The following is a 103,347-nucleotide window of genomic DNA, read 5'->3' as shown; positions in this document are numbered from 1 at the left end:
TTAGATAAAGTTTCAAGTTTTAAGATAAAAAATAATAATAATAAGGGGGTCTATGAGATCCAAATTTGGTGTCGTGTGACATTATTTTTTTAAGGGAGGGGTGAAAAAAGAATTTTCGCTTCAAAATCATGAAAAATTATTTTTCTGCTTTTTCATATTTGTTTTGCACTCAAATGCCATTAAATTTACATTTTCCACCTTGAGGGTATGTTTGATTGCACATGGAAAATAGGGTGGAAAATCAATTTCCATGGAAAATGATATTTTTCATGTGTTTGATTGCATTTTTTCATTGAAATTGATTTTCCACCCCAATTAAAATGTCCACCAAAACATGGATTTCACTTTCCCACCCATATAGGTGGGAAAGCGAAATCAACCCATATTTTTCATCCCCAAAATATCATATTCTTCTTCCCCACTCATATCTTTTTCTTCCCTACCACCATCACACTAACCTCACCGTCGCCATCAGCACCATCTCTGGCCACCTTCTCTCTCTCTCTCTCTCTCTCTCTCTCTCTCTCTCTCTCTCTCTCTCTCTTTGTCTTCTTCTTTTTCTCCTTCTCCTTTCCTCACCTCCGCCGCCACTACCACCACCACGTCCTCCCCTCCTCCTTCTCTGTCCCAAGCCTCTCCTTTTCTTCTCATCTTCTTTCTCCTCCTCTTCTTCTTCTTCTTCATCTTCCTCGGATATTTTTCCCATGATTTTATCCAAATAAAATCAAACAATGGAATTTCATTTTCCAACCCTACCTATTTTTCATCATTATTTTTCTATGAATTTAAAATTCTAAGTATAATCACTTTCCATGCAATCAAACATACCCCTAAAGGTTTTTAAGAACGACTATTGGCATCCCAACTTCTTATTATTATTTATTACTCTTTACCGATGTAATATAAACATTACAAGACATTATAATATTGTGAAATTACATTTTTTATTTATTTATTTATTTTATTTTTTTATTTTTTATTTTTTTTATTTTTTAATGTATGACTAATATATGTTGAGTTTGTAAGTCAGATTTTATCTAATACCATTCATCATTTAAATGTGGACTAGGAACGAAGCAAGGTTTTGGGATCTGTAAGATTTCATATCAAATCTGAACTTGACCAAACTATTATTATACGATATTAATCTAATGTTTCGATTAAAACTCGACAAGTTTTCACCTAGTCCAAACTGATCATGGTTACACAGAAACCCATGTGATCAGTTGAGAAATTTGTGCTTTATCTTCTACAAATTTGGATTAGGATACATCTTCTTTTCCTCGGGCATGTATCTACAATGGGTTAAGTTGATTTCAATTACTAAGTTTCTTCAACTCTTATTTGACTATTTGATAAGGTCCCAATAATTCAATTTTGGGACCGTAAATTTACGAAGATTATCAACGTTTAAATGTTAGTTCATATAAATAATAGCAAATTATATTAATTTTCCAAATTAATTAAGCTAATGGGAATTCTTACTAATTGCAGGTGAACAAGGCACATTTGGAAGCCAACAAATCATGTAACAAGCTTCATTACAATGTGCAATGGTTGTAAAGGTTGAATTGAACTCTCTAAGCCCCTTTTCTTATATCTTCAATCTCTATTTCATGTTTTGAATTCATTTGCAAAGTAAGTTCCATCTCTATTATGCTACAGACCTGTTTTGTTTTTAATCAATATATTTTTAAACTATGTTTGTTTTCAATTCGAAGTTTAAGTGAATCCCGACTGTCCCTGTGGAACGAATTTGACTTACCCAAGTTCATATTTTAATATCTCTGCAATTTACACATCAAGTTGCAACGATCACTATTCTTCTTCTTTATAAATAACTTCTAGAAGAAGAATAATAATCAAATAAGAGTTGAAGAAATATATATACATATATATAATCCGAGGACCTAAAGAGAGCCAAATATTGTACCAAACATGTTTCAAAATAAGGATTATAAATTTCGAATGGGCTGGTTTTTTATAAGGATGGTCTCTATGATGAAGAGATCATCCTCAACAAAAATCAGCTCATTCCAAAACTTTTAACTCTAGTTTACAAGTTAAAGAATCGTGGACCGTCCATTTTTCGTAAACCATGTTGATGGGGTTAGAAGTTTCGGAATGGGCTGATTTTTTATGAGGACAATCTTCTCGTCATAGAGATCATAAGCATCATATTTTTCATTCAGATTATTGTTGGTTCCGATTCTAAAATAAGTGAAATTGAAATCAAAACCCACCAAGAAATACGAGTATGCGTTGGTTCCGGATCTCAAGAATCGAATGAACAACAAATTTCAAATCATGATAATACTTTTTTTTCCTTATATATATTATCAACTTAATTATTATTTGTTTCACTAAAAATATGACTTTAAAATTCATCTAAATAATATAATATAATATGGAAAGGGAGATTGGGTTTGCTCCCAAGTCCATGCAAAAAAAAAAAAAAGATGTGGACCTGTATTGAGAAAAACTCGAAGAAATAAGGACTCCACTCCTCTATGCGGTTTCCTTAGTTAAATAAATAATTAAATTTCAAATAGTTTTAACTCGACATTAGAGCTGAACGAGAATAGGTAAGAGAGTTGGGAAGAGGAATTTGTTGAAGTTCATAAAAGAAAATATATATCATCTTCACCATTCAAATTTCACCCTAAAACATCATTTGTATATTTTGAACTTGCTTGCTATTGGGCATGTCATCATAAGGGGTATCTCAAATATTCATCAAAACGTGGACAGGTACATTGATTGCCCAAATAAGTATGGAAACGCTATTTAAAGCATGGTTTTAAAACTCGTCCAAGATCAAGACATAATACCCAATTTAACTCGGTATCTAAGCTGAACGAGACTAACTTGCAAGTCACTTTTTTTACTGAGATTTAATACCCCATGTTCAATTTTTTGATTTTTTGAACGAAACATCTCATACGTATCGGAAAACTCGTCCGAGATGACTCAGTATTGGACCTAGACAAGACAAGACACAAAACCGAGTTTTAAAATCATGATTTAAAGTACCCTGATGGAGGGATTTCTTTTTAAATAGTCCCTAAGTTATTTTTTAGTTCTCCTCTCCGTGTGTCTATTTGATGTGGTTAGAAAAGTCCGATATTGTTAAAGCATACAATGGGTCTGAATTTGACTAAAAATCAGTCATCCGAATATTGAATTTAGTGGCATTAAATCCTTGGAGTATATATATATTCAGCACCAAACGCCAACATTTTAGCCAACCATTTTTGTCTTACATGGGTTTGAGGTTTTGGAATGGGCTGATTTTTGGGGAGGATGATCTCTATGGTGAGGAGATCATCATCACCAAAAATCAGCCCATTCCAAAACTTCTAAACCCGTCAAAAATGGTTTACAAAAAATGGACGGTCCACGATTTTTCAACTTGTAAACATGGGGCTAGAAGTTTTGGAATAGGCTGATTTTTGGTGAGGATGATCTCCTCACCGTAGAGATCATCATCACCAAAAATCAGCCCATTCCAAAACCTCTAACCCATGTTTTGAAAAATGTTTTGCCAAAATGTTTGTTGCTGAACGGGACCCTATATATATATATTGGATTGTATATAGTTTAATGTCCATTGCCCAACTGATTCGAATCTAGGGATGTCGTTAATGTGAAATGAAATTCAATCCGATCCAACACAACGACTCGATGGATTTGGATATATTGTCTTAGTATGATCCGAGTTGGATCAAGATTCAATTGTTATTTGGATCTACATATGGACATGGGTGCTCAATTGGTAACTCGGACAGGACCGAAACTAGTTTAATACTAGTTAACTTTCAATTTTCAATTTCTTGCAATTCCTCATTAAAATGAAAATTACTGTATTGGTAATGTGCGATGCTTCAGAGATTTTTAGCATTTTTTTTTTCCATAGTTTTCAATAATATGCGATAGAAGGCAACACAACCAACTCCCTCAATCAAACAATGATTTTTCGATTTAGACAAAAAATAATAGTAGTAAAATTGGATAAAATATTAAAAATTGAAAATCTGAGGAGAATTATTATTCGAATATATATATATATATATATATATATATTTTATAAGAATGGAAGGTCTTAAAAGTAATTCATAAAACACTAATGATTTTCGGACTCAAAAATTTTCACTCGGTTTAACTTGGCTGACGTGGCAAGGGCACATAACCATTGATCATTTCCTTGTGTATCCCGAAGAAAAAGATCTATGGTTGTGTGCCCTTTCTCTGTCAACTGAGTAAAGACCGAGTGAAAATTTTCAAGTTAGAAAATCACGACTCTTCGTAAAATTGTTAATGATTTTTGTTTGAATGATTGGTTATTAAACAATTCTTGCAAGTAGGCTCACACCTCGGCAATGTGATTATTATAATCCTTATTCTAATTTTACTTGCTAGACTTTTCTCTACTTGATCAATATTATATATTTAGGAACAATCAAGGAAGAAATACAATATTATTTCAAGTGATCACTTTGGAGTTCAGTTTTTTTTTTAATAATCAGAAGTGATTTATTGATCAACCAAAGACATGAATACCATATACTCACTTGATAGTAGGGTTGACAATGGATCAATTCGGTATTGGATCAGTACCACTTCAATATCGATCCGAAATTTTTTAAACATGTACCTGATTTGATCCAATCGGATTAATGAATATGCGAACAGAATCCAATCTGTTTCATTTCATTCTTAATCTGAACTGATTTGATCTGATCTAGACACATGCCTTATTTTCAAATTATCAATGTTCACAAAAATTAAAAAAAAAATCCACTTTTCAACTACAAAAGATTAAAATGTGTTATCTATATGTATTTATATAAAATTAAGAATAAAAAAATATTAAAATATATTTGGATCGGATTTTTTTTAGAACAAATTTAGGATGTATCCAAATCTGATCCGAAATTGTATACGATCTAAGATTTCAATCCGAATCCGATCTGAAAAATCTAATTTTTCATATTTTTTTAATTGAATCAATTTGGACCGATTCAGACTTCGGGTATATTTTAGATCATTGCCAGCCCTATGTGAGACCTTGAGTTGGCACTAGTGAGACCTGTAATAGCCCACTAAAAAGTAGATCCTATCAAACCCCACTTATCACAGAAATCTAATAATTGATTACTGGAAAATTAATACAAAAAAATACCATAATACTACCACGCTTAAGCCAATAAAACACTAAATTTACATTATTATCTAGCCACTTTTTCAAATGCCAATATTTTATTTTCACACATTTCTCCTATCTTTTCTTTTTTTCTTAAATAGTAATTTGTTTTTTATTAGAATTTTTCAAATATACTTTAATTTCTAATTGAAATCTACTTGGTAATTTCTAATTTTATTTAAATTTAAATTTAAATTATAAAAATATCTATTATCCTTGGATGGATAAGGTTTTTGCCTAATCATTTACATGTTCAATATTTCCATGCCCCACCAAAATTGACCTACATGGTCATTTAGTTCTATGATGCCACACAAATTAAGGGTCATGTCAACCATTGAAAGTTTGGGTGTTGTTGAGCAAAAAATCGAAAAAAGGACAAATTAAGGGTCATGTCAACCATCGAAAGTTTGGGTGTTGTTGAGTGAGAAGTCGAAGAAAGGACGAATCTCCTAATCCAAATAGAGGGTTAGTGTCTTGTCCTCCTCGGGTTACAAGGGACCTCAGGAGGATTAGCCGTCCTATACCTCGCCCTTTTCCTTTGTTGGACTTCATAGGTCACGTGGTGACCACCCTTGGGTAGGTGAGACACGTTAACACCTCCTTTGATAGGTCTAACGATGACGCATGTAGTCTTTGAATCATTAAGTCATTTGACCGATTCAGTCCTTTTTACAATGTCATCTATTCATGGTAGGTTAACTTAAATGTTGCCTTTGCATAACCAATCTATCGTAAGTATTTTCTTCCTTCCTTCGATCATCCTTATCAAGCGCCTCCTTTGTAAATCGAAGGAGTTCTCTAAATATCGAAGAGGAAAAGATGTTCGATCATCAAACCTTTAGTATAAATTATCAGGAAAATGACTGTGAAGGACTCTGTATTGAGAATATGTACCGAATAGTCCACTAACAAAGAATATGGACCATTTAAATCTCACTTAACTAAATATTAATCTTTTGAAGATTTTTTTTAAGAAAATACATTAATTACCCTTTTAACAACTTTACAAAGTGGTTTGATCTAAAAATATATCGAATCAAATAAAAAATGGGATCAATTTATTTTAGTTTCCCCATGAGATAGCTCCATGCCTAAGCATGCAAATATAACCTAAAGTAAACTTCAAACTATTACGACATCCAGTATGATCTATATCAGAATAACCAACAACTCGAAACTCACTCGATCTTCTATATACTAACATAAAATATTTTATTCTTTGCAAATACCGAAGTACTTTCTTTACTACTCTCCAATGAGCAATATCGGGGTTCTACTGATATCTCTCAAGCATACCAACGATGTAACTAATATCAAGTCGGATGCAAATCATTGCATACATAAGACTACCGACTGCTGAGACATATCCTGATGCATTGACCTCCATCTTTTCAAACTTGTTCTTGGGACACTGATATTGGCTAAATACATCTCCTTTTACCACAAGAGCCTCACTAGGGGCACATTTATCCATATCAAATCTTTTGAGCACCTTTGCAATGTATGTTCTTTATGACAAACCCAAAAATCCAGCTGATCTATCTTTGTGAATTTTAATCCCTAAAACATATTGAATATCTCCCATATCTTTCATATCAAAATTTTTTTACAAAAAGAACTTTGTATCACACAAGAGATGAACATCATTGCTTGCCAGTAATATATCATCAACATAAAGTACAAGAATGATGAATTGGCTCCCACTTATCTTGAGACAAATGCACTTGTCTACGACATTTTCTTTAAATCCATATCCGATTACCACTTGATCAAATTTTAAGTACCACTGTCTTGATACTTATTTCAACCCATAGATTGATCTTTTCAACTTGCAAACAAGATGTTCTCTTTTATCAACTTTAAAACCATCAGGTTGTCCCATGTAAATCTCCTTCTTCAATTCACCATTTAGAAAAATAGTTTACATTTATCTAATGTAAATCTAAATCATAATGCACCACTATGGCCAAGATAATCCTTAATGAATATTTAGAAAAAACTAGAGAATTAGTTTCACTAAAGTCAATACCTGGCTTTTGCCTGAAACCTTTCGCCACAAGTCTTGCTTTATACCTCTTGACCTTACCTTCTGAATCTCTTTTAGTTTTGAAAACTCATTTGCATTATATTATCTTATGACATTTTGGAAGCGTCGTTATTCCCATACTTCATTATTTTCCATAGATCTTAATTCTTCTTTCATTACTTCTTGCTAGAATTGAGATTTATTTAAGTCCATTGCTTCTTTAAATGTAAAAGGATCATCTACATCGACTTTAATAGTATTTCTTTCCTGAAAGTACACCTCATAATCATTTGTAATAGTTGATTTGCATTCTCAGGTAGATCTCCTAATAGGAATGATAGGTTGTGAAACTGGGACTACCACCGCTTGAGGATTGAGTTCTGATTAGATTGTTGTATCTTCTTCTGCAACGACTGTACGGACAGGTGAAACCACCAAATGAGGTAAAAGTTGCGGAATAAAACATATTGGTGCATCACTATATTTCTCTTCAAATGTAATTTTCCTTCGCTTTTCACTCCCACTATTTTGACCATATTCGAGAAACTTAGCATTATTGATTTCAACTATCTCCATATGTCTTGACGGATAGAAAAACTTATAACCCTTCGACCTCTCGGGATAACCAAGGAAATAACAAGTCGTCGTTCGAGGATCAAGCTTTTTCTAATTTGGATTGTACAGCTTTGTTTCGGCAAGACACCCCCAAACATGAAGATGGTCGAGCCTTGATTTCTTGTTAGTCCATAACTTGAAAGGAGTTTCTAGAGCTACTTTGTAGGGAACTCTATTGAGAATGTAAACTACTATTTTCAAGGCTTCATCCCAAAAGTTTTCAAATAGGTCTGAGTGACTCATCATACTATGAACAGCTTCTTGATAAGTCCGATATCTTCTTTCAACAACCCCATTTTGCTCAAGTGTTTCAGGTGTAGTATATTGAGGAACTATGCCTTGCTCCCTTAAATATTCGACAAATTTCCCATGATTAATACCATCATTATCCATCCTTCCATAATACTCTCCATCTCTATCAGATGTGACAGCTTTGCTTTTCTTATCTAACTGGTTCTCAACTTCTTCTTGATAAGTTTTTGAAAACTTCTAATGCCTCATCATTATGGTGTATCTGATATAGATGGGCAAATCTAAAATAATCATCAATGAAAGTAATGAAATAACGTTGACCACCTCGAGAAAGAATCGAAAAATGACCACAAATATCTGTATGAACTAATCCCAACAAATCAATAGCTCTAGTAGCTTCAAGCTTCCGTTGCTTAGTAATCTTTCCCTTAATGCAATCCATACATACATCAAAATCTAAAAAATCTAGAGGACCTATAATTCCTTCCTTAACTAAGAATTCTAGTCTTCTCTTGGAAATATGACATAATCTCAAATGCCATAACATAGAAGAGTTTTCTAATGAACTTAAACGCTTGGACCCCAGAACATACGAATCAACAGATAAGCATAACAGAGAATAAGCAAACGCACTATCCAAAGATAACTGATAAAGGCTATCTAATAAAAAATCATATCCAACAATGTCATCATGATAAATAATGTGCATCTTAAAAGTAAAAGCATAACCAGCAATATCCAATTTAAGAATAGAAATAATGTCCCGTCTAAAAGATGAGATGTAAAAAGTGTCCTCTAAAATCAAAGAATGTCCTGTATCGAGAATGAAACGATAAGCTCCAACAATTTCAACCTGCAATACTTCTGCATTCTCAAGAAAAAATCTATCATCTGGTATGGGATTTTTCTTACTGATGAACCTCTGTAGAGAATGAGAAATATGCATAGATGCACCTGAATCAATCCACCATGAGTTTGAAAAAACATAAACTAAATTAGACTCATGGCAAACTAGAACTGAATTGCAACCAGTTCTTATAAGTAAAGCAATCCCTTTTCATGTGTCTATTTTTCTTGTAAAACGAACAATCTTCATTATCTATTTTCTCAGCCTCTGTCTTTTCCTTGATTGTTTTCTTATTCTTGAAACCCTTGAATCATTTTCCTTACTTGAAATTCTTGTTACCACTTTTCTTGAAGTCCTTATTCTTGAATTTTTTTTTATAGTATTTGCATGAATTGTCAAGTGAGCTGACTCAACCTTTGATCCTCCCAATCTTGCTTCTTCAGTAACATAAAAAAGAAATCGACTGATCCAAATCCCATTTTGTTTCTTGTGTATTGTAATTGACTTTAAAAGTATTAAAAGACTTAAGCAGAGATAAAACTGCAATGTGAACCAGAAGGTCATCTTAAAAGATAATCCCCAGCTCTCGGAGACTAATGACAAGTTTGGACATCTTAAGTATGTGTTCCCGCACATTTCTGTTACCATCATACTTCAGATTCATCAACTGACCCAAATACTCATATTGAACAGATCTTTTTCTTCCCACAAACTATTTCTTGATAATCCACAACAGTTCCTTACTTGTATCTTTGGTCTAAATACCACCTCGAAGAGTCTCACTAATAGATGCCCGAATGATCATCTTAGATAATCCATTCGCTTTTTCCCATTTAACAAAATGAGTCTTTACCAACTTCGTAGAATCTGAAAGTGGAGCTAGTGGCATGTCTTCAAAGAGAACAAAATCAAAATCCATGCATCCCAACAAAATATCAATATTCATCCTTCAAGATGAGAAATTAGAGCCATTAAAAGACTTAATCCCTGCTAGACTCTTTTGAATCAATGACCTATCCATATATATATATGACCATATCTTATGGGATTCAATATATATATATATATATATTGTGGGATTCAATTCTTTCAATTTGTATTGGTTTTGGTCAAATTGTTTCAGAATGTTTTATTTAGGGTAAAACTTTCAACTTTATAGGTACAAATAAGTCGCATCATCAAGACTCACCTTTGGACTGAGATCTTAATATGTTGTATGTTCTTTAAAATTGCGTTGAAGTATGCACATAGACCTAGCCACTCATGTTCCAGTTCAATACAGACACTATCCACACCTTTAAGCAAGAGGGTCATCCTTCTCTTTCCTTCACACTGGTGACTATTATATTCACTCGATTTACACAAACATCCATAAATCACCTTTAGGCAGAAATTAGTGATTTTATGCAAAAGAGTCCCACAAAGTGATCTTAGTGAGATATTAAGTCTCAGAATTCAAGAACCCGTAACTTCTATAAAACGATCACCTTTAGGCAGACTATTATTCTATTTTCATCACGTTCCTTGAACGATCACTCAAAATATCTTCATAAACCCTTATAGGTAAGACATATCCTAATATAACGAAATTTGCTTTCTAATTATTTTTTATTTGAATGTGGGCACAATAAAAATAACAACTAAATTTTTAACATGAAAAAAAACAATTATAGATATGTTCTCTAAAATGGTACAATTTAATTTGAACTTTACTGTTATATGTTATTATCAGCAAATTATTTTTAATAATTTTATTAAATAAATCTCGAAAAAATATTCAAAATGGACTCTTGTTTTGTCCAAATCGAAGTTAAAACGAATTAGTTATGATTTTTTAAAGTTTTAAAGTAGAAAAAAAATTGGTTTTTCAATGATCTAGTTCACGTTTGAACCAACTGAATCAGTTTGGCTGAACCGAGTTGACTCGATCCGGGTATGAGGTAGATCCAAATGGGTCGGGTAAACATGTCGGTTCGAGTTTGAAACAGGTTTAACCCAACAGACCTTTAAAACGTTAGTTTAATATGAATCGGGCTTCACCCTATCATTACAGCCAAACGGGCTTGGTCCAAATGTAGTTTAAAAAATAGCTTGGCCCAACAGAATATAAAACGGGCTTGGCCCAATAGCATATAAAACAAGCTTAGCCCAAACAGTAAACTGAATCGGGTTGGCCCAAAACAAAACCCAATCGATCGGCTTCTTCATCACGAAGACAGACCTCTGTAAAACCTAGCCGTCGCCATCCAACTACAGCCACCCAATCACCGACCGATAAAGCTGATCGTCGACTTCGAACGACTAATACAATCACCGGAAATCATCCAATTAAAATCCCATGCCACTGTTTTGAGAATCGAAGAGTTTCTAATTTTTTTTTTATTCAGTTTACCAGATCTGAAAACTTTTCGATTTCAATCTCATAAGTTGTTAAAATAGGACAGACACAAATTCGGATCACGTCTTCGATTTCAGTTTGTAATGGCTTTCGATTTCTAATGATTACCAACGTTATGAGAAAACGATTTCGATTCAAGTTTTGGATTCGAGAAGATAAGTTCTAAATTTGTCTGTCTCTGTTTTTAATGGATTTACAGAAGTCGATTGTGCTCTTGATTTGGAAAAAACGCAGATTTTATTTTCGAATAAATCAACTTTAAATTAAAAATATATATTTATTCCAAAATAAATCTAGATTCATATCAGATTTAATCAAGATAAATCTAGTTTAACTCAGATTTAATAAGGGTTTTGCACAAGAACAAATCCAGCATAGCTCTGATACTAATTGTTAGGAAAAATACTATCAACAATATTCATGGATCTAGGATTTGATCTTGAACAAAATAAAATAATTGAATCGAAAAGCAATAAATATTAAAATACTTGGATTCACTTTTTCGATAATCCGCGAAGAATAGGCGTGCTACACTAATTCTGCCTACACCTTTGGTGATAGGAACCTTTATCTCAATAATAGAATAATCTACGTGTGTAGAGAGGGAGGACGGGAGAGGGGGAAGGGACGACGACCTATTTATGAAAGAGGATTCTAGATTTTCTACCCATTGTAGAATTCTAGTAATACCACTTAGACTTTGATAGGATGTTCACTAACCCATCATATTTGATGTTGGTAACCAATGCCAGAGCATAAACATGATTTTCAATTTTACCCTTAATGTTTTAAACCAATTATAATCCAGTATTTATATAAAATTTGTATATGTGAAAGGGACACAAAATGATTTTAATAATGAAAATAATAATAATAATAATAATAATAATAATAATTTCAACAATAAAAACCACCAAATTTTGGTTTTAAAAAAGTTTTACTTTTGTTGAATTTAGCTAAAATTTCCGCCAAAAATAACATAACCACTTCTAAAATTAGCTAAATCAACCATTTTGGCAATGTTCTTATATGAGTTTATAGAACATTTTAATTCCGAAAATGAAAACTAAATTACCAACTCGGGCTCAATGTACCAATTGAGTAATTTTTTAATTTTCAGCACATGTTTTGGTAAATCGCCCACAAAATTAAGGACAATGACGATAAGGATTCGTGTTTTTGAAAATATGTACCAAAAAGTTCTCTCATAAAGAATATGGACCATCTAGGACTCGCTTTATAAAAATTTAGTCTAAGAGCTTTCGAAGTAATTTTTTAAAAATATCAAAATTACCCTTTCAATTGCTTATTTAAATATTTAAAACTATTTTTACTTTCTTTATATTATGAAATTAAAAACTTACATTAATTGACTTATACACGAAAAGTCAATTAATGATGATCATGATCATCGTCAATCATCCCCAACATAAAATTAATATTATTTTATTTATTTTAAAATATTCACAAATATTTTTATTTAAAAAAAATATTAGAAAACTATTTTTAATTATTCCTAAAATTAGTATATTTTTATTTGTGGGTTGACTTGTGAGTTTTCTTGTTGAAGTCAACTCCTGAACCTGAAGTCAAAAAAATTATGTTTTCTGGTACATTTCTCATATGGTCTCCATCATTGATTGAGATCTTAGGTGTGACCGTCATCTTCGATAGCTGTAATTGCACCACAAATCAAATTAAACAAGAAGAAAAGTGTTTGTTAAATTTATTAGAAAAGAAAGACAACAGATTACACTACTAATAGGCCATGAAACCTGAATAACACATGTATTTACTGCGATTCTCACAATTCTGACATGGACATGCATACATAACCGTAGATGATTTTTACTCGTATCACGAGGAAACATGTCTATGGTTATTGGCACATCACACGTCAGACTTGTGAGAATCGCAAGTTGGGCCCACTGAGGCAAGAACTAACCTTGGATGAAATTCTATCTTGTTTAAAAATATTAATTTTCCTCTCTTACACTTGGGGATGTCAATGAGTGCCCATTTACAAGTATGAAATTGAAAATCTCGACTCTAGTCCCCTTTTTATTGGAACTGATTAGAACTGGATCTAATATGGAACGAGCTTGAACCATTAGGTTCTATCCGATGGGTACCCCGTGGAGGGTATCCGAAACTAATTTTTTTTTTTGTGATGATTAATGGTTTTCCTATATTTTAAGATTAACTTATATATAATCTTCAATTTTTCATATAAACTAAATATTGGTGCTTAAAATGGGCCATCTCTTCATAGAGTTTATTACCGGTAAATCAAATGAATTTTAATTTTTGAAAAAATGTTTTTAATGGAATAAATTATAATTAAGTTGATATTTTATAGATAATATTTATTTTTAGGAAAAAAAATTTATAATGATTTTGAAATATTTTTTTTCATTCTCAATGATTATTTTGCTATCAGAACCAAGAACTAGAACTGAAAAAACGAAATATGATTCTAATTCCCAGAAACTGAAATGGAAACGACCCCTTCAAAAAATAAAAATAAATAAATAAATAAATTGGGCCTTTAATTCAGGAAGGAGTCGGGTGTGTTAGTTAGACCCCACCCCACGACGCTTTCAAAGTTGGAATCCAAAGAAGTGGTGGTGAATGGAGCCAAACTCCCATTAAACCGTTAGAATCTGGATCCGGGTCAGGGGAATGGGAAGGGCCATATTCCAAATTTAACCCAGATGAATTTAAAGGGTTAAATGGTCCAAGTGCCCAGACTGATTCGCTTTTGAAAAGTGACTCAGCCTAATAGTGTGAAATAGCTATGTCGAAAATAATACCCATTTTTTATAGATTCTTTTCCCACTTCAACTCGGGTTAATTTACTGGATCGGATCAAGGTTTTAGGACCAGTAAGGATCCAATTCAATTAAATAGAGATGCGGGTGCGTTACCTTTTTTGAGATTTAAAAGATTCCCCGTGCCCTACCAACCCGACAAAAGGATTGAAAAAACAGGAGAGTCAAGAAAAAGCAGTTTTCAAGTCTATTTCAAGTCAATTAACACATTAAACGCGCTCACAAGTAGTTTCTTTTTGACCCCGGATTCTGTACTCCAAGGTGTTAAACTAGTTATTCAACTCCACTCCTCTTTCCATCTTGGTAACTTTCTCTCAGATTCTTGCTCCATAACCTATAATCTCTTTCTCCAACTCTGTTCCAACCAATGCAATAAAAATGAACTATATTAGTGATTTGTGGCCATCATTTTCCTTTATGGACTTTATAGATAAAATTACAAAGCTCATCATAAACAATCTCAAATCCAAAGTATTTAAATCATCAGTAAAGATCATTTTTGGAGTGTATCTACCATGGGCAGGCCTAAGCCCAAACAGTTCTTGGAGTGTAATCCAAAGTATCTAAATCATCAGTTAAGATTATTATTATTTTAAATTAATCCAATCTTTCAAAAATAAAAAATAAAAATCATGTAGAAAGTAGAAAGTAATTTTTTATTTTTATTTTTTTAAATTAAGATTTTTTTTGTTTTTTTTAAATTAATCCAGCCTTTAAAAAAAAAAAAATTAAGAATATATTTTATATACCTAAAAAAATTACTTTTTTATTTTATTTTTGAAAGTTAAAAATTTATTTCAATTAATTTCAAAAAATCTTAATTTTTTTTTAAAGTAAAAGAAAATTACTTTTTACTTTTTAAAAGTTACTTTATACTTTCTATTTCTTTCTTTTTTATGATAGAGTGTCTGAATTTAGTCTAACTAAGGAAACCGAAAGAGCCAGGATGGAAACCAAGGCATATAGGTCCCTCCCAAGCACGTGCAATGTCTGCACATCACACGCATTGGGCAAGTGAGGGTGTGCCCTCGCGGGTGGCCTCGAGGAAATACTACTCATATTGAGTATCAAACCATTGAGCCACTCCCTCGGGGTTTTTTACTTTCTACTTTGTATCCATACAGGACCTTAGTGTATCTCAGAAATATTCTAAATTGACTTAGCAAAGTTAACTGATTTATAGAACTATATGGGGATTTACTGAAGAGTGCCCATGGGAAATGTTAGGAAGTTGTGGTATGAAGCACACAAATACAACTGAAATAAAAATGAGAAATTGAAGAAAAATGATGAACACAATACTTTTATGTGGAAAAATCTCCAAACAAATTGGAGTAAAAAATCAAGGGCAAACTATAGAAGGATTTCATTATAGTAAAAGGATTGCAATTCTTTCTCTATATAAGTAAGAAGAACACAATTGACAATATCCTTCCTCTCAATTATTGTGTTCAAAATGGAATACATAAAAAACAGAATGTTACAATGTATGTATAGGCAACATGAGGTGGTATATTTCCATGTGAACACAAATCCATTGCCACATATATTACGGCCATCAAGTTGTAAGATAACTGTTTTTACAGCTATCTATATATTCATGAAGCCACCAAATTTGACTTTTCATTGTAAGATAGTTATTTTTACAGTTATCTATGTATTAATGAAGCCATCAAATTTGACTTTTCAAATTCTTAATAAAGAAGCAAATGCTTCTTAGCTAATAAGTGATAACCGAGTTAAAGCCAACAAACAAAAGTGGTTTTATTGTCTGACAGGAAAGACATGAAGGCTTTTGCTATTAGAGGCAATGGCGCCAATGAATGTACTAGAGAGAAGCCCAATTGCTCTTAACCTGAAGTCAGAATAATGTTTTCTGATACATTTCTGAATATGGTCTTCCCTTGAATCACCAGGTTTCCATCAATGATTGAGATATTAGGTGTGACCATCTTCGATAGCTGTAATTGCACCACAAATCAAATTAAACAAGAAGAAAAGTGTTAGTTAACTTTATTAGAAAAGAAAGACAACAAATTACACTACTAATAGGCTATGAAACCTAAATAACACGGGTATTAATTCGATTCTCACAATTCTGATATGGACATGCATACATAACCGTAGATGGTTTTTACTCGTATCGCGAGGAAACTCATCTATAGTCATGTGCACATCCCACGTCAGACTTGTGAGAATCGCAATAAATTCTTTCTGGTCATTTCAGCATTTTTCAATCAGTAAATATAAAAGATAGCTAATATTGGCGCCCTAATTTTTACTTATTACATCCCTAATTTCTTAAATTATTTCTCACTCCCTCATTAAAGATTAAACACATCGTTAAAGCTGTTCAACAGGCTCATATAAAATTCTAAGTCTACCAAAGATATCTAAACAGTGAGAGAGAGTCTATTGGCACCCCACCCCAATTTTTACTCATACAAAACCATTGGTTTTTTTTTTATATAAGTAGGGTGTAACAAGTAAAAGTTGGGGGTGCCAATAGCAGTTCTCATATAAAATTTAGATCTGAAATTAAAAGCAATTCATAGTAGATTATGCTTATGGACTTGGAAAATCTGGTTCTAAGTCCTCAGAAATTATTTTCTCATGGAAGCAAAATTATGAATCTGCTTTTTGAAGATAGGAGCATTTTTCCCTCAAATTTCTTTGTTAGGCGTATTTTTTCTACATGAAATTGATTTTCTAATAAAAAAATAAGATAAGAAAAATCAAGTTCTTGATCTGTTCGTTTCTGTACTAAAAACTCCATTTTCATCAATTTTGAGAGATCAGTCAAGAAGAAAATTGATGGAATCATGAAATGAAACGTAACGACAAATGTTAAGTGGATTCGGATTTCGAAAAGTCAGTTAACTTTTTCAATTATAAGAAGGATTTATAAATTATAATAAAAAATACTTTCTTTCACCGAAATTCTAGGTTTAGATTGATAGAAGATCAATATCTGCTGTACCCTTGGCTTTAGGAGTCTGTTATGACTCATTCATATTTGTTACATCTGCTGTACACTTAGCCTTAGGAGTCTGCTGTACCTTTGGCCTTAGGAGTCTGTTATGACTCATTCCTTGTATGTAGGATCTGTAACAACTTCATTAGCTCTCAGTTGTAATTCTCCTCTATATATATTCTGCTAATAGATTAATGAAAAGTAATAAGGCAAAAGCCTATTCATTCTTCACTTTATCATGGTATCAGAGCATAAGTGATAGTCCAATTTCTTTTTTTCCCCTTTTCCTTCCTACCTTCCATTCCCTTTCTCGCCATAATGTTTACAACTCCTACCCAAACATCCTTTCAAAACACCAATGACAGTCACAATACACTCATTACCATCAACGTAGCTGCCCAAACTCCTCTTAAACTCACATCCAGCAACTATCTATCCTGGAAAACTACAGTTTCACACCATATTCATTGGGTATGACCTCCTAGGCTATGTTGATGGAACAAAACCATGTCCCACAGCCACCATTACTCATAATAACATCACCAGCACCAATCCAGCATATACTCTCTGGATTAGACAAAACCAGCTCATCCTCAATGCCCTCATTGGCTCCCTCTCCCCAACTATCATTCCCTTCATTGCGCAATCCAGAACTTCTTGTGAAGCATGGAATACCTTGGCCAACACATATTCCAAGCCATCTCGGGGACGCATCAAGCAAGTTAAAAACTCTCTAAAGAAACTCACCAAAGGTTCTGAAAGTATCTCAGAATATATGCAGAACATCAAAGCCCGATCTGATGAACTCGCCCTTCTTGGAGTCCCACTTGATACAGAAGATCTAACAGAGAAAGTTCTTGACAGCCTTGGAGATGATTACAAGGAATTAGTTAGGACAGTTCAAGCCCGAGATTCTTCAATTATTTTTGAAGAACTTCATGAAAAATTGCTCAACTTTGAAGCAACCTTGCAAATGCCAATGCTAGAACCATCTCCATTCCCAGCCACTGCCAATCCTACCAGCCGCAACACACCAAATTGGCGCTCTCACTCAGGTTCCAACAACAACACCTCTTGGCGTCCCTCCAACCATAATGCCAATCGATATTCCACACCACCAAATGGTGGACCACCTTCTTCTCCTGGCAACCGTCCTTCTCGTCCATACCTAGGATACTGCCAGATCTGCAGAATCCAAGGCCACACTGCAAAAAAGTGCCCCTCCTTTCGATTGGTTCCAGTTTCCTCACCCAACAACAACACCACTCCTCCACCAAATCACTCTACCTCACCATGGCAACCAAGAGCACATTATGCAGCTAGTTCATCTCCCACTCCAATGTGGCTCCTGGACAGTAGAGCCTCTCATCATGTTACCTCTGATCTCACCAACCTTTCCCTCCACACTCCCTACAGTGGCTCGGATGACATAATGATTGGAGATGGCTCGAATCTTCCAATCACCCACACTGGTTCCACCTCTCTCACAACAACCTCTCAAAACACATTTCAATTAAATAATGTGCTTTGTGTTCCTGCAATGAAAAAAAAATCTCATTTCAATTTCACAGTTTTGTGTTACAAATAATGTCTCTATTGAGTTCTTACCATCTTCTTTTATTGTGAAGGAACTTCGCACGGGAGCTGCACTACTGAAGGGACACACTAAAGATGGTGTATATGAGTAGCCAATCTCTTATCCAATTCTTGCCTTTTCCAGCATAAAGACATCTCCCTCTGAGTGGCATCATAGGCTAGGACATCCAGCATTTTCAATCTTGAAACACATTGTTTTCAGCAATAAACTAGGCTCCTCTTCATCTATATCATCTGATTTTTCATGTAATGCTTGTTTATGCAATAAAAGCCATAAATTGTCTTTTTCTAAATCAACAATCTTCTCTGCTCACCCTCTTGACACAATATTCTCTGATGTTTGGACCTCACCAATAATCTCAAATGAAGGGTTTAAATACTATGTCATCTTTATTGATCACTTCACCAAATATGTCTGGTTTTATCCTCTAAAACAAAAATCTGATGTCAAAGCAATCTTTATTCTGTTCAAAACCATTGTTGAAAAATACTTTGACAGACACATCAAGGCCCTTTACTCAGACAATGGTGGTGAATACGTCGCCCTTGCTAACTTTCTTGCTGAAAATGGCATCTCTCATCTCACTACACCACCTCACACACCTGAGCATAATGGCTTCTCCGAAAGACGTCATCTTCACATTGTTGAAACTGGTTTAGCCTTACTTACTCATGCCTCACTTCCTCTAGCTTATTGGTCTCATGCCTTTGCTACCTCAGTTTACTTAATCAATCGAATGCCCACTCCAACTCTCAATCTCTCCTCTCCATTTGAAAAGATTTTCGGAACAGCTCCTAACTACTCAAAATTAAGAATTTTCGGCTGTCTTTGTTACCCCTGGCTACCACTCACAAACTAGATTCCCGTTCCAAACCATGTGTCTTCATTGGCTATTCTTTAACTCAAAGTGCCTATCATTGCCTTGATCCCTCAACCTCTAAAATCTATGTTTCTAGACATGTTAAGTTTGTTGAGTCCTCCTTTCCATTCACACACATCTCCAATCTTTCACTTCGTCCTCAACCCAACTCCATTGCCATTTGGATTCCACAACCCATTCGTGTATCTACTACACCTCTCATGCCACTCCATACACCATCGACAGATGACACTCTTCAGCAGCTCCCCAACGAAGCACCAGTACCACTCTCCCTGCCCAACGCCACAGCTAAACCCACCTCACCGAACCATGTAACTCAACTACCTTCTCCCCAATCCACAACCAACATTCCCCTACCTGCAACTCAACCCCAGCCCACTCATAGAATGATCACTCGAGCCAAGAATAGCATCCACAAACCCCTAAAAAAAATCAATCTTCACACACAACTCTCCACACCAGCTGACCTTGAACCAAATACAGTGACACAGGCTCTAACAGATCCTAAATAGCGTCAAGCTATGTCTGAGGAGTATGATGCTCTAGTCAAAAATGGAACTTGGCTATTGGTTCCCCCACATACTCACCAAAATCTAGTAGGATGTAAGTGGATATTTCGAATTAAACGCAAATCTAATAGTTCAATTGACAAGTTCAAAGCTCGCCTTGTAGCCAAGGGCTTTCATCAACGTCCTGGAATAGACTATCATGACACATTCAGCCTGTGGTTAAACCAACCTCCATACGAGTTGTGCTCAGTCTAGCAGTAAGTCGTGGCTGGTCTCTTAGACAACTAGATGTTAACAATGCCTTTCTTCAAGGTAACCTCTCCGAAAATGTCTACATGTCACAACCACCTGGATTTGTTGATCAAGACAATCCAACACATGTGTGTAAACTCAAGAAAGCAATCTATGGACTGAAACAAGCTCCTCGGGCATGGTATCAGGAATTGAGAAATTTTCTTCTGTCTTCTGGGTTTAAGAACTCACATGCTGATGCCTCTTTATTTGTCTTCAACACTGCTGGCCGTATTTTGTATCTACTTGTGTATGTAGATGACATTATCCTTACGGGTAATTCTTTTGCCATAGTTAATCAGTTTGTGATAGTTCTTGCTCAGCGATTTTCACTAAAGGATCTTGGCACTTTAACCTATTTTTTGGGCGTAGCAGTTGTCCCCAACGAATATGGTATGTTACTCTCTCAACGGCAATATATTCTGGATCTTTTATCTCAGACAAAAATGATTGATGCCAAATCAGTTCTCACTCCCATCACCACAAGTCATTATCTCATATTGAATTCCGGAACTCCACTTCCTGATCCATCTGAGTATCGTCAAGTGGTTGGCAGCCTCCAGTATCTCCTAATTACACGGCCAGATATAGCCTTCGCTGTCAACAAACTCTCTCAATATATGCATTGCCCAACCACAGACCATTGGTCCTTTGTCAAGAGGCTTTTACGTTATTTGGTGGGTACCATTGATGATGGTCTACAAATTTATCAAACCTCATCTACCAATTTACATGCCTTTACTGACTCCTCTCTCAGTTTAAATGCATTTTCTGATGCTGACTGGGCTGGAGACAAAGATACTTTCTGCTCAACAGGAGCTTATATTGTCTATCTTGGTAAAAATGCAGTCTCTTGGAGTTCTAAAAAGCAAAAGACTGTTGCACGATCATCAACTGAGGCAGAGTATCGTTCTGTTGCCAATACTGCTGCTGAACTAAATTGGCTTTGTTATCTTTTATCAGATCTTGGTATTTCACTTCCTTGCTGTCCAGTAATATATTGTGATAATGTTTGGGCCACCCAACTCTGCTCCAATCCGGTTTTTCACTCAAGAATGAAGCATGTTGCCATTGATTTTCATTTTATTTGAGATCAAGTTCAAAGTGGTGCTCTTCGTGTTGCTCATATTTCCTCCGAAGATCAACTTGCTGATGCTCTTACCAAGTCTCTTCCAAGACAACGGTTTCTTCACATCAAATCCAAGATTGGACTTCGTTCCCGCACTCCATCTTGAGGGGGCATGATAGAAGATCAATATCTGCTGTACCCTTGGCTTTAGGAGTCTGTTATGACTCATTCATATTTGTTACATCTGCTGTACACTTAGCCTTAGGAGTCTGCTGTACCCTTGGCCTTAGGAGTCTGTTATGACTCATTCATATTTGTTACATCTGCTGCACCCTTGGCCTTAGGAGTCTGTTATGACTCATTCCTTGTATGTAGGATCTGTAACAACTTCATTAGCTCTCAGTTGTAATTCTCCTCTATATATGTTCTGCTAATAGATTAATGAAAAGTAATAAGGCAAAAGCCTATTCATTCTTCACTTTATCATAGATGTCGAATACCTTTTTGTGATTGAACAGTAAATACTTTGTGTCATTTCAGCATTGAAAAACATTGAAGAAATAAGGACTCCTCTCCTCTATGCGGCTTCCTTTCAAAAGTGAAAAACATTTAAAAATAAGGACTCCTCTCCTCTATGCGGCTTCCTTAGCTAAAGTTGGTTCAATAGAAATTTGACTTTTAAAAAAACTGAAATTTCTTAAGTTGAAATTTCTTCTCAAACATTCCCCCTAAGTTGAAATTTCATGCTTTTCTTTTGTTTATGATCATTTCAACATTTCCCCTAAGTTGAAATTTCTTCTCAAACATACATTGAACGATTATTTAATTGCAATAAATGCTTTTGAACTCTTTTTCATCCAAAAACTGTTTAAATATCATATATGATTAATTATAAACTGACCCCCCAGTGACATACTTTCCTTCTACTCTCTTGATGTGGAATACTCATAGAATCATAATTTTTCTTGGGATACACAATTGCGCATCCCTTTTAATGTGTAGTAGTGTATCCTTAAAAAAAAAAAAAAATTTGATTCTAGGCACATGCCATGTCAAGAGAGTCGAGGGGGAGTAAAAAAACATGACTCATCATATATTTAGAAATGTGTCCTCTTTTGAATTCTTATAATACATGTGAAATAAGCAAAATTGTAATTGTGGAGAATAATGTAATCTTTTCCATAAATTCTTCATTATTCATTAATAAGAGGTCAATGTATTTAATAAAATTTTAGTGGTTACTAGTTATTTATGGAACTGTCTATTTCCTATACTTCTATGTTGCTTTTAATATCTATAGATAGATATCAAAAGGCAAGTCTCCCTTGGTGGTTGACAAACACACATTACCAAAATGACTGAGGCACGATTTCTAGACTTTTGGGGTGGAAAATCGACAAAATGGTTGTCGAATATGGATGACATCTAACTGGATGTCCAGGACCGGGCAAGCCACTAAAACTGACTCTTTGGGGTGGAGAATTTTTATATGAGCCTAATCATAATTGTAAATAATTACTAAAATTAATTGACTGAGTATTATAATGTTGATATTATAGTTTGAGTCAAATCTTTATAATGTTCGAGGAATGTGTTCTTAATCTTTAATTAGGATACGATAAATAATTTAAGAAATTAGAATGTAGGGTCCCGTTCGGCACCCAACCATTTACCCACCAATTTGCCCAACCATTTTTGTCTTACATGGGTTAGAAGTTATGGAATAGGCTGATTTTTGGTGAGGATGATCTCTATGGTGAGGAGATCATCCTCACAAAAATCAGCCCATTCCAAAACTTCTAACCCCATCTTTACAAGTTGAAAAATCGTGGATCGTCCATTTTTTGTAAAGTATTTGTGATGGGGTTAGAAGTTTTAGAATGGACTGATTTTTGGTGAGAGATCATCGTAACCAAAAATCAGTCCATTATAAAACTTCTAACCCATGTAAGACAAAAATGATTGGGCAAATGGTTGGGTGCTAAACATTTCCCTAGAATGTAATATGTAAATTTTGAGTTGATAATACTAACTCTTTTTTTTTTAATCAAATGATCCTATTGGTTTATGGTGGAGTACTGGTTGATTTCTTTTTCAGGCTGATGAAGATGGGTAGTACCGTGTGCTGTCTTTTTCAGGCTGATGTGGATGGGTATGGTCAAAAAAAAAAAAAAAATTGAAAAACATTGAAATGAGGACTCCTCTCCCCTACGCGGCTTTCAAAAGTGAAAAACATTGAAATGAGGACTCCTCTCCCCTACGCGGCTTTCAAAAAGTGAAAAACATTGAAGAAATGAGGACTCCTCTCCCCTATGCGGCTTCCTTAGCTAGATTATAAATTAATACTCGAATTTTTTCTTCATCATCCCAATTAAACATCCGATTTTCTGAGAAATTTTATTTTCTTTATCTATCTTCAATCAGACATGACAAGTCAACAACCTACTGGTTTCAGATTTCTTCCAACCGAGAAAGAACTGATAGTTGATTATCTCCGTCCAAAAATCTTTAAATGCCTGTTACCTTGTGATGATATTATCCCTGTAAAGAATATCTACCAACTCAACCCTGAGCAACTCTCTGGTATGTTCTTATATTGATGGGTTTGTGTTTTGAAACAAGTAACTGTGTTAACTATTATAATATTTTACAATTCTAACTCTGCCCGCCCTTAGATCTCTTTTTAAGATATTTTAAAATGTCCCAACTTCTCTCTCTCTCTCTGGGTGTATTTTAAAAAGAGTCTGTTTAATTAATTGAATTAGATTCGGAGATTGGAGTTTACTTCTTCACTTTGAGAAAGAAAAAGTATCCAAATGGGAGTTATTCAAATCGTGTTGTGGCTGATGGGTACTGGAGCAGTAGGAGAATAAGTAATTATATCTACAATGACAAAGAGAAAGTTGGGAAGAGGAATTTGTTGAAGTACATGAAAGGAAAAAATGAAACCCAGTGGTTGATGGATGAATACGAACTAATTGACAAGAATAAGGTAATTATTAACCATTGCTCTCTCTATATTCTGTTTTATTCATCTGCGTAGGTAAAATTATTTATATATTAGAGAAATTTATCAAAACGGTAGAATTTTCATAATAAATTACCAAAATGGTAAACTGTAGCAATTAATTTCAAAAACGGTAATTTTACCGTTTTCGGCATTAATATTTTTTACCAAAACAGTAAAATGTAAATTTTTTTTTTACCAAAAATACCCTTTTTTGTTTTACATATGTATTAACCATTTTAACCTTAAAAATAAATTAAAATCCAATGAAATCTGTCTCTTCTTTTTAATCTTCCCAGCACTAAATAGAAATATGAAAGAGAGGAGGATTTTTTTTCGTAATTTTAGTTAAAAAAATAAAAAAGTGTATTTTCGGTAAAAAAATTTTAAATTTAACTGTTTTTACCATTTTGGTAAAAAAATATTAATTCCAAAAACGGTAAAATTACCATTTTCGGAATTAATTGCTACAGTTTACCATTTTGGTAAATAGTCAAAATGTGATGCATGTTTTGGTAAATTTGCCTTTATATTATATATATTATATAAAACACAAAATCTTAATTGCTTCTTTCATTCTTAATTTTATTTTTTTATTTTAATTTTAGGAAGGGCAGTTGGAGGAGGACTGGGTGATATGTAAGATTCACAAGAGCAAATCTAAATCAAAAAAACATACTTCATCAACTAAAGGAGAGATCCCAGTTGAGTTGCAGGGGATCCAAGTCGATGAAGGCCCGAACATTTCCCAAGAGCTCAATAATGTTTTGCCCGACACCCTTCTTGAAGCATCCCTCTTTCCTCCCCTGGACAATTCCCAACAAGTGAATAATTCCCATCACTAGATTATACTTAATCAAAAAAAAAATTTACCAAAACATGCACCACATTTCGATTATTTACCAAAACGATAAACTATAGCAATTAATTATGAAAACGGTAATTTTACCGTTTTCAATATTAATATTTTTTACCAAAATGATAAAAACAGTAAAATGTAAATATTTTTACCGAAAATACCCTTTTTTATTTTTTGACTAAAATGACGAAAAAATCCTCTCCTCTTTCACATTTCCATTTAGGGTTGGGAAGGTTAAAAAGAAGAGAAAGATTTAGTTGGATTTTAATTTATTTCTAAGGTTAAAATGGTAAATACATATGTAAAACAAAAAATGATATTTTCGGGTAAAAAAAATTTACATTTGACTGTTTTAACCGTTTTGGTAAAAAATATTAATTTCAAAAACGGTAAAATTACCATTTTCAAAATTAATTACTATAATTTACCGTTTTGGTAATTAATTATAAAACCTTACTGTTTTGGTAAATTTCTCTATTATAATTGTCCCAAAATCTACACGGCTATGACAACTCCCCCTGTTGTTTGATTTGCAGTTTATGAAGACATGTATGGATGAAGACCTGGGCAGCTCCAGAAATGATGTCGACTGCGAACTCTACCTGGGACCAACCAGCTTTCATTCCTATTACAATTCCCAAGAGCTCAGTGATGTTTTGCCAGAAAACATCAGCAGCGACCACTATGTGAAAAAGGCCCATATTTGGCGGACCCTACCGTCAAATATTCTCTTGTAGAATTTTTTTTTTGACGGCCCTGGACTATCAAATTGTTGGAGAATGGACTTAAAAAAACAGAACCTGATTGCAAGTGTTCATATCCAACATTACTATCTCAATTTGCTTTCTTTTGAGCTTTCCTCTCATTCTTTATAAAACTTTCACAACTTGTACACTCCTTTAATTTGGGACAATATTCAACCTTTGTTGGTGAACAAACCATCTCAATCGATTTTTTCTTAATGTACAGCATATTAGTACTAGAAAAATAAAATCTTCGTAACATTTCAAATATGAAAGAAAAATCACTCGATAAACTACACAACATAATAAGAAATCCATGTATCCTTCTCAACATAACCAAAATTGTTCCTAGCAGCCATCTCTCTCTCTCTCTCTGTCTCTCTAGATGGGGCAGGGTGGGACATCAAGGGTAGTTCCTGCTTGAATTTGGCCCCATCCTATAAGTCGCCCTCAACCCGTCAGCTGAGGGCAACCTTCTCCCCTTTGCTAGTCAGTACACAGAGATCATACCAGACACATGCAATGCTACCCATGGGAAATTAAAAGCCTGGACCTCAAAATTTTCCATGTTAGACATCTCCTTACTCTTTGTCTTTGCCATTCATCCCACCTACTTGACCTTGTGCAAGTCAACTACATGGTTTTGTGTCTCCACCTATACCTGTTTTCTATAGTTCACTCATTCCTAGGTTGCTTTGGTTCGATGGGATTGGCACCTCGAAGTATGAATCTTCCTCTCCATAAAAAAAATATATTATTAGAAAAAATAATATTCAAGTTGAAGATCAGTTAGACTAAGAGAGAGAACCTAATTATATAGCACAAAAGAAACCATAGAGAGAAAATTAACAATAAATATATACATGACACAGAAGCCACAACAAAATAGAAAGGGAGCAAAACAAAAAAAAAAATTGTTTTTACTATCCAGTTTAGTATATCTGAAGGAAGATTCGAGGAAACAGTAGGACTACTCTCTCCCTCCTCTCTTCCATACCCCTGCAACAACTTGAACCTCATCGCTCACCACCCTACACGTCGTCATTTACAGTGAATTTATCAGGGATGCAAAAGATTGGAATTATGTCACATGAAAATTGTATGACAAATTAAGATGGACATTTGTGGAAGAAAAAGGAAACGTAGATAATTAGAAATACACACCTCTTTCCCGAGACACGGGATTCGAACAATATCACTGTGAGCACGACTTTGATGTTATTAGTCTCAACTGCAAACTTATTGAAGCTTCGGAGAGCATGTCGACGGGTGCCTCAAGATTCAGCAGCATCATGAGGTGTAATGGTTAGATGCTTAATGATTGTATAGTTTATAAATTTTAATCAGATTTTCCTGCAACAATAATACTATAACATTCATTACTTTTGAATGTGCCAAGTACAATAATCATCATCACCCTAAACACAACATATATAAGAGTATTTTTATCTCAGATCTCACTACTGCAATCCACTTCTTTTTCATCTTTCTCTTGCTCTTGTTAGAAATTAGAACCTTCAACTTCCGCATTCCCTCTAATTGAGGTTGTAATCGGCTTTCATTACATGTGAAAGAGCAATCTCAATCAACATTCCCATAGTTTATCATCTATTGGGTCTATTCCTATATTTTATATTTTCAAGAATGCATTCATTTCTAGTTGTTCCACTCATCCATCCCATAGTTTATCATCTATTGGGTCTACTCCTATCATGTTTCTTTAAGAATCATGATAATCTGACTGACCCACATGGCATACTCAATCAACACCCCTGATGTGACAGGCTTGACACGTCTTAGTGTCATCTTATAAAGTTTTCTTTTGATTTGATCGGGACGGGATGCATTGGTTACACGTCACTTGAAAAGAACCTCCACTTTAACCGTCAAACTCTAGTTCCATGGACAACATCCTCCAATCTTTCCATCCTTCTGGATAATTGAACTCTGGTAATGAAAATGATCATTTTGGGAATTTCCTGGCCATTACTTTTAATTAATGGTGTCATTACTAAGACTATCAATACAACAACAACAACAAAAACACATGGTTTATAAAAACAGAATCAGGATTCAGATTGTCCAGCACTAATCCTGACTCAAATCAACTGTTCCATAAGATCCCAAACCAATCTTGAGCGATTCCAAAGGCTGTATCAAGACCGAGTCACATAAAAATTACTTTAAGTTGGAATTGAGTCATATCTATAATCAAGTTAAAATTCTAGTTTAACTAAATAAGTGTGAGACAGGCAGGTCAAACCGAGTTAAAAAAAGTTTAGCCAAATTCGACTCACCAAAGGACAACTTGACATGAGATCCACCAATCCCTTAAAGCATGCTCGAAACTCAAATTTAAAGCAGTTGCAAAGAGTCAAAAACTATTCATTTTGTACCAAAATCTTAGTGATTATAATTTCTCTATTTGAAGGAAACTCTCAATGACTATTTTGGTTTCTCTTCCCAATTGAAGCCACAATGTCATTTCTATTTTGGCCCTACCTATGTCCTAACAACCGCCTGCCTTGTCAAGAATCAGAAATAATAAAGGTAGTGAACTTCTAAGTTAAACCCAAATGCAATCAGAGAATCCATATGCAATGTGAAAGAAAACTCAAGTTCAAAACTTCTCTTTGCTCTGATAGCCATTATTGTGAGCTTTTAAGCAAAACCCAAAATCACTTATAGTGCTTATTTTTGGAATAGGACATCAATAACTCTATTAGGATTTCAACCAAATATGCAAACTGTAGCTGAGAACTTGAGCTATTGTATAACACTCTCTAGTGATCTACAATTGCCCTGTCAAGAATGAAGAATGATGAAGATTTTTAATCTTTTAAGCAGAACCCAAATGCAATGTCAAAGAAAACTCAATTTTCATAAATAAATAAAAATCCAAATGTACCTATAGTTCTTATTTTGGGAATAGAACATCAGTAACTCTATTTGGGTTTTGAACAAATCATAACTTTTATTCATGCATTTCTCAGTCTAAACTCATGGAAACATGTAAGGATTTTTTCACACCAAAAAAATAAAGCAAAATGTAGGCTTAGAACTTGAATTGTGTATTCTACTCTCTCCAGTGATCTAAACTAGTCTACTACAAGATATAATAACACATCAAACCCAAGAAGAAGCTATTAAAAAAAAACAAATACCAATGTGAGAAAATTATAAAGATAAATATGATTATGATACATAAATCAAAACAAAACAGAGGAGAAACAAAAGGAAACATACTTCTTCTTTTTTCATCTCTCTATTCAGTATCTGAAGGAAGATATGAGGCAGCAGATTCATCAAGCACAAGGGTCTGCAAAGGAAGGTGTGAAGCTTAGAAAGATCCATCACTGTAAAGCTTTGATTAGGTACACGAGCTAAGCACCGTGAACACTTAGAAAACAAGGGAGATGGAAATTTAATGATACAAAATGTTCTAGAAAGATTGGCCTTCAAAATTCCATATGTTTTCTCAACTCCTCATTGCTAATATGATGTTTATATGTAGGATATGAAGTTCCAAATTCTTCCTAGTACCTTCCTGGGTGGTAGTTCAATCAGTTTACAATACTCTGATTGTGTTATATTAATTAGATTAGCAATTTGGGCCCTAAAGGACATTGGAAACTCCTACTGAAATCTGTGAATAAGAGAAAAGCCACACTTTTTTAACTACTAATGCATGTGTGGGTCAAAGATTGTACAACACCGACACTAGTATCAAGCATTGCAAGCATATTTCTACCATATGATAACATTAGTTATTTTCCTGTAACAATTTCCTTTTTTTTCAGAAAAATAATTTAACAAGCATGTTGTACCAAATTTTACAGCCAACCAAGTTCAACATATCATCAAAAATTATTTATATTATGAATACTCAAATAAGAACATAAATACATGAACCCTAAGTTTCAGAATCCAGATTTCAACAACAATTAAACTTCTAGATCTGGAAATATCTTGAAGAAAAACCTGAAATAAGTGGAACAAAATTACATCAATTAGTAGTCTCTTCAAGACAAAATCAAAATTCCGAATCGTTTTGAAACAACCGATTTTCTCAATTGCGGATCTCTAATACAAAAACTAATCCAAACAAGAATTCATGATACCCTAGGATCCGAATTCGAAATCAGAAAGACAAATCAACTAAATCAGATCTCTAAAATGAGTAAAAAAACGAACGAAATTGAAGAAGTTGTGAAATTATCAGAATTAGTAGAAGATTTAGGTTGCAGAGGTGTGGAAGGTTGGGATCCAATTCTAGGGTTTTCAGTGTTCTTGAAGGAATTATCGAGAGATCACTTTAAGGCTTCAGTTAACCCTAGATCTCATCTTCACTCCATCATTTTTAGTGTTGTGAGTTCAAAAGATCAAATACAGAGAGAGATCGATCAGATATAGAGCGAGATGTGATCGAGGGAGACAAAGAAAGAGAGAGAGAGAGAGAGAGAGAGAGAGAGAGAGGAAAAAATTGCAGAGAGAGGGAGTGCGAACCAGAGAGAGAGGGGACAAAACGCAGATGAGATATAGGGAAGAAAAGTTGCGCAGATTTCTCTGGATTTCGTGAGCCCTTGGCTGTCAAATTGAGCTTTTAAAATTCGTCGGGCGAAGCCCAACAATTTTTTTTTACAATTTTTACGATTTTCACGTAGTGGATGTTTCCTTTAAAAAGGATTTTGTATTTTACTTCAACAGGTTATCACTGAGCATTTGTCACAAGAGGAAGTTGCGGGCATAAAGGAGACGTTCGATGGTAAGATCACCGTTGGAGAGCTGAAAGTTGGACTGCATAAGATCGGCCATCAGATCCCTGATGCCGATGTTCGGATGTTAATGGAAGCTGTAAGGAACATTTTATACTCAACAAAAAAGATTTTTTTTAGAGATTGTATTGGCACACCAACTTTTACTTACAACACACTTATCCTTTTGAAATCAAATGGTTGTTTACATATAAATTGGTGTGTTATAAGTAAAAGTTTGTGCGTTAATAGAAGCTTTTTTTTTTTTTTTTCCTCTCACTCCCTTCTGCTTAGTGGCTTTTTATCTCATTTTAGTAGCTCGAGAGCATAACCGTGAGTCCGTGACTTTTATTCTATATTTCTGTTTTGAACTAGGGTGCCTTGCCCAACCCCGCAACCTCGAGCATGAAATGCTCAACCCGAACCCTAGTCAAGTTGGGTTAATTCATTCCTCATTAACACTAGGTAATTTAGTATTGGTAAGGGTTTATATAAAGATAAGTGGTGTGTAAAAGAACTTATAATTTACAATTATTTTTCCTAAAAATGTATTACAAAAGTTTATATACATATATAAGCAAATTTAAGATTAAAATTATAAGCAAATATTTCTATTAATAATCACAATTTTCAAGAAAATAAGAAACATTTAAAGTTGTAATATTTGTATGACAACATAAAATTACATTGAAAACAAAGCAATTATTTATCTAATGAAAATAATCATACATTAATTTTGATACATAGATAAGTAAAAGCATACATATTGAAATATGATCTATGAGTATGAAAGAAACCAAGATAAGACATATTTTTAAATTATAATTATATTAAGTTCAGGTTCAAGTTCGGGCAAATCGGGTTGGCCGATACCTGTGCCCACACACAACCCGATTTGAGTCGGGCATTTATTTTTTGTTGCTCAAACCCGATGTCGAACCCAAGCTAACTATGCCCAGACATGACCCAAGGTCGGATTCAACTCAACAGGTTCAGGTTTTGCCCGCCCAAGTTGCAGCCCTTTTTTGAATCTTATTCTTTTTTAATTAAGCATCTTTACTGACGGATAAGTTAATGATGATATCTAATATGTTTTTTTAAATTACTTGCTACAACGGCTTTCAAGGATAATGAACATGCAGTTTTAAGACCTTTGTTGGTATTTTTTAAGAGAATTGCCATTGGCACCCCAACGTTTACTTATTACACCCCAATTAAAAATTAAGAAAATAAGTGAATGGTTGAGAATAAGTAAGGTGCTAATGGAAACTCTCTCATTTTTATATATTTTTTGCTAGATTTCTATATTTTGAGTTTAGGATTTTATATGAGCCTAATCATAATTGTAAACAACTACTAAAATTGTTTCAACGAGTATTATAATGTTTTATAATGTTGAGATTATAGTTTGAACCAAACCTTTGTAACGTTTGAAGAGTGTGTTCTTAATCTATAATTGGGGTACGATAAATAATTTAAGAAATTGGGATGTAATAAGTAAAACTTGGGGTGCTAGTAGTAGCTCTCTTTTTCTTAACCAATGAACCTATTCGTTTATGGTGAAGTACTGAGTGCTGTCTTTTTCAGGCTGATGTAGATGGGAATGGAACTCTGTATTATGGAGAGTTCATTGCGGTTGCAATTCATCTTAGAAAGATGGGCAATGATGATGATCACCTTCACAAAGCCTTTGCATTCTTTGATCAAAATGAAAGCGGGTACATAGAAATCGATGAACTACGCGATATTTTTGCCGATGAGATGGACCCGAACAATGAGAACGTCAACAATGCTATTTTTTGCGATGTGGACACAGACAAGGTTAGTGTTATCTTCTATCTCTTGTTTGTGAGGTCGTTATGGAGATCATGTTGGACAATCGAACTGTACATACGGTTTCCATACAATGAAGATCATCTCGACTATAAATCAAAAGAGATTCTATTGCCACACTAACTTTTGCTAACGCCAGCCCAATTCATATGGAAAGAGAGTTGCTATTACCATGCCAACTTGTACTAATGCCACACCAATTTCTATGTAAATCACCAAAGAATTGCACATAGAAAGTTGGTGTGGCAATTAGTAACTCTCTATGTAAGTCACCAAAGAATTAGCACACATCTTAAGGTGGCGTTAGCAAAAGTTGGTGTGGCAATAGAAACTCTCTAAATCAATTATGCCCAGACATTCCTAATCTCATGAAAAGTTGACATAGAGTTAAACAATCTTGATTGCTCAATTAAACCGTTATTTTAGGCCAACTTTTCACATGATTTGTAGTGTTGGATTAATTTTTACCATTTTGATTCCAATGGTGAGGACAACTTGATGTATAGTTCAATTGTCCCCGATATCGAGCGTAAGAATATATCATCGTAACATACATAATGAGCCCATTCTTGTAATTTGCAGGATGGGCATATAAGCTACGAGGAGTTTACCGCAATGATGAAGGCGTGAACGGATTGGAGGAAAGCGTCAAGGCAATATTCACGAGAACAGTTCAATAGTCTCAGCTTGAAGTTAATGAAGGACGGATCTTTGCAAGTAAACCTATAGGGTTAGATGAAACACGGAAAAAAAAAAAAAACAAAAAACTAATTGTGAAAAAAAATCCTTTTATTTTTGTTGGTATTACAAAATTATTTCTTCTTCTTTCTTTCATTTTTCTTGTGTTTCGAACTATTAATTTAGTTTTTTTTTTTTCTGGTAAATTAGTAGGATTGGGTGAGGATGTCACATGTGTCTAAATGTTTATATCTTTATTTGTTTTAAGTGAGAATGCAGAAGAAAGAGTCAGAGAGAATTAAAAGGTTGGGGAGGTTTTGATTGTGATTGTAAATATTTCAATTTGGTTTACACTCCCTTTTGATCAAATATTTATCCTACTTTGTGTTTGTTGGATTAGTTCCTCTCTATTTAAAAAACCACCAAATTAATTTTGGTTTTAAAAAAGTTTTAATTTTGCTTAATTTAGCTAAATTTTCCTCTAAAAATAGCATAACCACTTCTAAAATTAGCTAAATCAACCCATAATGGACCATGCTCTTATATGAGTTTATAGTACAGTTTAATTCCGAAAACAAAAACTAAAATTACCGACTCAGACTCAGCATGGCAATTTAGTAATTTTTCAATTTTCATCACATGTTTTGGTAAATCGCCCACAAAATTAGGGACAATGACGATAAGGGCTCGTGTTTTCGAAAATATGGACCATCTAGGATTCACTTTCTAAAAATTTAGTCTAAGGACTTTTGAAGTAATTTTTTAAAAATACCAAAATTACCCTTTCAATGGCTTATTTAGTTATTTAAAACTATTTTTACATACTTTATGTTATGAAATTAAAAACTTACTTTAGTCGACTTATACACGAAAAATCAATTAATGATGATCATGATCATCCTCAATCATCCCCAACATAAAATTAATATAATTTTATTTATTTTAAATTATTCATAAACATTTTATATATTTTAAAATATTCACAAATATATTTTTTTAAATATTAGAAAACTATTTTTAATTATTCATATTTTTATATTTTTATTTGTGGGTTGACTAGTGAGTTTTTGAGTTGATTCACAGAGATTGAAGTGTTAAGACCTTACATTGGTCTACCTACACACCAAAAATCAAATTTAAAACATAAAGGTATCTCAAATATTCACCAAAAGGTGGACCTCTTAAACAATTCACAATTGCAATTTGTTGAAAGGGTAATTCTTACATTTTTTTAAAAAAATTATTTTAAAAAAATATTTTTAGATTAATGTTTATAGAGCGAGTCTTAGATGGACCATATTCTATAAAAAGGGGATTTTTTGATATATATATATATATATATATATATATATATATATATATATATAGGGTCCCGTTCGGCACCCTAAGTTTTACCACACACTTTAACAAACGCGTTTTGTCTTACATGGGTTAGAAGTTTCGGAATGAGCTGATTTTTGGTGAGGATGATCTCTATGATGAGGAGATCATCCTCACCAAAAATCAGCTCATTCCAAAACTTCTAACCCCATCAAAATTGATTTACAAAAAATGGACGGTCCATGATTTTTCAACGTGTAAACATGGGGCTAAACATTTCAGAATGGGCTGATTTTTGGGGAGGATGATCTTCTAATCATAGAGATCATCCTCACCAAAAATCAGCTCATTCCAAAACTTCTAACCCATGTAGGACAAAAAATGTTTGTTAAAGTGTGTGGTAAAACTTAGGGTGCTGAACATTTCCCATATATATATAGGGTCCCATTCAGCACCCTAAGCTTTACCACACACTTTAACAAACGTTTTTTGTCTTACATGGGTTAGAAGTTTTGGAACGGGCTGATTTTTGGTGAGGATGATCTCTATGGTGAGGAGATCATCCTCACCAAAAATCAGCTCATTCAAAAACTTCTAACCCCATCAAAAATGGTTTACAAAAAATGGACGGTCCACGATTTTTCAACTTGTAAACATGGGGCTAAACATTTCAGAATGGGCTGATTTTTGGGGAGAATGATCTTCTAATCATAGAGATCATCCTCACCAAAAATCAGCCCATTCCAAAACTTCTAACCCATGTAGGACAAAAAACGTTTGTTAAAGTGTGTGGTAAAACTTAGGGTGCCGAACGGGACCATATATATATCATCCTCACCAAAAATCAGCCCATTCCAAAACTTCTAACCCATGTAGGACAAAAAACGTTTGTTAAAGTGTGTGGTAAAACTTAGGGTGCTGAACATTTCCCATATATATATATAGGGTCCCGTTCGGCACCCTAAGTTTTACCACACACTTTAACAAATGCGTTTTGTCTTACATGGGTTAGAAGTTTCAGAATGAGCTGATTTTTGGTGAGGATGATCTCTATGGTGAGGAGATCATCCTCACCAAAAATCAGCTCATTCCAAAACTTCTAACCTCATCAAAATTGATTTACAAAAAATGGACGGTCCATGATTTTTCAACATGTAAACATGGGGCTAAACATTTCGGAATGGGCTGATTTTTGGGGAGTATGATCTTCTAATCATAGAGATCATCCTCACCAAAAATAAGCTCATTCCAAAACTTCTAACCCTTGTAGGACAAAAAACGTTTGTTAAAGTGTGTGGTAAAACTTAGGGTGCTGAACATTTCCCATATATATATATATATATATATATATATATATATATATATATATATATATATGGTCCCGTTCGGCACCCTAAGTTTTACCACATTTTAACAAACGCGTTTTGTCCTACATGGGTTAGAAGTTTCAGAATGGGCTGATTTTTGGTGAGGATGATCTCTATGGTGAGGAGATCATCCTCACCAAAAATCAGCTCATTCCAAAACTTCTAACCCCATCAAAAATGATTTACAAAAAATGGACGGTCCACGATTTTTCAACTTGTAAACATGGGGCTAAACATTTCGGAATGAGCTGATTTTTGGGGAGGATGATCTTCTAATCATAGAGATCATTCTCACCAAAAATCAGCCCATTCCAAAACTTCTAACCCATGTAGGACAAAAAATGTTTGTTAAAGTGTGTGGTAAAACTTAGGGTGCTGAACATTTCTCATATATATATACATATGTTCAAGAAACAGGCCTTAATAGTCAATGTCTCAAGTACCCCGAGCCCAGTCCTAGACTAAATATGATTGGGTTGGGGCTTGGTCTTGGGTTTTGTTGCACATCCAAGCCCAACCCATTTGCATCCCTGCTCATGCTTCTTTACTACAAGGCCATTTTGGACTATAAAGAAAAGATGTTAGTGTGGTGTTAGTAAAAGTTGGTGTGGCAATAGTAACCCTTATCTAAATTATTAAAGCTGCAAATTCATCTTAGCTGTGACTGTGTTGGTAAGGGCGAGTGGTTGTGCTCGCAAGTCAACGAAAAAAAATGGATGTAGTCATGTAGACAGTTCATGGACTATGGAGAAAAACATTGAAGAAATAAGGACTCCTCTCCTCTATGCGGCTTCCTTAGCGAAAGAAAAGGTTCAGTAAGTATAAATACTCCAACTTGTTCTTCATCATCCCATCCGATTTTCTGAGAAATTTTCTTTATCTGTCTTCAATCAAACATGACAATTCAAATACCTATTGGTTTCAAATTTGTTCCAACCGAGAAAGAACTGGTAGTCGATTATCTCCATCCAAAAATCTTTAAACGCTCGTTACCTTGTGATGATATTCGGTTGACCATGTAGCTTTTTTCGCTAATCATGATGCCTCACTCACGGGTGTTATACTCTACCTCTACTCTGTTCTTTACAGGCCTACAACTGGTATCAAAGCTAGGTTTGGTGATTTCAGCAAGCTAGGAGAGTTGTTGTTCAGCCGACTTTGTTGTGTTTCAATGGCTGAGAGAGCGTATTTTGTGCAAGCCTCTATTCCTCGTTTCGATGGTCACTATGACCATTGGAGTATGCTCATGGAGAATTTTCTGAGGTCAAAGGAGTATCGGAGCATTGTTGATCTGGTGTCGGTGAACCAGTAAATGCAGAAGCACTAGGAGCATTGACAAATGCTTAGAAAACTGAGTTAGAGCAGAGATGGCTGAAGGACTTGAAGGCTAAGAATTTTCTTTCTCAAACCATTGATTGGTCGATTTTGGAGACGATTCTAGCAAGAGATACTTCCAAAGAAATCTGGGATTCTATGAAAAAAAAAAGTATCATGGAACAGCCAAGGTGAAACGTGCGCATCTTCAAGCTCTTCATTCAGAATTTGAGACTCTTCGTATGAAATCTGGGGAGACCGCTTCTGGGTACTTCTTAAGAACGATGGTTATTGCAAACAAGATGCGTATTCATGGTGATAAAATGACAGATATTGTCATCATTGAGAAAGATTTTGCGGTCGATGACTCCAAAGTTTGAATATGTGATGTGTTCCATTGAAGAATCCAATGATTTGGATACCCTCTCCATCGATGAATTGGAGAGTTCTATAGTGGTTCATGAGTAGGGAATGAGCCAACATAAGATGTCCGAACAAGCCTTGTTCTCGAGCCATAAAAATTCTAAAGGGAGAGGTTTTGGTCGGGGACGAGGAAGAGGTGCTAGTCATGGCAATGGAGCTGGACGTGGCAGGGATAATCCCAATGTAGGAGTCCAGGAATCAAAATCCAGTAATAAGTCCAATATCAAGTGCTACGGGTGTCACAGGTATGACCATTACAATTCAACTTGTATGGCTAAGTTATATAAAGAGAAAGGAGAGAAGTCCAATTTCGCTGAAAAAGAAGAAGTTGCTCTTTTAATGGCTTATCATGCCGTAGAAGATAGTCATTTTAACATGTGGTACTTAGATAGTGGCTCAAGTAATCACATGTCTGGAGATAGATCCTTGTTTACAAATTTGGATGAAACCGCACTACAACATTTTTTATGTACAGTGACGGATTTTTCTGCTACTAAAGGGTATTTTTTCCGTCGGTAAAAGCTATTGCGGCTATGAGCAGCGGAACCAAGACCCGACGTTGTTGCCTCCGTCGCTAAATATAGCAGCGGATAACTTGTTCTGCTGTTGCAGGTAATATCTTTAGCTGCAGATATGAATATTCGCTGCAATAGGTCAATTTTTTCACAAATAAAATATAATACATATAATAGCGGATATTAAGATCCGTTGTAATAGGTCAATTTTTAACAAATAGAATACATATAGAAACGGATATTAATTTCCGCTGCAATAGGCCAATTTAAAAAAAAAATTAAAATAGAACAATTATAACGACGGATATTAATATCCGCTACAATAGATCATTTAAAAAAATAATAATAATAATACATATAGCAGCGGATATTAATATCCGCTGCAATAGGTCACACTTTTTGTTTAATATATATATATATACATTTAAACCTATGTCCTCCAACCTGCATACATTAAAAACAAATATACAATAAACACACCACTACACCTGCCACTACCACCAAAATCTACCAAAAATTCAATTCAATTCGCCTAAGCTAGAGCAGCAATCTGGAAGTGGCTTATGAGAAAATGATCAACACTGCTTGACTATAAACAAATCTATAACAAAAGCTGGAACACTAAGAATTCATAACATTTATCAGTATTATTTTGCACAACTTCGGGTGCTGGTGATACTCAAAGTTTTATGAAAATATTCTAACAGTAATAATGAAAAAATAAATTTTGAGTCATCATTCCAACATAAAGGAAATGACACATCAGGTAAAAGAAACTGAACAAACATAAAACGATGAAACTTCAAATTAGTGATGCAGGTGATGAATAAGAACCTGGCATGTCAAACTAGGCAATATTATAGAGGGATAATTAATATTAATTAAAAAAATATACATCAACAAAAATGAGAAATAAAAGCATATTTGATCTATGAATATTAGAACTATACTATGAATATTAGAATTTCACCTACCACTGATGAAATTGAACAACTAATAATCCAAACATCATTGAATATAAGAAACCAACCTGATAACGTGCCGCACAAGTGAGAAGTTTGACAATAGTAATAAATAAATCTTCATTTCTTGGTGTTTCCTCACATAATGTCATAAACGGAATACCTTAAATCTTAAATCTGAAAAACAACCAGTTGACAGTGAAATTAAATCAGAAATAGTTGGTTTAGACAATGGTATTTACACACTCAAGAAGATGGAATAAGCTCAAATATAATACTATACCTGCATCTCATCTAAAACAAGGCATACATCACCAAACAAATATGATTGTGCAATTTTCTACAATGATGCAGATCATAGAAAGAACTTTAGCAACTCCAACTTGTATTGCCTACATACACAACTCACATACCAATAAAATCAACATTTATAACAACATGAAATATGTATTATCAGTTCAATACGATAGGTCTTTGGATAAATTGAAATAGTTCATCCAGATTCATCATCTGCCTAGTTCTCTTCCAGAATTAGAACCACAATACATGTGTTTTGGTTTCAAATACGACTATAAAATAGAGTTAGCAATTGAAGGAACCCTCATAGTCCCAATCTAACTTTGTATATTCACAACATATTTTGCCTAATGGCATAAGATCATCAAAACATTATCGACTTATTCTACTATTCTTGCATCATTAATACCTTTGGCAAATTTTGACACCATAAGATCATTTATCGACTTATTTTACTATTGATAAATCATTGTTACAGATGATTTGATATTCATATTTGATCACATGGAGTTGTCCAAGTGACTAAAATTGCTTATGTGATGACCCAAATGGCTCCAAAGTGTTGAACTTTCAAAATTTTCAATTTCATTTTGAGGTATGGTATGCTTTATAACTACCGATAGAACATCAAACAAAAAAATTGACATAAAGACAAAGAAAGAAACTCACCTTGTATTTTTCTTCCTTCAGCCACCATCGGGGGGTAACCTCTTCCTTTTACACACTGAGCAGTCTCTCCACATCCTCAATGGCACTCTCCAACCTCAACTTCCATAACCGTCACCTGAGGATGAAACTGACATAAATATTGAAATAGGGGCATTTAGATAAATGATATGTCCTTATCCGAACTATCTAGGCTTAACGACATAAATTATGATCTGCCATTCAACTCTAATAAACTCATTTCTTATAAGTACAGTGACTATACTTTGACTTTACACTAAGATTTGATTTATTAAAATTTGAAATTCATTCTACCTGAAGATGTTTGTAAAATTTACCAATTTAGAGTTTGGAGAATATTGTCAAAATGGTGAGTACACAGACAAAAGTAGTACCAAAAGTGAAGCCCATTCACTAATGTTCTAAAAACACAATACAATTACATAAAACAAAAGAACAAATGGTGATTGACCCCTTGAATGGCCAAGGCATTAGCCATGTAGAAGGGTCGAACAAGCTCCCACCCAACAATAGGTGCTAGCATTTCCCTCCCTATGCGAAGGAGACATTGAAAAGTGGAATGTCCATTTTTTGTAAATCACTTTTGACGAGGTTAAAAGTTTCAGATTGAGATGATTTTTGGTGAGGATGATCTCCTCATCATAGAGATCATCCTCACCAAAAATCAACTCAATCCATAACTTTTAGCCCACATAAGACAAAACACATTGTAGATATATGAATACAAATATGTGTGTGTGTATATATATATATATATGGGAAATGTTCAACACCCTAATCTTTACCCTACACTTTAACAAACGTGTTTTGTCCTACATGGGTTAGAAGTTTTGGAATGGGCTGATTTTTGGTGAGGATGATCTTTATGATTAGAAGATCATCCTCACCAAAAATCAGCCCATTCCGAAATTTTTAGCCCCATGTTTACAAGTTGAAAAATCGTGGACCGTCCATTTTTTGTAAATCATTTTTGATGGGGTTAGAAGTTTTGGAATGAGCTGATTTTTGGTGAGGATGATCTCCTCACCATAGAGATCATCCTCACCAAAAATCAGCCCATTCCAAAACTTCTAACCTATGTAGGAAAAAACACGTTTGTTAAAGTGTAGGATAAAGCTTAGGGTGGGGAACGGGACCCTATATATATATGTCATTCATTGTTTGACATTTGTAAAGTTTTTTAAATAATGCAAAGTTTACCCAAACGCATCAAAGAAGCAACAATTACCATGAATTCTAAAGCACCTATTGAAATAAATAAAAATAAATAGCTCATACAAAATCAATAAAGATCGAACTGACATCACTCCAGTTCATCGAGTTTAACCTCGTATTGTTCACTGGTTAAGAGGATTTTTACACCAACCATACCTTTTTGCCACTTGGAATTTCCAACCAAGATCAGCCTTCCTGCATTGATCCATGCAGCACACTTGAACACCCTGTTCAGTGGGAAAAGAAAAAGAAATAAAAGACAACATAAAACAAAGGACCAGATAACGGGGGAAACTCTATTTGGGTTGGTCAAGATCAACGTAAATCTTAAAACGTCTGAATTAAATAGGGTGGAGTTATGCAAATATACCACTTAAGGGGTTTGTTTTCCAAGACAAGGTCGACACTTTGGCCTTTTTGTCTAAGAATGGTCGTGACCATTGCAGCTGCCCCTTGGAGCTCTTGGTCCAATGGGCAAACTATATTCTCTACTTGTGGACTTAGCTCAGGTAGAAGCCCCTTTTCCTAGAGCAACTGAAACAAAACCATACACCATCATCATTCATCAAGCAGAAACTGAATTTTGAATAGAATAATGATTTTCTGACACCCCTGACGTTACATGTGCTATAACCATAGGTTCTTTTTTTCCCGGGATACACAACTGCACATATTTATGGGGAGGTACAGTTGTGTATCCTGAGGGGGGAAATCTATGGTTCTAGCCCATGCCACGTCGGGGGGCTTTTGTGAGAGGGGGCGTCGGAATATCACGACTCCTTAGAATAAACTGCGGAAATTTGAAACTGAAGACAACAAGGTCACATATGAAAATCCCAAAACATTAGAAAATTCTTTTTGAAGTACTTTAAAGAAATAAGAATTCCACGAATTTTTTTTTTTTAAGATTCCATACAGGGCCTAATATATTAAAATTTAAATCAATGACAGTATTCACTCTATCCCGAAAAAATTTCAGCCATTAATGGAAGAATAGGTATGAGGTGTTATATTCTTACTTCAAGTATGACATCATCTCCAAAACCAAAGCCACAAGCAGGAATATCATCACCTCCAAATGTAGAGAGGAGCCGATCATATCGCCCACCACCACAAATGGCTCATAACTTTCCTTCTCTGTCAAATCCTTGAACAAATAAAATTATATATTTACGAAGGAATTGAAAAAATAGTGGATGCTCTCCTCCTTCCTTCCCTATTATCATTTTTTTCTGAATGTTACAATAACTTTTACAAACAGAATTATATCTGTGGTCAACCATGACCACAGTAATAGATTTCTGGCCCTCAAGATCTAACCTCAAAAACAATTCCAGTGTAATAGGCGAGGCCCCTGACAACAAATGCATCAAATTGAATCCATTTAGAATAACCAAAATTTTCAACTAGTGAAACTAGCAGTTTCATATTCATGACCTGTTTTTCTTGAAATAAGTTGTGTCATGTTTCCCATACCAATGTCTATATTGGTATGCATAAATGGGCATCTTAACAATCACCACTCGATTACTTCAAAAGAAAATTTCAGGCAACTTGAAAAAAAGAAAGTTCAACATTATGACGAAAGTATATTAGGAAGCCCTTCTTCATATAGGCATCGTAGTGGAAAGAGCGTGCCCAACTTCTAGGCATTAAACAAAACTATTTGCATAAGGCCTCGTTATATATCTAAAGTTCTCTAACTGATTTATTTTATAGATTTTATCTCTAATTGCTAGTAGCCAAAAATAAAACAGTACATCACCTTTATAGCTTCTCTATCAAGGATTTATAACAGCAAACCTTCTAACTGGGACAATGACTTGACAGACAGAACTTGAAGTAATTCCCCAATAGCTTCTTCTGATATTCCAACTGATCTTAGCTCTCTTCATTTCATCCAAGGGAATCTTTTCCATCTATTTCCAGTTCAATGATACACATAAAAAAATGGAGAAGTACTAGTTTACTGAAACGGTAATTAAAAAAGTAGCCGAGGAATTTGAGATACGATGAGATAGAGTGAGACAATGCATTTTTACAACATTAAAGACAATCCATTACTTGAAATCTGGAAAAGACTCGTGAAAAACTTATAAGATTTGGCAACTTATATAGGCATTCTTTCCTTGTATTAGAGTTTATACAAGGGGGATGCCATGAATTTTTCTCCGTTAATATTTACAAGCAGCAAAAGAATCAAAACCGTTGGGTAGAAAGTCAGCTATCTAAAAGACCTTTATTTTTCCCAGTATGCATGTCTATTTAAACATGCAACCTCCAAGGTATGGAAGTCATTCCAATTGTAGTTAGCAGATCAATTACAAATTCAGAACTACAAATTGAATATTTATACCATGATCCATGAACCGGTAAGCTTGAATCCCGTATCACGTTAATCAACCTTATCTACAAAAAAAATAAGAAGCTAGGTCCAGGACATGTTGGAGCATATTCCGAGAATAGATATCCCAAGAAGGGATGAGTTGGACCAGTCAAAATTAGGTTCAACCAACTCATATACAGAGTAGGGAGAGCTCCGAATAGATTCAACAAGCTTCTTAAAATGGGAAACAACATTGTAAAAATGGTCAACCTCATTTTGTCTTTGAAACCATCAAATCGTGTAAATAATTATCAAAGATTAGAGAAGCCAATCAAGATTGGAGGCCAAGGCATCCGAAAAGATAACCAGACTCTTTCAATCCAAACTAGTGCCAGTGACAATTCCCCACAAATATTGGGGGGAAAATAGAACAGCAAAACAAAAATGATGGGTTTCAACTTAAGAAAAAAAATATACCTCTACAAGGAGAAACTAAACTCCTATTTAGTGAAAATCCTTTGTAGGAGGGGGGACTACATCAGATCTTGATTCCAAAGCTATTTAGTGAAAACCTCACAGATTTTCTTGAAGTTTGAGTAATAACGGATGGCCGAAAATAAAGTAAAAGCTACATTAAGTGCCATTTTCACCAAAATTCCAACCATCTTTAGAAAGATTCACACTTCTCTAAGAACTTCAATAATTTCAAAAAATTTACTAAATCCAAAATCAAGTTGTTGGCCAAAAAAAGAAAACCTTTTTTACAGAGTTAAATTATTGTCAGCCAAAAAATTTATTAAATTCAAAATCAAATTGTTGGCCAAAAAAAAAGAGTTAGATTAATCAGCCTCAATGTTAATAATTCGCTCACTGTGGCGAATTCCGTCATTCTAAATATGCCCTAATTGATAAATTTTGCAAAGAATTACTAGTAAGAAAAAAAAATTAAATTAAATTAGAAGTTGAGATCTTACTTCAATCCTAGACATTCCATCACCCAAGAAAGCGCAGGCGTTCTTCACATGGGCAATGTAGTAAGTATCGCACAAACCACATTGACTGACCAAGAAATGAAGTAGAGTGAGATAAAATACAGAAAATTACAAGTAAAAAAGAAGGGGGTTTTGGATTGGAAGCTTTATTAAAGAGGAAGAGGTCTTTAGTAGGATAAGTGCCTCCTGGAGGAATGGGTTTTGATTGTTTTCTCCATTCTTCTCTTAGCTTAGCTGTGTAAAGGTTTTATAGAAATATCAGAGAGATAAAGAGAGAGATGATTTATGGATGAAAGATTACCTTGTGACCATGACGCAAATATAGAGGAGAAGGCGAGAGGGAAAGAAGAGAGCTTGGCGAGGGACAAAGCCATGGAAGCACAGAGAGAGAAATAGAGACTCTGTGGCTGAAACTTAACAAATTTGCCGGAGAAATCACCGTTTATAGCCTCTGTTCTTGGAGAGAGAGAGTGAAAGAGACGAAGGAATGAGGGGCAAAATGAGAGGGAAGAGGGAAAAATCGCGGGCTTTCTTTTCTCTTTTTTCTGTATTTTTTACCGGCGGAATTTTTTTTTCCGCTGTCATTTGTAAATAAATGGAGCGTGAAGTGACAGATAAAATCATCTGCTGCTAAAAAACAATGTATAGTTGGTGATGCAGGGCTCCTTATAACAACGGATAAAATGATCCGTTATAAAATATATATCATATTATAATGGTAGATAAAATAATCCGTTGCAGAAAATGTATTATACTATGCTATGCCTAAGTCCCTATAGCGACGGATAAAATGATCCACTATAAAAAATACTCTCTTATAGCGACGGATAAAATAATCCGTTGCAGAAAATTTACCATATGCGTTATGCCTGATCTCTATAGCGACGGATAAAATGATCCGCTGCAAAAAATTGTATCATACTACGTTGTGCCTAGGTCTCTATAACGGCGGATAAAATAATCCGCTACGAAAATATTGTCCTATAACGGCGGACAAAATAATCCATTGCAGAAAATGTATCATATGCGCTATGCCTTATCTTTATAGCAGCGGATAAAATGATCCGCTGCAGAAAATGTACCATACTATGTTATGCCTGGGTCCCTATAACGGTGGATAAAATGATCCGCTGCAAAAAATGTACCATACTGTCCTATAGTGGCGGATAAAATTAGCCACTGTAGAAAATGTATTGTACTACACTATGCTGGGTCCTTATAGCGACGGATAAAAATGATCCGCTGAAAAAAATATATCATACTGCAACTGAAATAGTCTTCCGCTGCTATAAATCGATGCTATATATCGAAAATGTTGTAGTGCCGTTCGAACTTCTATAAAGTTTGGAGATCATTCAAAGGTTTCAATTATGGGATTTGGTGATGTGAAACTCCAGGTTAAAGATCACAGTACTCAAACTATCTCGAGTGTTTTCTATGTCCTAAATTTGAAGAGCAACTTGCTTAGTATTGGTCAGCTTCAAGAGGATGGGTATGCTTTCATCATTAAGACTGGCCTTTGTCGGATTGAAGATCCACAAGAACGCCTTCTTGCCCAGGTCTGTATCACTAAGAATTGTTTGATTCCCTTGCATTTAGACTCTGATGATCTTCCATGTCTTGCTAGAATCGTCAATGATTATTCTTGGTTATGGCATCTACGATATGGTCATCTTAGCTTCAATTCCTTGAAGCTTCTTTATCACAAAGGCATGGTGAAAGGCTTTCCAAAGATAGACCACCATCCAGCATTGTGTGAAGACTGTGTTGTTAGTAAACAACACCGTGATAAGTTTTCGAAAGGGAAAGTATGGAGAGCAAAAAGGTCTTTGGAGCTAATTCATATCGACATCTGTGGCCCGATTACTCTTCAGTCCAATGGTAAAAATCGATACTTCATCACTTTCATTGATGATTTTACGCGAAAAACGTGGGTATATTTCTTGTAGGCAAAATCGGAAGCTTTGTCTATCTTTAAGACATTTAAAGCCCTTGTAAAAAAGGAGGTTGGATTGCCAATCAAAATTCTCAGATCAGACCGCAAAGGAGAACATACCTCACATGCCTTCAAGAGCTTTTGTGCACAACATGGCATTCGTAGACAGCTCACGGCGTCTTACACCTCTCAGCAGAATGGGGTAGCCGAGCGGAAAAATTGCAACATCCTCAACATGGTGTGTAGTATGTTGCGGATATCAAAACTTCCAAAAACTTTTTGGCCTGAAGCTGTGTTATGGAGTGTTCGTTTATTGAACGTATGTTCTACTAAGGCTGTAAGGAATATGACTCCACAAGAAGCATGGAACAGAAGGAAGCTTAGCGTTGCTGACTTACGAGTATTCGAGTGTATTGCTTACGCCCATATTCCAGATGAGAAGCGGAAAAAGCTCGATGACAAGAGTGAGAAATGCATTTTTCTTGGCATTAGTGAACACTCTAAAGCTTATAAGCTGTACAGTCCCATTAATCGGAAGTGTATCGTCAACCGAGATGTCATTTTTGATGAAACGCATATGTGGCCTTGGAATATTACTTCTTCGGGGCAGCAAATACTTGCTGATTTTGATGTGGATGAAGGTGAAAGCTCTATTACAGCCATTGGTAATGATCTCCATATTTCTGAGGAGTTGCAACCCCAAAGCCTTACTACAGCCAACCCTCAAAGCAATTCAAGTGCTTCTGATACAGATCAGCTCTCAAATCCATCTTCGTCTTTGCAAAGCTTCCCTAGAATTGAGGACCAAACTCCAAGTGAACAGCAACCTTGCCCTCAGCATACCAAGCGTCAACCATCATGGCTTCAGGACTATAGAGTGTCAAAATTTGCTGAAATAGATTTGGTTGACCATGTAGCCTTCTTCGCTAATCATGATGCCTCACTCACAGGTGTTATACTCTACCTCTACTCTGTTCTTTATAGGCCTACAATTATCCCTATAAAGAATATCTACGAACTTAACCCTAAGAAGCTTTCTAGTATGTTCTTATATTGATGGGTTTGTTAGTTGGTTATCATTGTTTTTAAACAAGTGTGTTAACTATAATATTTTACAATTCTGACTCTACCCGTCTGTGTTGGGAACTTTGATTTAAAATGAAAATAAGAACAAAAACACAACAAGCTGGATTGAATGACTCCGTTTTATTAACAATAACTTTGGCTTAAATAGCCATTCAATACAGATCTTAACAGAAACGAGAAAGCAGCCCACTTAAAGGAAATAAAGCCAAGTGGTAACAGAAACTTGGAACAATTCAAATACAAGTAGATATCCCTAAAGACTAGGACTTATTCTAACAAAAATAACTGCAGTAAACTCATTTATTCCCTCCTTTAAACTAAATGTTGTGAAGCAATTAGTTTATATCAGAAATTTCACATACTCCCAGCAGCTTTCGAAGCTTTTGTAAAACTTCAAGCTTCAATGGTTTGGTCATTATGTCCGCCACCTGATCCCAACTCCCACAATGAACTAATTCAATTGTACCCTCCATAGTAAGATTCCTTAAGAAATGAAACCTCACATCAATATGCTTGTTACGACCATGCATAACTGGATTTTTAGACAACTTGATGGTTGAACTATTGTCACACATCATAGTAGTACAACCTCCATCAGAATGTCCAAGCTCTTTTAAAATTCTCTTCATCCAGACTCCTTGACAAGCACAGACTATAGCTGCCACAAACTCAGCTTCTGTGGTTGATAAAGTCACAATAGGTTGCTTTTGTGAACACCATGAAATAGCACTTGAACTCATTAAAAACATGTAACTAGATGTACTCTTCCTGTCTTCCATATCTCTGGCATAGTTGCTATCCGTAAACGCCAACAACACATCATCTCCTTCTTTCATATAATGAATTCCATAGTTCACAATCCCTTTTAAGTATCGAAGTGCTCTCTTAGCTGCCTGTAGATGAATCTCCATTGGTTTTGCCATATATCTACTTATGAGACAAATAACGAACATCATGTCAGGTCTCGTGGCAGTGAGATACATTAAACTACCCACCAACTGCTTGTAGTACGTCTCATCAACAAAGTCTCCATTTCCGTCTTTGCTCATTTTGGAACCTGGAACTATTGGACTGCCCACCAAATTACTTTCCATCATACCAAACCTTCTTAAAACCTCCAATGCATATTTCCTTTGGCATATATAAATATCATCAGAGTTTTGTAGCACCTCGATCCCAAGAAAAAATCTCATCTTCCCCAAGTTAGACATATCAAACTCTCTTAACATAGAGCTTTTAAATTCAGACATCATAACTTCATCATTACCAGTAAAAATTAAATCATCAACATAAATCATATGTTGAAACCCATTGGTTGATGGATGAATACGAACTAATTGACAAGAAGAAGGTAATTATTAACCATTGCTCTATATATTCTTTTTGATTCATCTGAGTAGGTAAAATTATTTTTATATTATATTATATATTATATAGAACACAAAATCTTAATTGCTTCTTTCATTCTTAATTTTGTTTTTTATTTTAATTTTAGGAAGGGCAGTTGGAGGAGGACTAGGTTATATGTATGATTCGAAAGAGCAAATCTAAATCAGAAAAACGTACTCCATCATCAATTAATGGAAATATCCCTTTCGTCAAGGATGAAGACCAGGGCAGCTTTGGAAACATCGTCCAGGGACCAACCTTCTCTCTTCCCCAGTACAGTTCCCCAGAGTTCAATGATGTTTTGTCAATGGATGAAGGCTCGGGCAGCTCCGGAAATGTCGTCCTTTGAGGACCACCCATCTCTCCTCCCATGTACAATTACCAAGAGTTCAATAATGTTTTGCCAAATTATGATTATGATTTTTCCAAAAAATTCAGCCCGTTGGTTGATTGGCAAGGGATGTCCGTCCATGGCAACTCCAAAGATGACTGGCCTCATTACTACCCCGACCTATTCACAAGTGATTGATAATTATCAACCAATGACATCAATTAATAAGCCAGTCCTTTTGTCTCTATCATGATTAGCCGATTCCTGTGATTGGTTTGATGGGTTTACTTGGTCATAGGATAAATGTCAATATCATCCTCACATGCAAGAAGTAAGTGTTGAGTTTTGTCGCTCCCCATTTGTTTATTTTGTAGGCATTATGCTCGTAGCTTTGGTTTCTTTTATGGCAAATTTACCAAAACATGCATCACATATCAGACTATTTACCAAAATGGTAAAGTGTAGCCACTTTATTGTATGAAATTTGTGACTTTAACCACGTTTCAGTTCTTGTCTTCATCACGTACATACATCTGATTCTATATATTAGTGGGGTGTAAATCATATTGGTCTTCTGTTTCTTTTTTTTTTTTTCTTTTTTATATATATAAAAGGAAGGGGATAGCACACATGCACTTGTATATATCTAACATGCAGGTTGGCTTAGTATGGAGATCGATTTTGTGGCAGACCTCGATATCTAATTTTTAGCAAGATCATTCACCAACAAATCATAGAAATAATGAAAAAATAACGAAAAAGAGAGAACATAAAATATTTTTTACGTGGTTCAGCAAATGTGCCTACGTCCACAGGCTCAGGGAATTATTTCACTATAATCTCGTGGTTACATAGTTTCCTCTCCCTCTTCCTATACCTTCTTCTCTATTTTTCCCCTCTCCCCCCTCTCTTCTTTACAATGGCCTCCAAGCCTTTAAATAGAGAAACCCTAATTAGAGTCTTAACCCTAATTAATTACAATTGATCACATTGTCCCTTATCCAAAATATCAATTACATAAAAAAAAGGGGGAATAATCCTTTTAAATTAGGATTCTTCCTTAATAAACTAGAATACTTTTCAAATAATACCATGTGTCTGCCTTGGGATGTGTGTTTATAGTGTAGATGAACAATCCGAATGAAAAACAATTTTGTCCCTCCACACTTACATTTATGACTAAGTGGGTCCTTGAGAATCTTATAAATCTGGACATATTGATAAGGATACCTTCGATGAACCAATTGCATTTGACTTTGAATCATTCTGTGCGGGGCGGATTTACAGTGGGGGCACTTGCCCCCACAAGAATTTTCAAAGTCTATATAAATTAGTGAGATATTGCAACAAATTTTAGTGGTGGGTAAAAAAATCTACCACTATTGCCCCCACAATTTTTTTTTCCAATCTTAGTTACCCCAACAATTTTTTTTTCACTCTTAGTTGTCCCCACAAAAAAAAATTCTACACTTGGTTGCCCCCACACAAGCAAAATCCTGGCTCCTTCCCTGATTGTGTGGTTCGAAATCGACTGTATGTAAACATACAAATTGAATTATGTCGTTTGTGTTCAAGGTGACATTTGAGTTCATTTGATATTTGACCATGCTCGGGACAATGTTTGAATATTTTGATTAATTTTTATTTGATCAATATGACGATATTCATGCGTGTGATAATATTTATCCAACTCAGTGATTATTTAAGCATATGATAATGTTTAAAAGATTTGGTAATTATTTATGCTAGTGTTGTTATTGGATCAATTTGTAAACCATTTGTACATAAGGTTAATCTAATCCGGTTGGTAATTATTTATACATGTAATGGTATTAATTAAATTTGGTAATTGTTCATGCATATGATGTTATTAGACCAACTTGGAAATTATTTTTCTTGAGATAGATCTTCCCCGATTTGGTAATTTTTTTTTTTTGATACAATATTTAACCAACTTGGTAACTTATTCGAGCATTTGGTATTTGAATTGACTTAATAATTACTTGCGCTTACAATGAGGAAATTTCAAGTTAATTTGGACAAGGTGTGACAAATTGGGTTGAGAAAATTAATTTCTCAAGGTCAATAAATCATAAAAAAATGCATTTATGATATGGGCACACCAACATTAAAATCTTTGGGGTGTTTACAATATCTGCACATTATTTTTAAGTCTAAAAACACCATTTTTAAGTCATTTCAGCATTAGTGTATTTTTTTTTTACAGGGTGTATAGTATTTCTGCTTACTACACACCACAACAATAATGCAACAAGGTAGCCCATTTTGACAAGAGATTCGAAGTCACAATTTTTGTAATTAATTCTCAAGAATTATACATAAAATAATAATGATGATTGGACATTAGCATTGGCCTTAGTCTTCTTCTCTTGTCCCTAGGATAGTCTTCGATCATAGTAGAAACCGATCATCTCGATCGGGCGGATTCGATGCCTAACACCTTCCAAAACCCATAACTTCACTCCTTACCCCAGTTGCTTACCCGATGACCATTCTTGATCCATTTGGAGTTATTTTGGATCCTAGATCTAAACTAGGTGACGACTCTCATTTTCAAAAAATGGGCCATTCATACCACCAAATACTTTTTATTTATAGTAACAATAAGTCATTTAGTAGAATCATAGTAGTTCTTGGTGAAGATTTTTGACAAATCTTGCCAATTATACTAATAGGGGTTCAGGAACAAATTATCACTACATCATTTAGATGATATTTGATTTGGAAACATGTTCAGATTTCATCTTTCTTGCAAAATATGCATTTGAACAATGACAATACTGAAAATCTTACTTTCACGAATTTCTTGATAGAGGTAATATTTATGTTTTCAATAAATATTTCTTATGTAAATTATGTTGTAAAAATTAGAATGATAATTTTACCTTTAGTATTTTATTTCGATTGGAAAAACACTTGAAGAATTGAAATCGTCTCGACCCGTTTTCCACCAAATTGACGAATAAGGGTTCGATTGGTAAATTGGGGACTTTTGAGAAATGGGAGTCGCCACCTAGTTTAGGTCTAGGAATCATAAATGACTTCGAATGGATCGGGTCAGTCCACGAATCAGAAAAATGGGTAAGGGGTCAGATTATGAGTTTCGAAAGGTGTTAGGCATCGAACCCGTCCGTTCGAGATGATCGGTCTCTACTACAGTACAAACTATCCAACGGTCGACGGGTAGAGACTAAAGTCAAGATTATAGTCCAATCATCATCAAATTATATCGCATATGCTAAACGAATCTTAAGGCTAATATTCCCCAAATATCGTATAATTTCTCGAATTCCACATGAAAATGAAAATATTTGAAAAAACCTTAATTCCGACCTATGCTCCAAAGTCCACATGGCAACATTTCAATTACAAATCCAAATATGTGAAGATTTTCCTAATTGACTAAAATAGGGATTTGTGAAAACTTCTAAAATGGAAAGTTGGGGAATATGAAATTTCTAATTTGGAAATTCATAAAATTTCTAAACTAGCAATTAGAAATTCCCTAAATTGAGAGTTTAGAAAAATATAAAAAGCTTCCGAATTGAAAACTTGGAAAAATAAACTTCTCAAAATGGAAATTTCCAAATATAATGAGTTCCAAATTAGAAGTCTATAAAAATGATTTCCAAAATAGAAAATTACCACATATGATAAATTTAGAAATTAGGATTTCACGAATACGATTTTTTCCAAAATGGAAAGTTATGAGCAAGGATTTTTTCAGGATAGACATTCTGAACATGGGGTTTTCAAATTTGGTAACTCACAAATATGAATTTTCTAAAAGAACTATGAGCATGCAATTTTCACTTTTATTTTGAAAAACAAAGGATCGCTACGAGTGCCTCGTGCCAATTGTATGGAAAGAATCAACCTTGAACCCCCACATACACTATAAATCAGTGAGTTAACTCAACTCATTTTATTAAAAATATCCGACTTTAAACTCCTAATGCACAAACAAATCAGTGAGTTAACTCATGGGGCAATTTTATTAAAAAGAAAATTGATTTCAAACCCATATGCGCACACAAATCAGTGAGTTAACTCATGTGGCAACTTAATAAAAAAATCAATTTTAAACTTCTAATGAGCACAAATCAGCGAGTTAACTCAATACCCATTTTATCAAAACAAGTCAATTTTAGATTTCTAACGCACACAAATCAGTGAGTCCATTCACGCAAATGCTCGTATTAACGCTCATCAAGAACATCCACGCATGAGATAACGATCAAAGGAGAATAAGAAAAGAAAGAAAAAAAAAAAATAAAGAAATAAAATAAACTATTAAATACACTTACCACGTGCAAGAATCTGGTTACTCGGAATCCATTCAGAATTACTCGACTGCTCGCTGCCAAAGTATGTGAGAAAGACGAGATTGCGTGAGGGAGATGATGGCAGCGTGGCTGCTGAGTCGTGCACACTATAGAGACGAAGAAGAAGAAACTCAAAGAGATGAGGATCTGGCGGTTATGAAGGTGGGGCTGTTGTTAGTATTGTGCTGCTCCATTTTTCGACAATGAGAGAAAAGGCTGAGAAGGTCAGTGGCATGGCTGATGAGGCTGCTGATGGAGGCTATGTTGCAAGGATAAGGAGCAATGATTGGGGTTGATTTTAGACTGACTCGGGGCTGCCAATGGAGGGCGTTCGGGGCATCAAAGAGAGCAAAAATAGGGGGTATTGGCTGTGTTGGAGCAGAAGAGGACAGCTTAAGAGGCTGTTACAGTGAGGCCGTCGATGTAGCTGTTACGGGTTACTATAATGGCTGTAATGGAGTGGGGGCTTGGGTATTGTAATGAAGGCTGCAGGTGGAGGTCGTTTGGTGTTGAAGAAGGGCTAAAACGAAGAATAAAATGTGATGGTAGGGGATGGTTTTAATGGTATATGGGCAAAGGAGATAGAAGGTTGTATTCAATTGGGTGATGAAGACAACATCAATGGCAGTCATGGTGGCTGTCAAAGAGGAGAAGATGATGGCACGATTGGTGCTGTAATGAAGTTTTTGGAGGAGAAGATGGCTGCACATGAACGTGGCTGCTGCAATTCTAATGGAGAGGTGAGTGAAGGTGAAGGCTAGTTGTATGGAAGAGTAGGAGATGTGGGGGTGTTGTGAAGTGTTGAAAAGAGCGTAAAGGGTGTTGAGTTGATGAAGAAACAAGAAGAGGATGGTGGGGGCAGAGTTGCAGCAAGGGCTGCAATGGAGTGGATGGCTTGGGCGTTGCAGCAAGGGGTGCAATAGAGTTTGACGAATGTGATTTTGAATTCCAATGGAGAGAAGCAAACAGGGCAGCGGATTATCTAGCTAAATTGGGGGTTGTTTCGAATGGTTTTTTTATAATTCAGGATATTTCCAATATTCCTCAAGATCTTATAAGAATTGTAGAAGAAGATTCATCTTGTATCTACACTCGTTAGAAGTGTTTCTTTTTAGGGAGGGGTCCCTTAAAACCCAGCTTATCAATCAAAAAAAAAAAGGGGTGCAATAGAGTGGGGTTGAGGGACGTTGCTGCTATGGGATGGAGGAAATGAAGTGCAGACGAAGTGGGGGTGGCTATGGACCAATTAATGAAGAAGAAGATGGATGTTTGGGGAGAGAATACTCTTCTTTTGCTGTCCCTTCTCTGTCAAAAGAAAGACCTCTCCTCTTAGTTGTTTTGTTCAAGAAATATCAGCCTTCTTCTCCTTCAAGAGAGAAAGCTCTCTTCTCCAAAAAAAACGTCAGACCTCTCCCCTCTTTGAAGATTAAAGAAATTGTCCGCCTCCTCTTCAAGAGAACATGGGATTCTCTTTTTATAGTGTTCATTTTCTACTTTCTCTTTTTCTAAACTTTCTCTTTATTTTCTTTTTGATGATTTTATTTAATTTCTTTTCTTTTTTAATTTTATTTGCTTCTTTCTTTGACCGAACCACTAGGGAGAATATCTCTCTTTTTGAGTTTAAAAGGAATGGGATCATGATCCCACGCTTCGCAACCCATGGTACGTTGATGGATTATTAATTAAATTTCAATTTTTTATTTTGGTTGATGGTTTAGTTACAATTTTTAATTTTGGTTTGAATTTAATTTAATGGGTCAATTATGTTTCACTTTTCGATCTTGATTGGTCGATTAAATTAAAATTTTAATTTGATTGGTTGCTTGTATTTTAATTTGAATATCGATTGGTCGATTTAGTTTTAAATTCAATTTGAGTGATCGATTGGATTTTAATTTCAATATTAATTGGTTGATTGGATTTTAATTTCAATCGAATTTTAATTTAAATGTTGATGGGTTGATTAAATTTTGGATTGAATGTTGATTTAAATTTTAATTGTTTGATTTTTACTTTGAGTTTTACTTTTAATTGTTTGAATTTTGTATCGTTTGATTTTTTTAATTTGAGCTTTATTTTTAGTTAGATTGGATTTTTAATTGGGTTTCGATTTTTATTGCTTTTTCCTAAGGATTGGGATCTCTAAGTCAAATTTGGATGTTAAGGGGCATTTCAGTCATTTTTATGATTTTTCTAAATTTCTCTGACTTCAATGATTTGGATCCCGTTAGACTCAAAATCTCATTCTGAGTGCAATGGAGGTACTTTCAAGACTTTTCGGAAGTCGAAATTCATGAGGGGTATTTTCGTCATTTTTTCGATTTTCGTCAATTTGAGTGAATTTTGACGTGAAGTTTCTTTCAATCGCAACGTGATCATTTTTAAGTCTCGAGGTCATGTTTTCCTAGCGTAGCGAGGTCTCTAAGTTGTCCAAATGTGTAGCGAGCCTAAGTGTACGTGCTTACTAAGTTGAGTATATGGTGTAGCGATCTTAAGCGTGCGTAATTCTATGTCGCGTGACAAAGAAAAAGAAGGAAATAGAATTAGAAGAAAAAATGGAATAGAAGGATGCTTCTCTCAAGCTTTCGAGTTCTTTGTGCTCATCATTAGGAATCCACAGCAACCGAGTAACGGATCGCCAAGTCAGGCGGATGCAAAAATGGGGTGTTTACAAGAATCAGTTCAATTACCTTCGTCAATGCAGAATTGTGGGAGTCTTCAAGAGCTAATTGATTCTGTTTTTTCTCATTTAAATGAAGTTCGAATGGTGTCAATAAGTTATCTAACTGAATGGACAATTCTTTTAGTGCGTAGTGACAATGTCAATGCAATCAACAATATGACTTTAGATGTATATCCAAGAAAAATGTCTGTCTATTTTTAGCAGTAGACAAATTGGAAGAAAAAGTTGCAAATGATTGTACAAATGCTAATCAATATTCAAATGAGTATTTGAACTCATTAGATCCTCCTGGGTTACCTCCGTTCTCGTTCAAACTCAAAGTGGGATGTCCAATAAAGTTGTTAAAAAAATTTGCGCCAAAGAATGGACTTTGTAATGGAACATGATTGATGGTTGTGAGTTGCGCAACACACATAATTGAAAGTCGAATTCTAACTGGAGATAAATCGGACAACTTAGTTTTTATTCCGAGAATATCGCTTGTGCCATCATCTTAAAAATTACCTTTTCAATCAAATATGTTGGCATTGATTTACAAACCCCAGTATTCAGTCATGGTCTAGCCTAATCAAAGATTTTCATTGAGTCAACTGGGTTGACTCGGTGAAAAAGTCAATCTAAGGATAGTCTTGGATCGGGTCAAGTTGACCCTATTGTCCCCAGTGGAGTCGCCACTGAAATCGTCTCAACCCCGACCGTCCGCTAAATAGTGGATTAGGGGTCCAAAATTTATGAAGGGTATTTTCATTATTTTGATGATTTTTACAGTTTTTTACAAATTTTAGCGTGAGGTTTCTTTTAGTTCCTGCGTGATTATTTCTAAGTCTCAAAGTCATATTTTCCTAGCGTAGCGAGGTTTCTAACTTATCGAACTGTGTAGCGAATCTATGCGTACGTGCTTGCTAAGTTGGGCGTAAGATGTAGCGATCCTAAACGTACGTAAACTTCTATGTCAAGTCGTGACGAGTAGGGGGATGAAAAGAAACTAGAAACAGAAGGAATCAAGTAGTATTCACAAGCCTTCGAGTTCTTTTATGCTCATCATTAGGAATCCACAACAGCTGGCTGACCCAACATATCCTCATAGGACCACACAAACAAGTCTTTTGAATTTTCTGAATAAATTCACCATCTCCTTATGTTCTTATGGGGTGAAAGCGCCCTTGATACGCGGGGTGCGAGGATTCGCTTTTGACCCTTGAGGTTTGAGAGTCACCACCTAGTTATTACGGTCTAGGAACCAAATTGACCCTACAATGGATAAAAGAACTAATCTACTATAGAAATCTGAATCCGGGGATCATGTTACGGGGTTGAAAGGTATTAGGCACCAACCCCGCCCGGCCAATGCCGGTCTCTACTTATCCCAAATACATCTACATTGCTAATGACAAACCTAGATTAAAAATAAATAAAAAAAATTTACCTTTTGATCTGCAAAAGTGTTATTCCCTCAGATCTGGTGAGAATGGCTCCTTGTACCGTATTCCTTACTTCGTTCTATATCCGGATCTGATTCTTGATCTCCGAGGTAAGGTATCCCCTTCTTGGATCTGGGTACTTCGAATTTGTTGTGGATTTTTGGGATGTTTTTGAGAGGTTTTTGGGTGTTTTTTGGGCTAAAATCGGAGTAGGGGTGTTAGGGAAGGAGTTGGGACTCCAAAATTAGGGTTTTGGGGAGGCTATGGAGGCTTCTTTACCTATTTTTTCTAGGGTTTTTTCTTTGATACGAAAATAGGGTGTAGAGGCTCCTATTTATAAAGTTTTTAGAAGCATTAGGGTTTGATTAGGGTTTCTTTTAGGGTTTCAATTAGGGTTTTGACTTAGTCTTTAGGGTTTTAGGGTTTTGACTTTAGTCTTATGAGATTGACTTGATTAGTTTAGATTAGGATTTTGATTTAGGGTTTTGACCTTAGTCTTATGAGATTGACTCGATTAGTTTTAGATTAGGGTTTTGATTTAGGGTTTTGACTTTAGTCTTATGAGATTGACTTTAATATTTGACTCTAGTCTTACTTAATTGACTTTAATTTTGACTTTAGTCTTGCTTAATTGACTTTAATACCTTGACTTCAGTCTTGCTTGATTTACTTTTAATTTTTGGAGAACCCCCCTCTAAAATATCTTTAATTCTTTGGACCCCCAAATGGAGGGATCCTTAAAGAAATATCCCACGAACCCTCAACAATTTTACCCGAAAGTCCGATTGATCAATTTTTTAGGTTCAAATTTTTAAATTAATTTTATTAATGTTTTACTTTAATTATTTAATGTTTTATTTATTAATTTCGAATTTTTTAATTATGAAAATTGTGAAATTATCATTTTGCCCTCGGAGAGGATTTTTTTACGTTTTAAGTCGTTTTTCAATGTTTCAGGATGTTTTGGAATCAGTTTTTCGTAAGGAATTTAATGGGAATGTTGGTTTTTGTCATTTATGAAGTTTTTGTATGAAATGATTGTGAACTTTATGAGGGGTATTTTCGTAATTTTGTCAAATTTTGTGAAAATTGGCGAAGTGGTTTACTTGATTTCGATTTGTTGTTTAATGTGTTTGAGTGGGTTTTCCTAAGCGTAATGCAGGCTCTAGGGTTGTTCTGATGTTAGGGGTAATTTGGTAATTTTAGTGATTTTTATCGTGAAGCTTCTTTTTTGTTTGCAAGATGATGATTTCTATGTTTCTGGGGTCGTATTTTCCTAGCGTAACGTGGTTTCTAAGTTTTGTCAGTTCGAGATACCTCATCTGGATTTCTGAAACATATCTGGTAACAAAATAAAGCATTGGAATAGACATCCATCATTGGGAACCTTTGCGATCGGGTTGACGAGTTGATTAATCAAGCGAATACAAAAATGGGGTGTCTACAGATGCCCCTCTTTGGCAGAGGGTTGAAGCAAACTAGATAGCAAATCTATTTTGGTAGATAGTACGATATCTGAATGCCAAAGCTAGTGACAATTCATTTTGCAGCCTGATTTAGTAATTCGTCGGGGTGTTCGGATCCTTGAGGGTAAACTCTCCCCGAACTAAAAGAAAATGTCAGGTCCTTGAGCGCGAGCTCTCACTGGCAGTGTAAAATCCTTAAATTTAAAAAATTCTCATTGACTGATATAACAACTGTGCAAGTGTGTGATTTAAAATCTGAGATAAATTTGAGTAAAATATGAGTATAATTTGAGCATAATCTGAGCATAAACTGAGCATAATTCCGAGAAAACTTTCGACGAAAACTGAGCAAAATCCAAGATAACCCTTGGCGGCATCTGAGCAAAATCCAAGATAACCATTGGTGGAAACTGAGCAAAATCTAAGATAACCCTTGGCGGAAACTGAGCAAAATCCAAGGTAACCCTTGGCGGTAACTGAGCAAAATCCAAGATAACCCTTGGCGGAAACTGAGCAAAATCCAAGTTAACCCTTGGCGGCGACTGGCGGAGCATAATCCGAGCAAACCCTCGGTGGCATCTGGCTGAGCAAAATCCGAGCAAACCCTTGGCGGCAACTGAGCAAAATCCGAGATAACCCTCGGCGGCAACTGGCTGAGCATAATCCGAGCAAACCCTCGGCGGCAACTGGCTGAGCAAAATCCAAGATAACCCTTGGCGGTAACTGGCTGAGCATAATCCGAGCAAACCCTCGGCGGCAACTGGCTGAGCAAAATCCAAGATAACCCTTGGCGGCAACTGAGCAAAATCCGAGATAACCCTCGGCGGTAACTGGCTGAGCATAATCCGAGCAAATCCTCGGCGGCAACTGGCTGAGCAAAATCCAAGATAACCCTTGGCGGTAACTGGCTGAGCATAATCCGAGCAAACCCTCGGCGGCAACTGGCTGAGCAAAATCCAAGATAACCCTTGGCGGCAACTGAGCAAAATCCGAGATTACCCTCGGCGACAACTAGCTGAGCATAATCCGAACAAACCCTCGGTGGCATCTAACTGAGCATAATCCGAGCAAACCCTCGGCGGCAACTGGCTGAGCAAAATCCAAGATAACCCTTAGCGGCAACTGAGCAAAATCAGAGATAACCCTCGGCGGCAACTGGCTGAGCATAATCCGAGCAAACCCTCGGCGGCAACTGGCTGAGCAAAATCCAAGATAACCCTTGGCGGTAACTGGCAAAATGAATAAATCTAGGAAAGAGTGGATGAATCTAAGAAAAAATGAATAACTTGGGAAAGAGAAAGTAAGGAAAAGAAAGATTGAATCTGGGAATGAACAGATTTGGGAAATAATGATGAATTTGGAAATGAATGATTGAATCTAGGAATGAATAAATCTGATAAATTATTAGTGAATTTGGAAAGAATCATGAAAATAATGAATGAATCTGGGAAATAAATTCTGAGTAGAATAAAACTTAAAGGTTGAGAAAATCTCTGGGAAAAGATCTGAGTTATCAACCAGTTTTGCGATACTTTTATCCCAAAAAAAAATTGAATAAACACTAATGGAAAGAAAGTTTAAAAAGAAAAACCTTGAAAACTTCTGTTCAAAACATATTAGGCATCTCATTCTCTTTAGGCACATGTTCCAAAATGATCTTTAAATCAGAATTTCTTTCTTCTTAATAAACCTGATTTGACAATATCTGGATTTATTGAGATGGTTAATTTTTATTAGGTCAAGATTGCTCAACAGACAATTCGAACACATGAAACATAACAAGAACTTCTACGACTGAGATAAAAAAATGTCTTTTATTTAAAGATGACGAAGAATAGACAAACATGCTTGACTCAAGTGACCTCATCCTTTGAAATTCTGAGACTCTTAAAAGCATCATATGTGTAATTTTTATTTGAAGAACTCAAAATTTGATGAACATTGAAAGTTTGAATTTTTCTTTCGAAGTTTGAAATTAATCTGTCTTTCTCCCTTTTAGATCATTTAATCTAATGAACATTCCTTCGAAAATCAAAGATGATTTCGATGTCTTCTGAGTTTTGACCTTGATATTGTCCTTCGTCTAATCTTTCTACTGCGGCATGAGCCTTAAAGGAAGTTTCTTAGATTCTCCTCTCGGATTCCTCTTTGATGGTGGCTTAACTTTTGCCAGAATTGCCCTTCTGGGTTTTCAATCTAGCAGGTTAGGAATTTTTTTCATACGCTATTCTTTTTGCTTAGACCGTCCTTTCGGATTTTCAATCTAACGAGCTTGCTCTGGCTTTTGTCCAGATCGTCTTTTCAGGTTTTCGATCTAGCAAGCTTTTTTTTTTTTTTTTTGGCTCTGATTGTTGCCAAAGTTGTCCTTTCAGATTTTCAACCTTGCGAGCTCGCCTTAGTTTTTGCCTAAGTCACCCTTTTCGGGTTTTCAACTTAGCAGGCTTTTACTTTTCTTCATTAAGAGATCCTTATTAGCGATAACACAAACTTCCCTTGACCATTTTACGTAATACCCAGGAGGACTTTTTAGGTGGGCTTAGGAAGGTTTAGAAAGAAAGGATATATGGTTCAAAATCCCCAAAAAATGCCCCTAGTCTAATGTACTCTCCATTTCTAAGTATCTTCTTTCTTTGATTTTTTTATTTAAAAAGAAAATGCCCCTAGTTTGGCATTCTTGATTTTCTTTCTTCTATACTTCGGATGAAAGAAAAATACTCCATTCTTTATTCATTTTTTCTAGGAGTAGAAATCTTTTTTTTTTGAACCGGGATTGAAGTAACTTCTCAAGTTGTCTATGTACCCCAATTTAGTTTGGGATCAGGTCTAAACGTAGTTCGAAATACCCTCCCCTAGGTTGGTTGGTTGGTGTGGTTGAGAAAAAAAAATGGTTATCTTTTCATATTGGATAGAGGGGCTAGCAAAGGAAAATATATATATATTTTTTTTGAAAAAGGGTGAGATTGGGAAAAGTGCATCGATCAAAGAAAGGCCTCCTTAAATGGGGCATCACATAATTTGATTGAGGTTAGTTAATGCTTTGCCTTATACGGTCTCTTTGATGATAACTGATCTGCCCTAGTTGAGATCAAATATCTAAACGAGTGATTTTATTTTTAACATTGAGTACTTGAACTGGTCTTCTCTTATAGTGTTGATTCTGGCTCTTAGAGATAGTATTTTTTCTAAAGGAAAAATTTTTGCCCCTTACTTGATGTCCACTTTTTGGCATCCATTATAATGTTCATTTCCTTAACACCTGGGATGGTAAATTCTGAACACTGTGATCTTGAAGTGTTTAATCCAATTTGATGGATTACTCATTGGTGACATTTGGTTCTTCTGAGTGTAATTCACGCTCCAAATTTTCTCTCTCTTGACCATGACTCCCTCGCGATGTGATGTGTCTTCGAACTGTCAGAATCACCTCTGATTCTAGAGATATATGTCGTACCCATATCATTAGACCTAAGATTCATTGTTGAAAAATATTAATGTTCACATTAGGCGTATCCTCATAGGATCATGCGAAAACACCTCTGAACTCCTTAAGTAAGTCCATTATTTTCTCATGTTTTTCTAGGGATTGGACAGTTTTGATTCGCACTTCTCAAGAATTATCCTTAGATTCAATTTTTAATCAAATTCATTTTCAACATTTGAAGACTTGTTGCACACATGACAATCGAAAAAATCTTTTTATTTCATTGGAATGGAAGGATTCCATTATTAACCTAGAACAATGACTCTTGTAAAAAGAAATATTCTTTGAAACTTGACACTACTTGAAAATTAATGAGATAAGAAATAATGGAAAAACTAGGACAACTAAATGATATTTTATCCAACAGACTCAATATTTCACTTAAAGGTTATCTTCCCTGCGTCGATGAGGTCTTGAATAGCATGGCGGAGAGATATACATTTGTCGATGTAATGACCTGTAAATTTGGTGAAACTCGCAGAACTGGTGACTTTCATCATTACTTTGAGAGGCATTAGGTACGAATTTAAGCTGTAATAATCCTTTCGTTATTAACATCCTCAAGGCGATACTCAAAGTCATCCCGAGATTATCAAACTTTCTTCTAGGCTTGGATTGTTTAATAACGTTAACTGTCGATTTTGTTGGATTTGAGTTAGCGACCTTCAGACTAAAATGCTTCATAAACTCTTCCATGATTTCTTCCCAAGTATGAAATCGAGACTGTATTAACAATATAAGCCATTCAAGAGCGGGTCCTTTAAGAGTGGTGCAAAATAATTGTGCCATTTGTTCACTTCCTAAATCTCGAATATGCATGTCACCAACATATGAGCATATGTGAGTTCTTGGACAGGAAGTTCCATCGTATTTAGGCATGCTTAGTAATTCATATTTTTTTGAAGTATTGATTCTAGTCGTCGAATCCCTTCTATGTCTGTCTTCGTTATCTTGGCATGCCCCTATCGGATGGCATTGACAAGCATGATTCATCTGGTTCACAAAATCTTGCATGATTTGACGTAGATTAACCGTGTTGAAGATTGATAATCCTTCGGAAACAAATTAGAGATCACGTTCAACAAGGGCAAAGGATTTGACCAAATAATAGAGACTATGCTTAGGCAGCAAGTTAGATGACTTGACAGAATAACCGAGGTAAAGATACAAAATAGGATGATGTAGAATGTCTTAGAGCAATTTCGACCAAATAAAATATTTCATTTTTTATTAAATCTGGATGCATCCTTCATCATTACCAGGTTTACCAAAATAAGAAATAAATATAATGACCTAAGTCCGATGGACAAAGTGATACGACCAATTTAATTCATTTGATCATGTAAAAGTTGATAAAAAAAACTTAGTCCAAATAGGTCAATCGATTAACTACGAACTAACTAGATCCATAGGTATTTTAGTACATTTCCAAGGTCCATGTAAAAATAGATTTTTTTATAAGTCATTTTCTATGAAAGAATAAATCATTTTGTAAACTATTTGTCCCTTATTTTCTGAATTTTTTTTTTTTTTGGAAAATCTTGTTCTTATGAAAAATATTTTTTTGGAAAACGTTTTTTTTAGAAAACATTTTTTCTAGAGAATAACACTTTTTTTTTTTTTTTGAAAACACTTCTTTTAGAAAATATTTTTTCTGGAAAATACTTTCCCTTTGTAAACTATTTTTCTTCTTTGAAAATTTGATTTCTATTTCGATTTAAATGGTCCTGTCCATCAGGATTGTTGGATCGAGTTGGGCTGGGTCATTTGCAAGAGATGGATTCTTTATTGGGTCGGTGCACCCATTTTAATTTTCAAAAATAACATTTTTTATCCTTAAGGACAATCATACACTCTGATCTCATCATTCACATACATCCATTTCATCATTCACATGCATTCTGATCTCATCATTCACATACATTCATATCAATCACAAAGTCTCATAAAATTCCATTCAATGAACAACCCGGGAACATCCAAGATAAGTTCGAGTCGTGACCTACTGGGAAGGTTTCTAGACTCTAAGCTTACTACGTGCAATGCATTTTTATCTAGCCACCCTTGCCCAAGCACACCTATATACCTTTCGATACGTGGTGACTTGGTTTGATATACCGTGTAGGTGATAATCTAAAACCTCAATTCATTTCTCTAAAGTCAAAAACAGTCAGTTTGATCTCCAGTTGAGAGGTGGCGCACAATGCTGAGCAAAGGCCCACTTAAATACCTCTCGTCTAGAATAGACGTAGTCTATCCCCCTCATACAGTAGGGTACAGCGGGGCAAGATCTTGCTTAGGCACCGGTTTTGACCAAGAAGTGCAATTGATATACTTAAACTATCTTTTATACCTACGGGTACGAGTCAAGAGTTGTAGCTTTCATAAATGGTTTGGCATCCCACGAGGGGACCGACCACGTACTAGTACTACGTTGGCAATCGGGACATGTGACTGTGTGGCTTACAATAGGTCAAAGGCTCAGGTCGCTCCAGCCTGGGTGCATCAACATACTTCTCAGAATCACCTGATCAGATGGTATTGATGCCCCCAGTTTGATATACCCTAAGGTACGTGACTGGAGTTGTGGGTTTCATGAATGACGTCGCATCTCCGAAGAGATCGGGCCACGCACTAGTGCCACGTTGGCTAAATGGGATGTGTAAGTGAGTAAAACAGTAAACGTGCATGTGGTGTGTGCAAAACAGGGTGGGGTGTGCCCGGGACCTTTTTCAAACAAATGGGCCTATGGATCCAATCAAACCAATCATACATTTAATCAAAACCAAAATTATTCAAATCATATAAATATTCAATTAAGATCACATTATTCCCAGCACATAAGCACATTAACATTACGATCAACATCAATCATGTATTTCAAGCAAGATCATGGTAAATTAATCAATAAATATGGCATATGATAATGATCAAACAAACATTGCAATAAGCATAATTTTTATAATTTTTAAGGTCCAATCAATGATCACTTTTGGGTGATCCAAAATAAATCGAGATTCCAATAGGTGTTACATTGATGATAGAATGACAATGGTTGAGATGAGCTCACTCTCAAGAACATTAATTGTGCCAACATTAGATAAATTCAGATTTTCTGTGAATTAGGAAAATACAATCTGAACTTACATTGATGATATCTAAGGTTCCTGATAACGAAATCAAGTAAACTCAAGTTCTAAATTAATCTACTCGATGAGATCTACATTTTATTAATAGGTGTCCAGACTTAGTTCTCACCAGAATGTTCTATAAAAACGTTTTAACGTTGCTGTCCCAACTTTCATTCAGAAATAATTCCAGATTTACAGATTGAACTTGCATCGAGGATATCTAAGGCTTTCGATAACGAAATTGAGTGAACTCAAGTTCTAAATTAATCTATCGATGAGATCTACGTTTTATTAATAGGTTCCCAGACTTAATTCTCACTAGAATGTTCTGTAAAAAAGTTTTAACGTTGCTGTCCCAACTTTCATTCAGAAATAATTCCAGATTTACAGATTAAAATTGCATCGATGATATCTAAGGCTTCCGATAACGAAATTGAGTGAACTCAAATTCTAAATTAATCTACTCGACAAGATCTATGTTTTATTAAGAGGTTTCCAGACTTAATTCTCACTAAAATGTTCTGTAAAAACGTTTTAACGTTGCTGTCCCAACTTTCATTCAGAAATAATTCCAGATTTACAGATTGAACTTGCATTGATGATATCTAAGGCTTCCGATAACGAAATTGAGTGAACTCAAATTTTAAATTAATCTACTCGACGAGATCTATGTTTTATTAAAGGTTTCCAGACTTAATTCTCACTAAAATGTTCTGTAAAAAAGTTTTAACGTTGCTGTCCCAACTTTCATTCAGAAATAATTCCAAATTTACAGATTGAACTTGCATTGATGATATCTAAGGCTTCCGATAACGAAATTGAGTGAACTCAGATTCTAAATTAATCTACTCGACGAGATCTATATTTTATTAAAGGCTCCCAGACTTAATTCTCACTATAATATTCTCTAAAAGTGTTTTAATATTTCTGTCCAACCTTCATCATTCAATCATTTTCATAGGTCAATTTGAATCTTTCATTATTTAGGGGTCATCAAAAAGTGATCCTTAATTGGAGAAAAAAAATGCAATACCCAAAATCATCTACAATCAAGATAAAAAATAAATAAAATAAATCCAACTAAATAATAAAAAAAAATTAGGTCATCTTGGCAATGCTCACATACTTGGGATTTTTCAAGTTTGATCCTCAATAGTCCCCAGTGGAGTCGCCACTGAAAGCGCCCTTGATCCGCGGGGTGAGCGGATTCGCTTTTGACCCTTGAGGTTTGGGAGTCGCCACCTAGTTATTACGGTCTAGGAACCAAATTGACCCTACAATGGATAAAAGAACTAATCTACTATAGAAATCTGAATCCGGGGATCATGTTACGGGGTTGGAAGGTATTAGGCACCAACCCCGCCCGGCTAATGCCGGTCTCTACTTATCCCAAATACATCTACATTGCTAATGACAAACCTAGATTAAAAATAAATAAAAAAAAATTTACCTTTTGATCTGCAAAAGTGTTATTCCCTCAGATCTGGTGAGAATGGCTCCTTGTACCGTATTCCTTACTTCGTTCTATATCTGGATCTGATTCTTGATCTCCGAGGTAAGGTATCCCTTCTTGGATCTGGGTACTTCGAATTTGTTGTGGATTTTTGGGATGTTTTTGAGAGGTTTTTGGGTGTTTTTTGGGCTAAAATCGGAGTAGGGTGTTAGGGAAGGAGTTGGGACTTCAAAATTAGGGTTTTGGGGAGGCTATGGAGGCTTCTTTACCTACTTTTCTAGGGTTTTTTCTTTGATATGAAAATAGGGTGTGGAGGCTCCTATTTATAAAGTTTTTAGAAGCATTAGGGTTTCTTTTAGGATTTTAATTAGGGTTTTGACTTAATTTTTAGGATTTTAGGGTTTTGACTTTAGTCTTATGAGATTGACTTGATTAGTTTAGATTAGGATTTTGATTTAGGGTTTTGACCTTAGTCTTATGAGATTGACTCGATTAGTTTTAGATTAGGGTTTTGATTCAGGTTTTGACTTTAGTCTTATGAGATTGACTTTAATATTTGACTCTAGTCTTACTTAATTGACTTTAATTTTGACTTTAGTCTTGCTTAATTGACTTTAATACCTTGACTTCAGTCTTGCTTGATTTACTTTTAATTTTTGGAGAACCCCCCTCTAAAATATCTTTAATTCTTTGGACCCCCAAATGGAGGGGTCCTTAAAGAAATATCCCACGAACCCTCAACAATTTTATCCGAAAGTCCGATTGATCAATTTTTTAGGTTCAAATTTTTAAATTAATTTTATTAATGTTTTACTTTAATTATTTAATGTTTTATTTATTAATTTCGAATTTTTTAATTATGAAAATTGTGAAATTACCATTTTGCCCTCGGAGAGGATTTTTTACGTTTTAAGTCGTTTTTCAATGTTTCAGGATGTTTTGGAATCATTTTTTCGTAAGAAATTTAATGGGAATGTTGGTTTTTGTCATTTATGAAGTTTTTTGTATGAAATGATTGTGAACTTTATGAGGGGTATTTTCGTAATTTTGTCAAATTTTGTGCAAATTGGCGAAGTGGTTTACTTGGTTTCGATTTGTTGTTTAATGTGTTTGAGTGGGTTTTCCTAAGCGTAATGCAGGCTCTAGGGTTTTTTTGATGTTAGGGGTAATTTGGTAATTTTAGTGATTTTTATCGTGAAGCTTTGTTTTGGTTTGCAAGATGATGATTTCTATGTTTCTGGGGTCGTATTTTCCTAGCGTAGCGTGGTTTCTAAGTTTTGTCAGTTCGAGATACCTCATCTGGATTTCTGAAACATATCTGGTAACAAAATAAAGGATTGGAATAGACATCCATCATTGGGAACCTTTGCGATCGGGTCGACGAGTTGATTGATCAGGCGAATGCAAAAATGGGGTGTCTACATGGGGATAAGTCAGTTTCAATTTGAATTTATTGAAAATTATTTTTTTGTTCCGAGGTCAATGACCTTTGCTTCCTCAATTAGAGGTTGAACCTTACTTTCGTATTCTTATTTAATTTGGGAAGGGGTTCCTCGTTAAAAGATCATCTCCTGAAGTAAAATTATCAGTTAATTCGTTAATGCGCTCGAGGTATTCAAAAATTTATTTTATTCCATTAAATCAAATGAGGCGATAGACATCATTGCAAGCTTGACAAATTGACTTGACTCAGTAAAAACAAAAGAGCTAGACTAGATGCAACGAAAACAAGACATTGCGAAATTGATAATAAAAGAAATCTAGACTCAAACCAAATCACATGACTAGTGAAAAATTAAAGACAAGTACCTACAACAAGTTTGAGTATAGACTGAGAACTCAAGACATCGCTTTCAACCAGTAGGACTGAGACACTGTGATATTTAGAGAACAACTAGGCAATGTTGAGATATTCTGAAGTCATTTCTGATTGTTGGCTTAGTACTGATGTTCTTCCCAAACGACCTGACTATCGACTCCAACTAGGTAGTGGAGGCTTATGTTCGGGCGCAATAGTATCCTGAAACCCCATCAATAGTGGATTATTTGTTACTGACCCGAGGATAGGTTTTAACAATTAGAATTAAAGGTCCCTTTTGATAACGTTTATTAGATTAACCCCCTAGATTCAAAGTCTTTAACTGATGACACATTCTGAGCAAGAAATTGCATGAAGATAATTTGTCAATTGATCAGGAATCTTAGAAATTTTAACTATGATTAAGGGTTGTATGACCTTCCAAGAGTAAAATCTAGGTTGTGCTAGTCGATATAGCCCTTAATATGTCTTCTATTAATCTCAACCTTATTGATTATAAAATATTCAGTCCATTGAATTAAATTGGCCAATAAAAATTTTAGGACTATGTACATATTTGAACTTGGGCCGATTCGACCTAATAGATCTGAATATTCTACTTGAATCACTTCATCTACTATTTTTAAGTCAATTAGTCTAATCAGTCCATGTTTTGATCCATGAGATTATTTATTAATTGGGCTAACTGGTTAAAATAGACAATGATCGGTATATCTCATAGTTATGTTATTGGGTTGGACCGTTATTGCGGGTTCAATTTGAGCGGTGTGGATCGATCCACCCACTTACCTTTTGGTTATATTAAAGAAAGACAATCCGGAAGCACTTATGGTCTATTCGAGTCGTGGCCTAGTGGGACCGCACCTAAGTTATAGGCTTTCTATATGATTGATGCTAGGTCAGGACAAAGCTTAGGTCACTTCAGCCCGAAACACCGATATATTATCCCAGTTTTACTTGGTCAAGCAGTACGTGATGTTCCAGTTTGATGTACCCGAAGGTACTGTACTGAAGTTGTAGCGTTCACGGGGGTCCACTGTGTCCCGAAGAACCAGGTTAGTTTAGATCCAACTATTGGATTTATAAGGACATGACATGATGCAAATATGCGTGTGCATGCTCGTGAGTGTGTGCAAAGGAACAAAGTGCATCCGGGGCGTTTTTCGTAAATATCCAACCCTACAAATCAAATACATATAATCATCAATCCAATCAATAGAAATAAACAATTAAACATATATAATCACATGCCACTGAAAAAAATGACAAAATCTAGCCTAATCGAAGATTTTCATTGAGTCAACTGGGTTGACTCGGTGCAAAAGTCAACTTAAGGATAGTCTTGGATCGGTTCAAGTTTGACCCTATGGTTCCTAGTGAAGTCGCCACTGAAATCGCCTCGACCCTGGTCGTCCGCTAAATAGTGGATTAGGGGTCTGAAATTTATGAGGGGTATTTTTGTCATTTTGGTGATTTTTACAGTTTTTTACAAATGTTAGTGTTAGGTTTCTTTCAGTTCCTGCGTGATTATTTCTAAGTCACAAAGTCATATTTTCCTAGCGTAGTGAGGTCTCTAACTTATCGAACTGTGTAGCGAACCTATGCGTATGTGCTTGCTAAGTCGGGCATAAGATGTAGATCCTAAGTGTGCGTAAACTTCTATGTCGAGTCGTGACGAGTAGAGGGATGAAAAGAAACTAGAAACAGAAGGAATCAAGTAGTACTCACAAACCATCGAGTTCTTTAATGCTCATCATTAGGAATCTACAACAACCGGTTGACGAATTGTAGAATTGGACAGATGCAAAAATGGGGTGTCTACACATGGCCAATTATATGTAGCACTTTCCAGATGCACTTCTTCGAATAGAATCAATGTTTTTTTTCCTACAGAATGCTACAAATTTCACGAAAAATATTATCTATCATGAGGTTTTACTATAATATTTTGATCCCATTAATTTTATGATTGTGTGTTGCGCAACACACATGATTGAAGGTCGAATTCTAACTAGAGATAAATCGGACAACTTAGTTTTTATTCCGAAAATATCACTTGTGCCATCATCTTCAAAGGTACTTTTCAGTCAAATATGTTGGCATTGATTTACAAACCCCAGTATTCAGTCATGGCCAATTATATGTAGCACTTTCCAGATGCACTTCTTCGAATAGAATCAATGTTCTTTTCCTACAGAATGCTGCAAAAAAAATATTATCCATCCCGAGGTTTTACTATAATATTTTGATCCCATTAATTTTATTTTTTCAGATTTAATGTAAAATTTTCAAGCTAAATCATACATATGTTATTTGTGCTATTACTTATATTCTATTTTGGATTTATTTAAGGAATCCTTTTGTGTGCATGTGTGTGCAGGGAGTGGTTTTTTACTCACATAATTTTTATGTAAATTCTGACACTTTGACCCCATCCAAAGTGGTTTATAAAAAATGGACGGTCCACGATTCACATTGTCTAATAGATCTAGTAAGCATTTTTTCTTTCTTTCTTTCTTAGACACGTCACAACTCGATGCTATATAGTGATTGAGATGGATTTAATTCTTAGGATCTCGAATATTCCATGTCCGTAATTCTCATGTACTTGAAATCTTTCTCTCTCACTCACAGTTAATAATTCTCATGACCTCAAAGTTGCTTTGCAATGTGCCAAACCAACTCATCTATGTGTCTAAGCCCAAACTTTTTTGACCATTTCTCAATTTGTGCATGCCATCCTTGGTTAGGGGCCACGCACAGTTAAATTCATTTTTGGTTCTACTAAATATTGATATTGGATTTGTAATTGTAAATGTTGTTTTTTCTCATTTAATTTGTTTCTGGCAATATTGGGTTTGGCACGTGCTGTGCCGATATGGGTTTGAATAATTGAGTTTGTTTTATTGTGTTGTAGATGTGTCATAAGCATGGGGTGATGCATCGGGACCTTAAACCTAAGAACTTTTTGTTTGCGAACAAGAAGGAAACGGCTCTCCTCAAAGCAATTGATTTCGGGTTGTCTGTATTCTTTAAACCTGGTAATGTCTTAAACTATTTATATAGTGATTTCAGTACTAGGTGTCATTGTGTCGATCTTTATGTTTTTGTACCAAATATGAAGTTTTGGCATTTTTTACAGGTGAGCGATTTACTGAGATAGTTGGTAGCCCTTGCTACATGGCTCCAGAGGTGCTAAAACGGAATTACGGCCCAGAGGTTGATGTGTTGAGTGCTGGAGTCATCCTTTACATCCTACTTTGTGGGGTCCGACCTTTTTGGGCAGGTTTGTTTCTATAAATCTTTCAGGCCCACTGTTTCTAGATTACCATTTGTACTTTGTTTCTATAGTGACAAAAAAACTGTGATTTTTTTTTTAATTACGATTTTAATAATTGTCAATTAAATCACCTTTTTTCTAAAATTTTTAAAAAAAAATCATGATTTAATTGACGGCTTTATGAAGAATCACAGATTATTTTTTTTATTTTTAGCATTTTTTAAGTGTTATTTTATCATTTAATATATTAGATCATTTTTTAATAATTTTTATACTTAAATGTTATTTATTTTTTATATTTTAATTTATCCGATCGTTTTATAACTACATCAAATTTTTTCGACTTTCGTCGAAATTTACTCTGGCCAAATTATTCCGAAGCTCGACTTAGTCACTATGCTTGTCAGAACTAACCATTTGAATCATCTGGAGATATATGTTTGAAGCTAATTTTAAGTCTTTTCAATCTGAGATCCGTTACACCCTATTCTTGTTGTCGATAAATTACTTGTGATATAGAAGATCTGAAAATGTCCAGTTCTCACAAATTTAATTTGTAAATTTTTTGTAGAGGTGACCTAATATTCAAAGCTTTTTCACTGAGTGTAACTGGGCAAAATCAATGCATAATTGATCATTAAACATGCTAGTACCCTATTTTGCGCATATTAATCCTGATATTTTGCAATGCTCTCTTCTCTTAAAATCCGTCTTTTTTTTTTTGTTTCCATGCAGAAAGTGAACAAGGAGTTGCACAAGCAATTATTCGTTCGGTTATAGATTTTAAGAGAGACCATTGGCCTAAAGTATCTGAAAATGCAAAAGACTTGGTAATATTCAGTTCTTCCATTTAACTGTTTATATATGTTTGACAATCCAGCCTATCACAATTTACAATGAGAAATTCTATTTCCACACCAACGTTTGCTAAGAGCACCCCAATTCATATGAAACCATTAAAGAATTAGCACACAACTTGGTGTTTTGTTAGTAAAAATTGGTGTGGCAATTGAAGCTCATTGGTTTTGTTTTTCAACACAAAGTAAGGAATTACTTCCAACTTTTACTTATAACACACCAATTTATATGTAGACAACCATTTAATTTCAAAAGGATTAGTGTTGTTAGTAAAAGTTGGTGTGCCAATACAATCTCTAAAAAAATTCTTTTTGGTCAAGTATAAAATGTTCCTTACAGCTTCCATTAACATCTGTATAAGGGCATTATTGGTATTTGAACCAAGAAAGTCATATTCATGATTAAATAAAATGTTTTCTTTCAAAATGGTGCCTTGACTGTCCAAGGTAAAGCTAAGAACAAGGAACTTTCGTCTTGCAAAACCACGATTCATTCTTGCAAAACCGCTCATAAATACCAACAAAAGTTGCAAACAAATCCTCAAGGTGAGGCAAATCGAACAAAAAGTGCGATTATATTAATTTATAAAACACAAACCCTAGTTTTACTTCTTTTTCTCCTCTTTTTGGTATATAAGAACCACAAATGCCAACAACATTGTCTGTAGAACCATCTTTGGACCCAAAATACTATACTGTTTAATTCTGACTCCGCTATATTCGTGGAGGTAAAGTTGAGAGTCATACAGATTTAATTGGCGGTGTCATCTCTCCTGCGAACAGCCATGAACAATTTAGGAGGAAACTCTCCTCACTATCGTCTACACAAGAATGATTTGGAGGCTGGAAGCAGTAGGGACAAGGATCATGAAGTAGATGATGATGATGAATCTGGTTCGGACCCATTCTATATTGCTTCAACTAAGAATGCTTCGATTGAGCGACTCAAATGATGGAGGGTAAGTTTTTAATGGTTCGTCGATGAACAATTTAGGAGGAAACTCTCCTCACTATCGTCTACACAAGAATGATTTGGAGGCTGGAAGCAGTAGGGACAAGGATCATGAAGTAGATGATGATGATGAATCTGGTTCGGACCCATTCTATATTGCTTCAACTAAGAATGCTTCGATTGAACGACTCAAACGATGGAGGGTAAGTTTTTAATGGATCGTCGATGAACAATTTAGGAGGAAACTCTCCTCACTATCGTCTACGCAAGAATGATTTGGAGGCTGGAAGCAGTAGGGACAAGGATCATGAAGTAGATGATGATGATGAATCTGGTTCAATTCGGACCCATTCTATATTGCTTCAACTAAGAATGCTTCAATTGAGCGACTCAAACAATGGAGGGTAAGTTTTTTTAATGGTTCGTCGATGCCAGTAGCTTTTATATCACCGAACTTCTGTTGTTTCTTGCAAAAGTGATGGGGAAACAGCAGATCACATCCTTTTCCATTGTTCGGTGACTAGGAATGACTGGGATCAATTCAAAGTGGAATTCCTACCATTAAAACACAATCAAATCCAAATAAAATCAAGTACAACAATATTGAATTGTACAAAAGATATCAAAGCAAACCATTAAAAACTTACCCTCCATCGTTTGAGTCGCTCAATTGAAGCATTCTTAGTTGAAGCAATATAGAATGGGTCCGAACCAGATTCATCATCATCATCTACTTCATGATCCTTGTCCCTACTGCTTCCAGCCTCCAAATCATTCTTGTGTAGACGACAGTGAGGAGAGTTTCCTCCTAAATTGTTCATCGACGAACCATTAAAAACTTACCCTCCATCGTTTGAGTCGCTCAATCGAAGCATTCTTAGTTGAAGCAATATAGAATGGGTCCGAACCAGATTCATCATCATCATCTACTTCATGATCCTTGTCCCTACTGCTTCCAGCCTCCAAATCATTCTTGTGTAGACGATAGTGAGGAGAGTTTCCTCCTAAATTGTTCATGGCTGTTCGCAGGAGAGATGACACGGCCAATTAAATCTGTAAGACTCTCAACTTCACCTCCACGAATACAGCGGAATCAGAATTAAACAGTATAGTATTTTGGGTCCAAAGATGGTTCTACAGACAATGTTGTTGGCATTTGTGGTTCTTATATACCAAAAAGAGGAAGGAAAAAAGTAAAACTAGGATTTGTGTTTTATAAATTAATGTAATCGCACTTTTTGTTCGATTTGCCTCTCCTTGAGGATTTGTTTGCAACTTTTGTTGGTATTTATGAGAGGTTTTGCAAGAATGAATAATGGTTTTGCAAGACGACCCTTTCGCGCGAAAGTTCCTTGTTCTTAGCTTCTACCTTCGACAGTCATACAAAACTTCGCGGAAGGCACCATTTTAAAAGAAAACATTTTATTTAATCATGAATATGACTTTATTGGTTCAAATACCAATAATGCCCTTATACAGATGTTAATGGAAGCTGTAAGGAACATTTTATACTTAACCAAAAAGATTTTTTTTAGAGATTGTATTGGCACACCAACTTTTACTAACAACACACTAATCCTTTTGAAATTAAATGGTTGTCTACATATAAATTGGTGTGTTACAAGTAAAAGTTGGCATGTTAATAGAAGCTCTATCCCCCCCCCCCTCCTCCTCCCTTCTGCTTAGTGGCTTTTTATCTCATTTTAGTAGCTCGAGCGCATTACCGTGAGTCCGTGACTATTTTATTTTATATTTGTGTTCTGTACTAGGGCTGCAACTCGGGTGGGTTGGGCATCAACCCGCTCCCTTGCCCAACCCCTTGACCTCAGGCATGAAATGCTCAACCCGAACCCTAGCTAAGTCAGGTTGTTTGAGTTAATTCATTCCTCATTAACACTAGGTAATTTAGTATTGGTAAATGTTTATATAAAGATAAGTGGTGTGTAAGTGTTTCAAAAGTTTATATACATAAAATTATAAGCAAATTTAAGATTAACTAAAATAATCATTTTCTATTAATAATTGCAATTTTCAAGAAAATAAAAAACATTTAAAATTGTAATATTTGTATGACAATATAGACTTACACTGAAAACAAAGCAATTATTATCTAATGAAAATAATCGTACATTAATTTTGATACATAAATAAACAAAAGCATACATATTTAAATATGAATTATGAGTGTGAAAGAAACCAAGATAAGAAATTTTTTTTTAATTATAATCATATTAAGTTCAGGTTTGGGCAAATCGGGTTGGTCACTACCTGTGCCCACACCCAACCCGATTTGAGTCGGGCATTTTTTATTTTGTTGCTCGAGCCTGAGGTCGAAGCCAAGCTAACTATGCCCAGACATGACCTAAGGTCGAATTCAACCCAGCGGATTCGGGTTTTGCCCACTCAAGGACAATGAGCATGCAGTTTTAAGACCTTTGTTGGTATTTTTTAAAGAGAATTTCCATTGGTGCCCCAACTTTTACTTATTACACCCCAATTAAAAATTAAGAAAATAAGTGAATGGTTGATAATAAGTAAAAGTTTGGGTGCCAATAGAAACTCTCTTTTTTTTTTGTTGCTAGATTTCTATATTTTGGGTTTATGATTTTATATGAGCCTACTCATAATTGTAAACAACTACTAAAATTGTTTGAATGAGTGTTATAATGTTTTATAATGTTGAGATTATAGTTTGATCCAAACCTTCGTAATGTTTGAAGAGTGTGTTCTTAATCTTTAATTGGGGTACCATAAATTATTTAAGAAATTGGGATGTAATAAGTAAAACTTGGGGTGCCAATAGTAACTCTATTTTTCTTAACCAATGATCTTATTTGTTTATGGTGAAGTAGTAAGTGCTGTCTTTTCCAGGCTGATGTAGATGGGAATGGAACTTTGGATTATGGAGAGTTTGTTGAGGTTGCAATTCATCTTAGAAAGATGGGCAATGATGATGATCACCTTCACAAAGCCTTTGCCTTCTTTGATCAAAATGAAAGCGGGTACATAGAAATCGATTAACTACGTGATCTTTTTGCCGATGAGATGGACCTGAACAATGAGAACGTCATTAATTAATGCTATTTTCCGAGATGTGGACACAAACAAGGTTAGTGTTATCTTCTATCTCTTGTTGGTGAGGTCGTTATGGAGATCATGTTGGACAATCTAACTGTACATAAGGTTTTCATACGATGAAAATCATCTTGACTATAAATCAAGAGAGATTCTATTGCCACACCAACTTTTGCTAATGCCATCCCAATTCATATGCGAAGAGAGCTATTATTGCCACACCAACTTTTACTAATGACACACCAATTCCTATGTAAATCATCAAAGAATTGCACATAGAAAGTTGGTGTAGCAATTAGTAACGCTCTATGTAAGTCACCAAAGAATTAACACACATCTTAGGGTGGCGTTAGCAAAAGTTGGTATGGTAATAGAAACTCTCTAAATCAATTATACCCAAACATTCCTGACCTAATGAAAAGTTAACATAGAGTTGAACAATCTTGATTGTCCAATTCAACCGTTATTTTAATCCAAATTTTCACGTGATTTGTAATGTCGGATTAATTTTTGCGATTTTGATTCCTATGGTGAGGACAACTTGATGTATAATTCAATTGTCCTCGATATCGAGTGTAAGAGTATATCATCGTAACATATATAATGAGCCCATTCCTGTCATTTGCATGATGGGCATATAAGTTACGAGGAGTTTGCCGCAATGATGAAAGCGAGAACAGATTGGAGGAATGTGTCAAGGCAATATTCACGAGAATGGTTCAATAGTCTCAACTTGAAGTTAATGAAGGATGGATCTTTGCAAGTAAACCTATAGGGTTAGATAAAACATGAAAAAAAAAAAAAAAAAAACGGAAAACTAATTGTGAAAAAAAATTCCTTTATTTTTGTTGGTATTACAAAATTATTTCTTCTTCGTTCTTTCGTTTTTCTCGTGTTTGGGACTATTAATTTAGTTTTTTTATTTTTTTTTCCTGGAAAATTAGTAGGATTGGGTGAGAATGTCAAATGTGTGTCAGAATGTTTATATCTTTATTTGTTTTAAGAGAGATTGCAGAAGAGTCTAAGAGAGAATTAAAAGATTGGGGGGGGGGGGGTGTTTTATTGTGATTGTAAATATTTCAATTTGGTTTACACCCGCTTTTGATTTGTGATTGTAAATATTTCAATTTGGTTTACACCCCCTTTTGATCAAAGATGTATCCTACTTTGTGTTTGTTGGATTAGTTCCTCTTTATTTAAAAAACCACCAAATTTTTATTTTAAAAAAGTTTTACTTTTGTTGAATTTAGCTAAAATTTCCTCTAAAAATAGCATAACCACTTTTAAAATTAGCTAAATCAACCCATAATGGGCCATGTTCTTATATGAGTTTATAGAACAGTTTAATTCCGAAAACAAAAACTAAAATTACCAACTCGGACTTAACTCAGTGTGCCAATTGAGTAATTTTTTAATTTTCAAGGCTTGTTTTGATAAATTACCCACAAAATTAGGGACCATGACAATAAGGACGACTCGTGTTTTTGAAAATATGTATCAAAAAATTCCCTCATAAAGAATATGGACCATTTAGAACTCACTTTATAAAAATTTAGTCTAAGGACTTTCGAAGTAATTTTTTAAAAATATCAAAATCACCCTTTCAATTGCTTATTTAAATGTTTAAAACTATTTTTACATATTTTATATTATGAAATTAAAACTTACATTAGTCGACTTATACACAAAAAATCAATTAATGATGATCATCGTCAATCATCCCCAACATAAAATTAATATAATTTTACTTATTTTAAAATATTCCCAAATATTTTTATTTTAAAAAAATATTTTTAATTATTCATAAAATTAGTATATTTTTATTTGTGGGTTGACGCTTGGGTTTTCTAGTTGAAGTCAACTCCTGAACCTGCGTCAGAACAATGTTTTCTGGTACATTTCTCAATATGGTCTTCCATGAACGACCAGGTTTCCATCATTGATTGAGATCTTAGGTGTGACCGTCATCTTCGATAGCTGTAATTGCACCACAAATCAAATTAAACAAGAAGAAAAGTGTTAGTTAACTTTAACAGTAAAGACAGACAACAGATTACACTACTACTAATAGGCCATGAAACCTGAATCACACAGCGGTATTTAAGTCATTTCAGTAACTAAGAGTTAGAAGGACCAAAATAAACTTCATATTCGGTGACAGTAACTAGAACTGAAAAAAACAAAATATGATTCTAATTCCCAGAAACTGAAATGGAAACGACCCCTAAAAATAAAAAATAAAAAAATGAGCGAAGGAGTCGGGTGTGTTGGTTGGTAGGGGTGCAAGTGGTTAGTTTCAAAGTTGGAATCACAACGGAAGAAGACATGTATTATGGAAGAAGACTTGTATTATGGTATCAAGACTTACCCTTGAAATCAGAACCACCAAGAAATACGATTACGAGTTGGTTCCGGATCTCAAGAATTGAATGAAAAACAAATTTCAAATCATGATAATAATTTTTTTTCCTTATCTATATATAATCAACTTAATTATTATTTGTTCCACTAAAAATATGAGTTTAAAATTGATCTAAATAATAAAATTTTAGAAGATATTACTCATTTTAAGCTCCAAATTTCAATGCATGATTTAGATAATAATTTGAAGAACTTTATATAATATGTAGTAATTTTTTTTTTTTTTTTTTGATAAGTAGTATTTCATTAATAACAACATTAGGCCAATTGAGGTGACCAACCTAGCAAAACCTTATAAATATGACGCTACTCACTAGAAATACATCAAATCTCATCCCAATTGAAAATAAAGTCTTCAAAGAAAATTCCCTTAAACTCCTTATAGACTTTAGACCAACAAAAGATAAGACCCAAGATGGACATAATTGTTGTCGTACAATCTTCCTGTTTCCCCTTAAAAATACGCCTATTTCTCTCCATCCACACCCCCCAACAAATTGCGAATGGTGTAATACTCCACAACAATCTCATCGTTCCACCAAACACGAAAACAATTGACGACCAACACGTGAAGAGGTCCTTTACTGTTTTTGGTAAACATGTTATTACTCCAAATAGCTTAAAGAAGTGAGCCCAAACACCATGCACAAATTTACAATGTATAAGTAGATGGTCCGATGATTCTCCATTATCCATACAAAGCACACAGCAACTTGCCCCGCACATCACACACCGCATCAAGAAGTCCATTGTTTGAATCCTTCGTAAAGACGCCGTCCATGTGAAGAAGGCAACTTTACTTCGCACTTTCGACCCCCAAATTAAGACGTGTGGAAAGGAAACATCTTTATTATGGCACAAAGAATGATAGAATGAACGAACCGAGAATCTTCCATCCTTACTACCCATCCATACTCTCACATCTTTTCTACTCGTATGTAAAATGATACGTGAAGTGTCATCAACTAATCTACCAACTTCTTCAATTTCCAATTCATCGAGTCCTCTTCTAACCCAAAATCCCATGCCCATTCTTCACCCATAGGACGTCGAATTGATGTGATTGGACATCCTTTTTTTGAGGATATGGAATACAAATGTGGAAATACCTCCATAAGGGACTGGTTGCCACACCAAATATCTTCCCAAAATCTTACCCGGTTGCCTTGGCCCACTTTGAATTTTATTCTCATTTTGAATAAAGGGGAGATCTTCATGATGCCTTTCCACATCCCGCAACCATGGGGCTGCCTAGTTGGTCCGCTTTCCCAACCTGTCTGACTCGATCCATATTTGCTTTCTACAACTTATCACCACAAATTATTTTCGTCGGTCCCAAACTTCCAATGCCATTTCCCCTTCAAAGCCATGCTTATCTCCCTGAGTCTTTAAAAGTAGGAAAATATTAAATCATTGAGAGATTGAGTTGCAAAAAGCCAAGAACCATCTTTTCTCCCCTTTCAAGATTTTTCTTCTGAATCCTCTTATTTTCAATAGAAATTTGATTTTTCAAATAAGTAGAATCCACCAAGGGCCAGCTTTTACTGTGTCGATAAGGCACATGTTGTGCTCAATGTTCCAACCACCGTTGCCTGTGTTGTGCTCGCAAGTCAACGGAAAAAAAAAAAAGGATGTAGTCATGTAGACAGTTTATGGACCATGGAGACAAACATAGAAGAAATAAGGACTCCTCTCCTCTATGAGGTTTCCTTAGCTAAAGAAGTTAAATACTCCTGCTTGGTCTATCTTCAATCATCCCAATTGAACATCCAATTTTGTGAGAAATTTTCTTTATCTATCTTCAATCAGACATGACAATTCAAATACCTATTGGTTTCAGATTTGTTCCAACCGAGAAAGAACTGGTAGTCGATTATCTCCGTCCAAAAATCTTAAAATGCAAGTTACCTTGTGATATTATCCCTGTAAAGAATATCTACAAACTCAACCCTGAGCAACTCTCTGGTATGTGGATATTTTGTTATTTATTTATTTATTTATTAATAATGCTGTTCTTAACATTCTACATGATTGTTTTTAAACAAGTGTGTTAACTACATCAATGAATTAGATTTGGAGATAGGAGAGTGCTTCTTCACTTTGAGAGAGAAAAAGCATCCAAATGGGAGTTATTCAAATCGTGTTGTGGCTGATGGGTACTGGAGCAGTAGGAGAACAGGTAATTATATCTACAATGACAAAGGGAGCGTTGGGAAGAAGAATTTGTTGAAGTATATAAAAGGAAAAAATCAAACCCACTGGTGGATGGATGAATATGAACTAATTGACAAGAAGGAGGTAATTATTATTAACCGTTTTGATTCATCTGAGTAGGTAATTAATTCATGATGATGAGATTAATTATATATATTACATAGAACACAAAATCTTAATTGCTTCTTTCATTCTTAATTTTCTTTTATATTTTAGGAAGGGCAGTTGGAGGAGGACTGGGTGATATGTAAGATTCGCAAGAGCACATCTAAATCAAAAAAACAAACTCCATCAATTAATGAAGAGATCCCTGTCATTGAAGCTTGTTTGCCGGTGGATGAAGGCCTGGGCAGCTCCGGAAACATTGTCCAGGGACCACCCCTCTCTCTTCCCCAGTGTAATTCCCAAGATTTCAATAATGTTTTGCCAGTGGATGAAGGCTTGGGTAGCTCCGGAGATGTCGTCCACCGAGGACCACCCATCTCTCCTTCTGTGTAAAATTCCCAAGAGTTCAAGGGGATGTGTGTCGATGAAGGCTTGGGCAGTTGGGGAAACATCCTTGAAGAATCCCTCTTTCCTCCCCTGGACAATTCCCAAGAAATGGTAATTTTTTGCAAAATTACGATCATAACTGTCCTGAAATCTTATTCAGCGACTATGTCTATGACAACTCCGAAGAGTTCAATAATGTTTTGCCTGAAAGTGATATGCAGGGGATGTGGGTCGATGAAGGCCTGGGAAGCTCCAGAAACATTGTTTTGCCGGTGGATGAAGGCGCGGGCAGCCCGAAAATGTCGTCCACAATTCCCAAGAGCTCAATAATGTTTTGCCCAACAACCACCTGTTGGCTGATGGGCAGGCGATGTTGGTCGATGAAGGCTTGGACAGCTGCGGAAACATCCTTGAAGAATCCCTCTTTCCCACCCTGGGCAATTCCCAAGAGGTGGATATTTTTTTGCAAAATTATGATCATTATTCATTGACAATGTCTATGACAACTCCGAAAACGAATGGCCTCGTTTCTCCCTCGAACTATTCCCAAGTGATTGATAATTATTTGCTGGGGATTGGCTACTTTTCAAGATACACCGTTGATGAAGGCCTGGGCAGCTCCGAAAACGTCTTTGCGAGTAACATAGTAAAAATTTTAATCATTTATTTTATTTTTATGAACCGGGGGGGGTTTTGAACTTACGTCCTCCCATCACACACACACTGGGTAGGCGAAACCGTGAAAGCAAGGCTCAAACAATTCTCCGTGATGAACAAGTTCAAAAAGAGAGCTTTAAGGGTAAAGATACAAAGAATTTGATGACTTCTGCTTGGTCTACCAAATAGCTTTTTGTGTAGCCCAATTGGGTTTTGTTGGATGTTGCCTTCAAAAAGGATTTTTCTTTTGTATTTTACTTCATCAACAGAATATTGCTGAGCATTTGTCATTAGAGGAAGTTGCACTAGCCTGATCCTTCAGTCTTATTATTTACCATACCAACCCCAAGCAATAATTGATCCACAACTCGCATAGCATAATGTCTCTCCTATAATGGGTGGGGCCCACACAATTATATTTTTCTCAACTAAGGAGAAAAGTCGGGCATGAAATGCTCAACCCGAACCCTAGCCAAGTCGGGTTGTTCGAGTTAATTCATTCTTCATTAATACTAGGTAATTTACTATTGGTAAGGGTTGTTCATGCATATGATGTTATTAGATCAACTTGGAAATTATTTTTCTTGAGATAGATTTTTACCGATTTGGTAATTATTTTGTTTGATACAATATTTAACCAACTTGGTAACTTATTCAAGCATGTGGTATTGGAATCGACTTAATAATTACTTGTGCTTACAATGAGGAAAGGATAATTTCACGTTAATTTGGACAAGGTGTGACATATTGGGTTGAGAAAATTAATTTCTCAAGGTCAAGAAATCATAAAAAATTCATTTCTGATATAAAATTCATTTCTGATATGGGCACACCGACATTAAAATCTTTGGGGAGTTTACAATATCTGCACATCATTATTTAGACTGAAAACATCATTTTTAAGTCATTTCAGCATTGGTGTATTTTTTTTTTTTTACAGGGTATATAGTATATATTTCAACCTACTACACACCACAACAATAATGCAACAAGGTAGCCCATTTTAACAAGAGATTCAAAACCACAATTTTTGTAATTAATTCTTAAGAATTGTGCATAAAATAATAATGATGATTGGACATTAGCATTAGCCCTAGTCTTGTTCTCTTATCCTTAGGATAGTCTTGGATCATAGTAGAAATCGATCATCTCGATCAGGTAAATTTGATGCCTAACACCTTCTGAAACCTGTAACTTTACTATTTACCTCAGCGTCTTACCCGAGGACTGTTTTAGATCCATTTAGAGTTATTTTGTTTCCTAGACCTAAACTTAGGTGACAACTCCTATTTCCAAAAAAATGAGCCATTCTTACCATCAAATACTTTTTATTTATAGTAACAATAATTCATTTAGTAGAATCACAGTCGTTCTTGGTGGAGATTTTTGACAAATCTTGTTGGTTATACCAATAGGGGTTTAGGAACAAATTATCACTGCATCATTTAGACGATATTTGGTTTGGAAACATGTTCAGATTTTATCTTTGTTGCAAAATATGCATTTGAACAATGGCAATACTGAAAATCTTACTTTCACAAATTTCTTGATAGAGGTAATATTTATTTCTTCAGTAAATATTTCTTATGCAAATTACGTTGTAAAAATTAAAATGATAATTTTACCTTTGGTATTTTATTTAGATTGGAAAAACACCTGAAGAATCAATCTAATTACCTTCATCAATGCACAATTGTGGGGAGTCTTCACGAGCTAATTGATTTTGTTTATCCGCATTTGAAGGAAGTTTGAATGGTGTCAACAAGTTAGCTAATTGAATGGACAATTCTTTTAGTGCGTAATGTTGATGTCGATACTATCAACAATATGACTTTAGATGTATATCCAAGAAAAATGTCTATCTATTTTTAGCAACAAACAAATTGGAGGAAAAAGTTGCAAATGATTGTATGAATGCTAATCAATATTCAAATAAGTATTTGACCTCATTGGATCCTCCGGGGTTACCTCTGCTCTCGCTCAAACTCAAAGTGAGATGTCCAATAATGTTGTTAAAAAAATTTGCGCCAAAGGATGAACTTTGTAATGGAACATGATTGATGGTTGTGTGTTGTGCAACACACATAATTGAAAGTCCAATTCTAACTGAAGATAAATCAAACAACTTAGTTTTTATTTCGAGAATATCGCTTGTGCCATCATCTTCAAAGTTACCTTTTCAGTCAGATATGTTGGCATTGATTTACAAACCCCAGTATTCAGTCATGACCAATTATATGTAGCACTTTCCAGATGCACTTCTTCGAATAAAATCAATGTTCTCTTCCTACTGAATGCTATAAATTTCACGAAAAATATTATCTATCATGAGGTTTTACTATAATATTTTGATCCCATTAATTTGATTAATTGGATTAGGATCCATATACACATAAAGCTACTCATAAAGCTACAATGTGTTTTGTCTTATATGGGCAAAAATGTTTGGAATGGGCTGATTTTTTTGTGAGGATGATCTCTATGGTGAGGAGATCATCCATGCCAAAAATCAGCCCATTATGAAACTTCTAGCCCCGTGTTTACAAGTTGAAAAATTGTAGACCGTCCAATTTTTGTAAACCATTTTTTATGGGGTTAGAAGTTTTGGAAGGGGATGAGTTTTTGCAAGGATGATCCCCTCACCATAGAGATCATCCTCACAAAAAAATCAGCCCATTTCGAACATTTGTAACCATATAAGACAAAAACGTTGTAGCTTTATGAATAGCTGTATGTGTCTATGCAACCCGACCCTATATATATATATATATATACAGACAAAGCATTCTGTCTTATTTGGGCTGCAAGTTTATGAATGGCCTGATGTTTTGTGACTATGATCTCTATGGTAAGGAAATCATCCATACAAAAAATCAGCCTATTTTGAAATTTCTGACCCTAGTTTATTAGTTGAAAAATCTTAGACCGTTAATGTTTTACCGTTAGTTTGTAACAACTTTTCATGAGCTTAGAAGTTTTGGAATGGGCTGATTTTTTGTGAAGATGATCTCTATACCATATAGATTATTCTCACAAAAATCAGCCCATTCTGAAACTTTTTTGTCATATAAGATAAAACTTTATTCAGAATGTTATCTCCAATTTTGTCTACCGAACACTGTCCTATATATATATATATGGGAAATGTTCAGCACCCTAAGTTTTACCACATACTTTAACAAACGTTTTTTGTCCTACATGGGTTAGAAGTTTTGGAATGGGCTGATTTTTGGTGAGGATGATCTCTATGATTAGAAGATCATCCTCCCCAAAAATCAGCCCATTTTAAAATGTTTAACCCCATGTTTACAAGTTGAAAAATCGTGGACCGTCCATTTTTTGTAAATCATTTTTGATGGGGTTAGAAGTTTTGGAATGAGCTGATTTTTGGTGAAGATGATCTCCTCACCATAGAGATCATCCTCACCAAAAATCAGCCCATTCCGAAACTTCTAACCCATGTAGGACAAAACGCGTTGGTTAAAGTGTGTGGTAAAACTTAGGGTGCCGAACGGGACCCTATATATATATATATATAAACTTCAAAAAAATTAAAGAAGATAATAAAAAATTTATTTTCCAACATTAAATTTTGAATTCATTAGGAGTTCAATAGTCGTCTATTTTCAAGACCTTGAATCAAGTCCAATTATTTTTTTTTTTTTCTTTTTTCATCTTTCATATATGAGTTTTTACATGAAATCTAGAGGGCTATGGTGTTGGATTGTCAATTTGGTAATCCATTTGAACTGAACAACCTTTGTAAGATTTGAAATGTAACTTAGTACGGAAAGTATTTCTTTTAAAAAAAAGATTAAATTAAATTAGAAGGTAGTATGAGAAAATATACATGTGTCAAAACTGTTTATTTGTAATTTAAAATCATGATTAAATTATATAATAAAATATATGACTTTGTAATTTTGAAAACTAACCATCATGATTATAGGCTAATGGTTCTAATTTTATTAGTATTTTACCAAAATTATCTTGTTTAGATAAAGTTTCAAGTTTTAACGTAAAAAATAAGGGGATTTATGAGATCTAAATTTGGTGTCATGTGACAAATTATTTTCTTAGGGGAGCGGTGAGAAAAGAATTTCGGCTTCAAAATTATGGAAAATTATTTTTTCGTTTTTTAATATTTGTTTTGCACTCAGATACCGTTAAATTTAAATTTTCCACCCTAAAGGTTTTTATCAAGAACTGTTATTGGCATCCCAACTTCTTATTATTATTTTATCACTCTTAAGTTTACACACCCTTCAAACATTACCGGTGTCTGGCTCAAATTATAATATAAACATTATAACGTTGCAGAATTACGTTTTTTTTTTTTTTTCAGTTGAGTTTGCGAATCTGATTTTATCTAATACCATTCATCATTTAATTTTGGACCGGGTACGGAGCAAGGTTTTGGGATCTGTAAGATTTCATATCAAATCTGAACTTGACCAAACTATTATTATAGGATATTAATCTAATGTTTCAATTAAAACTCGACAAATTTTGATTTAGTCCAAACTGATCATGGTGGAATAGAGACCCATTTGATCAGATGAGCAATTGGTGCCTTATCTTCTACAAATTTGGATTAGGATGCATCTTCTTTTCCTCAGGCATTCATCTACAGTGGATTTAGCTGATTTCAATTGCAGAGTTTCTTTAAGATTAGTCAAATAAGAGTTGAATATATATATATGGGGCGGTTCAAGGGCCATATGTAAAAACATATGAAAAAACAATGGTTTTTCAAAATATGGGTTAGAGGTTTTGGATTAAGCTGATTTTTTGCGAGGATGGTCACTATGATGAGAAGATCATCCTCACAAAATATCAGCTCAATCAAAAACTTCTACATCCATCAAAAGTGATTTACAAATTATTAAAAAAAATTGGCAAAAATCGACGGTCCACATTCTCACTTAGATTGGATAGATGATCTTCTCATCATAGAGATCATCCTCACAAAAAATCAGCTCAATCCGAAACTTCTAACCTATATTTTGAAATTTTATAAATGTTACATTGTTTTTACATATGTTTTTTCATATGGCCCTTGATCCTGACCCATATATATATATATATAGAATGGCGTTCCTACGACCCCCATTACGACTCACCGTTTGTCTTATATGGGTAAAAATGTTTGGAATGGCTGATTTTTTGTAAGAATGATCTCTGTGATGAGGGGATCATCCCGGCAAAAAATCATCCCATTCCAAAACTTCTAACCCCATCAAAATTGATTTACAAAAATTGGACGATCTAAAATTTTTCTACTTGTAAACATGGGGCTAGAAGTTTCATAATGAGCTGATTTTTGGCAAGGATGATCTCCTCACCATAGAGATCATCATCACAAAAAATCAGCCCATTCCAAACATTTTTGCTCATATAAAACAAAACGGTGAGTCGTAATGAGGGTCTACAGAACCCAACCCATATATATATATATGGCTGGCGTTATTACGACCCCCATTCGACTCACCGTTTGTCTTATATGGGCAAAAATGTTTGGAATAGGCTGATTTTTTGTGAGGGTGATCTCTGTGATGAGGGGATCATCCTAGCAGTAAATCATCCCATTCCAAAACTTCTAGCCCCATCAAAATTGATTTACAAAAATTGGACGGTCTCAAATTTTTCAACTTGTAAACATAGGGCTAGAAGTTTCATAATGAGCTGATTTTTGGCAAGGATGATCTCCTCACCATAGAGGTCATCATCACAAAAAATCAGCCCATTCCAAATATTTTTTCCCATATAAGACAAAATGGTGTGTCGCAATGGGGGTCGTAATGGGGGTCTACGGAACCCAACCCTATATATATATATATATATATATATGTTTACAAGTTGAAAAATTTTAGACCGTCCAATTTTTGTAAATCAATTTTGATGGGGTTAGAAGTTTTGGAATGGGTTGCCAGAATGATCCCCTCGTCACAGAGATCATTCTCACAAAAAATCAGCCTATTCCAAACATTTTTGCCTATATAAGACAAACGATGAGTCGTAATGGGGTCGTAATAACGCCATCCATATATATATATAGGGGTTGTCACATCTGATTTGACAGGTTTCATAGGCCTCCTACCTACTCTTATAGAGTGCGTGCGAAGGTTGGTTTTGATGTAGCTCGGTGTATTCTCCTCTCGACTTGGAGAATCGGTCACGACTTTCTAAAATTACCACGTTTCAATCGCTCCGAGAAATACCCTCCACAGTAACCGTCATCTAAATTACTAAAACTCAAATGATAAACAAAATGTGATTAAGGAAATTTATCGAATTTTAGTGATGGCGGCACATGTTGTACTCAATATTCTAATCACAATCGTCTCCTCACACAATGTGCAATGCTTCGGAGATTTTTAGCATTTTTTTTTCCATAGTTTTTAATAATCTTTGATAGAAGGCTACACAACCAACTCCCTCAATCAAACAATGATTTTTCAAATAAAAAGAATCCACCGTTGACTGTGTTGACAAGGGCAACTGGTGGTGCTCGCTCAGTCAAAAAAAAAAAAACACTTTACATACCATGGAAAACAACATTGAAGAAATAAGGACTCCTCTCCTCTATGCGGTTTCCTTAGCTAAAGAAGTAGTTCAAGAAGTTAAATACTCGAATTTGTTCTTCATCATCCCAATTGAACATCCGATTTTGTGAGAAATTTTCTTTCTCTATCTTCAATCAGACATGACAATTCAAATACCTACTGGTTTCAGATTTGTTCCAACCGAGAAAGAGTTGGTAGTCGATTATCTCCGTCCAAAAATCTTAAATTGCACGTTACCTTGTGATATTATCCCTGTAAAGAATATCTACAAACTCAACCCTGAGCAGCTTTCTGGTATGTTCTTATATTGATGGGTTTGTTAGTAGTTATTATTGTTTTTAAACAAGTAAGTGTGTTAACTATGTCTATGAATTAGATTTGGAGATAGGAGAGTACTTCTTCACTTTGAGAGAGAAAAAGCATCCAAATGGGAGTTATTCAAATCGTGTTGTGGCTGATGGGTATTGGAGCAGTAGGAGAATAGGTAATTATATCTACAATGACAAAGGGAGAGTTGGGAAGAAGAATTTGTTGAAGTACATAAAAGGAAAAAATGAAAGCCACTGGTGGATGGATGAATACGAACTAATTGACAAGAAGGAGGTAATTACTAACCATTGCTCTCTATATTAATTCTTTTTTATTCATCTGAGTAGGTAATTAATTCATGATGATGATGAGATTAATTATATATTATATAGAACACAAAATCTTAATTGCTTCTTTCATTCTTAATTTTGTTTTTATATTTTAGGAAGGGCAGTTGGAGGAGGACTGGGTGATATGTAAGATTCGCAAGAGCAAATCTAAATCAAAAAAACATACTCCATCATCAATTAATGAAGAGATCCCTGTCGTCAAAGCTAGTTTTATGGTGGATGAAGGCCTGGGCAGCTCCGAAAATGTCATCCAGGGACCACCTCTCCTGTACAATCCAAAGAGTTCAATAATGTTTTGCCCAAAAACATCAGCGACAACCCCCCGTTGGTTGATGTGCAGGGGATGTGGATCGATGAAGGCCCGGGCAGCTCCAAAAATGTTGGTTTGCCAAATTCTGCTTATAATTTTCCCGAAAACATCAGCAACAACCCATCAGTTGATGTACAGGGAATGTGGGTCGATGAAGGCTCGGGCAGCTCCAGAAACATCTGGGGAGCATCCCTCTTTCCTCTCCTGTACAATTCCCAAGAGTTGGATAATGTTTTGCCAAATTCTGATTATAATTTTCCCGAAAACATCAGCAACAACCCATCAGTTGATGTACAGGGAATGTGGGTCGATGAAGGCTCGGGCAGCTCCAGAAACATCTGGGGAGCATCCCTCTTTCCTCCCCTGTACAATTCCCAAGAGTTGGATAATGTTTTGCCAAATTATGATTATAATTTTCCCGAAATCTTCAGCGACAACCCGTTGGTTGATGTGCAAGGGATGTGCATCTATGGTTACTCCGAAAACGAATGGCCTGTTTTCTACCCCAGACTATTCCCACGTGTTGATAATTATTTTCTGGGGATAGGTTGTGATTCAAGATACACTGTCGATGAAGGCCTGGGCAGCTCCGAAAATGTCATCCAGGAACCACCCATCTTTCCTCCCCTGTACAATTCCCAAGAGTTCAATAATGTTTTGCCCGAAAACATCAGCGACAACCCCCCGTTGGTTGATGTGCAGGGGATGTGGATCGATGAAGGCCCGGGCAGCTCCAGAAACGTTGTTTTGCCAAATTCTGATTATAATTTCCCCGAAAACATCAACGACAACCCGTGAGTTGATGTGCAGGGATGTGGGTTGATGACGGCTCAGGAAGCTCCAGAAACGTTGTCCAGGTTCCACCCCTCTTTCCTCCTCTGTACAATTCCCAGAAGTTGGATAATGTTTTGCCAAATTATGATTATAATTTTCCTGAAATCTTCAGCGACAACCCTGTACTATTCCAAGATACATCTATGGCAAGGGATATGCTTGGGATGTGCATCTATGGCAACTCCGGAAACGTCTGGCCTCTTTTCTCCCCTGTACTATTCCCAAGATACATCATTGATGAAGGCCTGGGCAGCTCCGAAAACGTCTTGGGAGCATCTTCATCCCAACCAGTAACATAGTAAAAATTTTAATTATTTATTTTATTTTTATGACGGGGAGTGTTTGAACTTACGCCCTCCCATAACACACACACACACACACACACACACACACACACACAGGGTAGGCGAAACAGTGAAAGCAAGGCTCAAACAATTCTGCGTGATGAACAAGTTCAAAAAGAGAGCTTTAAGGGTAAAGATACAAAGAATCTGATGACTTCTGCTTGGTCTACCAAATAGCTTTTTGTGTGGCCCAATTGGGTTTTGTTGGATGTTGCCTTTAAAAAGGATTTTGTATTTTACTTCAGCAGGTTATCACTGAGCATTTGTCACAAGAGGAAGTTGCGGGCATAAAGGAGACGTTCGAAATGATGGACATAACTGTAATGGTAAGATCACCGTTGGAGAGCTGAAAGTTGGACTGCATAAGATCGGCCATCAGATCCCTGATGCCGATGTTCGGATGTTTATGGAAGCTGTAAGGAACATTTTATACTCAACAAAAAAAAGTTTTTTTTTAGAGTTTGTATTGGCACACCAACTTTTACTAACAACACACTAATCCTTCTGAAATTAAATGGTTGTTGACATATAAAATTCGTGTGTTATAAGTAAGAGTTGGTGTGTTAATAGAAACTCTCTTTTCTTTCCCCCTTCCTTCTACTTACTGGCTTTTTATCTCATTTTAGTAGCTTGAGAGCATATGACTGTTCTTGCCCCCCCCCCCCGACCTCGGGCATGAAATGTTCAATTGGAACCCTAGCCAAGTTGGATTGTTCGGTTTAATTCATTCCTCATGAATGCTAGGTAATTTAGTATTAATAAGGGTTTATATAAATCAACCAGGGTGGGGCTTGATGGTAAGACTAGGTGTGCTCCCCAGATCTTGTCTTTGAATCCCTTGCCCACCACCTTGTGGGGCACTTAAATGGGTTTGGGTTCGTCCCCTTAAAACTCGTATGTCATGCGGGGCTCCTAAGGGAGATTAGTCTATCACGCTTACTTGAGAGTGTTAATGGGACTCTCCCTTTCTTACAACAAAAAAAAAGAAAGCGTTTATATAAAGATAAGTGGTGTGTAAAAGAACTTATAATTTACAATTATGTTTCCTAAAAATGTGTTTCAAAAGTTTATATACATAAAATTATAAGCAAATTTAAGATTAACTAAAATAATCATTTTCTATTAATAATCGCAATTTTCAAGAAAATAAAAAACATTTAAAGTTATAATATTTGTATGACAATATAGAATTACACTGAAAACAATGCAATTATTTATCTAATGAAAATAATCATACATTAATTTTGACACATAGATAAACAAAAACATACATATTGAAATATGAATTATGGGTGTGAAAGAAATCAAGATAAGAAATATTTTTAAATTATAATCATATTAAGTTCGAGTTCGGGTAAATCGGGTCGGCTAATACCTGTGCCCACACCGAACCCGATTTGAGTCAGGCATTTTTTTTTTTTTTTTTTTGCCCAAACTCAATGTTGAACCCAAGCTAACTATGCCCAGACATGACCCAAAGTCGGATTCAACCCAGCGGGTTCGGGTTTTGCCCGCCCAAGTTGCAGTCATTTTCTAAATCTTATTCTTTTTAATTAAGCATCTTTACTGATGAATATGTTATCAATGATATTTAATATGTTTTTTAAATTACTTGCTACGACGGCTTTCAAGGACAATGAACATGCAATTTAAGACCTTTGTTGGTATTTTTAAAGAGAGTTGCCACTGGCACCCCAACTTTTACTTATTACACCCCAATTAAAAATTAAGAAAATAAGTAAATGGTTGAGAATAAGTAAAAGTTGGGGTGCCAATAGAAACTCTCTCATTTTTTTGGCTAGATTTCTATATTTTGGGTTTAGGATTTTATATGAGCCTAATCATAATTGTAAACAACTACTGAAAATGTTTGAACGAGTGTTATAATGTTGAGATTATAGTTTGAGCCAAACCTTTGCAATGTTTGAAGAGTGTTTCTTAATCTTTAATTTGGGTACGATAAATAATTTAAGAAATTGGGTTGTAATAAGTAAAATTGGGAGTGCCCGTAGTAGCTCTTTTTTTTTATTAAACCAATGAACCTATTTGTTTATAGTGAAGTAATAAGTGTTGCCTTTTTCATGCTGACATAGATGGGAATAGAACTCTGGATTATGGAGAGTTCGTTGCGATTGCAATTCATCTTAAAAAGATCGGCAATAATGATGATCACTGTGTAGTCAAAATCTGGTAGATGACTCTAATGGAATCTGCCTCACTGATCCGAAGTCTCTCCAATCACCTCCCTCCTCGCAACGATGTGATACCTGCCAAAATCACTCTGATGCTCAAATTATAAAAGCGGATGAATAATCTAAGAAAACTGGTTAGACCTCTGATCCCCCCAAAAAAGATATCCCCATTAGTATTTACTATGCTATTTACAATCCCTAGCAGCGAATTAGGGTTTTTCCCTTTCCGGGTAGTAATCCTATGATATCCCCTGACTATGTGAGGTTGTTTACCAAACAAGAATCTTTTGAATTGATCGTACTATTCTGCAAAGATCTCCTTCGAGATCTTTGGGATTGACATGCGCATATCATACTTACAATTATTCTATAACCAGGTCTACCCTGCTCGACTAGCCTGGTTTCACTTAATATTGTGTTGCCCCTCAAACCAGGCTAGGGAGATCTCTGCTTTGACCTAGTTGCTTGAAGGGCAACACTCATATGCTAACCTACGCATGGTAGCACTTAATCAATTTGGACATGTGCACTGCTTAGATTACGGCGCAATTATTTTCCCTTACATTCACCTTCACAAAGTCTTTGAATTCTTTGATAGAAATGAAAGCGGGTACATAGAAATTGATAAACTATGTGATGAGATATCTGGACCCGAACAATGAGGACATCATCAATGTTATTTCTACGATGTGGACACAGACAAGATTAGTGTTATCTTTTATCTCTTGTTTGTGAGGTGATTATGGAGATCATGTTGGACAATCGAACTGTACATAAGGTTTCCATACAATGAAGATCATCTTGACTATAAATCAAGAGAGATTTTATTGCCACACCAACTTCTACTAATGCCACCCCAATTCATATGTAAAGAGAGCTGCTATTGCCACGCCAACTTTTACTAATGCCACACCAATTCCTATGTAAATCACCAAAGAATTTCACATAGAAAGTTGGTGTGGCAATTCGTAATTCTCGATGTAAGTCACCAAAGAATTAGCACACATCTTAGGGTGGTGTTAGCAAAAGTTGGTAGAGTAATAAGAACTTTCTAAATCAATTACCTAGACATTTCTAACCTCATGAAAAGTTGACATAGAGTTGAACAATTTTGATTGTCCAATTCAACCGTTATTTTAGCCCAACTTTTCACGTGGTTTGTTATGTCGGATTAATTTTTCCAATTTTGATTCCTATGGTGAGGACAACGTGATGTATAGTTCAATTGTCCCCGATATCGAGCGTAAGAGTATATCATCGTAACATATATAATGAGCCCATTCCCGCAATTTGCAGGATGGGTGTATAACCTACGAGGAGTTTACCGCAATGATGAAAGCGGGAACGGATTGGAGGAAAGCGTCAAGGCAATATTCACAAGAACGATTCAATAGTCTCAGCTTGAAGTAAATGAAGGATGGATCTTTGCAAGTAAACATATAGGGTTAGGTGAAACACGGAAAAAAAAAAATGGAAAACTAATTGTGAAAAAAAAATTCCTTTATTTTTGTTGGTATTGCAAAATTATTTCTTCTTCCTTCTTTCGTTTTTCTTGTGTTTGGGACTACTAATTTAGTTTTTTTTTTTTTTCTGGAAAATTAGTAGGATTGGGTGAGGATGTCAAATGTGTGTCTGAATGTTTATATCTTTATTTGTTTTAAGAGAGATTGCAAAAGAAAGAGTCTAAGATTGGGGAGGTTTTGATTGTGATTGTAAATATTTCAATTTGGTTTACACCCCCTTTTGATCAAAGATTTATCCTACTTTGTGTTTGTTGGATTAGTTCCGCTTTATTTAAAAACCACCAAATTTTGGTTTTAAAAAAGTTTTACTTTTGTTGAATTTAGCTAAAATTTCCTCTAAAAATAACATAACCACTTCTAAAATTAGTTAAATCAACTCATAATGGGCCATGTTCTTATACGAGTTTATAGAACAGTTTAATTCCGAAAATGAAAACTAAAATTACTGACTCACACTTAGTGTGCCAATATAGTAATTTTTAATTTTCATCACATGTTTTGATAAATCGCCCACAAAATTAGGGACAATGACGATAAGGACTTGTGTTTTTGAAAATATGTACCAAAAAATTCTCTCATAAAGAATATGGATCATCTAGTACTCACTTTATTCAAATTTAGTCTAAGTGCTTTCGAAGTAATTTTTAAAAAATACCAAAATTACCCTTTTTCAATTTCTTATTTAAATATTTAAAACTATTTTTACTTACTTTATATTATGAAATTAAAAACTTACATACCATATTCTATAAAAGGGGACTTTTCGATATATATTTTCAAAAATAGGCCCTAGTAGTCATTGTCCCAAGTCGACCGAGCAAAGCCCTAGACTGAATCCGATTGGGTGGGTTGCAGGTCGGGCTTGGTTTGGGTTTTGTTGCACATCCCAGCCCAACCCATTTGCATCCCTACTCATGTTTCTTTACTGCAAGGCCATTTTGGACTATAAAGGAAAGATGTTAGTGTAACATTAGTAAAAGTTGGTGTGGCAATAGTAACCCTCATCTAAATTATGAAGGATGCAAATGATTAAAAAAACAAAATGAGATTAAGGAAATTTATCAAATTTTAGTGATTGTGGCACGTGTTGTACTCAATGTTCTAATCAAAATCGTCTCACACTATGTGCGATGCGTTGGAGATTTTTTAGCATTTTTTTTTCTATAGTTTTCAATAATCTTTGATAGAAGGCAACACAACCAACTCCCTCAATCAAATAATGCTTTTTCAATTTAGAAGAAAAATAATTGTAGTAAAATTCATCTTTATATTTTATTTTAACTAATAATAAGGGCTTAGAAAAAAATTAATTTTAAAGATAATTAACATTTATCTAATTTTTTAAAGGTAACTAAGCGTAAGGTGAGATTGTAATCTTCTCTGTTTTGATCAAGGCAATTTTTCCTCTATTTGAGCACGTTACGAAAAATCAAACGTACAATTTGTTTGTATTCTTTTATTTTAATTGAATCCGTCAACAATAAATTCATAAATCTACTTTGAAATATGTGTAGAAAGATCGTATATGACATTTATATTAATTTGATAAAAATGGAGATACAAATCTTAGTCAAATACAAAAATAAAGATGGTGATGTATGTTTAGCTTTCTTTTTTTTGGACTTCGCGCTTGATCGACTGAGAATGATTTTTTTCTTGGTTTTCGAAGAAAGGCTTTAGACTTGATCTTCTCTTTAATTGGTTTCCGAGTCTCTCGTGAAGAACTTTGCTTTGTCTTTGGAAAAGAGCTTGAAAACTTATTCAGAGAAAACTTTTGTTTTTTGAGAGAAAGTGAACCTAGTTCCTTGCAAATGAGGGAGACTTTGGTATTTATAAACTTAAGGTAATTTACCTTTCCAATTATAACTTTGACTTAAAAGATTTGATTAGTTGATTTAAAAGTTAAATTTGTCCAAATCCAATTTTAAGGATTCTATTGATTTTTGATAGGTCTAACTCGTTTATTTGGGTGTAAGATCCAATATTTTATATGTCGATCACTCGGCATTATTTACATTGTGGGATTTATCCACGAAAATCCAAACCCAAATCATAATAGGCCTTCCCTAATCAATGGCCCGTATTTATGTAAAGCCAACTTTGATTTTTTTTTTTTTTTAATCAACTTTCTCGATAATTTGAATAGCTATAGGCCCATTTAGAAAGGATTTTTTTGTTTAAATTTCTTTTTTAGTAATTCTAGCCTTACAAACTTGGTAAGATTTCAAATCTTACAAGGGTCATTGAGTTCACCTTGTGGCATCCAAAAATATAATCCGATCCCACAAGGATGTAGAAGACAAAACTCTATAAATTTACCCGTCAAACATATAAATTTATATATGTATATATTTCGAGAGACAAAGTTCTAAACAAAATGTTCTGTCTTATTTGGGCTACAAGTTTTTGAATGGCCCAATGTTTTGTGAGGATGATCTCTACGGTAAGAAAATCATCCTCACTAAAAATCAGCCTATTTTGAAATTTCTAACCTAATTTATAAGTTGAAAAATCGTGAACCGTTAATGTTTTACTGTTAGTTTGTAAAAACTTTTCATGAGCTTAGAAGTTTCGGAATGGGCTGATTTTTTGTGACGATGATCTCTATATCATATAGATCATTCTCAGAAAAAGTCTGCCCAGTCCAAGACTTTTTAGTCATATAAGACAAAATTTTGTTTAAAATGTTGTTTACAATTTTGTCTACCGAACGCTGCCCTATATACATATGAGCTTCAAAAAAGTTAAAGATAATAAAAAATTTATTTTTCAACATTAAATTTTGAGTTCGTTGGGAGTTCGATAGCCATCCATTTTCAAAACCTTGAATCAAGTACAACTTTTTTTTTCTTTTTTCATCTTTCAAATATGAGTTTTGACATGAAATCTAGAGAGCGATATGGTGTTGGATTGCCAGTTTGGTAATCTATTTGAACTCAACAGCCTTTGTAAGATTTGAAATGTTACTTAGTACGGAAAGTGTTTCTTTTTTAAAAATTATTAAATTAGAAGGTAATATGAGAAAATGTACATGTGTCAAAACTATTTATTTGTAATTTAACATCATGATTAAATTATATAATAAAATAAATGACTTTGTAGTTTTGAAAACTAACTACCATGATTAGAGGCCGATGATTCTAATTTTATTAGTATTTTACCAAAATTACCTTGTTTAGATAAAGTTTCAAGTTTTAATGTAAAAAATAAGGGGATTTATGAGATCCAAATTTGGTGTCATGTGACAAATTATTTTCTTAGGAGAGCAGTGAGAAAAGAATTTCCACTTCAAAATCATGGAAAATTATTTTTTTCATTTTTTTATATTTGTTTTGCACTCAAATACTGTTAAATTTAAATTTCCACCCTAAAGGTTTTTATCAAGAACTGTTATTGGCATCCCAACTTCTTATTATTATTTATCACTCTTAAAGTTATACACCCTTCAAACATTACCAATGTCTGGCTCAAATTATAATATAAACAGTATAACATTGTGGAATTACGTTTTTTTTTTTTTTTTTTAGTTGAGTTTGCAAATCTGATTTTATCTAATATCATTCATCATTTAATTGTGGACCTGGTACTGAGCAAGGTTTTGGGATCTATAAGATTTCATATCAAATCTGAACTTGACCAAACTATTATTATAGGATATTAATCTAATGTTTTGATTAAAACTCGACAAGTTTTGATTTAGTCCAAACTGACCATGGTTCAATATAGACCCATTTGATTAGTTGAGCAATTTGTGCCTTATCTTCTACAAATTTGAATTAGGATACATCTTCTTTCCCTCGGGCATTCTTTGACAATGGATTGAGCTAATTTCAATTTGTGCCTTAGTTGACTATTCTTCTTCTTTATAAACAACCTCTAGCCCTTAAGCCATTGATATAGGAAATGAAACAAAGTTTTATTCTAGGAAGTTAAATTGCAATGAAAATAAAATAGTTATTCTAAGAATTTAAAATTTGTTATAAAAAAAAAACTACTCTAATGCTCTTGAGATCTTATTGAGGACTAATTGGAGGAGATTGCCTCTAGGAAGTCTTACTCTCTACCTCTAAGCCTCACAAGACAAACTTAAAATCTACATTATCATAAGCAATAAAGCATAGATATACAATAGTTTGAATGGAAAAGAAGAGGTAGATAGGAAATGAGAGAAAGGGGTTCAACCCCACCTTGGTTTTCTTCTTTTTCTCTCTTTCTTCTTCTCTATTTCTTCTTTCCTCTCCTTGGTTTGAGCTTCTTTGAATTTTAAAGAGGTTTTGAGATAATGAGAAGGCTTGGAGAGATTTGAGAGAATTTGGACAGAATTTTAAATCACTTTTGAGGTCCTCTTGTTTGGAAGGAAATTTGAACTCTTTTTTTCTTCTTCTTAGTTGGACAGAAATTTAGATTCTTCTTTTTCCTCTCATTTCTGCCTTAAATAGGGATCCTATTTATAGGAGTTTGGAAGACCCTTGGAAATAAAATTATCTCAAATCATAGAGTTCTCAGTATTCTCAACAAAACCATCATTGGAAGATCAAATGACCTCTACTCTCCTTGGACTTAATGATCTTTCACTCACCTAAGGTCTCACTAATCATGATAATCAAGATGGTAGGATTGTAAAAGGTCCTAATTTCTAGAAACTTCTTTGAAGAAGGTAAAAGAGTCTTAGGTCTGTAGCTTTGGGTTAAATCCTAGATAATTAGGCTAGATGGCATGTAAATATTGATGAGGACTTTGGGTATTAAAGTCATCTAGTACAATTAACTCTCTAGCAACTTAGGGGTAATCTAGTCTTTGCCCACAAATTCTAAAGAATTCTATTGGTTGGGCAAAATTGTCAACACCTGTAGAACTTGGTCTAAGTACATTGACTTTCCTAGAATTGAGGATGGACCTAGGGGCATAAGTGTAAATTACCTAAATTAGGTTCTAACAACTTGATGTTAGGGTAGTAATTACACTCATGTGGGGGCCAAATTGACTAAGGGTCATTGTTGAAAGAAAAGAGAAGTTTATAAGAAGACCTTGGTGGTGGATTTGTCATGAAATTGAATTAAGAATAAAAAGGTAAAAAATGAAAGCTTTCTTGAAAGAAAAGTGAATTAGGAGGTGGGTTAAAGGGTAATTGACCCTTCCCAAATTCGAGTGCACATTGGATTTCAATAGAATTGGCTTTAGGTGACCAATAGCCAGTGTAAAATTTTCTTTTGGCCATTGATCAACCTATGGCCAGGCTAAAAAAATTAAGCATGTTCGTAAGTTACCTTCATACCAGGCCAAAAATTGCAGAAATTCCATTAAATTGTTGGCTCATTGCTTGGTTCTTGCAATCATTCGAAAATCGACTCGAGTCGAATACTTTCTCAAAAAGTCTTTGATGCTCTCAGGCTCAGTATAAGGAAAAATGGGGTGTCTACAACCTTGTTTAGATAAAGTTTCAAATTTTAAGATAAAAAATAAGGGGATTTATGAGATCCAAATTTGGTGTCATGTGACAAATTATTTTCTTAAGGGAGGGGTGAGAAAGGAATTTTCGTGTCAAAATCATGGAAAATTATTTTTCCTCTTTTTCATATTTGTTTTGCACTCAAATGCTGTTAAATTTAAATTTTCCACTTTAAGGGTATATTTGATTGCACATGAAAAATATGGTGGAAAATCAATTTCTATGAAAAATGACATTTTTCATGTGTTTGATTACATTTTTCCATAGAAATTATTTTTTCACCCTAATTAAAAAGTCCATCAAAACATGGATTTCACTTTCCCACCCATATAGGTAGGAAATCGAAATCAACTCATATTTTCCATCCCCAAAAAATCATATTCTTCTTCCCTACTCATATCTTTTTCTTCCTTACCACCACCACCACACCAACCTCGTCATCACTATCATCACCATCTCTCTCTCTCTCTCTCTCTCTCTCTCTCTCTCTCTTTTTCTTCTTCTCCTTCTATTTTTCTCGCCTCTACTACCACTACCACCACCACGTCCTCCCCTTCTCCTTCTCTGCCCTAAGCCTCTCCCTCTCCTCTCATCTTCTTTTTCCTCCTCCTCTCCTTCTTCTTCTTCTTCTTCTTCTTCTTCTTCTTCTTCTTCTTCTTTTTATTTTCATCTTCTTCAGATATTTTTCCCATGATTTTATCCAAATAAAATCAAACAATGAAATTTCATTTTCTAACCCTACCTATTTTCCACCATTATTTTTTTATGAATTTCAAATTCCAAGAAAAATCACTTTCCATGCAATCAAACATTCCCTAAATATGTTTGATTGCACATGGAAAACAGGGTGGAAAATCAATTTCCATGGAAAATTACATTTTTCAAATGTTTGATTGCACATGGAAATGAAAATTGATTTTCCACCCCAATCAAAATGTCCACCAAAACATGGATTTCACTTTCCCACCTATATGGGTGGGAAAGTGAAATCCACCCATATTTTCCATCCCCAATTCTTCCCTACTTATATATTCTTCTTCTATAGTACCACCACCACCATTATACTAACCTCGTCATTGTCGTCGTCACCATCGTCGTCACTGTTGTCATCTCCGTCTCTGTCATCATCATCTCCGGCCACCTTCTCTCTCTCTCTCTCTCACCTCCTCCGCCACCACCACCATGTTTTACCCCCATCTTCCTCATCATCTTCTTCTTCACTTACCTCCGCCACCGCCACTATCATCACGTTCTCCCTTCTTCTTCCTCATTTACCTCCACCGCCACTGTAGCCATCGCCTCCGCCATCACCGTCGCCACTACCACCGCCATCGCTACCACATCATCCCCCCTCCCTCTTCCTCCTCCTCATCTTCTTCTTCCTCTCCCCCTTTTTCTCCTCTTCTTTTTTCTCATATTTTTTTCATGATTTTATCCAAGTAAAATCAAACAATGGAATTTGACTTTCTAACCTTACCTATTTTTCACAACTATTTTTCCATGGATTTTAAATTCCATAGAAAGTCACTTTCCATGCAATCAAACATACCCTAAAGGTTTTTAAGAACTGCTATTGGCATCCCAACTTCTTATTATTATTATTTATCACTCTTAAGGCTACACACCCTTCAAACATTACCGATGTCTAGCTCAAATTATAATATAAACATTACAGCACATTATAACGTTGTGGAATTACGTTTTTTTTATTTTTGTTTTTGTTTTTTATTTTTTTATATTTTTATGTATGACTAATATATGTTGAGTTTGCGAGTCAGATTTTATCTAATACCATTCATCATTTAATTGTGGACTGGGAACGGAGCAAGGTTTTGGGATCTATAAGATTTCATATCAAATCTGAACTTGACCAAACTATTATTATACGATATTAATCTAATGTTTTGATTAAAACACAAGTTTTGACCTAGTCCAAAACTGATCATGGTTCAATAGAGACCCATTTGATCAATTGACAAATTTGTGCCTTATCTTCTACAAATTTGGATTAGGATACATCTTCTTTTCCTCGGGAATTCATTTACAATGGGTTAAGCTGATTTCAATTACAGACTTTCTTCAACTCTTATTTGACTATTCTTCTTCTTTATAAATAACCTCTAGAAGAAGAAGAATAATCAAATAAAAGTTGAAGAAATATATATGTATAATCGGAGACCTTGAAGAGAGCCA

General features: G+C 34.9%; 4 protein-coding genes and 1 pseudogene across 16 annotated transcripts; 4 read left to right on the top strand and 1 right to left on the bottom strand.

The window, feature by feature from the left end:
- The first annotated feature begins 23,806 nt into the window (after nucleotides 1-23,806).
- LOC147383893 (NAC transcription factor 29-like) lies at nucleotides 23,807-26,239 on the top strand. The gene is made up of 4 exons (XM_086425421.1): nucleotides 23,807-24,078; nucleotides 24,261-24,487; nucleotides 25,111-25,326; nucleotides 25,898-26,239. Exons 1-4 carry the CDS (start codon nucleotides 23,922-23,924, stop codon nucleotides 26,096-26,098), a joined length of 801 nt encoding a protein of 266 aa, XP_086281547.1. The 5' UTR covers nucleotides 23,807-23,921; the 3' UTR covers nucleotides 26,099-26,239.
- Nucleotides 26,240-26,899: 660 nt separating this feature from the next.
- Nucleotides 26,900-54,814, bottom strand: LOC147383891 (uncharacterized). 12 transcript variants are annotated; one of them, XR_015172558.1, is made up of 12 exons: nucleotides 45,089-45,354; nucleotides 44,770-44,854; nucleotides 43,273-43,388; nucleotides 42,489-42,616; nucleotides 41,840-42,003; nucleotides 41,626-41,696; nucleotides 40,237-40,351; nucleotides 39,554-39,662; nucleotides 39,339-39,447; nucleotides 29,351-29,423; nucleotides 27,269-27,457; nucleotides 26,900-27,135 (listed from the first exon to the last, which is right to left on the bottom strand). XR_015172558.1 is itself a non-coding variant. In XM_086425430.1 (11 exons), exons 1-4 carry the CDS (start codon nucleotides 45,097-45,099, stop codon nucleotides 41,970-41,972), a joined length of 258 nt encoding a protein of 85 aa, XP_086281556.1. In that variant the 5' UTR covers nucleotides 45,100-45,386; the 3' UTR covers nucleotides 26,900-27,135; nucleotides 27,269-27,457; nucleotides 29,351-29,423; nucleotides 39,339-39,447; nucleotides 39,554-39,662; nucleotides 40,237-40,351; nucleotides 41,626-41,696; nucleotides 41,840-41,969. The 12 variants fall into 12 exon arrangements, 8 of the variants coding, with proteins under 8 accessions (XP_086281556.1, XP_086281550.1, XP_086281549.1 ...); XR_015172559.1 differs by having other exon boundaries at nucleotides 40,237-40,363; nucleotides 42,489-43,388; nucleotides 45,089-45,358; XR_015172556.1 differs by having other exon boundaries at nucleotides 42,489-43,388; nucleotides 45,089-45,356.
- Nucleotides 30,611-33,423, top strand: LOC147383892 (calcium-dependent protein kinase 20-like). The gene is made up of 3 exons (XM_086425431.1): nucleotides 30,611-30,958; nucleotides 32,446-32,679; nucleotides 33,274-33,423. Exons 1-3 carry the CDS (start codon nucleotides 30,944-30,946, stop codon nucleotides 33,319-33,321), a joined length of 297 nt encoding a protein of 98 aa, XP_086281557.1. The 5' UTR covers nucleotides 30,611-30,943; the 3' UTR covers nucleotides 33,322-33,423.
- Nucleotides 54,815-72,243: 17,429 nt separating the features above from the next.
- Nucleotides 72,244-96,087, top strand: LOC147383889 (calcium-dependent protein kinase 20-like; annotated as a pseudogene). The gene is made up of 12 exons (XR_015172866.1): nucleotides 72,244-72,370; nucleotides 72,472-72,615; nucleotides 73,345-73,439; nucleotides 78,136-78,163; nucleotides 80,960-81,038; nucleotides 82,781-83,071; nucleotides 83,212-83,258; nucleotides 83,352-83,419; nucleotides 92,239-92,405; nucleotides 94,059-94,156; nucleotides 94,748-94,892; nucleotides 95,479-96,087. The product of XR_015172866.1 is annotated as a calcium-dependent protein kinase 20-like (transcript).
- Nucleotides 81,602-83,357, top strand: LOC147383890 (NAC transcription factor 29-like). Its single transcript, XM_086426195.1, has 3 exons — nucleotides 81,602-81,879; nucleotides 81,986-82,212; nucleotides 82,345-83,357. Exons 1-3 carry the CDS (start codon nucleotides 81,726-81,728, stop codon nucleotides 82,624-82,626), a joined length of 663 nt encoding a protein of 220 aa, XP_086282321.1. The 5' UTR covers nucleotides 81,602-81,725; the 3' UTR covers nucleotides 82,627-83,357.
- Nucleotides 96,088-103,347: the final 7,260 nt, after the last annotated feature.

This window comes from Akebia trifoliata, chromosome 15 (assembly GCF_017979445.1).
Source record: "Akebia trifoliata isolate Shusen 1 chromosome 15, ASM1797944v1, whole genome shotgun sequence".
In the NCBI taxonomy this organism is placed as follows: domain Eukaryota; kingdom Viridiplantae; phylum Streptophyta; class Magnoliopsida; order Ranunculales; family Lardizabalaceae; genus Akebia; species Akebia trifoliata.
This window is presented reverse-complemented; position numbering and strand designations above follow the sequence as displayed.

Coding starts and splice junctions, on each gene's coding strand:
- LOC147383893 (XM_086425421.1), top strand. CDS start 23,922: ATGACAAGTCAACAACCTACTGGTTTCAGATTTCTTCCAACCGAGAAA. Junction 24,079..24,260: donor CAACCCTGAGCAACTCTCTG/GTATGTTCTTAT, acceptor TAATTGAATTAG/ATTCGGAGATTGGAGTTTAC. Junction 24,488..25,110: donor AACTAATTGACAAGAATAAG/GTAATTATTAAC, acceptor TTTTAATTTTAG/GAAGGGCAGTTGGAGGAGGA.
- LOC147383892 (XM_086425431.1), top strand. Junction 32,680..33,273: donor GCGATGTGGACACAGACAAG/GTTAGTGTTATC, acceptor TGTAATTTGCAG/GATGGGCATATAAGCTACGA.
- LOC147383891 (XM_086425424.1), bottom strand. Junction 41,697..42,488: donor GAGATGATGTCATACTTGAA/GTAAGAATATAA, acceptor CCCACTGAACAG/GGTGTTCAAGTGTGCTGCAT. Junction 40,364..41,625: donor AAATTCCAAGTGGCAAAAAG/GTATGGTTGGTG, acceptor TATTTATGTCAG/TTTCATCCTCAGGTGACGGT.
- LOC147383890 (XM_086426195.1), top strand. CDS start 81,726: ATGACAATTCAAATACCTATTGGTTTCAGATTTGTTCCAACCGAGAAA. Junction 81,880..81,985: donor CAACCCTGAGCAACTCTCTG/GTATGTGGATAT, acceptor TCAATGAATTAG/ATTTGGAGATAGGAGAGTGC. Junction 82,213..82,344: donor AACTAATTGACAAGAAGGAG/GTAATTATTATT, acceptor TTTATATTTTAG/GAAGGGCAGTTGGAGGAGGA.